Source organism: Sorex araneus, chromosome 3, assembly GCF_027595985.1.
Source record: "Sorex araneus isolate mSorAra2 chromosome 3, mSorAra2.pri, whole genome shotgun sequence".
Lineage (NCBI taxonomy): Eukaryota > Metazoa > Chordata > Mammalia > Eulipotyphla > Soricidae > Sorex > Sorex araneus.
This window is the reverse complement of record NC_073304.1, coordinates 55,984,232-56,128,410: the sequence shown is the minus strand read 5'-3', so window position 1 is coordinate 56,128,410 and position 144,179 is coordinate 55,984,232.

The following is a 144,179-nucleotide window of genomic DNA, read 5'->3' as shown; positions in this document are numbered from 1 at the left end:
TTCAGAAAATGTTGAAAGAAGCAATTTATTTTAGATAATGTGCAAGATAATATGAAAGAGAACCCCAAGTCCAAATACATAGTGTCTATTTCCTGTAAAAAAAATATGACAGTATCCTCTGAGTACAGAAAAAATTGCAGTGAAATCATACATAATGACAACATTTAGAATAATTTTACATTAGCCATGCTAGGTTTATTTTTCAATAAAAATATGGCTTTTCATGAAATGGAAATGCTACTAGTGAATTTATTGATTAGAAAACATAAGAAAATTCTCTTTTGTATTTTTATTACTGAAAATCGCATTTTATAGACCAAAATACAATATCTCCTGGAGGAAAAAAATTATATAATAATTTGAGATTTAGAACAAGAATAAATAAATTTTAAACTAATAATAAAGGTTTATAGTTCACTCTTCTCTGATATTTTATAAGAATTAGCATTAACTCTTGCATTTAAAAAGATAATTTTTATTGCATTTCTGTTTCAAATGCATATATTTGCCTATTTATTTTGAATTATCACTCACTCTTGCATTTAAAACATCTAATTTCATTGCATTTGTGTTTCAAATGCACATATTTTGCCTATGTATTTGACAATGCCATTGTATGCACAATTTTAACTCAATGAAGAGTGAAAAATTATTATCAGTATTTACTTTTCAATTCTTATTTATTGACATTACTTTTATTTGAATGAATTAAGATATACATCAAACAGATATATTTGGCATCATAGAATAGGAAGGAGCAGAGTAAATGTGATTATGCACTTTAATCTTATTTTGCACTTAATTAGGACAGCTTCATTCAGGCACAATGCTCTGACATTAATCTTGTTTTCTGAGTATAGATGAAATATTAGCTTCATAAATTTTTTGTATCCTATCATCTTTAATTCAAACAAGATTTCTTACCCCTTGCAGCCTTAGCTTTAGCTTTTTCCCAGCAGCATGATTAACATCAGTCATTATTTGTCTCTATAAAGGCATTTGGGAACATAGGATCCTTTTCCTTTGGCATAAAGCTATATTTGAAAATTTCCATCTATTTTCTTAGCCAGAAAGTTTCCCATAAAGCATTTTATATCATAGACTGCAATGTGTTATCTATATATAAACATGGACATTGAGAAATTGTTTTAATATTTATCAACAGAGATGCATATGAACAGATATGTATAATAATGTAAATTTGGACTTATGGAAATTATTTTTATTGATATTTTAAGTTATCTAGATATTTCTTTATTTGGCCACTCAAGATCTCTCAAAACTGCTGCCAAGCCTTAACTATAGAACATTTACAGCATTTGTTCACATTCTATTTATCAGAATAAAAAGTTAATAGTTGGATTATGGGATGATAAGATTTCTTTTTACATTCAATCACGTAAAAATATTTATCCTACATGCATATGCCTTTGTTTTTATCTGTATGTTAAATATTGTCTCTCTCCAATTTAGAACAAGATGGCATACATGTAATTTCTAAACATGTTTTCTAAATAAAAATACTGACTCTTTATAATAAATGTTAAGCACTTCTGCTAAATGTCAAGTTTGATCCCTAGCATAGTATATGGTCCCCCAAGCACTGCCATGAGTGATCCCTGAGTACTGAATCAGAAGTAAGCACTGATTATCACTGGCTGTTAATTAGGATGCATAGTTTGCCAATTTACTTAGTTTAAGTATTTTGTGTTTCATCAATAAAGATGACAGGCTTTTAAAATGCTATTAGGTGAATAGAGAGATAGTACAGTGGGTAAAATGCTTGCATTACACATGGCTGACGTGAATTAGATCTTCAGCATTCCATATAGACTCTGAGCACTGCCAATAGTGATTCTGAGTGCAGAGCCGGAAGTGACTCCCTAGCACTTCCAGGTGTGGCCCAAAATACAAAAAAGAAAAGAAATGAGAGGACAAGAAAAAAGCTATTAGATGTTCTAGAAATTATGTAAAATTGTTGCTTTTAAAAACTGATTCTCCAAAACTTGGTTGTTCAGTACATGAATATTTTTCTTTACTCTAAAACTATTTTCCCTATTTTAACATAATTTTAGTAATAATTTTTATGTGAAGAACTGAACTTTCATTTTTATCTGGTATTTTTACTGTTTTGCCTATAGACTCCAAAACATCTGGTTCCAGCCAGTTAGTTCTGTGCATACCTGACGTAACTTTAGGTTTGTTGAATACATAAAGATTAGACAAGCTGGTTGTATGTTGAAATAACCTCTGACTAATTTATAACAACCTAAGATATATTTTGAAGATATATCACGTTTAATATAATGTGTACACTTAAAGTTTAGGCTTTTGCTAGGTAGAAAACCTTATTTTTTCTAATTAAAAGTAATTGATAGTTAAAAGTTTAAGCCAAAAATTATAAAAAGAATTAGAGAACTGAGAGGATCCAGATAGTGGAGAAGGTAAGGAACTTGATTGAATGTAGTTAACCCTGGTTCAATCTCTAGCACCTCTGCATACTGCCAAGGATCACGCCTGAACATAAAAACAGGAATAACCCCTGGTCACAAAACCAAAAAACCGTGGTCTCAAAACCAAAAAAAAAAAAAAAAAAGGAAAAAGAAAGGATACCACAGAAATATTACCAAAATTAAATTTACATTTTTTAACAACTTTTTTACAAGCTCTCAGCATGGTGGGTTCCAATATGTAAAATAGCCACATAATCACATTTATGATGTGTACACTTTCTGATTTTCAAATTGGGAAGTATAATATTTTTGGGGGAGTTTTATTTTATTCTGCTTTTTATAGGTACATACATATATAACAATACATATATAACAAATACACAAATAGAATATTATATACATAAAAATATAAAAATTAAGAGACATAGGCTATAACATTAACAGGTGATGATTTTTTTTCCTGAAATTCAAAATCTTTAGGATCGTGAGATAATGTGAATAAGTGTGTAAATTAAAACTTTTTGTAGATAACTATAGACAGGTAGTGACTATAGATACACCAAAACAATTTTGAGCCATAATAATAGTGGGATAAAACAGTGGTCTGAAGCACCACTTTACATAAAGGATGACTGATTTTAATCCCTGGCATTGCATTTAGTTTCCCAAGAATCAAATGAGAACCTTAAGCACTGATGACTGGTTCCCAAACAACAAAAAACAAAGACATTAATAAAATACTTCTAAGTGCCTTTTAATGTTTATAATGTGTAATATTTACGATGGGTTTTAGTGGCATAATTATAGATCAAAAGAGCAATAAAATACATTTTATGCCATTTTAAAGCTAACTTCATTTCTGAGGATATCACTGGTTGCCACTTAAAGGAAACTTAAGTTCTGAGGTAAACAAATGGGACTATCTTAAACTAAGAAGCTTCTGCACCTCAAAAGAAACAGTGACCAAAATACAATGACAGTATACATAATGGGAAAGTATATTCACCCAATACCCATCTGATCAGGGGTTGTTATCAAGGATATACTAGGCACTGGTTGAACTGTACAAGAAGAAAACATCCAACTCCATCAAAAAATGGGGATGGAAATGAACAGACATTTTCTCAAAGAAGAAATCCGAACGGCTAAATGACACATGAGAAAATGCTCTACGTCACTAATCATCAAAAAAATGCAGATTAAAACAACAATGAGATATCATTTCACACCACAGAGACTTGCCCACATCCAAAAGAACAAAAGCAACTGGTGTTGGTGTGCAAGTGGGGAGAAATGGACTCTCCTTCACTGCTAGTGGGAATACCAACTGGTTCATCCATTTTGGAAAACAATATGGACGATTCTCAAAAAAATTTGAAATTGAGCTCCCATTTGACCCAGCAATACCACTCCTGGGAATATATCCAAGAGCGGCAAAAAGGAATAGTAGAAATGACATCTGCATTTGTATGTTCATTGCAGCACTGTTTACAATAGGAAAACAGATGACTGGTTAAAGAAATTTTGGTTCATCTACACAATGGAAAACTATGCAGCTGTTAGAAAAGATGAAGTCATGAAATTTTCATATAAGTGGATCAACATGGAAAATATCATGTTAAGTGAAATGAGTCAGAAAGAGAGAGAGAGACAGACATAGAAAGACCGCACTCATATGTGGAATGTAAAATAACAGAGTGGAAGACTAACACCCAAGAGTGGTAGAGATAAGGACCAAAAGGTCTGCTCCACAACTTGAAAACTGGCCTCATATGCTGGGGGAAAAGGCAGCTCAGACAGAGAAGAGAACACCAAGTAGAAGATGTTGGTAGGACCCATTCAAGTTGGAAGATTTGAGCTGAAAATTAACTATAAACAGAACATGAAGGCCACTCAGTACCTCTGTTTCAGGCTACAACACCCAAAAGGAGAGAGAACAAAAGGGAATTCCCTTCTGCAGAGGCAGGGTGGGGTAGTGGGGGATGAGGTGGGGGTGGTGAGAGGGATACTGGGATCATTGGAGAATGGGCACTGGTGGAGGGATGGGTAAATGATCACTGTATGAGTGAAATGCAAACACAAAAGTTCATAAGTTTGTAACTGTACACCAAAGTGATTCTCTGATAAAATTTTTTAAAAAATAAGTAAAGGAAACAAGTTCTATGATATGTTTGTAAATTTAAATAGCATTAAAAGTAGATTGACTTGGAACACAATATAGACATTCCTTCAAAAACTAGAAATTGATCTTCCATATGACTCCACAATACCACTTCTGGGAATTAAAAAGAAAGGGTCAAAAAATCACAGTAGAAATGACACCTGCACCTGTATGTTAATTGCAACACTATTTAGAATAGCCAGAATCTGGAAACAACCCTAATGCCTAAGATGCCCAAGAACAGACAACCGGTTAAAGAAACTTTGGTACATTTATACAATGGATTACTACGGAGCTGTTAGGCAAGATGAAGTTATAAAATTTGCTTTAAGTGGATGATCATGGAGAGTATCATGCTAAGTGAAGTGAGTCAGAAAGAGAGGGACAAACATAAAATGACTGCACTCATTTGTGAAATATAAAATAACATAATATGATATTGACACCCAACAACAGTAGAGTCAGGGCCAGGAATATTGCTCCATGGTTGGCAGCTAGCCTCATGAGCTAGGAGAGAAGGCAGTTGGAATAGAGAAGGGGTCATTAAGTCAATTATGGTTGGAGGGAAGTTTGGAATGAGGGATTCTGATGAAAAACAGTAGACAAAGGCCCAAATGTGATAACCTTTCAGTATCTGTATTGCAAACCATAATGCCCAAAATTAGAGAGAGAGTATAGGGGTAATTGTCTGCCATAGAAGCAGGGGGGGAGGGGTGAAACAGGGGTGGGGGCTGGGGGAGGCCTCGATACTGGGGACATCGGTGGTGGAAAATGTGCACTGGTGAAGGGTTGGGTGTTTGATAACACCCATGACTGAAACTCAAACATGAAAGCTTTGTAACTATCTCACAGTGATTCAATAAAAAAGGTAAATTGGTAAACTATGCTATGTACATTACATTATATTTTACACAAATGACTAAAAAATACTACACAAATGATTATGAAATATAAAAATTTGTCCAAGGTATTTTATTGAATAAGCTAAAATAATAAGAAATTTATATGTTAGAATAGCTCTGAGAATTTGTTGTTAAATTATAATTTCTTAAACAGAATTTGAGATGAAGATTAAATGATGTTAATGAAAGTTTTAAGTGCTTAAGCATTTGTTCACACACACCATAGGGAAATTAACCCCTTGAGTTCATTTCACACAGTAAAAGAGAAAAAAAAATTACATAGTAAAAATAGTAACAATTTTATATCCTTGCTGGTTAAAAGAGACTTTACAATGTTTAATTCAGTTTTATTAGTTTTACTGCAAGTGTTTCATATAACTACAGTTCAGAACTAGTATATTGCATTCATAGTTGATCTTAGATTTATATAGCAGCTTCAAAGCAATAAATGCCATTATTACCTCAGCAAATCTTGTTTACATTTAATTAGATTGCAAAATAATCTTATCTGGTCTTTTGTAAAGTGTTCCTGCAGTGTATTTGTTTTTAATTGAGGTGATTAATTTTGTAATCATTAGTGTTCACTTTTCTGGATTCATTCTTTTTGGAATGTATTACCTGGATCATTTCAGTCCTATAATGATGCTAAATTAATGTATTTGTCAAAAGTTTGTTTTAATTTTACTCAACAGACTCTGCCCTGGAGTTTATTGTAAATTGATATCTGATATAGAAGGAGAAAAGAGTGTTTTTTGAACCAATTGCCAGTTTTAATTTGTATGTGAAGAACACTCAAGATTTTTACTTCATAAAATATGCCATTCACTTATATTTGTTGAGGCCTATTGCATTATTCATTTATAAATGACCTGAATTATTGTTCTTCTTATATCTCCATCCTAAATACAGAATTTTTAAAAAGAATTACACATTTCATTGAGGTTTACTAACACAAGCTCTTAAATTTCTTAAGAAAAGTATTTATCATACTGGATGCAGGGTGTGCAAATAAGTGCTTCCAGGATAAAACATGTTTACAATTGAGACTGAAAGTGCATGAAAGTATCTCTGAAGAGTAAACGAAAGAGTGAGCACTTTTTGATACCAGATATAGCCCTCTAATTCCAAATAAATATAGTTTAAAAAAATAAATGCACAATTATGATTCCCATGTCTTTCTCAAATGAAACTTATTTTAAAATGTTAAATAACATATCTAAGAAAGAAGGATTGTTCATAGGAGTATACATTTAATAAATTGACTGGTCCTATAATCATAAATTTATGTTGTAAATCCCCTTTCCATATAAGTTTCTAGAGCTTTATTACAGTAATTATGAAATATTAAGTTACTTGAACATACACTATGATTACGTATAGTAACATATCCAGCATTCTTCACAGAATGCCATTTAAGTGAGAAATAAGATGACCAGATAAAACAACACTATATGGTATAAAGGCATTTGGAAATGCTGAGCACATGAAATGCTACAAAAACCCTTACTAAAATATTTATCAGAATCTTAATAATAAAATTTAATTATTTAAACCCCATAAATAAGATATAATATTTTCCTTACATATTTAACCACAGAACTGTGAGATATAAAGTATAATGAGAGGTGAAGAGATAGTTTAGTGGCACTTACTTGAATGCCACAGATTCCAATTGGCTCTAGAATCACATGTGATTTTCCAGTCTTACCACGGGTGATCCCTGAGCAGAGAGCCAAGCATAAGCACCGAACACAGCCCTTGGTGTGTCCCACAACACAGAAAACAAGAAAATGAAAGAAGACATAATGAAGCATGTCTTGGGCATTTCCAAATGCCTTTATACCGTATTTCATTTATGAAAACCAATTTGGTAAAAATATTTTCATATATGTTCATAATCTGTCAGAAAATAATGCACAAACTACCATTTATACATACTACCATGAGTAACCTAATGTTTGAAAATTTTACTATTTCATGCTGATTTAGTGATATCTGATTCAATGAATGTCAGTTATTTGAAAAAGCAGAATACTAAATAAGCATATTTACTTATTTAGTCTTTTGGGGAGCTCAAGTGGTGGATTGAGTTTCTTGACTGTGTCTCGGGGCTTGCTCCTGGCTCGGTGACTCACAGGGTTTCTGGACCCTATGCTGCCTCGGGTTCAAACCAGATCAGCTGCTGGCATGATATTAATGCTTTACCTTCTGTACTATCTCTTCAGCCTAGTTGATTTAGTTCTGATTTTTAATATGCTACTTAAAGCTAGAATTAAGAAAATAATATACGAGCCTGAGTGATAGCACAGCAGAAAGGGTGTTTGTCTTGTACGTAGCTCACTTGGGTTTGAGCCCCGGCATCCCATATGGTCCTCGGAACACCCTAACTAGGAGTGATTCCTGAGCACAAAGCCAGGAGTGACTCCTGAGCATTCCTGGTTGGCCCAATTATTTGAAAAGATTTCAGTGCACATATTTTTAAAACTCTGTGTATAGTCCTGTTTGCTGGGAATGCATATTCCAAAAATAATATTAAGGTCTTTTTCTTAAACTATTATTCTGATAAACAGCTGTATATAAAAATTAGGTGAATGTCCTGAGACAATACAGTTGGTAGGATTCCCGCCTTGCATGAGTAGATATGGGTTTGATCTCCAGCACCACATTCGTACTCCAGTATTACCAGGAGTGATCCCTCAGAAGACAGTCAGAGGAAGTTCAAATATAGATAGGTGAAGGTTCACATCATCAACAGCAACAACAACAAAAAATTAAAAAGTGAATATTAAATAAAAAAAGAAAAAAAGAAACTGATAACTTCATAAAGAGAAAGTCAATCTTAAATTTCAAAAAGATTTTTACATATGCTAGCACTTTCAAATTGTACTAGAACTACAAAATTAAACACATAAAAATTGAAGAAAAAAAAGATCCAAAGGCAAAATTTCTTGAAAAGATTTCTAAATGTGAAAAAAATCAAAGAAATAATAATAAATTATGATGATTCACAAGATAAAAAAAAATTTTCTCTATAAAGGGGTGTTCAAGACAAACTTCTAATGAGATTTTTAGAATGATGGAATCTGTGGAAAGGCCATTACATTTTTTAAATTCAAGAAATGCTGACATTTTAAGGAAACTATGAGTTAAAATGGTAATAATGTCAAGGGGCATTTTAAGTTATTGAGCTTTCAGTAATAAGTGAAAATTTACATTACCATACTAAGTGAAAATTACAATTTCAGATAAAGGGATTATCTCTGCAAAGGAAGAGTACTTTTCTTTCTCACAACAGAAACAATATAACTATGGATTTAAAAGCAAGACTCAGAGTTCAGGGAAATATTGGAGATTTCAATAATTTTAAGATCAAAAATGAGGTTTTTTTTTAATTTTTAAATTAAATTTTCAGCTAGCTGATGAAGATCTGACAATTCAGAGTCCGGCCTTCTGAGTAGCTCAAGATTTCAGTGCCATTATTGACAAACAAATTAGATTTGTGTGTGTGTGGAGTTTATAGTAACTTCCAGTAGAGCATTTAATAAAAAGTTGGACATATCCAAAATAAATTAATATTGTGTAAAATTCAGTCCATTAGCAATTACAGATGAGAATCAGGATGTATTATGTAATGTTTCAGAATTGCTTATGATCATATATTCAGAGATCAGAAAGATTTCTCAACTGGTAGAAATCTACGAAACATGTGCATGACATGTTTGAGTACAATCCCATGGACTCTCTTATCCCCCCAAACACTGTAGCGTGTGACACTGTCAAACTCTTCCCCTATTTCCTGCAACTCCCAGGACCACACGCTAATGGCACTATCTTTGAAGAGTGGTCTCAGCCCTCTTTCCCCCAACAATTATGGGATGAATCTATAAATATTAAAAATTTGGACTGGAGCTATAATACAATAGATAAGGCATTTTACCTTGCATGTGGCCAACCTGTGTTCAATACTCGGCATCCCACTTTATCCTCCATTCACTGCCAAGATAATCTCAATGCAGAGCTAGAAGTAATTCTTGAGCATTGCCTGGTGTGATGTCCACGACTCCCTCCCCCACCTACAAAATAAAATATTTAAAATGTAAATGTGTGAAAGTAATATTTTATTTTAGATCACACATTTCACATATTAAAGATTGTATGTAGTTCATTATTGATATGTTTTGAATCTATGAATTTTATTGTGGAAAAATTATGGTACCAGACTTTTTACAGAAATGTTCATTTCACTTCAAACTTTTAAAATATTCTACATTTTAAAATCTCAGAGGCAAAACACTGACCTTTTTAATTTTTTTCATTTTTTACATTAAAAAGCTATTAGTCATTAAATTTGACTAAATGCTTTCTATCCATTATTAAAAGACTCCTGTTATTTTTTACTGATTATACAAGGACTGAAGTTAGTAAAGAGTTTTTTTCCTCACAAACCAGGGGATTTTTACAACTGAACAGATAAAAAAAATCTTAAGTATTTACCCCCTAAATCCTTGTAGAAAAACACTTTCAAATATGCTCACTGACATTACCCATTATGCTAACATTTAGATCTCCAATAGACATTTTTCGATTACTCACTGTAAGTAATTGCTTTCCTGAGATTACAATTTAATTAGAATTTTAGTGTTTTTGAACTACAAATTGTAGAAATATCTTAATTCACTCTCACGGAAAGATACTCATATTATCCATGAATAGATAAGTAAGTTTACATTTGAGAGTAAATATTTGTTTCTGAATACTTACAGTCACCTTTTTGGCACCATCGAGATGATGGAAAGCCTGGGCAAAGTGCTAAGAGAACAATATATGTAGCAAGTCTGGGTAAAGTAAGAACTAATAAATAAGAGAATGGTTTCTAAAAACTTTATGTACTGGAGAAAGGAAAACTATCTCTGCTGTGGGATATTTTAAATAATTTTTAACTTTATAGAACAAGCATAGGCAGGGGATAGAGATAATATAGCCAGTAGGTGCTTGCTTTACTGACTAAGGTTCCATCCTCTGCACTACATATGATCCTACAAGCCTTCCATTTAGTGATCCCTAAACATGAGCCAGGAGTAAGCTCTGAGCACTGCCAAGAGTGGTCCCAAAACAAATCACTGTCACTGTCATCCCGTTGCTCATCAAATTACTCAAGTGGCCACCAGTAACATCTCCACGTGAGACTTATTGTTGCTGTTTTTGGCATATCGAATACGTCTACGGGTAAATTGCCAGGCTCTGCTGTGGGAGGGAGATACTCTCAGTAGCTTCCCAGGCTCTCCAAGAGGGGCGGAGGAATCAAACCCGGGTCAGCCCCGTGCAAGGCAAACGCCCTATCCATTGTGCTATCCGCTCCAGCACCCCAAAATTAATAATAACAACACTAATAATAGTAGTAGTACTGTAGCACTGTTGTCCAGTTGTTCATCGATTTTCTCGAGAGGGCACCAGTAACGTCTCCATATCCAATACACCATGACTAGCTTGCCAGGCTCTGCTGTGTGGGTGAGATACTGTTAGTAGCTTGCTCAGCTCTCTGAGTGGAAAATAATAGGAGGAGGAGGAGGAGGAAGAAGAAGAAGAAGAAGAAGAAGAAGAAGAAGAAGAAGAAGAAGAAGAAGAAGAAGAAGAAGAAGAAGAAGAAGAAGAAGAAGAAGAAGAAGAAGAAGAAGAAGAAGAAGAAGAAGAGGAAGAGGAAGAGGAAGAGGAAGAAGAAGAAGAAGAAGAAGAAGAAGAAGAAGAAGAAGAAGAAGAAGAAGAAGAAGAAGAAGAAGAAGAAGAAGAAGAAGAAGAAGAAGAAGAAGATAAACAGAACCAAAAGGACATTATACTTTTTTTTTTTTTTTTTTGCTTTTTGGGTCGCACCTGGCGATGCACAGGGATTACTCCTGGCTGTGCACTCAGGAACCACCTCTGACAGTGCTCAGGGAACCATATGGGATGCTGAGATTCAAACCCGCTGCGCTATCACTCCAGCCCCAAGACATTGTAATTTTTTAATCTTATTTTTAGATTACTTCAATGTTAGAGAACTGAAGTTCACAGTTTAGATAGTGTCCTCTGTTATTTGTTTGGGAAGCATAGTTTTACAGAAACAGAACTATGACAGCCATTTGTATACACATTGTCTATAGCTGTTCCTAAGTTGTTAAATTGCTAAATTGAGTATTGTGACAGATACAATATCACTCCCCACATCTGAAGTGTTTAACTTTTTTTTTTCTTTCTGGGTCACACCCGGCTATGCTCAGGGGTTACTCCTGGTTCTGCACTCAGGAATTACTCCTGGCAGTGCTCAGGGGACCATATGTGATGCTGAGAATCGAACCCGGGTCAGCCCCATGCAAGGAAAATGCCCTAACCGCTGTGCTATGGCTCCAACCCCTAACTTTTTCTTTTTAATCAATCTCAAGCCAGAGAGACAGTACAGTAGGCAAGGTGCTGGCCTTGCCTGCCACTGACTCAGGTTGATCCCAGCACTGCATCAGGTCTCATATTCCCCACCAGAAGTGATCCCTAAATTCAGAGCCAGGATTAAGCCCTGAGTACTGCCTGATGTGGCGCAAAAACAAAAAGCCAAAAATAAAAACCAGTCTGTGTTGTATTACTCTGGGATTATACAAATTAAAGACAAGATTAACATATTATTGTCTTGGTGACTTTGTTTAAAGTAAAACAAAGTAAAATTTGTTAATAATATATTTCTACTAATCAGTTCTTAAGTTCTTATATGAGTGCATATATGTATTATGCACTTGTGATTATAGTTGTGAAAACATTCATAGCTCTATCCCTCAATATATTCACTCTCAAAGAGATAAAAATATACACTAAAACTATTAAATTCAATAAAGATAATTACAGATAGCTACAAAAAATACACTAAAACTAAAGATACTTACAAATAGCTACAAATAATATACTAAAACTATTAAAATCAATAAAGATAATTATAAATAACTACAAATAATAATTACAAATTTGGAGATGTTGAGTCATGAATTTTTATACCAAAGTCTCAGCAAATATGTTGTTTCTAAGTCTTCAAATAGGATGAAAACAACACATCACTAGCCGTAAGTATGTAGGCAATATAATTCTAAGAATGCATATATTCCCTACTATAGTCATCAGTGTACTCTTGATTTTTGGAAAGCCTTGCAATATACATGGTTTATTGACAACCTCAGTATCATATCTATTTTCAGTAACATGTTTTGGTGTAAATTTTTCTAGCATCATGCAAAAATTTCAGATTATTTAAAAAAATACCATAAAGGTGTATTGTAACTGTTTAATATACTTGAATTTTACATTTTTAGGAAAATTTGTGTTTATCCTCATATCTCTACGAACTTTGTAATACATTCCTAAGAAAGAGCCAATTTACAAATCATTTTTTGTAATGATATTTGATTATCTTCATTACCTCTAGTCTATAAACTCCCTTTGTGTATAGGTTAAATTTGGTCAAGGAAATTCTTGTTAGATTCCTTTCAGTAACATGCTGCCTGACAGGTAAATTGAGTAATTATTTGTTGAATGCTTAAAGAGATGGATGGCTCCAATGTCAGGATTGAGTAAAATTAGAAGTCTCCTTTTTTGAGGGGTTGGTGATTGGGACACACCCAGCAGGTGTCCAGCCTTGCTTATTATTCAAGGATCACTTCTGGAGGGCTGGGGGCCTGGGGATGCAGAAACAAAGCACCATATATGATGCAGAGATCAAACCTGGGTTCAGCAGTGTGCAGAAAAGTGCCATACCCTCTGTACAATTACTCTGTTCCTAAAATGGAACTTAACAGGAGTAAAATATTTTTTTAAACTTTTTAAGTTAAATCACCATGAGATAAGTTACAAAGCTGTCCATATTTGGATTTCAATCATATAATGTTTCAAACCTTTCCTTTCACCAGTATACATTTCCCATCACCAATGGCCCCAGTTTTGCTCCTTCCATGCCCCCCAGCTCCAAGTGAGTAAAATATTTGCTACTACAAAAACATTTTCCAACATTTATAAATATCAGACAAAAAGTAATTCCTAGTTGATTATCTTCTGAACTTGGATAATAGCTGCAGGCAATGACTTATTGTTAATAGTGGATTCTAAAATTGTTTCCATGAAAAGTGCATTTGTTTGACTTTATGTAAACACCAAGAGCAAACTCAGTACAACATGAAAAATATATTTATTCAAAAGATTATTTTGAGAAATAAACACATAATACATTTTAGGATATTACCTAATCTGTAAACTTATTCATTAAATTATATAGTTATTTAATTTGCCCTGTTCTTATATATTTAGAAAGATGATGCATATATGCATTTGACAAAAATAGAGATTGTGAGTATAAAATCTGACAAATTTCTAATGTACCATTAAAATAAAATTCAAAAATTCTCAGTTTCTTTATCTATAAGAGAGAGGCCGTAATACACTCAACCTTCTCAATTTATGCAAATATGAGAAATAAATTAAAAGTTTTTAAAAATTTCATAACTTGTATCACTTGTCACTTGTCATCCCGTTGATCTTTGGTTTGCTCGAGCGGGCACCAGTAACATCTCCATTTGTCCCTGTCATGTGCTAGTGCAGCCCAGTGATATCTGCTTGCTCCAGGCACAGGAGCAAAGTTTCATAACAATATTTAATAAATTTTAAATAATAATTGGTTATTTTATTTTTATAAATAAAAAGTACTATCCACTCAAATATAAAGACTAAATCTCTTAGTTAAGGGTCATTCCTTCTCATGGTACACTACTAATAGATATTATAGGGTATTTTTTATGCCATGGTGGAAAGAGATTATAAGTAGTTGATTTCATTATTTCTTAGTTCCATACCCATCACACATTTGTTCAATTTTGTACCTCACAGTGAATGAGGAAATAGTAATGAAGATTTTACTAAGCTGTTTCAACATTAACACTTTATGGTTATAATACAAACACAAATGCAAGTTTTTCTCTCTAGGTACATCCTTTAGTTCTTAAGAGATTCTGTTCTCCAAAGGCACATCATTTCTATTATTTATAACTTTATTTTTATTATGTTTATTTTACTGTCTTTAATACCACATTGGATATGATTTGTACTCAAACAAGTACAGGTTTCAAGTATGCAATTAGACAAGTAAATACAGAAGTTACAATTATTGCCATAAACACACAACACCTTCAAATGAATTTATATTTATTTGAAATGAGTAACATAAACCTCCCCCAGCAAAGGTTTAAGTAAATTATAGTTCAATTTAAAAATAGGTATCATGGTGGATAGCATAGCCCAAGGAATGACTCATCACATATATCTGCAAATCTATATCCTTTGACTAACATCACGTTCCCTCCCATCCTGCTTGTGGTAATTACCATTCTATTTTCTGATTCTTTGAGTGCGACAATTTTAGATTTATTTTACTTAAAGAGGTTTTCTTTTTTTTTTTTTGAATGCTGGACCTCATCTTTTCATGTGTATATTAGCAGATCACACACCAAAGAATCAATTACCTTTTCTCACACTCTATTGGATTGCATCCACCCTTAGTCCCACTCTCCTTTCCTTCTAAAAACCTCAATTCAACAGACAAATCCAATAATTGATTTTAGCTTTGTCTATTTTGTTTGTTTTTCTATACTATACATACAAGTAAAATAATCCAGTATTTGTTTTCTCATTCTGATTTATTTCACTATATAAGATCCTGTCTGGACTGGAGCAGTAGCACAGTGGGTAAGACGTTTGCCTTGTACACAGCCGACCCAGATAAAATTCCTCTGTCCCTCTCAGAGAGCCCGGCAAGCTACCAAGAGTATCCTGCCCATATGGCAGAGTCTGGTAAGTTACCCATGGCGTATTCAATACGCCCAAAACAGTAACAACAAGTCTCACAATCGATACATTACTGGTGCCCGCTCAAGCAAATCAATGAACAATGGGAGAACAGTGCTACAGTGCTAAAATCCTACCCAATTCCACCAAAGCCACAAGTTGTATATTCATTATTATGTGGCGTGGGCTCTTGAAATGTTCAGTAGCCATGAGCCGCTTCCCCAAGCAGGCCGGCCAACCAATGACACTGGGTGGACAAAGGAGAAAACAAGGGCCAGGAAGGGTGGTGATAAGTTGTAGTTTATTGCGATTTAATCTACCTCTGCCTCCTTCCAGTCTCACCCGCTCCTGTATTCCTTCTCTTTGTGCACACTTTACAGCCTTTGTGATAGAACAAGGCATGAAGTGTTGGTGGTAGCAATTACACATAGGTGTGATTATACGATAGACAGATGTAAAGTCCTTCCTTTAGGGAGAGCTTCTAGTACAAATTCTCATCCAGCAAGGTGACCAGCCTACGGGCAAGATACCATCTAGGGGTGCATTTCTCCTTTACTTAGTCTAATAACCATTTAAACATTCATCTTAATTCTACTAAATAATATTAATAATATTAGTCATTTTGTATGGATACAGTAAGAGATATATTAATCTTTCAGGGTACCCCTCCTAGGGACATCTTACTACACATCCTAGACTACAGTCCTCAGGCCAGATTAGTCCTTCTTACCCCCAGCAGGGTCCTTATTCAGTTACTTCTTTTTTAGTTCATGACAGTCTTTCCATGACTGTGCTATTAACTTAGAAGTTTTATGGCATTTGGTCTGTTCCTTTTCTATGCCAATGTAGCTCAAGCTTGCCCTGGGTCTGTCAAAGTCCCTTCATTGGGACTCTACTTTTGGGATGCTAGGAAATAAGGGTAACTGAGGTTTAAGTCGAGTAAATATGACATGCCCAGGAGTAAAAATTATTTGGAGTCAATTAACTCCCAATTTACAAAAGCATAGCGTTTCGTCTATGTATAGACAGCAAATATCTATACATTTGTGTCTATACAAAAAGACACTGCTCTAAAGTAAACTATGCAAAGGATATAATGGTAGGAGAAACACAATATTTATCCTTCAAAGTACAAATAAAAAATTCATAGTCTTAGAGGAATGTGACCTTACAAGTCACTGGGTCTGAGTTGGGGATAATGGTCATTCACAGATAGGGGAAGCAGAGCACAGAGAAAGGTTAAAGATAAACACAGAGGATTAGGAGTGCTTCGGGAGCACTGTGTTGGGTGTAACCCCCTAAACCTAAACTCCTTGCAGCAGGGGTGGAGGAGAAAGAACAAACTAATGTTAAACCTAAAATGTTTAGAACTATATTCCACCAACAAGTTTCAAGAATTCAACTTAAATAAAAGAGCTGACTAGTATTCCATTGTGTATTCATAACAAATCTTTTGTCTAAACGTCCTTTAATGTTCTCTTAAGTTGTACCCATATCTTGGCAATAACGAATAGTGCAGTAGTGAATGTAAGAGTGCATTTATTTTTTTCTCATATTGCATTTACCTTTCTGTTGAGCTAACATTGGTTTGATCAGTAAAAAGTCCCTTCCACATAGTCCTTCTTTTACATCTGACTCTGATTCGTTTTAGTCTTTCCTTCTGCAAACTTCAGTACAATTAATCAAGTCTAAAGGATTATTTTTGTTTCATTTTGTCTTTAACCTTCGCTTTGTTTCTCTATTTCATATATATTAGTCAGATAATCTGGTGTTTGCTTTCCTCTTATTACTTATTTTAACTTAATAATCATAATCATGTCATAAAAGACAAGATTTCATCTTTCCTAATTCTTTTGTAGTCATTAAGTATAAATGCATAATTTTAATTTTTTACTAAACAATTAAGTATATGGTTATTTTCATATTTGGGCTATTGTGTTGCAATGAACATAGATATGTATATCTTTTTTATTTTTTTGTTTGGAGGCCACATCTGATGGTGTTCAAGGCTTACTCCTGGCTGTAGACTGAGAGATCACTCCTGGCAAGTTCAGTCTCAGTGTGAGGTCAGGGATTTAATCCGGTTGTCCAGACAAACAACCAATCCACTGTACTAACCTTCCTTTCTGCATATCTTATCAAATTAGCATTTATCTTTTTTTCATGTAGCTACCTGAGTATAATTTCTGGTGCCTTGAAAGGTAGCTGCCTGGGTTTGATCAATTTTTAATATTTTCAAATATTAAACCCCCAAACTGTTTTCCAAAGTTTACATTCCTACTAAGAGCAATGATGTGTTTTCTTTTCTTCACGTCTTTGCCCATGCTTACTGTTTCTGGTCTTTTACAAATTGTTGTTTTCACATCTGTGAGATAATATCTCATTGTTATTTTTATTTGTAATTATTTTATAATTAGTATATATTAATTTTTATCATTAAGCACTAATTTGAAGGTGTATGTGTCTTTTTTTATCTTTCCCATGCAACTTTTGATTGAATTGATTTTCATGAGTATTTTTTGTATATTGGATGTCATCTTATGTCAGTCAAATAGGGCAAATACTTTCCCTTTAAGTTTATTTTCTCTTTAAATATTTTCTCTCTAAGTTTATCATATGTATGATTTGCATATTATAAACATTACAGATATCTGTGTATTAGTGCCGTTTCCTCTTACAGTACTTAGATAATTCTTTCCAGTATATATTCAGTGGAGTCTGTGGAGGCTTTATGCTGTTCATTTTGCAGCCTGGTCTCTCTCTCTCCATGCATCTGCTCCTCATTCTGCCCCTACATTCTTCTTCCTTTGTCTCCCTTGCTTGTCTCTCCACGCCCCATCTTGCTGCCCTGCTCTCTCTCTCCAACTCTCTCGTCTTCCTCCAACTCTCCATCACTGGCGGTAGATGCTACACCCATCCAGTAGCAAAATCAATGTAAGAAAGCCTTTCCTTTGCTCACAGTCAAAATGCCACTTAAGGTGTTTTTATCCTTTCCTCAGTCCAATCATTTAATTAACATCTTAATTCTACTTCTTAATGTTACTGATTTTGTATGGACACAGTAAGAGATAGATTGAGCTTATAGGGTGGCTCTCTTGGGAACATCTTGCCACAAACTCAGACTACATTGCAGGCCAGATTAATCATTCCTAAACCTAGCAGGGTCCAAATCTTGTTATTGCTTTTTGGATCATGACAGCATTTGTCCATGATCAAGGTCTTAACTTATAGTTAAGCATTATGGCACTTTGGCCAGGCCCATTTCAATAGCATTAACTGTCTTCTTGTGTCCATACAAAAAGGACATTTCTCTGAATTAACTATGCAAAGAACTTAAGGAGAAGAGAAAAGCAGTATTTACAAGCCAACAGAGCACAAAGAAAGAAGTTAAAAATTAACACAAAGGAATAGGAGCACTGTGATGAGAGCAACCCAATAAACCTAAGCCTCTTGTGGCAAAATAGAAAGGACAAAGGAAAAAACAATGTTATCCGACACCTTATCTTAAAAATATCTTACCTTTTCCATCATTTCATCTGAAGTTTCCAGGCCAGAGTAATAGTGCAGCAGGTAAAGCATTTGACTTGCACATGGCTGACCTAGGTTTTGTCCTTAACATCTCATATCGTTCCCGGAGCACCGTCAGGAGTAATATCTGAGTGCAGAACCAGGGATAACCCCTAAGTATTGTCAGGTGTGATACAAAACAAAAAAAAAGAAGAAGAAATAATCTTTGTTTTCTTATATAACATTTATTATATTGAGGCATATATGTTCCATATGCTTCATTCCCACTTTATTATTTTTATTTAAATTTTATCATCTTTTCTACCTGTGAATATGATAATATGATTTTGTATTTAATTTTATTGATATAATGTATTGCATTAGTGCATTTATAAATATTTAACCAATTTTTCATCCATCAATTATGACCAACTTGCTCATTATGTATGATACTTAAACACATTGCTTGATTTAATTTTAAAACTTCTGCATCTATATTATTTAGGTATATTGGTCTGAAGTGTTTTTTTTTCCATGCTCTATTCTTGCATGATCTTTGGCTCTGCACTCAGGAGTTACCCCTGGCGGTGCTCAGGGAACCATATGGGATGCTGGGACTCTAACCTGGTTCGACCACATGCAAGGCAAACACCCTACCCACTATGCTATCACTCACATTTCCTTTTCCTTGCATGATTTTGGTATATTAGTAATCTTAAACTCATAAAATTTGTTTGGATGTATTGCCTCTCCTTCAATTCTTTGGAAGAGCTTCAGAAGTGTAATTATTAGGTTATCAGAAAATGTGATAAAACACACTAGTGAAACTATCTTATACTAGCTTTTTATTTTATTTATTTATTTTTTTACTTTTGGAGACTTGATTAATGTTTTGTTCTAATATCTTTATTTCTAATTATTCTATGTGTATTTTAAAACTGTTTTAGGTCAAATTCCAATTTATATCTGTATTAGACCTATTCATTCTGACTTCTCATTTAGTCCTATTATTTTCTTATTGATCATGAGTTTGGAAGATATGTTCATTGATGTAGATATCGAAGTCCCTTACTACTATTGCAAATTTGGTTCAACATTTGTAAATACACTAATGCAATACATGCTATTAATGTCTTTCTTAGGGTTTGTTAATATTAAACAACTTAGTTGTTAATAGTTGCTTAATACTATTAAACTACTATTGATTCAATAAGATTTCTGGCCCCCATATCTTTTTATCTGGAACCCAAAGAAGCAAATGTATTTCTTGTTTCTATTCCATAAATCTTTCATATTGCCTTCTTTTTAAAAATTCATTTATTTTTCTCTTTGCTGGCTTTTTTGAATGTTTTACCCTACCATATCTTCCAGCTCATTGATTCAGCCCTCAAGGTTGTCAAATATAATGTATTGTTATGTGTCTGCCTAATTTCACTTAGTATAAGTTTCTTCAGGTTCATCCAAGTTATCACATATTCCAGAGTTGTGAAATTTGCAGGAGAATTGTTCTGCTGTGTGCTTAGACCACATTTTTTAGTCATTCATTTTTGTGTAGACATTTATGTTACTTTTATCCCTTGGCTATTGTATATATTGATGCAGTGAAATTCTGGTATGTCTAAGATAAGTGGTTTCAGTTCCTTTGTATAAATACCCAAAAGTCGAATTGCTATGCTTGTACTATTTTTCATATTTTGAGGAACCTCCATGTTGTTTTCCACAGTGACTGAATCAAAATACATTCTTATAATAGTGTACAAGGATTCACATTTTCTCGTATTTTTATCATCTATAAGGCATAGGAACAACATATTTATTCAAGCATGTAACTATTCGTTCTTCTATTAGTAAAAATATATTTTTTTCTTTAGAAAAATGTGGGTAGGGCTTTTGCTTGCACATAGCAGATCCCAGATTGGATTCCCAGCATTCCATAAGGTGCCCCAAGCACTGCCAGGAGTAATTCCTGAGTACAGGAGCCAGGAGTAACCCCTCTGCATCACCGGGTGTGACCCAAAAAGCAAAAAAAAAAAAGTTTTTATTCTTTGGCCTATTTCAGTTTTCAAATCACAAAATTTTCTGTGTAGTTTGTCTTTTTTTCCTCCTGCATATTATTATTTTCTAACCTTCTCGATTTGTGTTTGATGTATGAGATTAATTTGGGGGGCAGTTTCCATTATTTGTTTCAGATATATATTTTCTTTCATCTGTTCTACTTGTATACTCATATCGCATGTATTATGATATTAGTAGAAGTCCTGAAGATTTTGAATACTCTTTTTTTTTGTCATTTTTAGCATTTGTTTTTATGCTTATCAGTTTCAAGGATTCTATTGATATAGTCCCTAGTTAGAGATTCTTTCTTCACCTGTGCCTAGTTTTAGTAAAGTATCCCAGAAAATCCTTCTTCACTTTGATTGCAATATTGTTATTTAACATATAGATTTTCAGTTCTATTACAATATTTTTAATATCTATATTTTCTTTTTATATTCAAGTTTGTCCTTTAGGGAAGGTTAGGTGGGGTGGGGTGGGGGCAGAGATTGTGGGCAGCCTTTTGCCCTAAGTTCATTCCTTTAAAAAAAAAAAAGTTGATTTTTTTTCTCAGGGGGGCTTGTTTATCATAGAGACAAAAGGCATCTTTAAGCCCTTGCCTGCAGAATTGGGAATGAAAAAGACTTCAGGATTACCTTTTTGAGGAAATCAAGCAAACAATGTCAGCCTCGTGTAGGAAAAAGTGCAGTTTATTTTCAGGGCCGCCCTTCGCTCTTCACCTACTGTCATGGAGGCAACCTTTTTGCTTTTGACATTTGGCTTCAAGTTTGAGTTAAATAACAATTTTGAGTGAAATGACAAAGGTAGAATTCCTTTCTCTCTTATATTCTGGATGATTTGTGACAAATTTTTAAAAGGAAATGTTTGGTCATACTCTCTTCCCCACCCCCTCACCCCATTTCTTCTGCTTACCATGAATGAATAATGTCATTAAAAAAAAAAACATAAAACAGTGCATAGTAAAAGAGAAAGCTCAGTGAGTAGGGTACTTACCTGCACACTGCTAACATGAGTTTGATCCCTGGAGCCCTGCATAATCCTCTGAGCAAAGCTAGTGTGATCTCTGAGCACAGACCAGGAGTAATTCCTGAACAGCAACAGGTATATAGCCCCACAGACACTTAAAAAAAAAAAAGAACCCAAAAGAATCATGCAAAATCTATTTCATATCAACAAGATTTATAAATCATGACCCACTAGTTTTTTTATGATCCATTAGTTTTTAAAGTACATCAATCATAAGTATCTCAAAAGCAGTGCACAAATGGAAGAAGAAAAGAAACAAACCTAAAGCAATCTAGAATCTTTCTGCTGTTTGAAATGAAACATGTAAAATTTGTACTGGTTTTTATAGAACTAACCCAGAAATTAATCATTGTGTCATTTATTTTGATATAGATGTGTAACAAAGTGCACTTTATCATTAGAATCTTTAAAAAAATTGTTTTTTAGCCACTGTTGTTTAAGAAGCAAATTAAATCAGTGCCTCAAGTAAATTTTCTTGACAGTAACCATGCAATTATTAATTCAAAATTGAGCACAAACTATAACCTTTCTAATAACAATTTTAAATAGACTATCTGAGGTAAGGTTGACATATGGTCACTCAAGGGATGAGATATTTTGTATTAATAAAATTGAAAGCCTCTTTATCTATATGAAACCCAAATATGTATATCATAGTATTTCATAGGTATTTCATCTCCAAACAAAATCTTCTCTATTTTGCTTATTATATAGAAGTCTGAAAGTAATATTGCAGAGTTGCCACCTTTTTCCCTGCTAGTTTCTGCCAATGTAAGTATTAGAATACAGAAAAGCTACAGGAAAAAGGGTATTTCTCAGAGATAAATATTTCTATTAAGAGTAGTGTGCTTCCAGTCATATAAAAATTTGGAGAACCATACTCGGTATATTTTTTCAGACATACCAGTAAAATTGAGTAGTACACAATTCTCCAAAATCATAAATTAGTCCACAGAGGCTCCTCATTTATTCTCAGTTGTATAAGCAGCCACTGAATAGCAGCTTTTTTTTTTCTTTTTGGGTCACACCTGGCGATGCACAGGGGTTACTTCTGGCTCAGCACTCAGGAACCACTTCTGGAGGTGCTCAGGGGACCATATGGGATGCTGGGAATAGATTCAGGGCCGGCCACATGCAAGGCAAACGTCCTACCCATTGGGCTCCAGCCCCCTCTTTTTTTAAATCTAGGTCCTAGTCTAGCTTTTTATCTTCTGAATGTTTTTATTTTCTTATTATACATAGAAACCATAATCTCTCACTATCCAATCTGACTATATTTGAAAAATGGGGTCTTGTGGCAGTAATGAGAGGTTAATGGAATTGCAAGATTGAGTTTAAATTGCAACCATCATTTTACAAGAGAAACAAGATAGCTCTCTCTGTGATTTCCATCTCTGCCTCTGTCTGTCTGTCTCTTTCCTCTCTCTGCAAGTGCATGGCGGAGCCTGGCAAGCTGCCCATGGCATATTCAATAAGCCAAAAATAGTAACTACAAGTCTCACAATGGAGAATGGAAACGTTACTGGTGCCTGCTTGAGCAAATTGATGAACAACTGGATGATAGTGTTATAGTGATACAGTCTTTCATAAATATTAATTATATAATTTTTCATTATAAAAACTGCTTTTGATTTAATAGTAAATCTTCCCAGTATTTAGTTAAATGAGCCAACTCCCACTTGGATCATAAAAATATGTAGCTAGTGCACCTATACACTTAAGGATGGTGAAAAAATCTGCAAAATTCCTCATGAGAATTAAAGTTTTGAAATCTCTATGTTTTTTTTAAATTTTTTATTAGTGAATCAGAGTGAGGTACAGTTACAAACTTATGAACTTTCATGTTTGCATTTCAGTCATACACTGAATGATTACATCCCTCCACCAGTGCCAATTTTCCTCCACCAATGTTCCCAGTATTCCTCCCAGCACCCCCACCCCATCTCCCACCACCCCACCCTGCCTCTGCGGCAGGGCATTCCCTTTTGTTCTCTCTCCTGTTGGGTGCTGTAGTTTGCAATAGAGGTATTGAGTGGCCATCATGTTTGGTCTATAGTCTACTTTCGGCACACATCTTTCAAATCGAGTGGGTCCTCCCAACATCCTCTGCTAGGTATTCCCTAGTATATTTATTATGGAGCACTGACTTAACCTTAATTGTGTGTTCAAAAGAGTGTGGGTGCATGCAAGGTGCACTCCATGGCCATGAGCTGCTTCCCCACCCTGGCTGGCCGCTACCAAACAAACACATGAAGGAAGAAACAGGGCTACCAAGCTGGCTGGTGATCAGTTGCCATTTATTCCAATCTCCATCCCCATTCCATTGGACTCACATTGCTCTTACCCCAGTATCCCACACTCCATCCAGTTTCAGTCTACTCATCTAGTTTTACTCTCTACCCCATTCCAGTCTTACTTTCTCTTCTCTCAGTTAATTAAGAGCCCAACTCCAAGGTTGGGGGTAGCAATTACAGATAAGTGAGATAGCACAATCAACATATGTAAAGCCCTTTCTTCCAGGGGGCAGCTTCTTCTAAAACAAAGATCTCATCATGTTAGGAGATCCACTCAAGGGGGGAATTTTATCTAGGAGCATATTTTTACTTTGCTTAGCCTATATCCATTTAAATAATCATCTTAAAATTCCTCCTTAAAAATCTTTCAAGTCATTTTGTATGGAAACAATAAGATATATATATATATATATATATATATATATATATATATATATTCAGCTTATAGGGTGGCTCTCCTGGGGACATCTCACTATAGATGCCAGACTACAGTCCTCAAGCCAGATTAGTACTTTTTTTTTGCTTTTTGGGTCACACTCGGCATTGCACAGGAGTCACCTCCTGGCTTTGCACTCAGGAATTACTCCTGGCGGTGCTCAGGGGACCATATGGGTTGCTGGGAATCGAACCCGGGTCAGCCGCGTGCAAGGCAAACGCGCTACCCGCTGTGCTATTGCTCCAGCCCCCAGATTAGTCCTTCTTAACCCCAACAGAATTCTGATCCAGTTACTTATTTTTTCGGTCATGACAGAGTCTCTAGTTTCATGACTAGACTGCTCTAATTTTATGGAGTTTGGCCTGTCCATTTTCTGTGCCATTGTAGCTCATAGCTTGCCCAGGGTTTATCCAAGTCCCTTCATCGGGACCCTGCTTTGGGGATGCTAGTACCTAAGGGCGACTGAGGTTTGAGTCAAGTAAATATGACAGATGCCCAGGGGTAAAAATTATTCAAAGTCAATTAACTCCCAAGTTACAAAAACATAGCATTAACTGTCTTCCTGTGTCTAAACAAAAAGGCCATTGCTCTAATAAAGTAAGCCACAAAGGACATGAAGGAAAGAGAAAAGCAATATTTCACTTACAAATACAAAACCCAGAGGACTCTGAAGAATCTGATTTTACAAGTCACAAGTAGGGAAAGCAGTGCACAAAGGAAAAGTTAAAGATGGATACCAAGGAAGTGGGAGTGCTTTGGAAGCATTATGATGAGTGTTACTCAGAAAATCTAAGCTCATTGTAGTGGAGGAGAAAGGGTGAAAGAGGAAGGATGGAGAAAAGATTAACTAATGTTAAAACTAAAATGTTTAGAACTATAATCCAACACTGAATTAATATCCGATTAAATATTATGTACCATGTTCACTGAGTAAAGAAAATATGTATTATATTTCTGGAAAGATGTTCTAGGGAACCACCTTTCTAGCTTTTGTTCACTATATAAACAGGGCATTTCTCTGTTTTGTAGAATGTAATGTCTCCAAACCTGGCAGAGTACCTGACACACTGAATGTGCTGGATAAATATTTTTTTTAAAGAAATGAAGGTTCAAGAGTTCATCCTATGCTTGTCATTTCTAAAAAGGATTTTACCATTCCTATGACATTGTTTTCTAGTATATCCTTTTCCCTAAAACACAGAAAAATCATTTTCAAAGTGAAAATGTAATTCTAACAGAAGCTGCTTTTGGTGAAATTCTGTTCATTACTTCCTGCTTGCAAAGCATTCAAGTTTCCCCAAACCTCAGTGGTGTGATAGTTTATGTCTGTATTCTATGATTTATTCATTGTTATAAGCTAAATAATAAGTGCAAGCTTCCAGAAAAGATCATATTAAAAGGTATTGAGTCATGAGTTTTATGAATTCTGTATATTTATGTTTAGAGCAGATGTAGAAGTATGAGGTTGTTTTTTTTTTAATGAGACTATGAACTAAAACAATTAAATTCAGAAGTCAAATGAGTACTTTGTTGGGAAAAAGGGGACAAGAAGTTGCAAAAGTTTTAACTTTAATTATAGGTGATAAGATATGGAGGGTAAGTAGATGAAGATTTTTACCAGTTATGTTATATTTAGGGTATTTCAACTCATCTTATACTCACAATATCTCACGCCTATTCCTAGGTTTCCTAGGAATGAATGAGCCTCACCTTGGCAAGATGTCCAAGTTGAGGCTTATTCCAGTTCCACGGCAGAACACTTTCTCTTGTCATAAAGATCGAAGAAGTTTGTTTTTCCTCAGGTTAAACCCAATTAACTAACAAAGATGGTGACTCCAACAATCTAGTGAATTTAGGATGAACTATTGATGACAAATGATGCTGTCAGGTCTTCTTAATTGAGGTCGAGTTTTCATTTATCTTGCAAATATGTAAGTAATGGGTTGTATAGTTTGGCATTATATAATTTAAGAATTATGTCTTTGCAATCCTTTCACATATCACCTATAATGTACACTACATACTCGCGTATTGCTTTTCAAAAATAAAATAGGGTATTTTCTTTTTTTTTTCTTTTTGGGTTACATCCAGCGATTCACAGGGATTACTCCTGGCTCTGCACTCAGGAATTACTCCTGCCAGTGCTTGGGGGACCAAATGGGATGCTGGGATTTGATCGGGGTCAGCCGCATGCAAGGCAAATACCCTTCCCGCTGTGCTATTGCTCCAGCCTTCAGGGTATTTTCTTTTAACTTTATCTCTATTAAAAGGTTTCTGAGTTTTTAAGAGTTATTTTTTTTTAATTCTTAACACTAATTGTAACTCATTGATGTTAAAATAGATTAATGCTATGCAAAAAATATATGTATTTTTCTCCTTTATATCCCCAAATTGAGAAATTTAAACTGGGATGCTTTACGTAAACTAAAGTGGATGTGAAATCACGTGAATTTTAATGTTTTAGCACCCTATAAATTATATTTTTTTAAAATATGTGAGACTTCCAAACAAATAAATATAATTATTCAAACTAAAATTTTCAAATATAAAATATTCTAACTGATGTAGGCGGGTAGACAGGGACAGGCCCTCGGCAATGAAACCAAGGTAAATGAAATTTCTGGGAAGGAAAATTCTAAGGCTAACCCAACTTGTGAATACAGAAAGCAAGGCCTGAGATAAGACCTTCCTCGGTGGATCCTCCCCATGGAGGAAATCCCTCAAATTCCCTCGGACCTCTGTTAAAATCCGATTAATTTTAGTGATTCAGCCCAGAAAAGATCCAGCAGGACCAAAGGTCAAGAAAAGGAGTTTCAAAGGCCGTACCCAATTTTACCCACATAGCAATAGACTCTTATCTAGGTAGATGTTCATATGAGGGCAGGTGGAAAAACCCTATAAAAGCTATCCTGACCAAAACGAGCTTGCACATATGCTGCTCGAGCCCATATGCCACTTGTGCCCACGTGACCAGGCACACAAGTCACCTGAGCACATGTGTCACTCCCTCTAGAGATGTGTACTTTCATGCTTTCATGTCTAATGCTGGGATGGGTGTGGAGGGGCTCCTTCTGCCCTTTGAGAAGCCTGGGTTCTCTCTTGAGCATGTTACTCTCCACTTTCTCTCCCTCTTTCCTTCAAGACCTCCAATAAAAACTGTGTGATCTCACTGCTCGTCTATTCCTGAAATTCCTTTCTGTGAGATGAGACAAGAACATGAAGAGGAGGGCAGGTTAAGGGTTAAATTTGCCTTTGTAAATGCTTGGCTGCTTTGAAAGATGTTTTGGAGACCTCCCTACCTCTGGGCAGGAAACTGTCACCAAATGGGCCAACAAACTGCCCTAGGAACTGTAAGCAAACATTTGCAGGGAAACAGTTAATAGTCAACAAATGTTGAGATAAGCAAATGAAGTGACCTATCTGTGATCCCCTTTGATCTATAGGTGTGATTTCCCCTTGATCCAATAAGGTGTGATTCCCTTTGATGCTGCAATATGTGTGATTTTCCTTTTTCCCCCAAAAGGGCATAAAAACAGCTCACTTTTTGAGTTTGGGGCCTTCGGCTTTGCCGCTTTTCAGGCACAGTTGAAGGTCCCGATATAGCTATATTGGTTTAAATAAACCCCGTGCGTTTGCAGAAAGAGTTCTCTTGGTTTTGTTCTTTTGTTTCTCCGAGCCTCCCCAGGGCAGAGATCTGCCAGCCCTAACAAACACAGTAACCCTGGGTCTGTGTAACCCCACAGGGTGACAGAGGCAGATCAGGAGAAAGTGACTTGTCTTTCTCCTCTCCACTTCACATGAGCCACCCGTGGGAACCATGGACATCAGTTTGGTGACCATGGTAGGACATTGCAGTGGAGAAGGAGGTAATCTGTGGAAAGACTGCTGTAGAGGTATGCGTCCTTGGAAATCTCTAGTGGGGATGGGGGAGCAATGTCATAACCTCTGTGTGAATGTGTGTGCAGATTCTGGAAAACTAAGACAGAAGATCAGCTCCCAGGCAGAAAATCCTTCCCCACTCAGTCTTAGTCGAACTAGAGAAACAGCTAAACGTCAGCTGAAATGCTTCTGAAGGCCTCCAGTAGGTTTAGCTCTAGGACATTTAAGGGAAAAAGAAAAAAAGGAGTAGTAAAGGCAGGTAAGAATCCAGGGAAAGAGGCAACAAGTCGGACCAGCAAGGCAGGGAAGATGTAGCAAGCTAAGAAAGGCAGAACTTTTTCCAAGGAGTAAAGTGTGTGTTTTTTTTTTTTTTTTTTTTTTTTTTTTTTTTTTTTTTTTAGGACACAGCACTAGGTTCAGATTGGGCACATAGCTGTGGATCTGCCAGAGGCAAGGTTTGCCTAGGGATGCCTACAGTGGAAGCAGAGAACTTTGGTAGAGACAATACAAATCCAATGAGCCCTTGATTACAGGCCAATATACAAGGGGTTAGAGTCTCCTCCGGAGAGGCCAAAATAAGGGCCAATATAGCAAGGGGTTTGAGTTCCTTTGGGAGAGGCCAAGGTGATAGACCTGTGTTGCTTGAATATTCGTGCGGTCAGAGGCGCTGAGATAAGGCACGCTGAAGAAATGTATTGAATGGAGGACTAAGGCTCTCTCTGGCTCTTAGCAAAGGCAGAGGGCCTCATGCATCTCCTTTTATTGATCATGGCACTTCTAAAGGGCACAATACATTGACTTCATTAAAGGCACCAACAGATGTTACAGGAAGAACATTGAAACAACACTATTTCCTTGTATCTGCAGGCCAGTAATCTAGGCTTCAGGAAAGAAGATACAAAACCAAAACCATAACCTTCCTTGGGCTAAAAGCACTTGGATTTATATCCCAAAGACTAAGCTGGACTGCCACAGAAAATCTACATGTCAATTACAAAACTAGGCAGCACCTGAAATCTACATCACCAAAGACTAGGCTGAGTCAGAGCCTACAATTTACAATATCAAAGGTCAGGCCTGGCTAACACTTGAGATCTGCATGTCAAAGACCAGCCACACTTCTGTGAGAGAAGGAAAAACTAAACTGCCTTCTTCAATATACTGAAATTATTTTCTGAAGGCAGCTTGAAGGGGGAAAAGTGTTCCTGTCTGTAGTACAGTCTACGTGGGCTCGCCCTGGTAGCTCAGTCCATCCCTAACAGACCTGGAGAAAGGTTTTGCCAAGAAACCATCCATTATCATAGGTTATTGCTGGCACTCAGAAAATAAGGGAAATTCTACATCAATTCCCAAAGATTCTCCTTTGGGTTGCTTATTAAAACATTGGAGAAACTTCCAATTAGGTAGTTTAAATAATGAGCATCTTGTTAACCTTTATAATACCACATAGCTTGACTATAAAGTAGAGCATAGGGCAAGATGCCAGTGAATGGCAGTTTGTATTACCAGACCATTTTGCGCTTAGATCTTTTTGCAGGGACAAAAGAAATGGGATTATCAAAGCAGAGAAGGCAGGAAAATGCAAGATCATATGATTAACTGCTTAATATTAGTAACAAAGATGTGCGTCAGTCACTAAGGCAGCATATTGCCCGCTGTGTCATGTAGGTAAATACTAACTCCCTGTCTCAGAACTAGTAATTTATCATGATTTAGTTTGCCTGCTTATATTAAAAATCACTTTCTTGACCCATTTTTTAACAAGCAGGAAACAGGCTGGTCAGGCTGGGAAATAGGGCAAGGTTCTCAATTGGACGACAAGGCTAACTTTGCCCTGGGAACTGCTTCCTTTCTCAGTCCATCAGTTTTCTCCCTGCCATTTTTTGAAGGGTCAGATCACTCTATCAACTGCATATGTGTGCACATGTACATGTGCTGTTTGTAGTCAATTTATTGTCTGTCTCTCTCTATGTGTGGAACACTCAAATATCAGAGCCGCGTTGAAATCAGAAGTAGAAATCCTTAGACCCAAGCAAGCATCATCATCATGAGAGGTCAGAGTGATATGCAACCCAGCGATTTTAACAGTTTAGGTGTTTTTGGAACTTGTTAGACAAAGTTTAAGCAGAGTTCTTGTCAGAATGTTGAGCCTACAGAGAAATAGAAATTCTCAATCTAGATCTTACTGGAAAAGGCTAAAGCATCCTTGAAGTTCTCTCAGCTTAAAAACCTGTACTGTTTAGAAAGGGCGGGGAGCAAGAGGCAAAAGCAGCAGAGAGACAAGAACTTTGTAAGACAGTGCAGAGTTAACCTTAATGAGAATTTTGGTTGCTTTATAAATAACAAAGGTAGAGAAACCATTAAAAATAAAGTTTTCTTATGTTTTCATAAACAGTGGCAGTTTAAGTGTTTTCTTATGCTTGTACCAAAGTTTGGTAAAAATTAAGGGCCATTTTCCGTCCCTGAAAGCATGTTTGTATTCTTATGGAATTGTTAAAGTATCTGGTGTAGAAAGTTAATGATTTGAAATAACTAAGGTACAAGAACTTTTGAAATTAAGCCAAGGAAGGTTTTTTCATGTTTCATAAAAATTGATGGTTCAAAGGTCTTATGCTGTTATGTCAATGTACATATTTGCACCTGAGTTGGATTATTAGAATATTTGACAAGAAAATATTGTGAGTTGAAATAATTGTGGTACATAAAAACAGGTTCAAAGAATAATGGCTTAGTTTATAACACGACTTTCCATAGTTATAAAATTGGTTGTAAAACTTATCCTACTGGTGTTTTATTTGATCTCTGAGACTTTTGGTAACTAAAATTTCTAGAGCTACTTAACTTAGCAAAGTTATTATGGGATAATCTCAGATGTCAGCCTGATACTCTGAAGCCATAACATTGTGTCTTGATAAAAGTTTTAAGGATATCAGGCATTCCTGTTGGAATTTCAGACCATCATCATTCAGGCCTTCTTGCTGGGGGGGAAAAAAAAGTGAGTCACTTTAAAATCCAAGCAGATGAGAATAGCCCCTTTGGCTTTAGTGGTTTCTGGGAATGGATATTTTCATAAAAAATGTGGGGAAATGACTAGTCAACTGTTCCTGACTATATAGTTAGTCTGTCCAGTATGTGAAAATGCATGTTATTATTATAACTTTATTTCATAAATAAAGTTTTGTCACCAGGTATCAACCTAGTGCTGACCTGGAGAGAACTTTGTATACAAAAGTGAAATCCTTACTGTTTCATAGCAATCTATGAATGTTTTAATCTTTTTATGTCTATGTTTTCCTAGAAATCAGAATAGTAAAGATGTCTCCTGGTTAATTTCTAATATGAAATGAACTTTTGCCAACTGAATATGTTGTAAGAACTTTAATTGTGAGCATCTTTAATTCTTTTTGGATATCTATAGAACCCATGTAATGCTTTTGAAGTAGTACTGCAGAGTACAGTTTTGACATGTTAAATGAGATTATCAGGGCCAGAATGATAGCACAGCGGGTAGGGTGTTTGCCTTGCAGGAGGCTGACCCGGGTTCAATTCCTCCATCCTTCTCAAAGAGCCTGGTAAGCTACCGAGAGTATCTGCACATGGCAGAGCCTGGCAAGCTACCCATGGCGTATTTTGATATGCCAAAAACAGTAACAAGTCTCACAATGGAGACGTTACTGGTGCTCGCTCAAGCAAATCAATGAACAATGGGACAACAGTGCTACAGTGCTACAAATGAGATTATTAGCAACTTGTGTCCAAACTTGGGAGATCATGTTGTACTAAGTTCAGTAAAATAAGGAATTTAAACTTGTGGAATGTGACTAGAGGAATTTACATGTGATTAGAGGAGTCTACATCTATGTCTTAACTCAGAAAGATGATGGATGGAGATATAATCAGTTGGGAAAAAAAAGGGAATTTCATTAAAGTGAAGTTGATTTTGAAAAGATTTTGAAGTAAAGTTAGAGGACAGAATCAATATAAAGGAATGTGTAGAAGTTTGAGGCTGTGTTTTAAGGAAAGGAACTGATCAAATTGTATTGTCATAAGAAAGTCTTTAAATTACATCTTCATAATTGTTCTAAAATAAAATATATGGAAAATATATTGATTTGATTATCCGGACTCATTTAATAATGCTCTTAGATAATGGAATTCTTTAAGGCTTTTAAACATGGGATTGACTGAATTAAACATGATGGTGGCAGAGCAGGTAGGGCATTTGCCTTGCACGCAGCTGACCCTGGTTCAATTCCTTCACCCTCAGAGAGCCCGGCAAGCTATCGAGAGTATCCCACCCACATGGCAAAGCCTGGAAAACTACCCGTGGCCTATTTGATATGCCAAAAAGAGTAAAAACAAGTACCACAGTTGAGATGTTACTGGTGCCCGCTCGAGCAAATGGATGAGCAATGGGATGACAGTGATACAGTGATACAGTGAAACATAATGGTAAATTATATGCATTATCCTATAGATTTTGGCTTCTTTTGACTAGGCCCCACGGCAAATGGGTGTATTGCATCTCATTGTGAACAAAGTGAAATGTTTGCCTTTCTCTTTGTACCTTCAGTATATTTATGATGCTTCATGGCACTATGTTGGTTTGCATAAATTCAGATTAAGGTCTTTTCTCTCTGTAATAGGGTCTATCCCTCATGCATACAGGAAAACCAGCTATAGGACCCCAAAACCCCTTTCCAGGGAAACAATCAAAGATTGTTCTAAATGATATTGGCAGGTATTTGACAGGTACAATTTCAAGTACCCTACAAACCTCAGGGGGACCCTAGAGGCAGGCCAGAGCAAGGAAAGACTGGAAATCATCTCTGCTATGGAAAAGGAGGAATCTGGAAATCTGAAGTGACTGACTCAATCTTGGCCCCACTCTCAGCATCAAGAAAAACTGGAAACCAGGATCTCTCCCAGCTCTAAAGATGAGATGGGATAAATTCCTTTCTGCCAAAACACTTCTACGGAAGGTGAGAGGCCTGAGGCCACATCCAGTTTAACTTGAACGCTCCTCTAGTTCAGCATGGGACCTGATTTTCACATCTTATGACCAGGCCTGGGTAACTCTGATGTGCCAGATAAAAATTAATACCATTATTCGTGTGTCTCTTATCTTTAGCCAACCCCAAGGAATTCTCAGTAAATAACAGGGTACCCCAAATGGAGAGTTCTCCAATCTTGCTGCAAAAGAACAAGTTTGGTTTGTTAAGTCATCTGGCAAAATTTAAAGTTAAGATGGAGAGAAAACCATGTTTCTGTAACTTAGTTTATATATATATATATATATATATATATATATAGATATATAAGAATTAGATTCTAATTCTATAGGGGTGATTGAATAAATGTGTTCTAATCTTGATTTAAAAGGTACCCACTTTGCGTAATTCATATGAGACTTCATTTACTGGCTGTAGATTAGATACAGCTAAAATAGAGCTGCTCAGAGGACTTGGCAAGGGGAAACTGAGGCTTTTTCTTTCAATATTACCCACAATTAGGGTTATTTCCCCAAATAACTGTGTCAGAGAAATGTACCTTGCAAAGTATCTAATTTTCCTCTTAAGTCTCCCTTCTCTTTTGAAGTGCTAAGCCCCTATCAAATTCCTTACACCATAAAATATCCTTCATTCTTCCTTTAGAATTATAAATTAAATCCATATAGATTTATAATAAGTATGCAGTTAAATGTGCTGTCTTTATCCTACTAATCTGTCTGTTAATTTGGTTGCTCAACAATACAGCAGAGAACCTAGAACATTTAGGGAAATGTTTCTTCTCCAAACAATTCATCAAATGCAATAAAAGTAGTATTCTGGCGGGATACTTTTACAATGGATTTGTGTATTGGGGCAGGGTAACAGACTGAATGAGAAAATCTCATGTATCTTTCATTCAGTTTTACAAGGAATTGAATACTACTTTTTAAAAAGTTTCACTTGTACCACTTGTCATCCCATTGATCTTTGATTTGGTCCAGCAGGTGCCAGTAACATCTCAATTTGTCTCTGTCACATGCTAGTGTAGTCCAATGGTATCTGCTCGCTTCAGGAATATGAAAAGCCTCAAACCGTTTACTCAGGGTTTTGATGAAGAAGTCTGACCATCTCGTAGGTGGGTGGCCATGTGGTCTTTTGACGTCCTGTGGAATCCACTCAGTAACAGGTCTAGTCCAGTGGTCTTCTCTAAATGGCATTACATGTCCAGCCCATCTGCTTTTCAACACTTTGGCAAACGAGATTCTTGATCATCCACGGAGGTTGGAACTTCAGATTCCTTCTCTTACTTGAGTGAAATGTGATATTCCAAGCAGAGCTCCTTCAATTCCTCTCTGGGAAACCGAAACAGTGTTCTCATCCTGTTTTCATAGGACCAAGGTCTCTGAGGTGTATGTTAGTACACGAAGAACAGTGAAGTCAAAAAGATGTGCCTGGAGCTGGAGTTTCTTTGTCCTCTTAACCACTTCTTCAATACTCTTGAGGGCGTTCCACACTGCTCTCTTCCTTCTGAGCAGTTCTGGCCACCAGGTCGATCACCATGTTGAGTTCTCAACCCAGGTACACATAGCTGCTGCATTCGGAGTTGTTCATTCCTTTGAGAGCAAATGGAACGTCAGGGACTAGTTCGTTTTTCATGAACATTGTCTTATTGAGATTCAGCTGCAGTCCAACCTTTCCATACTCACAGTCGAAGTCAGCCAGCATTTATGCTGCTTGGCAAATGTTTGGTGTTATTAGAATGATGTCATCAGAGAATCGGAGGTGGTGTAGTTGCCATCTATCTTCACTCCCATTCCTTTTCATTCCAGTCATCACATGATGTTCTAGAGGATGGAACTGAAGAGTTTCAGTGAAATGGTATCATTCTGCTGAACCCCACTCTTTACGTTAATGATCACTTCCTTGTAGAATGGTGAGGTCCTGGTGGTGAATCTGCAATGCAGCTTACAAGAGGATCCTGATGTACTGAGTTTGAACGCCCTGTTTGGCTAGGGCTTTGATGACTGCTTCAGTCTCAACAGAATCGAAGACCTTTAAATCGATGAATGTTAGACAGAGTGGCATCTTGAAATCTTGCAAAACTTCGATGAGCTTGGTCACTGTGTTGATATGGTCAATTGTGCTGAATCCTTTTTGGAACCCAGCTTGCTCCCATGGTTGTCCTTCGTCTAGTGTTTTGCCTATTCTATTCAGGATTTCACTAGAGTGAACAATTTGTAGACCACAGACAATAGGCATATTGGGCAATAGTTGCTGATGTCGTGGATGTCTCCCTTCTCATACAAGAGAACAGTTCTGCTGGTTTTCCCTGGGACAGAACTTTGCATACAGACAGGTAGCATGTGAAGAACCAAGCCAGTGTATCGACAAGTAGTGGTAGCAGATTCTTCAGGTGTTAAAGTTTGACCTTATCTGGACCAGGTGCTGTATGCATCTTTACCAACAAAATGGCATAGATAAACTTTTTTAACAAGGTTTTTTTTAAAAAAAAAAATTTGATGGATTCTTTAGCTATCACCTTTGAAATGAACAAGTTTCTTTTCAATGTCAGTGATAAAAACCCCAGGGCTAGCTTGATTATGAAGATATTAGGAGAAGTGCTAAAATATCTTTAGGCAACTTGACAATTTTTGAAATGCTAATGACAACCCCTTCTGCTACTTTGGAATTTTTTCTTACTAAATTCCACTTCCAGGTATATAAAGCAACCATCTGTGAACACAGAAATATGAAACCAAAATAATGCAAACTGTGAAAACAACTTTATTCTCTATTTGCTTTAACTTTTTTCCTAGGTAGCAGGCGTGGGAAAGGTATAATTTTATTCATCTCTATTAAAGAATCGTTTAAAGCATACTAATAGAGTGTACAAGAATTGAAATGTAATATATTGAATTTCTAGACTAACTCTAGCTAATTTTATTTGAAACATGTTCTAAATAAATTTGAAAATATTGCTAAATTTCATTTTGTTTTATTTTTTAATTATATTTACAATTGTAGGCATTAAGTAATTCTTCTGATATCATTTCACTAGGCAGGTAAGATAATAGCACAAATTTGAATTAGGTTAATATGATCTTGAATTCTGAAAATATTTTTGCTATTTTTTGGAACTTTGTAGCTGTTTGAAAAAGATTTTATAAATCAGGGATGTGACTCAAGTGATAAAGTGTATGCCTCATGCATAAAAACTGACTTCATTCCCTGGTGTAAAAAAAAAGTTTTATTGCACGTTATACTATTTTGGGATTTCCTGAAAGTGTAGACAATCTATCATTTTTCATCATCTCATATGTATCTATGATGTTTGCCAATCTACCTATTCATTAATTAAGTAGTCTATAGCTCTGTCTAATAAAATTTCAGAAAGCATTACATTAAGAGATTTCAATTACCAAAATAAGCTTTAACCTATAATATGGTTTTTTTACTTTATGTATTTTTCAGTAATATTGAACTTGATCAGATGAGATCAGGTGCATTCAGGGCTAGAGCCATAGTACAGCGGGTAGGGCATTTGCCTTGCAGGAGGACGGCCTGGGTTCAATTCCTCTGCCCCTCTCGGAGAGCCTGGCAAATTACCAAGAGTACCTCGCCCACATGGCAGAGCCTGGCAAGCTACCCATGGCATATTTGATATGCCCAAAAGAATAACAAGTCTCACAATGGAGATGTTACTGGTGCCCTCTCAAGGAAATCGATGAGCAATGGGATGACAGTGATACAGTGATTTAACTTGATGAGAAAGACTAGAAAATGTTGAATGCTGTAATTGTGGCACAGCTGTTTTACAAGTGCATTTATCCATTGGAATCTAACAACAGCCTTCCATTTATACAAATGAAGAAACTGAAATTTAATATCTTGACTAATGTGATATAACTGAGAAGTGGTGAAACTAAGACTTAAATAATCTAATCACAGTGACTGCCTTTAAACTACTTTGCTTTTGTTATTCATGTGTAATATATGCAGTAGCATTTTTCTATAATCTTGTGCTGCTATTGTAAGGCAGTGATTACATTTTGGTATCTCATAGTATGTGAAAGGATCAAATGTAGAAAAATAAGTGAAAATTCTGTCTTTTTTTTAAGGCTTTTTCAAACTAGTGGAAAAGGAGTAATAGGAATGTTCATAACACTGTACTGTGGGAAAACCTGGAAGGAACACTTTCCTTGTACTATGTCAATGTAAAGCCTTCAAGTGGCTACAAGCAGCAACTTAATGGAAACTACTAGATTGATATACTTTTTTAGATCTGACTTGTACGTGATAAGGAACCTAAATGAATTTAGGTATTCCATTATTTTTAGCATAACAGGCACATAAGGTTTTTCCTTTCATTATTTCCTCTATTCTTAAATCCCATTTGGGGCAATACAGAGTCAGATCATGGGTAGGTGTTGCGCCTGCAGTGAGTCTGTGTCATAACTAAGGATCACAGAGTTTGCGAAGCTGAAAAATCTCATGAGAAACATTCTGGAAAACCTGCCTATAATCCCACAAGAAAATCAATATCAATATTTCTCAGATTATAAGAAAATCATCAGATAGGGCATTTAATTAAATTGGGGAATATGGACTTTAATTCCTAGACACAAGATGTAAAATGGGCTGGGGAGATGGATCAAAAGACCAAAGTACAAGCTTTCCATGAATGAGGTCCCATGTTGGATCCCAGCCACACGTATTTCATCCTCTCTGCCACAGACCAGCTCCACCACCACCACTTGGTGTTGTTCTGGTGAGCCCCACTATTGTTTTGCCTAAGGAGCCTAGCATGAGCTAGCACAAACATGATTTGTTAATTGTCTGACTATTACAAGAGTGCCTCCTGAAACCACCCAAGACTTGCCTATGAACCTCCAGGAAATAAAAAAGACATATGAATGATTCATGAAGAATTATATCTCTGAAAGGGGCAGTTTGGGATGGCTTAAGAGAAGAAATTAAACGTACAACTTTAAGTTCATGCGAAAAATATTTCAAGAAGCTGAACTGTAGATACATTTCATCAAACACACAGCAGAATCAATGGTTTTGATTTGACTGGAATATAAAACAATGTGTTAGCATGATATTGAAAAGGTATTTATTCATATGCAGCATTTAAAGCTACACTAAAGAGACATAAAGGTTCATATTTGATCCTAAGAGTAGAAGGCTTATGAATGTTTTTGCATGGGGCAAAAGCAGAGGAGATTTATAGAATATAACATTATGTGAGTATAGTTTATAGGAGGAAACACAAAGAGATATTTTCCATTTTCTTCAAAAAACTTTATAAAATATAAGCAAAATCTGATGAAAGGTAATAGATCAACATATATATACATATATACACACTTATATACACATATATATACTCTTTCCCTACTCTCCTCTGATCCAAATTGTGACTATTTTTCATTATTAAGTATTACACTATAATCTGCAAACCCTTTGCCAAATAGTAAGCCAGGTATTTCATACATCAATTATATCCAATTCTCTTTTTGTTCAACTAATTTTTTCCCCACTCTCTACAAGAATGAATATAATGTTTTAAATAGGATTAGGAAGTAGAAACTATATTCATCGAGATTTCTGGCAGTGACTTCAGACTGTTGATGTATTTATGTTATCAGAAAATTTATTCTTGTAATAATATTTCATCATTGCTTAGTTGCCACACTTAAAAATTTATATATGGGTGGCCCAGAGGGTAGGGCATTTCCCTTGCATGCAGCCGGCCTGAGTTCAATTCCTCCGCCCCTCTTGGAGAGCCTGGCAAGCTACTGATAGTATCTTGCCCGCATGGCAGAGCCTGGCAAGCTACCTGTAGCGTATTCCATATGCCAAAAACAGTAACAACAAGTCTCAAAATGGAGACGTTACTGGTGCCTGCTCGAGCAAATCAATGAGCAATGGGATGACAGCGATAGTGACAGTGACAATGATTTATGTAGAGGCATGTATATGTATGTTCACCAATAATATCTCATCTAGAAAGCATATACATGACAATGTTTTTAATGCCAATCATATAGCATTGTCATTATTGATTTTTAAATTCTTGCAAAATCCCTATAACTTGACAAACACTTTTACTTTTGCTTCTTCCAATTCTCTACTTTTCATTTATACCTTTAAGTTACTCAAACAGAGCTATATAAAGTGAACATAAGCGCACCAAGTTTTGCTTAATTACTAAAGTTAAATTGTGTTTATAATGACTTTGTCAACAATCTATTCCATTGCACTTGTTATTTAATCCTCCATAAACTGCTACTTATTTGATTACTCCCAAAGGAAAATTGTCCTCCTTATCTTAAAATTTTCCTCTGTGTACACTATATTTAAAGTTCATAATTTTATTTTTTGTGATATAAATAGTTTGTACCTAACTCTATTATCTCCTTGTCGCTTTTTCACATCTGCTGAGAAAATAGTCATAAATTTATCTTTTTTTTTTATTGTATTTTTTTATTTATTTTTTAAATTTTATTTTATTGAATCACCATGTGGAAGATTACAATGCTTTCAGGCTTAGGTCTCAGTTATACAATGCTGAAACAACCATCCCTTCACCAGTGTCCATATACCACCACCAAAAAAAAAACGAAAAAAAAAACACACAGTACACCTCCCATCCCCCCCCCCGCCTTGTAACTGATAAGTTTCACTTTACTTTCTGTTTACTTTGGTTACATTCAATATTTCAACACAAACCTCACTATTGTTGTTAGGAGTACCCAACTAGAGTCAGAACTACTGTGAAGACAAATGAGGTTGCGCGGCCACTACTGCAAAGTATCCTTAAGTTTAGCTACTGCGGCCGCGCGGTTTTGAATTTCTGTACTTTAACAACTAAGTCCACGGAGATTTCTTCCAGATATTGGATCATTGCAGACTTGAAAACCCAATCTGTGGTCGTCATAATATGGCGGACATCACGCCCTTCATCCCCGGAGAGAAAGAGGGGAGAGAGAGCGAGAAATACCTTTCCCCTCCTGGGCGGGCATGGGGCCGAGGCTTAGTTCTTGGGCTAGAGACATTCTGCGAGGAGTTGCCCATGCCGAAATAGGTTTTGCTGGGTCTGGATTCACGCTCGTGCAGCTGCGGAGAGGCCGCACACGCGTGCGGCCCCCGGGATCACATCTCGGCGGTGGGAGGGGCCGGTGCCTCCCACCTTCCCAAGAGCACCCTCGTGTCCTTTTGCTGCAGTTTTTGTCGTAAATCCCATCTGTGGTCGTCTTAATATGGCTGACACCGCGCCCTTCATCCCCGGAGAGAAAGAGGCGAGAGAGAGAAATACCTTTCCCCTCCTGGGCGAGCACGGGGCTGTGGCTTAGTTCTCAGGCTGGAGACATTCTGCGAGGAGTTGCCCATGCCGAAAGAGGTTTTGCTGGTTCTGGATTCACGCTCGTGCAGCTGTGGAGAGGCCGCACACGCGTGCGGCCCCCAGGATCACATCTCCTATCTTTTTATTTTTTATTATTACATCCAGGTAGCAGTACTAAAGAAAATTCGATAAGTATATTAGATCCACTTGGAATTTAGCATGATAAATTTCATCTAGATTCTAATAAATAATTTACAGAACCATTGATACATTGATATTTAATCTAATAGCTCAAAGGGATTTTATCTCTAAAAATCTTTGAACTAAATCTGCAAAGTATCCTTAAGTTTAGCAAGAATAGTTTATCCCATTGAATAATTTCAAATTTGATAAGAAGACACTATCCATTTTGAAAATCATAGCTCAATATAACAGTCCTCAGATATTTTACATGTCTGTAAAAATACAGATAATATTTACCAAAATAATAAAGTTATGCTTTGTTTAAAAGTCAAAAACATGTATTTAAAAAGCTACTATGAAACAATTTTATGTAAAATACATGTATCCTGTTCTTTGGTGTCTCTGCACATACAAAGTCTTATCTAGTCATTTGTGTTAGTATTTGTTTTTTGATCCAATATTTACTAATTTCAATTGTTTTTTGAAATGCAATTCTCAACTGTGTGTATGGAGTGATTCTCTATGTGTGTTATCCAGTAAATTAAGTTTTATTAAAAGCATTGGTTTTAGAAGTTCTTCATTATAAAATTGTTTCATGCATTTAGTGTTTCAACACCACCATTGTGACCTTTTCTCCACCAATCTCCCAAGTTTCCCTCTCAATCCCAACCTGTCCCCTTAGGCACATAATAAACTTCCTTTCTATTGCTTATTCCAATAAAAGTTTAAGAAATGTCAAATAGAATGATCAGAAAACAAATCAGTAAGAGCAGAATGGTGATTACAATTTTTGACCTATGTAAATAAGAAAATTAAAACCATTTAATGCAATATAATAAAATGCCTATTTTCATTTACATATATATGTTTTCAACTCTGGGCTATACAATATTTTGTATTAAATTTTATTCTATATTTGGATCTCATTATGCTAATATTCCTGTCTCACCTGTTATTATTAAAACTTTTAAAGCTATTCTATATTAACATATAGACTTTACATGAGACAGGTAAAACCTACTGATGTAAATTTTTCCCCAAAACTTTATATAAACATTGTGGTTTATGAAATTGTTCATAATGATTTGTTATGGCTGTTGAATATTCCAACACCCACCCACCACCACTACATTGTCTCTGCACCATGCCTCCAATTTTCCCAACCACCTTTTAAGCTTACCCCAATAACAGGCCCTCAGTAATTTATTTTATATTTCTTGTTATCAATAATTTTGCTAACAGAATGATAAAAATGTTTCCTTAGAAGAAAATTTGTGTAAATTGTTGTATCTCACCATAAAGACATTAAGTCCTTGTATGAGAAATTACTAAAATGTAGTTACCAGTAAAACTTTCTGTGTTTATGTTTGTTAATTGAGACTGGTTACCTTCTACTTGACATTCCACCCATGTGATCAAACTGTGGTTAGCTGCACACAAGGCAAGCACCATACCCACTGTACTATGTTATGTCTCTGATCTCCTTTACCAATTTTTGACACTGCTATAGTTTATGATTAAATTTTATTTAATTTCATTCAATAGATTTGAACTGAAAATCTATTATATACCTATCTATCTATATAGATATATTGCCCTTTCCTCCCCACCCCAAGCAGCGCCTTGACAGTTAAAGACCTCCAGAACCCAGCCACAGCCATGCTTATATATATATATATATATATATATATATATACATATATATATATATATCTCAGAAAGGCCGGCAAGCTACAGAGAGTATCCCGTCCGCACGACAGAGCCTGGCAAACTACCTGTGGCGTATTCAATATGCCAAAAACAGTAACAAGTCTCACAATAGAGACGTTACTGGTGCCCGCTCAAGCAACTCAATGAACAACCGGATAACAGTGCTACAGTGTTTTTTCTAGGTTCTTTGAAGTCTTGAATATTTGGATTTGATTATTTCCCTGAAAACTTAACGGGCAATAATAACTCTGGAATAGCATATTTTCAGAACACTTTGGGGAGAACTAATGTAAAATATTAACCTTGAATATTGACCTTGAACATAATTGATTTCTCTACTTATTTGGATCTAAATTAATCTATTCCCTTTATATTTCTTTTAGTTATCAGGTATAGTTAGTTTATTTTCATGTCAGAGGATTGACATAAATATTGAAAAACATTTTTCTGGATTAAATTTATGCTATTTTGCAATATTTAGAGTGTATTTGTCAGGGTCAAAAATAGGAAAGTCTTTTAGTTATCAGTTCTTTTAATTGTTTGTTAATTAAAAATCATTTCTTACATTTCTTAGTAAGTCAAGCTGAGCATTCCCTGAAGTAGCAATCAATTTGCTGGTTTCTAGAGTAGTAATCATAATAATTATTTAAACTTATTTCTGGTCTTACTTCCTTCTGATTTAAGCTCAAGAGAGAATGGGAAGAACTTGGAGAAGTAGCAGTGAGGTGGTCTTGGAAATTTTATTTGTAAAGCACAGGGAAATTAATCAAGCTGATCATATTGTCATAGGTTTATATGCCACTGTAACAAGGAGTCATATTAAGCACTAAGAAGTGATACACATTTGGGGAAATAAAAATAATCATCAGAAAAATGTTTTAGTTATAATGAACTCTAAACTTAAAAATACAAGGGTTAAATTTTGAAAGCTAAGTATGGCAAAAAGTACCTCTCAAATGATAGAAATTATTTTTAAAAGCATCAGGGTTTTAATTTTTTTGTGTTTTTTCTTCTTAGGGCATATGTGCCTTAATGGAAATTAAGGAGGAATTAACGTAAAATAAGATTATGATGGAACTGTAATATTCTGCTTAAGAGTTTCATTTTGTTTGTGGCATTCAACCAATAAATGTTTTTATTTCCTAATAACTAAACTATGAGAAGATAATCTAGAATCAGGTTATACATTATAGATGAGAGGAGTAAGCATCAGAATTGTAACAAGGGAGATATTTAGAACAAAAAATAGAAACAATACTCTGTGAATGATTTTCTCTATCAGGAAAGACACCATACACTTGACTTTGAGTTAACTTACATTGGTGTGCTGCATCTTGTTTTTCAAACGCCAGTGGAAATTTTTATATCTGCATTGTATACAAAATATTAATGCTGGTTTCATACCAGCAATTAAAATATCTTATTCTGTTATGATATTATGTTTATGTACATTTTAATGCAATACATTTGGGGCTGAAAGATTGTACAGTGAGTAGGGTTCTTGCCTTGCATGTAGCTGACCTGGATATGATCCTTTAAGCAACCTCAGAGCATTTCTGAGCACCTCTGTATAGAGTCAGAAGTTAAATCCAGAGCTCTATCAGGGCTAATCCAAACACCAAAAATCTAAATAACATGAAAAAGTAAAATGATCATTTGTGATTGTATATTTAGTTAAGTTTCATTGCTTTGAAAAACTTAATATTTTCCTAGTAATATTAACTTGCTGACAACTAAGCACTTAGCAAAAATTTGAATATGAAAGTGAACTTTTATCCATAGTGCAAATATATTTAGAGCTTATCTTGAAAAATTTTCATTACATCTTTTTTTTTTCTCTTTGGGTCACACCCAGCGATACACAGGGGTTACTCCTGGCTCTGCACTCAGGAATTACCCCTGGCGGTTACTCAGGGGACCATATGGGATGCTGAGATTTGAACCTGGGTTGGCCACGTGCAAGGCAAACGCCCTACCCGCTGTGCTATCGCTCCAGCCCCAAAACTTGCATTACATCTTTAATAATTAAATTATATCTAACTGAAAATTTATTTTAAAAACTTTAAATTTGTGTTTTGGACCACACTCATGATGCTCAAGGCTTCTTCCTGACTATTCAGGAATCACACTTAGTGTTCCCCGGGATCACTACTGGAGGTCCCTATTTGGTTCTAGTTATTGAAATGGTCAGTTTCATGCAAGACAAATATCTTATCCATTGTATTATCTCTCCAGTTCCTCCATCTTTTTAAGTTTTTAAAAAATTTACAGTTTTGGATTCTAATTATCATCAATTAATTAAGTTCTTGCTACAAAGTTTATTTCAATTTCTTACTAATCAAAATTCATTCTTGCTTACTATGATGGTGTGGATCGGTTGATTGAATACTATGTTCTCTGTGGTTTTTCCACTCACAGGTCAATTAACTCCTTTGCTTCAACTCCTCTGTGTGGAAAATGACTCTCTTATAACTTGTAATTCAGCTTTCTTACAGGAGTGCTATGAAGAATAATGAAGAAGGAAGTAGTATTGACAAGTTGAAATTTAATGGAACTTCGGATTCAAGGATCTATGATTTGCACCTGGCCTCAACTAGTTAAGAAATGTTGTAAATTAACCAACCTTTCATGTCTAAATTGTTCTTGTATTAAAATAATAGAATGAATGAATTCCTTATATTCTCCACTTGTGAGAGAAGTAATTTTGAAACAGAAGCATAAATAAAAAATATTTAAATAAATTGTTACACTGGAAGAATATTATTTTAGAAAGAAAAAGTGGGGGGATGGCAAGAAATCTCATATATAATATAATGGTAGAATACTTGCCTTGCATGTGTGAGGCCCTTGGTTTGATTCCTTACATAGCAAATAAATAATTGACAGAAAAACATTGAGAATAAACTCAGCAAATTCTGTACTCAGAAGGGAAAAGGACAAAATATTACTTTGTTTCCCTTAATGTAGGCACACTACAATTGTTGGCTGTCTCATATAAAATTTGAAACTAAAAAGTAAGCTGTGAAAAAAGCTGGTAGTGTGAATGTATTGAAAGATAGAATAAATAGAAAGTCCCTCTTCCTTGTAAGAACTGGGTCGCATTTTTATTCTCTTTTTACCAAAGGTGTGACAAAGAAGATGAGTTGATAAAAAGAAAACCCTACAGGGAGATTAGACATCCTACCAGAATATTGAAATATGATAATTTATATGAAGACACAAAGAGAATTGTAATCTTAAAAAAATGGTTCTGTGACTTAAAGAATACTAAGACTATGTTTCATAAGTTCTAGGTAAGACGGACACTCTGTAATGAATATGTGAATAGGTGTAAAGAAGCACTAAAAAGAACATGATTGATTTTAAGTGATACAACTTTTTAAAAAAGGAAATTTCAGCAACTATCTGCATTGGCATTAATAAAATTAAGCAGGACAGGGATAAATTGTCTTAACCTATTTAGAATTTTGTCATTTCTTCAGATGACAACTTCCTATTTAAAGAGATCAACTTCATTTCTATTCATGAGATTTTGTGTATGATTATAGGAATATGAAATAAGGCTGAATATAATAAGGAAGTTAATAATAGCTTATTATTAATCACCCTTTACTCTGGAGTAAAGAAAACCTATCAAAAGTATATTTAGTAGCATGACAGGAGCCATAAATATGAAAAGGGATGACTCAAATTAATGTCTTATACTTAAGTACAAATCTATGTCCATGAAGACCACACAAAAAAGATTACTATATCAACATTTATTTCTAGCATTGTGTACTATGAAACTCATGTATGATTACTAAATTTTTGTTCAATTCATAAAATATTAGATTTGGCTTAGAGCTGACCAAAAATTACTATTCAAATGCAAGTAATTTTTTAATTGTCTGTTTACTGAAACTTCTTGTAGTATTTTGTAACAAACCATAAGTAGAGGCAAAAATAAGAGCTAAAGTTGGAGGTCAAGCAGAAGTAAAATTAAATGTAATTTCATGTGATATTGTGGTGATATCATTATCAAAGCAACTTTTAAAATGTGTGCTTATTAGAATTACTTTTGGTATCACTTCAGTGAAATATAATTTAGTTTCTTTTTTCTACTCAAACATTTCTCACTTCCAAGTATTTTCTCTTTTCCTGATAATTCCTGATTCATAAGTTGAGAGTAATAAAGAAGTAGAAGAAACATTGTGAATAGATGGTCTCCTAAAAGATGGATATTTCATGGCTTGTCAAGGCCATTTCTTTGCCCATCTAACTGCTATTGTTATCACTGCTCTTTTCCATCATGATGCAGTTACAGGTGTTATGTTCATTGGGAGAAAATTACCTGCTTTTTTAAAATTCACTAAGTAAAGTTTATCACTGGGAATAAATTAATAATCAACCTAGATAAAACTCTTACCCAAGTTCCATGCTAGACAATCTTCTAAGTACTGTTATATATTCTGTGTAAATTTATTTGTGCTACTTGGAGGAGTCTTTGAGAGAATGTCTGCCATGAGAACCATAAGATGAACTATGTGGGACTATTTTCAAGAAGTAAGGCTGAGAATCATATGTTTCTGAGACTCTAAGTATAAATGATTGAACCCAGCTAAGTCCTCTACTGAAACTTTTGAGATTCTGGCCAGCAGCTGTGGAAGTACCCTCCTATCATAGTTGCCCAGAACAAACTTTAAATGCAATCTCTCTTACTTATTGGATTTGTACCCATCAGTGTCCTTGCCTTCCCTTTCTAGGTTGGGGCCAGTTTGAAAACTTAAAATTACTTTCCCTGGCAATTGAAACGACATCTCCAAAACTTCTCTGCTTTAGCCTAAATGTTGTTCCCTTCTATAGACATGACATGAGTTGTTTATCTTCCTCTCTTTCTTTAAGCCAGGTGCCAAGATGATGGTGAAATGGTATTTTGCAGTTCTCTCAGATTCTGAGCCTCTATGTAAAGAAATAAACAATTATTTCCAAAATGTGAGTGGTTCTTTTGTAGTGACCTTTTAATCAAATACAAAACAGTTTTGAAAGAAAGGTGATATTTTTTTTAAAAAACCCAACTCTAATATTTAAAAAATCTATTCATTTTGGTGAATGGTCTCATAGAGAACCCTCTTGATTTCATTTTTATCTTTTGGTGTGAGTGTACTTGTGAAATCTCCTCATATTGAGCCTAGGAGAATCTATGAGTTGCTACTAACCATTAGAACGAAGTAAAGTTGAGATAACTTATGTGATCATGTTATATTATCCTATCTCCATGGCATAAAACAGTCACCAGTCTTTTGAGGAGATTTTCTCTTATTAGCTTTAAAGAAGATTAATGTTCTCTAAGCAATGTGCCAAGAAATAAAGACAATCTGACAAACAGTCAACAGCCAAGGAAAGAAATTGCTCTTTCCAAGTCAGATCTCAGACGATATTCTAGCCCTGAGCATAACTCATAAATTATGAGGGATTCTGAAACACAGGACACTGTAAGCCATGCTTACAACTGTGACCAATACAATCCTGAGATAATAAATGTAAATACAAGCATTTGTTTTAATATTATGAGGCTATGGGTAACTAACATATTGATGGAATAATAATCTCTCTTCATTATAAGCTTATTTTTCCCTACTGTATGATAGATAAGGCTACAGAAAAATTAGTCCTTTTAATTTGCATTGAATTTTGTTGTTGTTGTTATTGTTGTTGGGCTTTTTGGGTCATATCCAGTAATGCCCAGGGGTAATTCCATGCTTTACACTCAGGAATTACTCCTGACGGTGTTCAGGGAACCATAAGGGATACCCAGGACCGAATATGAGTCAGCCATGTTCAAGATAAACGCCCTAGCTGCTGTACTATTGTTCCACGCCATATTGACTATTTTTTTTTGAATTTTTTTTTATTTTTTTTTAATTTATTTATTTTTAATTAGAGAATCACCGTGAGGGTACAGTTACAGATTTATAAACTTTTGTGCTTATACTTCCCTCATACAAAGTTTGGAACCCATCCCTTCACCAGTGCCCATTCTCCACCACCCGTGAACCCAGTGTCCCTCCCACCCTCCCCAATCCCATCTCCCCCCCACCCCACCCTGCCACTGTGGCAAGGCATTCCCTTCTGTTTTCTCTCTCTAATTAGCTGTTGTGGTTTGCAATAAAGGTGTTGAGTGGCTGCTGTGCTCAGTCTCTAGCCCTCATTCAGCCCGCAACTCCCTTCCCCCACATGGCCTTCGACTACAATGTAGTTGGTGATCGCTTCTCTGAGTTGACCTTTCCCCGGAACGTGAGGCCAGCCTCGAAGCCATGGAGTCAACCTCCTGGTACTTATTTCTACAGTTCTTGGGTGTTAGTCTCCCACTCTGTTATTCTATATACCATAGATGAGTGCAATCTTTCTATGTCTGTCTCTCTCTTTCTGACTCATTTCACTCAGCATGAAACTTTTCATGCCCATCCACTTGACTACAAAATTCTTGACCTCCTTTTTTCTAACAGCTGCATAGTATTCCATTGTATAGATGTACCAAAGTTTCCTCAACCAGTCATCCGTTCTGGGGCATTCGGGTTTTTTCCAGATTCTGGCTATTGTAAACAGTGCTGCGATGAACATACATGTGCAGATGTTGTTTCGATTGTACTTTTTTGCCTCTCTGGGATATATTCCCAGCAGTGGTATTGCTGGGATATTGACTATTTTTTTATAGTACCAAATTCTATCTGAACTTTGTCATGAGTGATGAAGGAGGTTGGGAAAGGATACGCAAATCATTGTGGAGATGGAAAGAAATAAAATCTGAGTTTTATTTTTATATGTATATATGTATTTCTATATGTATTTCTATATGTATTTGTTTCTATATTTCTATATGTATTTATTTAGAAATACATATGTATTTATTTCTATATGTATTTGTTTCTATATGTAGCTGGTATATATCTCTTGACTCTGTGCTCTGTATTCAGGGGTCATTCCTTTTTTAAAATTTTTTTTAAATTTTATTGAATCACCATGTGATAGTTACAAGTTTTTATGTTTGGGTTACATTCTCATAATGATCAAACAACCATCCCTCCACCAGTGCACATTCCCCACCACCAATATCCTCAGTATACCCCCCCTTTTCCACCCTCCACCTGCCTCTATGGCAGACAATATTCCCCATACTCTCTCTAATTTTGGGCATTATAGCTTGCACCACAGACACTGAGAGGTCATCAGGTTTGGTCCATTATCTAATTTCGGCATGCATTTCCCATCCCAAATGATGACCTCCTGCCATCATTTTCTTAGTGATCCCTTCTCTATTCCCTCTGCCTCCTCCCCTCTACGCATGAAGCAGGCTTCCAGCTATGGGGCAATCCCCCTGGACTTTGTATCTACTGTCAGCCTCAGTGATGTTATTTTATACTCCACAAATGAGTGCAATCCCTCTATGTTTATCCCTCTCTTTATGACTCATTTCACTCAGCATGATACTCTCCATGTTTATCCATTTGTAAGCAAATTTCATGACTTCATCTTTCCTAATGGCTGCATAGTAATCCATTGTGTAGATGTACCAAAGTTTCTTCAACCAGTCATCTGTTTTAGGGCACTTGGGTTGTTTCCATATTTTGGCTATTGTGAACAGTGCTGCAATGAATATATAGGTACAAATGTCATTTCTACTGTGCTTTTTTGCAACATTAGGATATATTCCCAGAAGCGGTATTGTGGGGTCATAGGGAAGCTCAATTTCTAGTTTTTGAAGGACTGTCCATATTGTATTCCAGAAAGGCTGGACCTGTCGGCATGCCCACCGACAGTGAAGGAGTGTCCCTTTTCCCCCGCATCCACGCCAACACTGGTTGCATTAGTTCTTTTGAATGTGTGCCAGTCTCTGTGGTGTGAGATGTTATCTCATTATTGTTTTGATTTGCATCTCCCTGATGACTAGCGATTTGGAGCATTTTTTCATGTGCCTTTTGGCCATTTGTATTTCTTTTTTGAGGAAACTTCTGTTAATTTCTTCTCCCATTTTTTGATGGGGTTGGAGGTTTTTTCTTATACAATTCTTATATGTCCTTGATATTAATCCCTTATCAGATGACTATGGGGTAAATACTCTTTCCCATTCTGTGGGCTCTCTCTGTATTATGGTCACTGTTTCTTTTGAAGTGTAGAAGCTTCTTAGTTTGATGTAGTCCCATTTGTTTATGCTTGTTTCCACTTGCATGGTCAGTGCTGTTTTGTCCTTAAAGATGCCTTTAGCTTCAATGTCATGGAGAGTTCTGCCTACATTTTCTTCTATGAACCTTATAGATTCATGTCTGATATTGAGGTCTTTAATCCACTTTGATCTGACTTTTGTGCCTGACATTAGACAGAGGTCAGAGTTCATTTTTTGCAGGTAGCTATCCAGTTTTCCAAGCACCACTTGTTGAAGAAGCTTGCCTTGTTCCACTTTGCATTTCTTGCTCCTTTGTCAAAGATTAAGTGGCCATATATTTGGGGGTCTGTGACAGGATATTCAACTATGTTCCATTGGTCTGCAGGTCTGTTTTTATCCCAATATCATGCTGTTTACTGCTTTGTAGTAAACTTTGAAGTTGGTGAAGGTGATGCCACCCATCTTTATTTCCAAGGATTGCTTTAGCTATTTGTGGGGGTTTATTGTTCCATACAAATTTCAGGAGTGTTTTGAAAAATGTCATGGTTATCCTGATAGGGACTGCATTAAATTTGTACAGTGCTTTGGGCAGTATTTCCATTTTGATAATATTAATTCTCCCTGTCCATAAGCAGGGGATGTGTCTCCATTTTCTAGTGTTGTCCTTTATTTCTTGAAGTAGTGTTTTGTAATTTTCCTTGTATAGTTCCTTCACCTCTTTGGTTAAGCTTATTCCAAGGTACTTGATTTTCTGAGGTACTATTGGGAATGGCATTGTTTTTTTAATGTCTCTTTCTTCTCTTTCATTATTTGTATATAAGAAACCCATGGACTTTTGGGTGTTGATTTTGTAGTCTGCCACCTTACTATATATACTTATTGATCATAGGGCCTTTTCTGTAAAATCTTTACGGTTTTCTAAGTATAGAATCATATCGTCTTCAAATAGTGATAACTTGATCTCTTTCTTTCCTATCTGTATGCCCTTGATATCTTTTTCTTGTCTAATTGCTATGGCCAGGACTTCCAGTACTATATTGAATAGGAGTGGTGAAATCAGGCAACCTTGCCTTGTGAACAATCTTAGAGGGAAGGCTTTCAGTTTTTCCCCATTGAGAATGATACTTGTCATGGGCTTTCAGTAGATGGCTTTGACTATATTAAGGAAAGTTCCTTCGATGCCCATTCTGCTGAGAATTTTCATCATAAACGGGTGCTGAATCTTGTGAAATGCTTTCTCTGCATCTATTAATATGATCACATGCTTTTTATTATTTCTTTTATTAATATGATGAATTATGTTGATTGACTTGCAAATGTTAAACCATCCATACATCACTGGGATGAATCCTACTTGCTCATGGTATATGAACTTTTTGATGAGTCATTGGATTCTCTTTGCAAATATTTTGTTGAGGATCTTTGTGTCTGTGTTTATCAGGGATATCGGTCTGTAATTCTCTCTCTTTGTGGTATCTTTGTTTGTTTTTGGTATCAGGGTGATATTTGCTTCATAAAAACTGTTTGGAAGTGTATTTGATACTTCAATTTCCTGGAAAAGCTTAAAGAGGATTGGAAGTAAGTTCTCTTAAAAGGTTTGGAAGAATTCACTAATAAATCCATCTGGGCCAGGACTTTTGTGCTTGGGGAGACTTTTTATTACCGTTTCAATTTCCTTGATGTTGATAGGTCTGTTCAGGTATTCCAGATCTTTTTGGTCAGCCTTGGGAGTCTATAGGAGTCTAGGAATTTATCCATATCCTTGAGGTTTTTGTAAAGATTCTCAAAGTAATCTCCCTGATGATCTTTTGAGTTTCTGTAATTTCTGTTGTAATGTCCCCCTTTTTGTTTCTAATTTGATTTATTAGGGTTTTCTCTCTCCCTTTTTTGTGAGTTTTGCTAGACGTTTATGGATCTTGTTTATTTTCTCAAAGAACCAGCTCTTGGTTTCATTGATCTTTTGGATTGTTTTTTGGTTTCCATCTCATTAATTTCTGCTCTGAGTTTTATTATTTCCTTCCTTCTGTTCGGATTGGGCTCCTTTTGTTGGTCATTCTCCAAGCTCTTAAGGTGTGAGGTTCGGTTGCTTATGTGGGCTCACTCCTCCTTCCTGAGAAATGCTTGTAGAGCTATGAACTTTCCTCTTAACACAGCTTTTGCTGTGTTCAGGAATCATTCCTGGTGGTGATTGGTGAACCTTATGTATTGTTGGGAATCAAACTGGTGTTAGCCTCATGCAAGAAAAGCACCTTAGCCCTTGCTGGTCTCATGTAGGGCAAGCTCCTTAACATTAGCCCTTAATCTCTCAAGTCAATGTTGCAGCTATATGAAAGAGAAAAATAAGAAAAAAGGAAAGAAACAACACAAATGAGAAAATGTATTCATTTGAAACTGAAATTCAGGGGGCTGGACCGATAGCATAGTGGGTAGGGTGTTTGCCTTGCACGCAGCCACCCAGGTTTGATTCCTCCACTCCTCTCAGAGAGCCTGACAAGTTTACCCGGGTAAAGGCAGTGTGGGTGGACGTGTCACGGAGCCTCTGGGAGCCTTAGCTCCCCCCAACTTGCCAAGCAGAGCCTGGCAAGCTTGCCAAGCAGAGCCTGGCAAGCTACCTGTGGCGTATTCGGTATGCCAGAAACAGTAACAATAAGTCGCATAATGGAGACGTTACTGGTGACCAATCAAGCAAATTGATGAACAACGGGATGACAGTGACAGTGACAGTGACTGGAATTCAGGAGAAATTAGTAGAAAATGAAAATAAGTGAAAAAATCTTTAGCAATGGCAGAAAAAAAAGTAAAAATAATCATTAAAATAAACATATACTATAGTAAATCTTTGGTTGATCCAGCAAAAGAGCGAAGACCTAGCAAGTGAGTAATCATAAACCTTCAAATAACATCTTCTAATTGAAGTTATAAGAAACAGACAATAATTTAATGTAACTATTTAAAAAGAAAGACCAAGAATAAGTTCAGAAATAACTAATTCAGTAAAAAATATATTCACAAGCAGATATATATTCAATTACAGAACATTTGTCCAAAAGTTTATTCCTAAAAGAAAACAAATCACAATTAAAGGAAGATTTGAAAGCTAGATATTTCAAAACTTGTTAATATGGTTAAATTTGTTTTTCTTTTTGAAATGCGTCTTCTGCTTATCAGGACAATTAAGAGGATTAATATCATCAACATGGCAATGATTCCGAAAGTATTCTACAGATTCAATGCAGTCCCATAAGGATACTGTGGTATTTTTTTAAATAAGTGAATTACCATGAGTTACAGTTACAAACTTATGAGCTTTCATGTTTTCGTTTTGTTTACATCCCTCCACCAGTGCCCAGTCCCCTCCACCTGTGTTCCCAGTATCCCTCACACCCTCCCATCCCATCGCCCCCTCAAATTTGTTTTTTTTAATTCAATCCCTGAAAATTGAAAGAAAGAAACCTGAAGTATGAAGTGTTTTACTGACATGATATGGCTTCCTTCTTAGAGCACTCATTCTTTTGGAAGTAATAATAAATAATATCTCTTTAGAATTTCAGCAGCATTTAAAAAATTCTCAGAAAAGAGGTATCTTCAGAATCTTTTGTAGACATTTTTATAGTGATTATGTTATCCTTTGGTGGCTTTTCAATGTAGCCACATTTTTTTAAAAAAATAAAAATAAAATTATAAACATTTGACAACTCTAAATACACAAAATATTTTAAGGAGCAAAAGAGAAGGTGATGTTGGTGGGCTTCACAGGTTGCTTACGTGAGGCAGGTAGAAAAGAGGCGGGTCACTTTCTCCCAAGCCACCTCTGCCACCCAGGACCCAGAGTTTTGAGGTCCTTGTCTTGACTCACAGAAAAGATTTTCAGGAGTAGACAAGCAGTGAAGTCAAACATTTTATTTGGAGGTTTTTGAAGGTGAGGAGGGAGAGAAAGAGAAAGTAACACACTCAGGGGGAACGCCGGCTTCTGTAAGGGTAAAGAGAGCCCCTATACCCATCATACCCATCCCAAATTAGTTAGGAAAGTACACATCTCAAGATGGGAGATGCAGGCGACACACATGCTTGGGCACAAGCAGCACAGGGGCTGGGCAGCATATGCAAGCCCTTCTTTTGTCCAATGTGGCTTTTTTTTTTCATTGCTAGGGAGGTTGTCTTGGGGGGTGGAGTTGGCCCTGGTGATTGTCTTCTTCCAAATCCCTTTCGTCCTCTTTTGTTCCTCCTGGAGCTTCTCTGGAGGTGATCCAGCCTTCTCTAGGCTTGTTGCTGGCCAGATGAAAGTCTTATCAGGTCTTAGTTGCTGTTTTCTGCAAAGCTGGCTTTTTGCAACTTCAGGGCTCTTGACAATATTATTTCCCAGGAAATTCTTTGCCATTGCCTTGAGGGAGGGGGCTGTCCTTGTTTACCTGCCTGCCTACATCAAAGGCATAACACTGGCAGCTTTAAAAGATAATAGTCATCAATAAAAAATTAAACTATCAGGTGTTTACTTCAGGAAACTTAGTTTATGGCATTAAGTGAAGATTGACTTGTTTCTGCCAGGGTGACATAGTCGACTTGAAATAATATGGTAGGAAACATACACAGTATGATTTACTAATTTGTAACACAGAACTGTGCTGAGAGACAGAGGAATATGAACACTTATATCTGACTCAGAGTAGCTATTTTCTAATGTATCTTCTGTCCTATTTCACATAATATCAGGTGGGTAATTATTACCTAATTTGGTGCTGAATTAGATATTAATGAATGGAGGGAATAGAACAAAATATATTAAGAACTATAAAAGCACAGAGGTATTTGTTACATAAAGACTTTGGTGATATTTTAACCATAAATAAATACATTTATAAAGGAAAGGAAGGTGATATTTAATACTCATTTCTAGCATTCAATGACATATTTTTTAAAATGGCATTGCTGTAGAAAGTGCATTATCTCTTCCAAATTGCCACTCTGTGCTATCTGGAAGTAGATAATGAAGGAAACAAAAAACTGAATTCTGCAATTCTTATTTTAACATTTTGCAAATGTGAAAAGCCCAAAGATAACAAGGAAAATTAAGTGATTAGTTTCCTTTGTCAATGAATGCAGAGTAAATGATGATTGAACAAGAACTTGAAGATAAACAAAAATCACCAGGTAGAGAAAAGAAGGGCATTATAAAAAAATAAATGTATGCAAAGATATGTTAATGGTAATTTAAGCAGGTTTTTGTGGCTGATTTTGTCTGCTAATGAGCTACAGGAAGCAAAGTGACATAGTTTGAAGACTAAGCCAAAAAGCAAATTGAAAAAAATGATTTGAGACAGTTACTTATCAGAGGAACTTGGTAACTAATTAAGCATGGGGGTGAGAAAAGGTGGAGAATATCTTAGCATTCAGATAAGAAAGACAGATTAGATAATGGCATCACAAACAGAGACCACACACAGATCAGATCTGCAGTACTGAGAGATGAAGAAAGATGACAAGATTACATGAGCAGCTTAAGATCCTTTAATTTGATGGTATAGAGATGGGCATGCCAATTAAGCTCCTTTATTATAGATATATAAATTGATTATAAACATATATATATAAGCTACTAAGTATTCAAGATATGGGCATGTCAATTAAGCTACTAGGTAAAAAATTAATGTATGCTCTTTTTATTTTATGGCATTTTGGGTCACACCTGGCGATGCACAGGAGTTACTCCTGGCTTTGCACTTAGGAATTACTCCTGGCGGTGCTCAGAGGACCATATGGGATGCTAGGAATCCAACCTGGGTTGGCTGCATGCAAGGCAAATGCCCTACCCGCTGTGTTATATTATTCCAGCCCCAAATGTATGCTCTTCTTACTGAAGTAAAACTGAATACAGGAGGTAAAAAGTTTATAGAATGGAATAATTAAATTCATTCTTTTGTGCCTGAGTTATATAATTTATTATTATTGTTATTAGATAACTTTATCTGCACAAATTGTAACATTTTACTGCTTCTTATCTGATAGAGGGATTTATGTATTTCCACTTCTATTCTCTAGCATTTACATTATTAAATCAAATAACATAAAAAATATTTTTATGTTTCCTTTGTCAGTATTATTTTCTCTTCAACATTACCAAATATAATCAGTTGTATATTTTTTTCATGGGCAGGATGTCAGAGATTGCACACCCAGCTATTCCCAGTGTCTACTTCTGTTTCTGCATTCAGGAATTTACTCCTGGTAGACTCAAGGACTGTATGTAATGCCAGAAATCCAACACAGTCTGCCATGTACAGGGCAAATGCTCTATGTGCTTTACTGTCTCTGCAGTCCTATTTTCAAAGTTATATACATAAAAATTTATCCCTATGGCAGTTTATTTAGTATATGTTATTGTCATTACTACAAAATTTCATGCATTACTAATATTAAATTGCATGTACTTTTTTTTTTCCGTTTTGGGTCACACCCAGCGATGCACAAAGGTTATTTCTGACTCTGCACTTAGGAGTTACTCCTGGCGGTGCTCAGGGGACCATATGGGATGCTGGGAATCAAACCCAGGTTGGCCTCCTGTAAAGCAAACGCCCTACCCACTGTGCTATTTCTCCAGCCTGCATGTACTATTATTGAGAAGAGTTGGCTTCTTTTTAATACCTACCTCATATAAAATTGTGATCCAGATGCCTGATAATCAAAAATTATAGTCCTCAAAAAAATTTGCATCAAATTTTTGTAAAAGGATTACTTGTATTTAGATTTCAATCAGGTATAGTGAATTCAATTGTAAGATTTGTGTTTTTAGTTTTTATTTCATTTTTATTTACTGGGTCATAATCAGCAGTGCTTACAGGTTACTCCTGGGTCTGTGCTCAGGAGCACTCCTAAAAGAGCTCAGGGGACCACATAGGGTACTGGAGAAAAAAGTCAAATTGCCTGCTTGCAAGGTAAATATCCTACTCATTATAGTATTGCTCTGGTCCCTATATTTTAATATTCTTAATCTTGTTCATGCTAACAATTTGAGTCAGTGCTCCACATATTTTTGCTATGATGTTTGTATTAAACAAGTAAATCGAGAAAAGTGAGCTAATTTTACTAGAGACACTATATATATGATTCCTTTATTGAAATTTTATAATGTCCAGTGTAAAAATAATATATTCAGTAATATCAATATTGATATTGTGCTAGAATTGTATATATGGAGTTATGCTAAAAATTTCAATAGTTAAAAATATTAGTCACAATAGAACCTGGCAAGCTACCCGTGATATATATATGATATGCCAAAAACAGTAACAACAATGTGCTCTTTGTGTTCCTGGAGAGAGCAGATGCCACTGGGCTACACTAGCACGCGACAGGGACAAACAAAGACTTTACCGGTGCCTGCTCAAGCAAATCAATGAACAACAGGATAACAGTGATACAATGATACAGTGAAAAATATTAGAAAGGCAGGAAAAATTTAAATTATTTCTCAGGATTCTATATCAATTAAAGAATTTACTTTGACACTTCTATGACTTGGAATTAAATGTTAGATAGAAAAAATATGCAAGGAGAGTATTGGGGAGTAGGATCTCCTAAAGTGGTTTATCATAGTAAAATTGTGCTTGAATAATTTTTGAATAAAATTGTTACAGAAAAGGTTCTTAGATAAATAGTTAAGCAATATTAAAAGGAGAACTTAAAGAAGATTATAAATTAATTTTTATGTCATGCAAAATAAAATAGGCATATTTTTCAGTGGATTGTCTACGACTTATAAAATCTGCTGTTTGTAGTTTTACTTCTTGAGTAAAAGCAAAATTAAGATAGATGTACTTCATAACTACTCTGGTTAGCTTATACTAAAAATTTTTAAATACCTTACCTCAGAAAAATGCCCATATTCAGTAATTTTGTACTTTTAACTTGCATATTACTGGGATAAAAATTTTAAATCTTTATGTAGTATTCCAAAAACTGCTGAATAATGAAGAAAACCATTTAAAATTATCTTGAAATAAAAGACATTTCATCCATTTTAAATTTAAATCCCAGTTTTTAATTTGGCTTGGATTAATTTTAGAGCAAATAAAAGTGGCTCACTAAAACATACCTCTATTTTCTGTGTTCTTTCAGAATGTGTGAATTAAACATCTATAGTGGTACATGGCCTAGATGATTAATATAGGTTACTAATTCAGGGGGTGTATAGGGTTGGGGAGATTTAGGCCACAATTCGTGGTACTCAAGGATCATCCTGCAGGTGCCAGAGAACCATCTGCAGAGCTGGAGATGAAACTTGACTTGGCCATGAACAAGGAAAGAATCATATTCCAAAGCAGGTTAGTAATTTTTAAGAGAATGAAGAAATGTTTGAACAAAATTTTAGATGGTTTCCATTGTATTGTTTATTCTTACTCCTCTGTGTGTAGTTCACATTTTCTTTTGCTTTGACTGACTTGAGACCCTTCGTTATTAAAGCTATAAAAAATGGGGGGGGGGGGAGGAGATCAAAGAGTAGAGTGTGTGCTTTGCATAAAAGAATTCTGAGTCTTATCCCTAACACGATGTGGGCTCTGAGTATTCTCCAGGAGAAACCCAGAACACTCCAGGGAGTGGCCTCAAAAATTTTCAAGAAAAAAAATGGAATAAAAGCTATTGGAGAGAGAGTAATGATAGTTACAAGAGAAGTAGACAGGGCAAGATTAGGAATATGGTTTTTGAAAAAGGAAGTCACCTGGTATAGAAGGTTACAAGGGAGGCCTTGGTGGTGTTTGCCTGTTGCATCCTGACACCAGAAAGAATTATTTCAGGACCCTTCCATTTCTTAGAGCATAATAAAGAAATTATTATTTCTCACTCACATTGATACAGCAGGAGCTGAGATGTAGAGTGCCAGGTCACTTTAAATCTCTGCCCACGTGCCCATGAAACAGGACATGAGCCAAGAGTAACTCCTGTGCAACAGTGATGTGACCCAAAAAGCAAAAAAAAAAAAAAAAAAAAAAAGGGACAGACCACACCTCAAGGCCGTATCTTTAATATCTTTAACATTTCTGGAGTTCCCTGGTACCCTAATTCTGTGTCAGAACTAAGAGTCACAAGACTAAGATAATGAACAATACCTGAGCCAGGTGACCAAAAAGTTAAACCAGCCCGACAACCCTGCAGATACCCCTACATTCTCTATTACAGAGTCTTAGCTAACTTAGTTCTATACCAAGTTCCTCCCTATTTGGGATGCTCCTTTTTTTCTCCAACTTTTCAATTAACTTTTCTACTTTCCAACTCTGAGTCTGAGCATCTTTATTATTCAATATTTCCATTCTTGAAAATATTAAAGAAGCTGGGAATTGCAAATGAACACAGAGACCCTGCAGCTTCTGCCTCACCCTCATCAATGGTGCCTGGTTCCAAACAAGTATTTCTGAAAAAGTGGCACTCTGCAGTCAAAATGTGGTCTGTTTTGAGAACGGCAGTGTTCCATCTTTCCTGATGTTCATTAGCTGCATGAAAACTTCATATGAACTCCAAAGGATAAACGTAACTTACATGTGCGATATTCTCTCACCTTGGGATCATAATAATATTTGGGATCATAATATTTTTAGGAGAAGATAATCCTGAAGATCAATTTTAGAAATTATATTATGCTTCTTTTATTGAAAGTTGAGTTTCACCTCATAAAAATTTCTTTACAATACTAAAGATAAAAACTTAAACTTATCAAAATGGTGTTTACAGTCAAAGGAAAATATGCACAATATTTTAATATGTGTACTCCTTTTATTAGATTTATTTAGGAAAAAGTCTATTGCCACAAGTATTTCATACAAAAAAACCACAAACAAGTATTTTATACAGATGTCTATTCCTTTTACAAATGAAAGTCTCAAGCTATTGGGAAGTAGAAAACAGAAGCAAAGTGGTTACTGGTTCATATTTCAATGTGTTTTGATAATTCTCTGCTCAGTTTTTATTGACTGTACTTGATTTATCTTTCCATGTAGAAATTGAATGACACTGTTGATTCCTAAGGAAAAAAATGGCATTAACTTTGTTTACCTAAAGAGAGGTAAATCTGAGACCACAGATGTCCCAGGTACTGTCCAGAGATGCAGGCAGGTGCGTGTTTGTCAGTGTGCAGATCATTACAACATGCCTGTCGACTAAAAGCTTTCATTTGATAGACTGGAAACACCTGTAAAGGTGATTAGAGGTTGTCCCAAAAGCCTCTGTCCCTCTCAGAGAGCCTGGGAAGCTACCGAGAGTATCCCGTCCATACAGCAGAGCTTGGGAAGTTACCTGTGGTGTACTCGATATGCCAAAAACAGTAACAATGATGATCCTCATTCCCCTGATCCTGAAAGAGCCTCCAATATTCCATCGGGCTACACTAGCACTCGACAGGGAGAATGAAAACATTACTGGCACCCGCTCGAGCAAATCGATGAACAACGGGATGACAATGACAGTGATATTGACCGAAAAAGTACTGGAAAAATAAATAATCCTCCCTTTCAAATTATACATTTACCTATAAAAAATTCTGGGGAAAAACCAGTAATGTCATAAATCAATAAAATATAGCAGTTATGATTTTTATATCATATTTGAAGTTTGCTTACAATATTTTATCTCAAGCTATTAAATTCCTAAAAAAAGTTAATGTGTCTGGTGCCAAAAAGAGTTGAACATGCAGAATTAATTTAAATTACTGAAATATAAGTTTAAGTAAATTACTTCAGTCTGTAGAGATAAAAAGTAAGAGATTAATGTTTCCTTGAGAGTGACTAATTTAAGAATGTAGGGTTTACATTTTTAGATATTTTTCTTTAATTGATACGAGTTCTTGGAAGAATATTGTCTTTTGTATTGTCAGTACTGCAGAAAGTATTGTTACACCAAAGCATTCATTTCCAGCTATAATTTTGGCAGACTACACAGTTCTTTAGTTAATTGAAAACTAACAAGTAAATTTGCTTTCCACTAAGACAGGGCAGAGAATACATCATTTTCTCTCTGAGGTGGGATCTTCTTATTACATTAGAAGGAAACGCAGATAATCAAGCTGTTGTGAAAGATTAGAAACAGGTGGCATGTTGCATGACAATTAATGTAAACCATAAAGGACTAGGCTGATGTCTTGAAAACAGCTCTGCTATACTGATCCTGGGAGGCTGTCTGTTGCAAGTACACCTTGTCCCCTACTCATCAGCCCTACGATTTTGTCTGGCTCTTTGGCCATTTTGATAGGATTCACTCTTCAACACATTCTTAAATTTTAAATAATCATAAATAACCTAGAAATCAAAGAGTGAGTAACGTTGAAGAACTTTAGCTGAAAAGAAAATTAATATTACCTTAAAGAGGAACTAGAATTTATGTCCATCCTTAAGATTTCTACTTTAAGGGACTGGAGTGATAGCACAGCGGGTACGGCGTTTGCCTTGCATGCGGCCAACCCAGGTTCAATTCCCAGCATCCCATATGGTCCCCTGAGCACAGCCAGGGTAATTCCTGAGTGCAGAGTCAGAAGTGACCCTGTGCATTGCTGGGTGTGACTCAAAAAGAAAAAAAAAAGCACACACAAAAAAAGATTTCTACTCTAATATTTCTACTTGCCTTTATTATAAACAAGCATAAATACACAAGAATGTGGGTATTTGTATATATGTTTAAGTCACTTCTTGTTTCACTGAATTAAACAGGTCTTGTAGTATATGTTGAAAAACAGTGATGATAATGTGCTTGATCTTAATGGGAAATTTTAACTTTTTTTCACTATTGGTGTGAAAAAACCTGATACTATCTATGTTTTTGTAGATTTTCTCTATCAAGTTCAGAATACTTCCTTCTATTCCTGTTTTGACAAGAGTTTTTTAATGACTGATTGTTGTTGTTTTGTCTAGTTATATTTTGTGTACATTGCTTGACATCGGAATACTGAATTGGACTTGAATTCCTTGGACAAATTTCTGGATGTGATGTTATTTATTTTTAAACATTGTTAAAAATGAAAATATAATGCCATCAAAATATTTTTAGTGGGTGGCCATTGTGTTCAGTCTCTAGTCTGTATTCCGCCCGCCTCACCCTTCCCCCACATGAACTCCAACCACATTTTACTTGGTGGTCCCTTCCCTGAGTTACCCAGAATGAGAGACCAGCCTCCAAGCCATGGAAACAATCTCCTGGTACTTATTTCTACTATTCTTGGGCGTTAGTCTTATAGTCTATTATTCTATATTCCACAGATGAGTGCAATCTTTCTATGTCTGTCTCTCTCTTTCTGACTCATTTCACTTAGCATGATACTTTCCATGTTGATCCACTTATATGCAAACGTCATGACCTCATTTTTTCTAACAGCTGCATAGTATTCCATTGTATAGATGTACCAGAGTTTCTTCAACCAGTCATCTGTTCTAGGGCACTCGGGTTTTTTCCAGATTCTGGCTATTGTAAACAGTGCTGCGGTGAACATATAAGTGCATATGTCACTTCAACTATACACTTTATTGCAAACCACAACACCTAATCAGAGAAAGAGAACAAAAGGGAATTCCCTGCCATAGTGGCAGGGTGGGGTGGGGGGAGACGGGACTGGGGAGGGGGGGGAGGGATGTTGGGTTTACGGGTGGTGGAGAATGGGCACTGGTGAAGGGATGGGTTATCGAACTTTGTATGGGGGAAGCATGAGCACAAAGATGTATGGATCTGTAACTGTACCCTCACGATGACTCTCTAATTAAAAATAAACTAATAAAAAAAAGTAAAAAACAAACAACAACAAAAAAAATAAAGAGAAATGGGAAATAAAAATATATATATTTTTAGTGGGGAAGGGAAGCTATCTGTTCTACCTATTATTCTCTGAGCTTTCTTCATCTATGGTTTGTGTTTGATGTTAATATTAAATTGGGAAAAAAATTTAGTGACAATTGCTACAAATTTTTTACAGTGTTTTGTTTGGTCTAGCATTCCTATTATATTTTTGTTGCACTTTTGTAGTTCTACTATTTTTAGACACTTTAGATATTTTCATTAGTCTCAATTTTGTTTTCTTTTCAGTTTTCTAGCCATTAACTATCAAAACAGTTCAGTTCAGTTATGTACAATGTTTATAAGTATTAACTTTTATGTTTTAATGTATCAAAATTATTGCACCCTCTGTACTACCAAAGACAGATTTGGGATGAGGTGTAGGGAGCTTCTAAGGCAGTACTCAGTGAGCTCACAGTACCCTGGTGATTCTTAGTCAACCAGGCTTAATGCTAGGGTCTGATGATGTGTTGCAGATAATTTTTTTTTAATTTTTCAATAGTTATTTTTTTTTGTTAGGAGGAATGTCAGTTTCTAAACTCATAAGCTTTACTAGAACCCAAAAGCTACTACATTAAGTAGCAGTAGAAATATTGCACATACCTGTTTTCTAATTCTTCCATTTATGGGTCTGGATAGTACAACAGGTAAAGTATTTATAAGAGCTTGATCCCTCGCATTCCATATGGTCTCCAAAGTACTACCAGGAGTAATTCCTGAGTGTAGAGCTAGGAGCAACCACTGCTGACTGTGGCCCCAAACCAAAAATTCTTCCATTTTATATTATCTCTTCTTTATTAACATTGCACTAATATCACTTGTATCACTTGTCATCCCATTGCTCATTGATTTGCTCAAACAGGCACAAGTAACGTCTCCATTTGTCCCTGTTGCATGCTAGTGTAGTCCAATAGCGTCTGCTCGCTCCAGGAACATGAAGAGCCTCAAAGCGTTCATTCAGCTTCTTGACGAAGAAGTCTGACCATCTTGTAGTTGGGCAGCCAGGAGTTCTTTTGACATCTCATGGAATCCAATCAGTAACAGCTCTAGTCCAGTGGTTGTCTACAAATCACATTACGTGTCTGGACAATCTGATTTTCGATGCCTTGGTGAACAAGACAGCGTCCCTGATTCTCGATTGTTAACAGAGGTTGGAACTCTGGTAATATATGCAGTAATATATGTTACATATATGTCATTGTCACTGTCATATATGTCACTGTCACTGTCATTGTTGCTCATCGATTTGTTTGAGCGGGCACCAATAACGTCTCTGGTTGTTACTGTTTTTGGCATATCAAATATGCCACAGGCAGCTAGCCAGGCTCTGCCATACAGGCGAGATACTCTCAGTAACTTTCTTGGCTCTCCAAGAAGGGCGGAGGAATAGACCCCAGGTCGGCCGCATGCAAGGAGAACACATATATTTATTATATATACACATATATAGTAAAGTGTATATGTACTATGTGTGCATATGTATATATAATAGACACTTTATATATACATAGTAATGTGTATATGTGTACCTAGTAAAGTGTACATAGTAAACTGTATGTATATATGTACATAGTAAATATACACTTTACTATGTATATATAGTAAAGTGCGTGGGTAGGGTGTTTGCCTTGCATGTCGATAGTCTGTTAAATCCCTAGCACCACATACTGTACCTCCCCAGATATGATCACTAAGTGCAGAGGCAGGAGTAAAATCTGAGCACAGGTAGGTGTGACCTAAACAAACAAAACAAAACAAATAATCATCCAAGGATATATCTTTTAAACTTAACTGACATATATAGTAGATTCTTTATTAGCATTATTTTAGTCAATGTTATCTCATCATACTGTTGCATCTTATAAAAACATTGGAATTTAAAAATACTGGAATTGTTTAGGAATACAATAAGTTATATAGATTGAAATATCATTAAACACTTATATTATTATTGCAACTTAAGCTTTGTTTGCAATAATTGTTTATTAGATAATATAATTTCTTAGAAATTTTGAGTCAGTAGGAGTTTCTCATTATTTTTTTCACATTGTTAGCTCTTTAGAGCATCACATTACCTTCTTCTAAATTAATAGTTAATAGTATTAAAAGATTTCTTCAGCCAAAGTCCAACATTTGCATGCTTGCCATTATATAAAGGTTATGTCTACATAATAGACATATACTAGATAGATAATTATGATATTAAGAGGGAAGACAAGACCTAAGCTCATGTCTTACTTTATTATTTGAATATTTTACACTAAATTATCTATTATAATTTACAATAATAGTTGTCATTTTATGCCACAGGCATACTAAATGCTTTACATGTAAATTAAATTAAGACTGTCCATCCATATAATCATAATATTAAGTTTTTTCAGATGCTAAATTATTTTTCATTGATTGTTATGAATAGTATAAGATGTCACACAGCTATTTTCACAGGCAAGATATCTAAAGCTTTAAATAGTTGAAGTTCAGATATATCTCTGTGATGAGCTGCCCTCTTTGAGATTCTTTTGTGAGTCTCTAGATCTTGGCCGTTAATGCTTTTAAATGGCACCTGGAGGTAGCAGTTCGTGGGTGCGAGAGCCAGGACCCCGGATGTGTAGGGAGATGGGGAGGGATGGCTCATACCCGCCTTCATGTGGCCTGGAGTTTTCAGTCATTGCATACCTGTTTTTCTTGCAGAATTTTGCAGCCACCTGGGTTCATCTGGAGTAGGTGGAGAGAACACCTGCTTCATCTGAGGCTCCCTGGTGACATCAGCTCAGCATGGGGTCCGAGGACATCTCTGTGGCAAGCTGCCATCTTGTGAGATTCATTTGTGAGTCTCTCTATTCATTTTTTTAAGATAAAATTGTATGATCAAGAAACTCTTAGCTGAAGTTTTAAATCTAAACACACAGGAGACATCTATCACTGATAATCTTAACTCAAATAATGCTCATATATTAACTATTCAACCAATTATTATAGGTGATCAATAGATGCTTTCCTAGTAACTGTTTTTTATAAAGTATATAATAGATATTCTAATTGTTCTTAGTATTATGGATTACATTATTTGAATGGTAAAATATTCTGTCATTATATGGAAGAATGATATAGTTCTTACCAAGAGCTCCATTCTGGAGTGAAGCCTTCATTGTGGTTTTTTACAAGTACATTAACTTTTATGGTGCAAATATTTCAAATTCAAAGCTGTATTCACTATAGCTTTCTATTTGTTTGATCATACAAACTGCTTAAATATTTGTCTAAGTTTTATCATCATACAAAGAGAGTACAGTTGGTAAGGCACTTCCCTTGCATGCAGACATATGGTTCAGCCCCTGGAACACAATATGATTCCATGATTACAGCCAGGTGTAATACCTGAGTATAGAGCCAGGAGTTACCTCTGAGCACCACTGGATGTCAAGTAAATTAGTTATTTGTCAAGTAAATTAATTCACTGTATGGTAAATAATTATTTAAAATGCTATCTGCCAGCTCTCAAGAAAATGACGAGTAATAGAGCTTGTTTTAGTGAGGAATGAATCTTTATATATTTACTGTTTAGAGAAATACTATAAAAACATCATTCTGCTGAATCTTGCATAATCACAACTTCACAGTTTGTACAGAATATTGTCCCTTTTCTTAGATTCAAATTGTGGATGTTTGGAAAAATGACTCTTAATTTTTCTTAATAACATTAAGATCTTATGCTTAACTATAAAAAGGTGGAAAACTGAGACCATATGTTTTAGCAAGAAATTAGCTATAGTGCCTATAGTCTAATGACACTATTCATAGCCCATTACTTGAACTTTTTATTGTAACAGAACTTTTTATTGCATAGTCTTCAAAAATGTTCACTATTTTCTGGGTGATTAGACTCGAAATTTAGAACTCATACATGTAGATTTGGAGATTGAAATGTTTAACATCTTTCTCACCATTAGGGTCTATAAAAAAGAACATTGCTTTCACTTAAGTCCATTATGATGTCAGTATTTGTCATATCTAAATAAACTATTAGATTGATTATTATGAGTTTAAATGTGAATTCTTTCTATTTTTATGAATTTCTTATTGAAATTTTTTATGATTTTCTTATTGATACTAAAATAAGATTGCCTAGTTATACAGTCTCTTTATTCACACAGCAAGTGTGAATATATAAGACTCTTCATATATAAGACTCTTCATATAATCATTCTTAGAAAAGTATGTTCTAGTTGAAATGTACAACTGGGTGTATTGTTTGGACAGAGACAAAATTGACCTAAGTCTGAAAAAAATTCTGGCAGCAAAAATTCATGATTTTTTTCTTAAATGAATTATTCTAAAATATCAGCATCCTTAGATGTTTTAACTAAAATATATCAAGTCAAATTATGTTTAAAAATGTACTGACTTAAATATCTATAAAAGGTAACATCCTAATAGACATTATGGTTTTCCCAAAGCTATGAAATGTCTTGGTAGTATCTCTTTAAAGACATTAGAATTTTCACATTAGTATTTCAAGATAACTTACCTGTGTCCACAGAGGCGGACTATTCCTGACTTTTTCCAAAGAAATTCAGGTGCACAGGTGCATTTCTCCACCAATGTCCCAGATGTGGTCTTTCCCTTATGCAATAAAATATTTAATTAAATATTTACAACTAAATTTTACAGTTAGTATTTTTTAAATTTTTTTTAAATGTTTTTGAGTTTTTAGGTCACACCTGGTGGAAACCAGTGCTTACTTGTGTCTCTATGCTCAGGGAACACTCCAGGGAATGTTTGGTTAACCCTATGTGGTACTGAAGATTGAACCCAGTTCAGCCTCCTGGAATGCAAGTCTCAGCCTCTGTATTACCACCCTTGCTCCTGGCCCTTCCTGGCCCTTCTCTTCTACTATTTTCTCCTGCTTTCAGTGGTGCTCTTGGAATAACAAAATTTGGTGCTTAGGGGCCACCTGTGGTGCTACGATTCAAACTATCATTATAGTTGAAGTGGCAAGCAAGGAAAGTGCTTTAATCACTCTACTATCTCTTTGGTCCTTATGTAGTCTATATTTTCAAAAGGTTAAGTTTAGTCCTTTTTCATTGTACAATACTTTTGTGACTATTACCAATTAAAATCAATAATTTTTAAGTTCCCCTAAAGTGAAAATTTTATATACAAACACATCTACATATATAATGGCATAAATATGTTTCCTTTACAACAACAATGTATTATGTTAAGTACAAAGTTGCATTTCTCATTAATTGATTCATATAATTTAGTAATATAGTCTAGTATTATTTAATGCTTCTTATATGACAGGCACACTTATCAATATTCTATGTCCTGATTTTTAGATGAATCATAACACTTCATGTAGTATAAAGAATTACCATTATTTTTTATTATTCATTTATTATTTATCATTTATTTATATTACTTATCTATTTATTATTTATTAATATAACAATTATTATTTACTATTATGGAAAAACTGAGTAACAAAAAATGTTGAAGATATTGGTCAGGGTATTACAAAATTGGTGGAGCTGAAATTTACACTAGGTTCCATAGCAGTGGCACTTATTTTCATGCTAAATTATCCAATAACAATAAAGTATTGCAAAGTATGGATTCCATGTGATTTAATTCGTTTCAGTAGTTGATGATGAGCAAATCAAGAAAGGCGAATTTCATAAAATATTTTTTTTCCTATTCACTTTATTTCATTGTCAATTTCATTGTTCTGCTACTATATATATTATATATATTTTATGGGTGTGAAATTGATGTAGGTTTTGATCCTTTTTTGAATATATGAAATCATTTAACTGTGTATAACTATTAAATGCAATTAAACAATTTGTTCTATACATTTATAGGACATTTCTAGACTTTCTTCTTTATACTTCCTCTGTGTGAGTCACACACCATGTAGGATGATAGAATTTTTCTTTAGAGAAATGTTACTTACTGAAAAAATTATTCTACAGAGCAGAAATAAAACTGTAACAGAATTTGCTCAAAAAATTCTAGCATGTCATTATGGACATTTTTAGTAATTTCATGTTTTTCTCTGTCTAGAATATCAGGGACTCAGTGTTTTACAGGTTTTTATGATCAAGATAGATACTCATAAATTTATCATTTTTTTATTAGAATGAGATACTTATCAGAGCAAATTACTTAAATTTCATCAATCTATATATGATTAATCTTTTGCGCATTGATTATAGCAGGACATTTTAAAATCTCTTGGATTTAAAAATTTAAAATCTAATGGAGAAAAAAAGCATAGATTTATTGATGACAAATAACTAGAATTCTCCCACAAGTCTTCAAATATTTTGTGATGATTGCTTCTTTCATTAAAACAAGGAATTCATTCATTTTGAAGACAAAATATTTTCCATGCTGGGGCTGGAGCGATAGCACAGCAGGTAGGGGGCATTTGCCTTGCATGCAGCTGACCTGGGTTTGATTCCTAGCATCCCATATGGTCCCCTTAGCACCACCAGGAGTAATTCCTGAATGCATGAGCCAGGAGTAACACCAATTATTCCCGGTTGTGACCCAAAAAGAAAAAAAAAATCATGTAGTCATATAGGCAGGTATCTAGAAGTTACTGACTAGATTGTGTTATCTCAGAGAAAAAGTTTGCAGTTAATGGCACTGGAGAGGTAGTGGAACAAGTAGTGCTCTTTTTTTTTTTTTTGCTTTTTGGGTCACACCTGGCAATGCACAGGGGTTACTCCTGGCTCTGCACTCAGGAATTACCCCTGGCCGTGCTAAGGGGACCATATGGGATGCTGGGATTCGAACCCAGGTCAGCCGCGTGCAAGGCAAACGCCCTACCCGCTGTGTATCGCTCCAGGCCCCAGGAACAAGTAGTGCTCTTGGCTTGCCTGTGGCTGACCCTGGTTTGGTCCCTGGCATCCCATATGGTCCGTGAAGCAAGCATCCAGTAGTATTTCTTAGGTTCCAAGCCAGGATTAACCCCTGATCACAGCCAGCTGTGACCCCAAAACAAAGCAAAACAAATGCAAAAAGCAAATATAACAAAAGGGGGAAAAACAAATTATAGTCATCCTTAAATTGGCTGTTACTTGTGAAAGAAGGAAAAAAAAAAGACAAACATAGAAGTGCAGATGGCATTTTGGCTGTGTGTTTTTGGGCTCTCAGGGTATATTCCCAGAATTGTTATTGCTGGGTCAACTTCAACTGGAAGGTCAGTTTCTAGATTTTTAAGGGATGTCCATATTGTTTTCCAAAAAGACTGGACCAGTGAGCATTCTCGCCACAATAGAGAGTCCCTTTCTTTCAGCATCCATACCAGCACTGGTTGGCTCTTGTTCTTTTTGATGTGTGTCAGTCTCTGTGGTGTTTTTGATTTTCATCTCTCATTTTGATTTGCAGTCTCATTTTTTTGGTTTGTCTCTCTGATGACTAGTGATGCCAAACATTTTTTTAATGTGTCTTTTGCCCATTTGTATTTCTTCTTTGAGGAAATTTCTGTTCATTTCTTCTCCCCACTTTTTGAAGGGATTTGATTTTTTTTCTTTTAAAGTTCAACCAGTGCCTTGTATATTTTGGATATTAACCCTTTATTAGATGGGTATTGGGTAAATTATTTTTCCCAATCTGTGGGCTTTCATCGTGTCTCAGTTACTTTCTTTTGAAGTGCAGCAGCTTCTTAGTTTAATTTGTTCTCATTACTTTCACTTGCTTGGTCATTGGTGTTTCATCTATTTTCCTCCATGTACCTAATGGATTCAGGTTTGATATAGAGGCTTTTAATCCATTTTGATCTGACTTTTAAGTCTGGCATTAGAAACAGTAGAAACAAGGGTCAGGAGGATTGGTCCACTGTTGGAACTCTGCTTCAATTACTGGGGAGAAACCAACTAACCAACTGGGATAGAGAAGGGATCATTATGACAAAAATGATTAGAAATGATCGCTCTGGATAAGAAATGCTTGGTAAAAGTAGGTAAAGGAAGAAGCATACAACCTCTAATATCTGTACTGCAAACCATAATGCCCAAAAGGAGAGAGAGACAGAGACAGAGACAGAGACAGAGAGAAAGAAAAAAAGTGCTTGCCATAGAGATAGGCTGGATGTGTTGAGGGGGGTTCTTGACTGAAGGGAATCAGGGGATATTGGTGGTGGGAAATGCACGCTGGTGGAGGGCTGGGTGTTGGAACATTGTACGACTGAAATCCAATCATAAACAGCTTTGTAACTGTGTAACTCACGGTGATTCTTTAAAAAATAAATAAAATAAAAAATTTTTGTACTCTAAAATAAAGGAAAAACTATATTTTATCAGTAATTGAGGGATGCTATTTTTGTTAATAAATTTAATATTAGACTAACGGTGCTTTTTATTACATGAACCTTAATTAAGTTGATTATATTAAAACTTATAACCTGTTTCTTATTTGGTTGAATTACATTAGCTGTGGATTAATTTAGCAAGCTTATTTTCATAGGCAAATTAAATTACCAAACTTTAATTTGCTTAACCACTTAATATGATATCAAAAAAACTTTAAAAAGACTCAAATGGATTTTACAATTAAAGTTAATTAGAGTTATCATTTTACTGTCACAAAAGTTGCATAATAATGAACTCTATAAAATGTGCATTAAGTTATCTCGTTTAAGTTCATTTTCTTAGTGTAAAGCAATTTTTCAATGATTTAGCGTTTTTATCAGATTTTAAAGATATTGGGACTTTTAAAAATCAATTGAATGTATATTTTACACCATTACTACTTGCTATATGTCTGTACATATGTGTTTATACACCTGTAAATTATGCATAAAGTAAAATTAATTTAGGTACCCCCAAGGCTTTATAGTTACAAGATAAATTACAAGGGAATATTTGAATACATATGCCTTGGGCTCTGTAAGAGTAGGTGTTAGTTCCTTCTAAAGAAGTTGTGAACAGTTTTCTATAAAAAAAATTTTTAAAGTTTTAACTCATAAATGTATTCACAAAATTGAAATTTCTAGCAAATGAAAGCAAGTTTATCTAGTAAAAAGACATAACAAAATTTCCAGTGCTTCAGTGGATTCAGAATTCACTGATTTAGTAGTTTATCATATTTTAGAAAAAATGAAATAAAAATAAACAGCATACAGAGATTATTAATGATGATAATAGTTTCATATTTTAGAAACAATTTGTTCCAAGTGTTAGTCCGAAAAGATATGGTCTATTGCTGCCATATCATTGTTTTTGTCTTTCAGCGGGGTTCACATTCAAGTTTCACCCTTATAATATTGCTAATTTTTCTTAGTTTAAAAGTCTTACTTATTTCCCAATAACCATATTGACTTCATATTCCCAAGTAGACCCATAAATATTGAATTTTTTAATGAAATAATATTGAGTAAAGCGAATACATTTGACTTGAATGACTAGTATAGTATAACCAATTCATATAAACGATCGTGTTATAATATTTTCATCAGTGATATTTAACTTTTACCATATACTATATAAATACTGTTTGATGAAAATATACATTTATTTAAAAATGTGTTTTATGAATTAAAACATCGTTTTATTATCATTGACTATTGCATTGCCACGATGGAGAAAATGGTTTTATTTTTGAGTTTCTGCATCCTTGAGTACTGAATGAAAGATCTGCATACAAAACTACAGACACTTTGAAATTATAGCTTGTTTTCTAATATATCCAAATATAGCATTTTTATATTTATTTATTTTATAATAGTGAATCACTGTGGGGTACAGTTATATACTTACAAATTTTCGTGTTTGCATTTCAGTCATACGATGATCAGGTACCCATTCCTCCACCAATGCCCATTCTCCACCACCAATGATCCCAGTATCCCTCCCCCTCCTCTACCTCATACCTCCCACCCCACCCCACCTCTGTGGAAGGGCATTCCTTTTTTTCTCTCTCTCTTTTTGGGTGTTGTGGTTTGCAACAGAAGCATTGAGTGGCCATTGTGCTTGACCTATAGTCCACATTTGGTACACATCTTTCAATTTAAGCAGGTCCTCCAAACACTCTTTACTTGGTGTTCCCTTCTCTATCTGGTCTGCCTTTTCCCCCAGCATGTGAGAACAGATTCCAAGCCATGGGGAAAACCTCCTGGTCCTTATTTCTACTATTTCTTGGTGTTAGTCCCCTATGCTGTTGCGTTATATTCCACAGATGAGAGAAATATTTCTGTCTATACCTCTCTTTTTGACAAATTTCAATTACCATGATACTTTCCATGTTGATCCACTTACATTCAAATTTCATGATTTCATCTTTTCAAACAGCTGCATAGTATTCCATTGTGTATATGTACCAAAGTTTCTTTAGCCAGTCATCTGTTCTTGGGCACTCCATTTTTTCCTATATTTTGGCTATCGTAAATAGTGCCACAATGAACGTACAAGTGCAGATGTCATTTCTACTTTACTTTTTTTGCCTCTCCGGGATATATTCCCAGAAGAGGTATTGCTGGATGAAATGGGAGCTCAGTTTCTAATTTTTTGAGAATGGCCCATACAATTTTCCAAAAGGGTTGAGCCAGTCGGTATTCCCACCAGAGGTGAAGGACAGTCTCTTTCTCCACACATCTGTGCAAACACAGGTTGCTTTTGTTCTTTTGAATGTGGGCCAGTCTCACATTTGTTTAACCTCTGCTTCCACTAACTTTGGCAGTGGTGTGTCATCTTTGAAAATATCTTTAGCTTCAATGATTTGGAAGGTTTTGCCAACTTTATTTTCAATGTACCTTAGGGATTCTGGTCTGTTGTTGAGGTCTTTAGTCCATTTTGATCTGACTTTTGTACATGGTGTTAAGTAGAGATCGGAGCCCACTTTTTGGCATGTAGCTTTCCAGTTTTGCCAGCACCATTTGTTAAAGAGGTTTTCCTTACTCAACTTCACATTTCTTGCTTTCTTATCAAAGATTATATGATCAGATATTTGAGGGTGTGTGTCTGGATATTCCACTGTGTTCCATTGGTCTGTGGTTCTGCCTTTGTTCCAGTACCATGCTGTTTTGATTATTACTGATTTGTAGTAGAGATTGAGGTTGGCAAATTTGATGCCTCCCTGTAAAAAACTAAAGCACGCCGACGGGCATGTGCACTCTCGGGCTCTCTGGGTGGCTCTGTCTCACGGCCCATGTTCTGTGCTCTGGAACCACTGTGTATGGGCAAGATCGGGATGGCTGTTGGCCAAAGACAGGCAAAGGAAGAATGAGGACCAAACTGGTTGCTGATTAGTTATCGTTTATTCAATCTTCCATCTTTCTCATTTCCCACACTCCTAGCTCCATCCTCTCTCTGGATCTCCTGCCTCCTTCTCCTTCAAGAGTCTCTCCCCCTACTTGTATTTCTTCACCTTGCCCTCTAGGCTACACACAGCCAAGTAGTAAAATCAACATAAGAAAGCCCTTCCTGAAGGCTGTCAGGTTCAAAGGCACCACTACCTAAGGGCATTTCAAAGCCCTTCCTGACTGTTAAGGTGTTTTTCTCCTTTCCTTAGTCTAAACACTCATTAACATCTTAATACTAGTTATTTTTCTATGGACATAGCAAGAGACACATTGAGGCTTGCAAGGCAGCTCTCCCGGCAACATATTGCCACAGACTCAGACTACAGCACTTAGGCTAGATAAATCATTCCTAACCCTAACAGGGTCCAAATCTAGGTATCACTCTTTGGATCATGACAGCATTTGTCCATGACCAAGCTCTTAAATTATAGTTAAGCCTTAGGCACTTTGGCCAGTCCCATCTCGATGCCAGGGTAGCACACAACTCACCGCTTGCCCTGGGTCCATCCCATCTCTAGTCGGGACCCTGTTTTTGGGAGTGCTAGGAAGTAAAGGCAGCCGAGGCTTAGGTCAAGAGAATAGATACCCAGGAGGAAAATATCATGTAGAATCAAATGACTCCCAGGTTACAAAAGCATAGCATTTGCTATGTCTTCCAGTGTCCATACAAAAAGGACATGACTCTGAATAAACTATGGAAAGGACTCAAGGAAAAGAGAAAAACAATATTTACAAGTCAACGGGGCACTAAGAAAGAAGCTATAAATAAACACAAAGGAATGGGAACACTGTGATGGGAGTAACACAATACACCTAAACTATCAGAGGCTATGTTATCCTACACCTCCCATCTTCTTTTTATCAAGGATTGCTTTAACTATTCTTTGGGGTTTATTTCTCCATATGAATTTCAGGAGTGTTTGCTCCATTTCTTTATCCTTTGGGAAATCACATTGAATCTGTACAATGATTTGGGAAGTATTGCCATTTTGGCAATGTTAATTCTCCCAATCCATGAGCAGGGGATATCTTTCCATTTCTTCATGGCATCTTTTTATTTTTTGAAATAGCATTTTGTAGGTTTTTTTTTTTTTATACAGGTCCTTTACCTCCTTAATTAAGCTGATTCTGAGGTACTTGATTTTCTAAGACATGATTGTGAACAGGATTGCTTTTTTTCTTGCCATTTTCTTCTCTCTCATTATGTGCGTATAGGAAAGCCATGAACTTTTGGGTATTGATTTTATAGCCTACAACTTTACTATACAAGTCTATTATTTCTAGGAGTTTCTAGGTAGAGACTTTAGAGTTCTCTAACTATGGTATCATATCATCTGCGAATAGTGAGAGCTTGATTTCTTCCTTTCCCTACTTGAATGCCATTAATATCTTTTTCTTGCCTAATCTCTGTTGCAAGTACTTCCAGTACTATATTGAAAAGAAATGGTGAGTGGCTATTCTTCTCTCGTCCCTGATCTTAGAGTAAAATCTCTTAGTTTTTCCCCATTGAGGATAATGCTTGCCATAGGCTCGTGGTAGATGGCTTTGACTATATTGAGGAAAATTCCTTTAATACCCATTTTGGTCAGAGTTTTCATCATAAATGGATGCTGAATTTTGTCAAATGCTCTCTCTGCATCTATTGATATGATTATATGATTTTTATATTTTCTTTTGTTGATATGATGGATTATGTTGATTGATTTCTGAATGGTAAGCAATCCTTGCATTCCCTGGATGAATCCCACTTGGTTGTGCTTTATGATCTTTTTGATGAGTTGTTGAATTCTATTTGCTAATATTTTTTTGAGAATCTTCACATCCATGTTCATCAGAGATATCAGCCTGTAGTGTTTTGTGTGTGTGTTTGTGTGTGGTGTCTTTGTTTGCTTTTGGTATTAGGGAGATACAAGCCTCTTAAAAACTGCTTGGGAGAGTTTCTGTTTCTTCAGTTTCCTGGAAAAGCTTGAGAAGAACTGGCAATAGGTCCTATTTAAATGTTTGAAAAAACATGCTAGTGAATTCATCTGGACCTGGGCATTTGTTTTTGGGGAGACTTTTGATTAAAGCTTCAATTTCCTTAATATTAATGGGTCTATTTGTTAGGGGTGGCAGATCTCTGCCCAGGGGAGGCTCGGAGAAACAAAAGGACAAAACCAAGACAACTCTTTCTGCAAATGCATGGGGTTTATTTAAGCCAATATAGCTATATTGGGACCTTCAACTGTGCCTCAATAGCGTGGCATAACCGAAGGCCCCAAACTCAAAAAGCTAGCTGTTTTTATACCCTTTTGGGGGAGAAATGAAAATCTCACATATCAAAGGGAATCACATCTGTAGATCAAAGGGGGATCACAGGTAGGTCACTTAATTTGCATATCTAAACATTTGTTGACAAATGAAAATCTCACATATCAAAGGGAATCACATCTATAGATCAAAGGGGATCACAGATAGGTCGCTTAATTTGCGTATCTAAACATGTGTTGACAACTGCTTCCCTGGAAATGTTTGCTGAGAGTTCCTAGGGCAGTTTGTTGGCCCATTTGGTGACAGTTGCGGGAGGTCACGAAGAAAATATCTTTCAAAGGATGACACAAAACCACATCACAATAATCTCTCTCAATGTCAATGGCCTAAATGCACCTATCAAGAGACACAGAGTGGCTAAATGGATCCGGAAATTAAACCCAACATTCTGTTTCCTGCAAGAAACACACCTGAACAAACAGAGTAAACATAGACTCAAAGTCAAAGGATGGAAAACAATCCTCCAAGCAAACAACCCCCTGAAAAAAGCTGGAGTGGCCATCCTGGTATCCGACCACATAGATTTCAGGATGAAAAAGATCAAAAGGGACAGCGAAGGTCATTTTCTGTTTATCAAGGGATATGTACAACAGGAAGAAATCACACTCTTAAACGTATATGCTCCTAACGAACACCGGCTAAATATTTAAAACAACTCCTAACAGACTTCAAAGAGGACATCACTAACAGCACAATTGTAGTCAGAGACTTCAATACGGCCTTATCGCCTCTAAATAGATCCACAAGAACAAAACTCAACAAGGAAACACTGACTCTGAAAGAAGAAATTGAAGAGAGAGGCCTAACAGACCTATACAGGGCCTTACACCCCAAAAAGAAAGAATACACATTCTTTTCCAGTGCACATGGAACATTTTCTAAAATAGACCATGTACTGGGCCCCAGAACATACCTCAATAGAATCGGAAAAATAGAAATTGTATCAACCATCTTTTCAGACCACGAAGCACTGAAGATAGAAGCTAACCACTCACAAACACGGAAAATCAAATCAAACACCTGGAAATTAAACAAGTCAATGTTGAACAATGAGTGGGTCAGGAAGGAAATCAAGGAAGAAATCAAAAGATACTTAGAAACAAATGAGAATGAAGACACGAGCTACCAAAACCTATGGGACGCAGCTAAAGCCATGTTAAGGGGAAAATTTATAGCTCTCCAAGCATTCCTCAGGAAGGAAGAAAGGACCCACATAGATAGCTTGACTTCACGACTCAAGACCTTAGAAAAGGACCAGAAAAAGGACTCCAAACCAGACCGAAGAAAAGAAATAATAAAAATTAGAGCAGAAATTAATGACATCGAAACCAAAAAAACAATCTGAAAGATCAATGAAACAAAGAGTTGGTTCTTTGAGAAAATAAATTAGATTGATAAACCGCTAGCAAGTCTCACAAAGAAAGAAAGAGAGAAAACTCTAATAAATCGAATCAGAAATGAAAAGGGGGACATCATAACAGAAACCAGTGAGATTCAAAAGATCATTAGAGACTACTTTGAAGGTCTTTACGCCACAAAAAAGGAGAACCTAAAAGAAATGGATGGATTCCTTGATTCCTACAATCTCCCAACACTGAAGAAAGAAGACCTGGAATACCTGAATAGACCCATCAATGTTAAGGAAATTGAAACTGTAATCAAAAACCTCCCCAAAAACAAAAGCCCAGGCCCAGATGGTTTCACTGGCGAATTCTTCCAAACATTTAAAGAAGACCTATTGCCTGTTTTCCTCAAACTTTTCCAGGAAATTGAAAAAACAGGAACTCTCCCAAACAGTTTCTATGAAGCACATATCTCCCTAATACCAAAAGCAAACAAAGACACCACTAAGAAAGAAAATTACAGACCAATTTCCCTGATGAACACCGATGTGAAGATCCTCAACAAAATACTAGCAAATAGGATCCAACAACTCATCAAAAAGATTATACATCACGACCAAGTGGGATTCATCCCAGGGATGCAAGGATGGTTTAACATTCGGAAATCAATCAACATAATCCAGCATATCAACAAAAGTAAAGACAAAAACCATATGATCATATCAATAGATGCAGAGAAAGCATTTGACAAGATCCAACATCCTTTCATGATGAAAACCCTCACCAAAATGGGGTTTGGAGGAACTTTCCTCAAGATAGTCGAAGCCATCTATCACAAGCCTACGGCAAGCATTATCCTCAACGGGGAAAAACTAAGGGCCTTTCCTCTGAGATCGGGCACAAGACAAGGATGCCCACTCTCACCACTCCTCTTCAATATAGTACTGGATGTACTTGCGATAGCTATTAGACAAGAAAAAGAGATTAAGGGCATCCAGATAGGAAAGGAAGAAATCAAACTCTCACTATTTGCAGACGACATGATACTATATCTAGAGAAGCCTAAAACCTCTACTAAGAAACTCTTAGAAACAATAGACTTATACAGTAAAGTTGCAGGCTACAAAATCAATACCCAAAAATCCATGGCCTTTATATATGCAAACAATGAGGCAGAGGAAAGGGACATGAAAAAAGCAATCCCATTCACAATCGTGCCCCAGAAAATCAAGTACCTCGGAATCAGCTTAACCAAGGAAGTAAAAGACCTTTACAAAGAAAACTACGAAACGCTACTCCATGAAATAAAAGAGGACATGAGGAAATGGAAACATATACCCTGCTCGTGGATAGGGAGAATCAATGTTGTCAAAATGGCAATACTCCCTAAAGCATTATACAGATTCAATGCGATCCCTATAGGTATACCCATGACATTCTTCAAAGAAATGGATCAAGCAATCCTAAAATTCATATGGAATAACAAACGTCCAAGGATAGCTAAAACAATTCTTGGGGAAATGATGATGGGAGGCATCACCCTCCCCAACCTCAAACTTTACTACAAAACAGTAACAATTAAAACAGCATGGTACTGGAACAAAGGCAGAGCCGTAGACCAATGGAACAGGGTAGAATATCCCTACACACAACCCCAAATGTATGATCATCTAATCTTTGATAAGGGAGCAAGAGATGTGAAGTGGAGCAATGAAAGCCTCTTTAACAAATGGTGCTGGCACAACTGGACAACCACATGCAAAAAAATGGGTTTAGACCTGGACCTGACACCATGCACAAAAATCAGATCAAAATGGATTAAAGACCTCAACATTAGACCACAAACCATAAGGTACATTGAAGACAAGGTCGGCAAAACCCTCCACGATATTGAAGATAAAGGTATCTTCAAAGGTGACACGGAACTAAGCAATCTAGTAAAAACAGAGATCAACAAATGGGACTACATTAAACTAAAAAGCTTCTGCACCGCAAGAGATACAGTGACCAGAATACAAAGACTATCTACAGAATGGGAAAGGATATTTACACAATACCCATCAGATAAGGGGTTGATATCTATGGTATATAAAGCACTGGTTGAACTCTACAAGAAGAAAATATCCAACCCCATCAGAAAATGGGGCGAGGAAATGAACAGAAACTTTACCAAGGAAGAAATACGAATGGCCAAAAGGCACATGAAAAAGTGCTCTGCATCACTAATCATCAGAGAGATGCAGATCAAAACAACCATGAGATACCACCTCACACCACAGAGACTAGCACACATCCAAAAGAACAAAAGCAACCGCTGTTGGAGAGGATGTGGGGAGAAAGGGACCCTTCTTCACTGCTGGTGGGAATGCCGACTGGTTCAGCCCTTCTGGAAAACAATTTGGACGATTCTCAAATAATTATATATTGAGCTCCCATTTGACCCAGCAATACCACTGCTGGGAATATATCCCAGAGAGGCAAAAAAGTACAATCGAAACAACATCTGCACATGTATGTTCATCGCAGCACTGTTTACAATAGCCAGAATCTGGAAAAAACCCGAATGCCCCAAAACGGATGACTGGTTGAGGAAACTTTGGTACATCTATACAATGGAATACTATGCAGCTGTTAGAAAAAAGGAAGTCAAGAATTTTGTAGTTAAGTGGATGGGCATGAAAAGTTTCATGCTGAGTGAAATGAGTCAGAAAGAGAGAGACAGACATAGAAAGACTGCACTCATCTATGGTATATAGAATATCAGAGTGGGAGACTAATACCCAAGAACTGTAGAAATAAGTACCAGGAGGTTGACCCCATGGCTTCGAGGCTGGCCTCACGTTCCGGGGAAAGGTCAACTCAGAGAAGCGATCACCAACTACATTGTAGTCGAAGGCAATGTTGGGGAAGGGAGTTGCGGGCTGAATGAGGGCTAGAGACTGAGCACAGCGGCCACTCAACACCTTTATTGCAAACCACAACAGCTAATTAGAGAGAGAAAACAGAAGGGAATGCCCTGCCACAGTGGCAGGGTGGGGTGGGAGGGAGATGGGATTGGGGAAGGTGGGAGGGACGCTGGGTTTACAGGTGGTGGAGAATGGGCACTGGAGAAGGGATGGGTTCCCGAACTTTGTATGAGGGAAGTATAAGCACAAAAGTGTATAAATCTGTAACTGTACCCTCACGGTGATTCTCTAATTAAAAATAAATAAATTATAAAAAAATAAAAAAAAATAAAACTGGAATGAACAGTGTAAAAAAAAATACTCTCAGTAGCTTGCCGGGCTCTCCGAGAGGGGCAGAGGAATCAAACCCAGGTCGGCTTTGTGCAAGACAAATTCCTTGCCCTGTGCTATTGCTCCAGCCCTAGACTGAACATGATGCCTACTTAATACCTCTATAGCAAACCACAACACCCAAAAGGAGTGAGAGAGCAAAAGGGAATGCCCTGCCAGAGAGTCGAGGTGGGGTGGAGGGGACGTAGTGGGGGTGGTGGTAGGGATGCTGGGACCATTGGTGATGGAAAATGGGCACTGGTGGAGGGATGGGTACTCGATCATTGTATGACTGAAACTCAAGTATGGAAGTTTGTAAGTCTGTAACTTTATCTCATGGTGATTCACTAATAAAAAATTAAAAAATAAATAAATAAATAAATTAAAAAAAAAAGAAAATATCTTTCAAAGCAGTCAAACAGTTACAAAGGCAAATTTAACTCTTAACCTGCCCTCCTCTTCATATTCAGGTATTCCAAGTCTTCTTTATTCAGCCTTGGAAGATTATAGGAATCCAGAAATTCACCCATTTCTTCTAGGTTCTCTTGTTTCGTGGCAGAGACTTTCATAGTAGTCTCTGATGATCTTTTGAATTTCTTTGGGTTCCCTTGTGATGTCCCCCTTTTCATTTCTGATTCAGTTTATTATGAGTATATTAGGGTTCACTCTCTCTTTCTTAATAAGTCTTTCTAGTGGTTTATCAATCTTGTTTATTTTCTCAAGGAAGCAGCTCTTGGTTTCACTCATCTTTCAGATTGTGTTTTGAGTTTTCACATCATCAAATTCTGCTCTAAGTTTTATTTCTTTCCTTCTGCCTGGCTTGAGCTCCTTTTGTTGGTCCTTTTCTAAGATCTTGATATGTGAATTCAAATTATTTATGTGGGCCCTTTCTTCCTTCCTGAGAAATGCTTGCACAGCACTATAAATTTTCCCCTTAACATAGTTTTAGCTGTGTCCCACAGGTTCTGGTAGATTGTTTCTTAATTCTCATTTGTTTCCAAGTATCTTTTGATTTCTTCCTTGATTTCCCTTCTGACCCACTCGTTGTTCAACATTGAGTTGTTTAATTTCCAGTTGCTTGGTTTGGTTTTCTGCATCGGTGTGTGATTAATTTCTATCTTCAGTGCATCATGTCTGAAAAGATAGTTGATACAATGTCTATCTACCTAATTTTGTTGAGGTATGTTTTGTGGCCGAGCATGTGGTCTTTTCTGCAAAACGTTCCATGTGCACTGGAAAAGAATGTGTATTTCTGAATGTTAAACCATCCTTGCATTCCCGGAATGAATCTCACTTGGTCGTGGTGTATGATCTTTTTGATGAGTTGTTGAATTCTGTTTGCTAATATTTTGTTGAGAATCTTTGCATCCATGTTCATCGGAGATATCAGCCTGTAGTTTTCTTTTTTTGTGGTATCTTTGTTTGTGTTTGGTATTAGGGAGATATGAACACTCATATGTGGAATATAATGTAGCAGAGAGGTACGAGCCAGCAATGCTGCAACTTGTGGCAGAAATTTCTCTGGACTTAGTTACTAAAATACTAAAATACAGAAATCCAAAACCTCGCGGCTGCTATTGTTGCCACACAACCTCATATCTCTTCATTCTCAGCAATTAAAAACAAATTATCAAATACTTCCTTTCCAGTAAGTCTGACTTTTGGGGGGGGATCTCCAAATAATAATAGTGAGGTTTTTGTTGAAATATTGAATATAATCAAAGCAAAGAGAAAGTAAAGTGAAATTTATCAGCTACACAGGCGGGGTGAGGGGCTGGGGGGGGTGAGGGGGTGGCGGGAGGTTTACTGTGGTTCTTGGTGGTGGAATATGTGCATTTGGTGAAGGGATGGATGTTCAAGCATTGTGTAACTGTGACTTAAGCCTGAAAGCTTTGTAACTTTCCACATGGTGATAAATTAAAAAAAAATAAAGTTTCCTCTACAAAAAAATACATTATCAAAAGTGCAATAACATGTATCTCCACCATACACATGGAAGATATCCAGGAGGAAGGAATAACTCTGGTCATGCCCACTTAAACACCATTTTTTCATAAGGTAGGTAAACAATTTAACGCAAAATTACAGAAGTGAGTAAACAAAAGTAAATATTAAAAGTTGTATATTGTTTTAATTCATTGCATACTTCCTTGATTAGCATTTCTAAAGATCAGGTCATATTTCTCTTGTTGGCACAGAACAGGAGATACTCTTACAAATGGAGAGTTCCCTTATAAAGGTGAATTTTTCTAACAAGAAGGTAGTGTTTATTTAGCTTTCAGGATTTCTTTATCTTTACTGTTTGTTTAAAGATAAATTGTTAAGAATTCTATCTTCTGGCAAAAGTTTACAATCATCTGTCCTTGTGATCAGGGTGTTCATTTTCTTGCTTTTTTCAAAGAAGGATTCTTGCCGTTGGGCTATTGGACCAGAATAAGGCAATGTGGTTTTGCTATCACAGTATTTCAGTACTTTCAAGATGACTCCACTATATCTGCTTTACACAACTATTTCTTAAAGAAATTCAGATGATGCAAACAAAGTAACATAATAGATGTTGAGTTATAAGGTGGTGTACTTGAAACCTATATAATATTTCCTTAAAATAGATGATTAAAGTCTAGATATAATCATGGTAGGAAGGGCACTAGACTACATATCTGATCTAACTTCAATTTTAATCTCATCCCAAATTGCGGTTTAGACCAATATAGATTTTCTTATCAGTACACTAGACTCCCCAGCCTTCCCCTAAGGGAATGTTAATTTAGCTAATCCTTTTTAAAATGTTGCACAGTACCACCCACATTCTGGCTACATAAACCTCCCATTTTGTTTTTTCCTAGTAGCCCCCTTTCTGCTTTCTAGGCAAAGTGCTGCCAGATATAGGAGTTATTTAATAAAATCAATTAAATCTCCAAATCTGTTAATATTGCTTTCAACATACTCTCAATAGAAAGTAAAAACACACAAACCTCCATCACTGAATTATTAATTCTTGACACAAATGTTTATGGGTTTAGTGATACCAACTTTCATTTTCCTGACCCTCCCAAACAACCAGAAAACAACCACATTGTATAATATATATCAGAGGCATATTTGGGGTGGCAAAATTGCCCCCTTCACCAGTTAACCAACAAATTCTCTGCTTATATCTCAAGCATAAGGTATTCAAAATGAAGAGAGATTTGACTTACCTTCTAATTTAAAAAGAAATAATTTTTTCTAGTGGTCATTTCCTTGTAGACCTATTTCCATAAAGACCAAGGTATCAAAACAGGAATGAAACTTATTTAAAGGGTTGAGATATATAATATCTGTGGTGGGTAAACACACCCCCAAACTAGTATTTCTGTGTTTGGATTAAATGGTATCATATGCTACTAACGTAAGATTTATAAAAATTCTGTAGGATAATTTTCTAACCTCACTGGTTATTGTTGTCTATAATTATAACCTTCAATGTCATGCAACATACCTATTGCTGATTCCAACTTATGAGTCATTTGACAAGACCAGTAAATAACATAGATGTGAACCAATTTCTATATCCTTTTACTGCATAATTAATTTCACAGCTAGAGGTGATGTTGTATTCCACGTTTTGTCAATAAATAAAATATTTGCTGTACGCATGAATATTAATGCTGATAGAGCTCTGTGGGCAAAAAACCACAGAGCTTTGGCAAAAGGTTAATTTCATGATAGTACAAGTATATTTTTATTAATATAATGGATATTATCGATGATATTAAGTATCTTAATTATGTGATAATATTGGATATTCTTAGTGGAAACAATCTAACCACAAAACTCATTTTTTTTAGGGAGGAGGATAATAAGATACAAGATTGGAAGTAGAAGTCAGAGAAAAATAAGACTTTGAAGTTCATAGAAGATAACCTTGAACAAAGAAGTACTGGTGACCCCAAGAAGCTAGCAATGGAAAGAAACACTTTTTTAAAATTTATTTATTAGTGAGTCACAGTGAGGGTACAGTTACAGATTTATACATTTTCATGCTCATGTTTCCCTCATACAAAGTTTGAGAACCCATCCATTCACCAGTGCCCATTCTCCACCACAAATAAACCCAGCATCCCTCCCACCCACCCAATCCCATCTCCCCCCACCCTCCCCTGCCACTGTGGCAGGGTATTCCCTTTTGTTCTCTCTCTCTCTAGCTAGGTGTTGTAGATTGCAATAAAGGTGTTGAGTGGCCATTGTGTTCAGTCTCTAGTCTACATTTAGCATACTTCACCCTTCCCCCGACTGGCCTCCAACCACATTTTGCTTGGTGCTCCCTTCTCTACCTGAGCTGCCTTTTTCCCAGAATGTGAGGCCAGCTTCCAAGCCATGGAGTCAACCTCCAGATACTTATTTCTACTATTCTTGGGTGTTAGTCTCCTACTCTGTTATTCTATATTCCACATATGAGTGCAATCCTCCTATGTCTGTCTCTCTCTTTCTGACTCATTTCACTTAGCATTATACTTTCCATGCTGATCTACTTACATGCAAAATTCATGACCTCCTTTTTTCTAACAGCTGCATAGTATTCCATTGTATAGATGTACCAAAGTTTCTTCAACCAGTCATCTGTTCTAGGGCACTCGGGTTTTTTCCAGATTCTGGCTATCGTAAACAGTGCTGTGATGAACATATAAGTGCAGATGTCATTTCGACAATACTTTTTTGCTTCTCTTGGATATATTCCCAGCCGTGGTATTGCTGGGTCAAATGGGAGCTCAATATATAATTATTTGAGAGTCGTCCATATTGTTTTCCAAAAGGGCTGAACCAGTCAGCATTCCCACCAGCAGTGTAGAAGGGTCCCTTTCTCCCCACATCCTCTCCAACAGCGGTTGCTTTTGTTCTTTTGGATGTGTGCTAGTCTCTGTGGTGTGAGGTGGTATCTCATGGTTGTTTTGATCTGCATCTCCCCGATGATTAGTGATGCAGAGCACTTTTTCATGTGCCTTTTGGCCATTCATATCTCTTCCTTGGGAAAGTTTCTGTTCATTTCCTCGCCCCATTTTCTGATGGGGTTGGATATTTTCTTCTTGTAGAGTTCAACCAGTGCTTAATATACCATTGATATTAACCCCTTATCTGATGGGTATTGTGTAAATATCCTTTTCCATTCTGTAGATAGTCTTTGTATTCTGGTCCCTATATCTTTTGCGGTGCAGAAGCTTTTTAGTTTAATGTAGTCCCATTTGTTGATCTCTGTTTCTACTAGATTGCTTAGTTCTGTGTCATCTTTGAAGATACCTTTATCTTCAATATCGTGGAGGGTTTTGCCGACCTTGTCTTCAATGTACCTTATGGTTTGTGGTCTGATGTTGAGGTCTTTAATCCATTTTGATCTGACTTTTGTGCATGGTGTCAGGTCGAGTTCTAAGCCCATTCTTTTTTTTTTTTTTAATAAGAAATATTTTATTGAATCACCGTGGAAAAAAAAATTACAAAGTTTTCAGGTTTAAGTCATAGTCAAATACTAAGCCCATTCTTTTGCATGTGGTTGTCCAGTTGTGCCAGGACCATTTGTTAAAGTGGCTTTCCTTTCTCCACTTCACATCTCTTGTTCCTTTATCGAAGATTAGATGATCATACATTTGGGGTTGTGTGTAGGGATATTCCACCCTGTTCCATTGGTCTGCGGGTCTGCCTTTGTTCCAGTACCATGCTGTTTTAATTGTTACCGCTTTGTAGTAAAGTTTGAGGTTAGGGAGGGTGATGCCTCCCATTGTCTTTTTCCCAAGAATTGTTTTAGCTATCCTTGGACGTTTGTTATTCCATATGAATTTTAGGATTGCTTGATCTGTTTCTTTGAAGAATGTCATTGGTATCCTTATAGGGATCGTGTAGAATCTGTATAATGCTTTGGGGAGTATTGCCATTTTGACAATGTTGATTCTCCCTATCCATGAGCAGGGGATATGTTTCCATTTCCTCATGTCCTCTTTTATTTCATGGAGTAGCGTTTTATAGTTTTCTTTGTAGAGGTCTTTTACTTCCTTGGTTAAGCTGATTCCGAGTTACTTGATTTTCTGGGGTACGATTGTGAATGGGATTGCTTTTTTCATATCCCTTTCCTCTGCCTCATTGTTTGTATATAGGAAGGCCATGGATTTTTGGGTATTGATTTTGTAGCCTGCCACTTTACTGTATAAGTCTATTGTTTCTAAGAGTTGGAAAGAAACATTTTCTTCTTGAAATTTTCACACAAATTAAAGTTCTAAACATTAAATTTTAGTCTATTGTTCTCTAGAATTGTAAGGCATTATATTATGTTTCTTTGAGTTCTATTATTTGTGACAATAATAATAGGAAATAAAGAAAATAACATCAACTATTGAATTTTGCACATGTAATAAAAGTAAAATAAAATAAAGACAAAAATTACTCAGTGCATGATGCCATATAAATTTACAAACTAGATAAAGTTGAATGTGACTATAAAAATTATCAACTTATTCATGACAGTAGAGTGAAATCACATGTCACAAAGATATTGATATAGAAGAATATAGAAGGTATAGAAGAATATTAAATATTCTAACCTGGAGGCTTTGAAATAGTCAATCATAAATTTATATTTGTATATAAATATAAATTCTGAATAATATTTTTGGTTAAATATTTTTACCCACATTTGTGGGAGTATTTGGGTTGCTTCTGGATTTGAGTTATATGAATGAAGCTGCTCTATTCTAAGTTGCTGAGTACTGTCATTAACATTTTAATGGGAATTTAATTGAAATGGTATAATGCTTTGAGTAGTATAGGTATTTTGACAATGTTACTTCTTCCAATTTTTGAACATGTAATATTTTTCTATTTTATATCTTTTATTTATTTTAATAATTACATGGATTTAGATATCAAAGTTTTCCACATCCTTGAAGTTGATTTTTAGGTACTCAATATTATCTAGGTGTACAATTTTAGGTGTTTTTTAATTTTTTTTTCTCTTTTAGTTTGTTATTTGCATATGGAAATGTAACAGATTTTGTGTTGATTTTCTACCCTAACATTGTGTTAGTTCATTGTTCTAGAAGTTTTGTGTGTGTATCAGGGTGGGGGTATTCTCTTTATATATTATGTCATCTGCAAATATTGATAGTCTACTTCTTCTCTTCAATTTTAATGTCTTTGATATATGATTCTTGCATGATTGCTATGGTGAGGACTTCCAAGCTTATGTTAAATGATAGAGATTAATGTGAATGAATTTGCTGTATGGCAGCTTTTAGATGGATGACGTTTTGTTTTTCCCTACTGAGTATGATGTTAACAGTGAGTTTTTGTATTTGGCTTGTATAATCTTAAGTTCCTTCTATTTCTATTTGTTGAGTTTTTTTTTTATCAGATATGCAGGTGAAGAATCTTGAAAAAGATTTCATGTTTGTATATGATTATAAGACTTTTTCTTTAGTTGATATGGTATGTATCAAATTGATTGATTTTCCCTTTGTATCTCTGAAATACTCCCAGTTGGTCATGATATTTGATTATTTGAATGTATCATTGAGTTTGTTCACTGTGGTGGAACTAAAGTCTGGGTCAGCCTCTACAAAAAACTGTATAGCCATTTCTTAGTATGTCAGTGATTTCACTCATTGTCATCTATCCCAGGAATACTAAGTCATTGAAGTGAGACAATTTATACATTTGTATTTTCTCTTTAAATAAAAATCACAAAGACTAAATTTTTTAAATGTGGTAAATATGCATTTATTTAAAATGGAATACTATTCAGCAATAAGAGAGAGGAAAACCTGTCTTTTGCTACAATGAAGATGATGTTACTAGCAAAATAAGTCAGGGGAAGAATAAGTATTTGATAACTTCTCCCATATGTGGTTGATAAGGAAATAAAGGAAATGAATGCACAGTATCTAGTGTTAATAAATCTTTGGATTTTGACTATAGAACTGAAATAATCAAGAAGTTGGGGTTAAGGATTTATAGATGGGGAAGAAAGAGACAGATAAAAGTGACACAAGGATGGTGATAGAGCATTTTTTTTAATTTGGTGGTGGTAGAACAGGCATAGTTAACTTTGTATATCACAGATTTTACTGCAAGTACAATACGTTAAAAATAAAACAGCTTTGGGGCTAGAGCGATAGCATAGCGGGTAGGGTTTTTGCTTTGCACGTGGCTGACCTGGATTCGATTCCCAGCATCCCATATGATTCCCTGAGAAGTGCCAGGGGTAATTCCTAAGTGCAGAGCGAGGAATGACCCCTGTGCATTGCCGGGTGTGACTCAAAAGGCAAAAAATTAAAAATTAAAAAATAAAACAGCTTTGTTAGGAAAGATGAAATCATGAAATTTGCTTATAAATGGATGATCATGGAGAGTAGCATGCTAAGAGAAGTGAGTCAGAAAGAGAGGGGCAGCATAGACTGACTTAAATCATTTGTGGAATATAAAATAATGTAATATGAGACTGATACCCAAGGACAGTAGAGACAAGGGCTAGGAATATTGCTCCATGTTTGGAAGCCTGCCTCATGAGCTGGGGAAGAAGGCAGCTGGAATAGAGAAGGGGTCACTATTTCAATGATGGTTGAAGGAATGGCTCGGGATGGGAGATGTGTGCTGAAAGTAGATAAAGGACCAAACATGATAGTCTCTCAGTATCTGTATTGCAAACCATAATGCCCCAAATTAGAGAGAGAGTATGGGGAAAATTGTCTACCATAGAAGCATAGGGGAGGGTTGGGGTGTGGGGGGGGAGGTGATACTGGGGACATTGGTTGTGGAAAATGTGCACTGGTGGAGGGATGTTTGTATATCTATCTATCTATCTATCTATCTATCTATCTATCTATCTATCTATCTATCTATCTATCTATCTATCTCTATCTCTATCTATCTCTATCTATATCTATATCTATCTATCTATATCTATATCATATAGATATATATATATATCTATATCTATCTATAGATATAGATAGATAGATATAGATAGATAGATAGATATGTATATATATATAAATACATAGGTATGTATACATATACACACACACAACACACACACAAACAGCTTTTTGCAAAGGAATTTAATACAGTTTAAGTCAGAATTTTAAAAATATAATCAAACTTTTGTTCACGTTAGGGGTTTCCTAGTTCTCAATATGACACAAGTCACATAAGATCAGACTCTGATAGTATTAATGTGTTATTTTTTCTGCTAAAAGAAAGTATTTGTAGTAACTGCTCTTTTTTCCTGATACACTGTTCTCTCATAGACCTTTTGTCTATACTAGTAGTTCTAAATCGATTAAATCTCCTTTAAGATGACACATAATCTATTTGAGGAAGACATTAATATAAAACTGTTATTTATAATTTTCTTTCATCTAAAATAAGAATGTCAACTCTATGATATCATGTTAGGTAAAATAAGAATGTCAACTCTATGATACCATGTCAGGTAATTTTTTTAGCAACCAAACTGAGAACAAGTCCCCTCCTAATATATCAATAGTATTTCAAAGAAAAATGTAAAAAATACATATAAAATTGTGGAGATGACTCAAGTAGTTAAGTCTTTATTTTATATAGACATAAATATAAATATAAAAGATTAAATATGGACCAGCACCGCATACGGTTCCCTGAGCACAAAAAAGAATAATCAAGAAGAGTTAAGAAAGACTACTTTAAGACTACCTTTTTATTGTTGTATATGATTGTTCAAAAATGACGTAGTCATTGAGCAACTGTAGAAAAAAAACTTTTTTCTTTTGGGTGACACCCAGCAATACCCAGGGGTTACTCATGGCTCTGCACTCAGGAATTGCTCCTGGCAGAGTTTGGGGGACCATATGGGATGCCAGGGATTGAATCTGGGTTGGCTGCGTGCAAGGCATATGCCCTACCCGCTGTACTATCACTCCGGCCCCAACATAAGAAAATTTTAGGATTTAATTTTCTTTCTATATTGAATAGCATTATTTTTATCAATAATTTCTACATTAGAACTTAAATATTGGTGTGTCCAGCAATTTATTAAAGGAGAAAATTATTTGAGATTGGCAATGCTCTCTGCAGCATATTTTTGCTGGACATGTTTGGTGCAACATTCTTTCTTATAAGTAATTCATACTTGTATTATGAATCTGAAAGCTACAAGTCCAAATTTGGCCGACTAAATGGATTTCTATTATCCCATCTGCCTCATTCATCACTAGCTTTTATTCCTGAGGTTTCACCAGTTCTTGAAAGATTAAAAAAAAAAAGTAGAAGCTCTAGCATTGTTGTGTAATTCTGCCCTCTGACTATATCTTTGCCAGCCCTCTCTTCTTTACCATCTGTGCCTCTTCTGTTGCCTAAAGCTGTCCTCAAAATAAACAGGCAAATAGGGAGTCTTAGCAGAGATGTATGCATAAATGTTTAATTTTGTAGAACAGGAAAAATTTCATGAATTATATCTTAATGGGAAAGATATAAAAATATTGACTTAAAATGTATATATTATTGAAGTTGAGAATACAAAGGAGAAAGATTCTAATACTAAATAAATAGTATATTTATTTAATACGATTATTCAATACTACTATTAAATAGCTTGTTGAAAAGCTGTTGGTTGGATCTTAATTTTTTTTACAACATAAAGAAAAATGCAAGATAAATTATATAGCAAGATGGAAACAGAAAAAAATTATACTCTACAAGTCTTCAAAGCAGTCAATGATTCCATAATTATGAGCTAAGCTTACTTAAACATGGTTGTTTATTTAAATACCATTTTCCCACTAAATTGACAGAAGCAATAGTCTAATCCTAATGATTATCATTTCTGGCAAAAGGATTATGGGCATTTATATTTAGAGTGTTACTAATTGTCATAGAAAAAAAATTGTAAAGATTGGCCATTAATTTGTGTTCATTGGGGACATTTTGAAATATAATTTGTATGGTCTTTAAAAAATTATATATACATATATATTCTTAGAATAATATATATGTGTATATGTATACATATATATGCATATGCATATACATATATGTGTATATATATGTGTGTATATATCACCATGATTTATAAACCTGTTAATGCATGAAACATTCCAACGACACCCTCCACCAGACTGTTTTGTTTTCCTGCACTATTTATCCTAATGTCCTCAATCGTCCCCCCACCCTCTCCTATGGTGGGCTTCCTGCTGACTGCTGGTACTCAGTCTTTGGACATTAGTTATTCCTCCCACCCTGTTTCTTTATATCCCAATACGAGAGATCATTCTGTATCTGTCCCTCTCCTACTGACTTCACACTGCATAACGTGGGCTTTTCGCGCATCAGGGACCACCAGAAACTTTTTTATGGCTTATTATGTAAGGGTAGAGAGGAATTTTCCTCAGGATCAAGGGGAGATGAGGGAAGTTACATGGCAAGGAAAGTGTGGCTCATAAAATCCAGGTACTCTAAAACTAGATGTTTGACCTGCCATAAAGATAGCTTGCTCTTACAGAAGACTATTTGTGGAAATGACTATAAATCTGGGCGATCTTCATTATTTTTCATAGATAAGGAATTAGTAACAGTTTTTTATGAAGCCCATAGGACCTCTATTGATCTTAATTTCACATGCCAAGGTAGCACTTAAAGAAAGCTTGATCTGGACATTTGATCGTCTTTCTTTGAGTTTGATACAAAATCATTCTTGGAAAACTCAATATCCATTTCAATATATTTACTCCAATGTCCAGGTTACTCAGAGTTCCTAGAAATTATTGTGGCTCAAGATAGACAGCTTCAAGATATACCAAGGTGCAGATCGCTTCTCTTGAATTACATCTACCCGAGAGCAGTTTATGTAAGGGCACTTTTATTCTCTTCTCTGTCCCTCCCCTGCAACACACATCACCCACATACAGACACAAAAAGAGAGAGAGAGAGAGAGAGAGAGAGAGCAAGAGAAAGAAGAAGAAACTAAATGTACATGTGAAAATTACCCTCCCTAAAAACAGGTGGAAAGAAATCTTTATTTCGATTAGCAAAGAATTGAGAATCTGTTTAGTCTGGCTGGAGGGGGGTTTGTGGGGAGGAAGAAAATAGACAAAACCTGCTAAATACTTATCTAAATCTAGTTTCTTTGTACTGTCAGTTCTTCACAAATTTATTCTTTTTCAAAAAAGGTTGTAAATTTTATGGCTTTGGTCATTTCACGGGTTCCATATTTATGAGGTCTGTACAGTGTACATACAAAATTTGCTTTGTCTTCCATTAATCTCTTCTGTGTTAATTTAGTTCTTTTCTAGGCAAAGAACTTAAAATTGTAGGAGAAAAGTTTTATTCCCCATAAAGCCTTAAATAATTCTTAATTTCACCTCAGTTATTTTATGATTTTGTAGGAGGAACACAAGAAACATTCATAAATAGCAACAATGTGCCCAACTAAGATCTCTGGGTTTACTAAATTTTATTTTTCCTATATTAATACTGCTTTAACTCAGTTAGCCCTTTTTAAAGCACATGTAACATCTTGTTTTCCCTTACCAACTCACTGTTCATTGATTGAATAAATTTTATTTTCTAATCTACAAAATTTCTCATCAACATCTTCAAAGATGCTATCAATAACTCATTTTTTTCTTTTCTACATAGCTGGCAGTCAATGCAAAATATTAATAGATATTCATATTTTATTACCTTATGAAATACATATTAACAAGGAACTTACAGATAGTTCAATGCAGGCTAAGTTCAATATGTTCAGAAAATAGCATATCTCAAACAGGTGAATATGTAATCATATTATCAACTATATATATTAGCATAATATTTTAGCCTCTTAATTTGTTAAGATTACTCTTATAATACAGATGGTGACTATATGTATTCACATAGAGACACACATGTATATATGAGAGAGATCGAGAGACATAAAAGCAAGCTCCCGGAAGAGAGTTACACAGGGAGTCTCTTGCCCACGCGCATGGCTGTCTTCCTCAGGGCCTCTCAGAGGGGATGGGCTCCAGCTTCCCTCCCCACCCCGACCAGATCACCTGGTGACCGAAGACCTCCAGATCATTAGCCACAGCCATGCTCAAGGCCCCTCTCCACACATTCGGACCAGCCTCACGCATGAAGATACCGTCGGAGGGATCCAGGTATGTGGGACTTGGGGCTGAGACCTCCAAGGCTGCTCTGATCAGAACTGGGTCTCTTCCGCCCAGATTTCCCATTTTCCAGTAGCTAGGTGGTCACACCCAAGGACTGCCCCATGCTGTGTAATCCCATCAATGGCCAAGATCCAGAGACTATAAAACCAAGCTCCCGGAAGCGTGACATCTTAGAGCCTACTTCTCCCTCTGGGAGAACCAGCAGGCTACTGAGAGTTTCCTGCCCAAATGGGAGAGCTTTGCAAACTCCCCATGACATATTCATATGCCAAAACCAGTAACAATGCTGGTCTCATTCCCCTGACCCTGAAAGAGCCTTCAATGCTGCATCATTGGGAAGGATGAGTAAAGAGAGGCTCCTAAAATCTCAGGGCTAGGATGAATGGAGATGTTACTGAGACTGCTCGAGAAATTCGACGGTCAACGGGATGATGGTGATGATGATGTATATATATAAATTGTTTGAGAAAAAAGACTAAAGAAAAACAGTAATATTCATAATAAAAGCCATGAGTAAAATCTGAAGCCAGAATCAATATAATCAATAACTATAGCTCAGTGTTTATTTTAATGTCTAAATTCTTACCATATTGTGTTATTTTATTTTACTTTTATCTAAAACCATGAAGGTTTTTGTTTTTATATTATCAAGTGTTGGATAACATTGGATTTTCCTTGCTTCTCCCATAGGGAGCTTAGGTTTATTGAGTTACCCTCACAACAGTGCCCCTGAGGTGCACTCAATTCCATCAGGCACTGTAGCACTTTATCAATGTCGTCCTGTTGTTCATCCATTTGCTCGAGCGGGCACCAGTAACGTCTCCATTGTGAGACTTGTTGTTACTGTTTTTGGCATATTGAATACGACACAGGGAGTTTCCAGGCTCCTCCTTTAAGTTTAATTTTATAACAATGTGTAATGTTTTAAAAATATTGATATCTTCAGAAAAACTAAAAAGAGTTTGGGAAGTTCACATTTAAAATAAAAAAATTGTCTTTCATTTTAGTAGTAGGAATTTTTAAGTAGTTGCATCTTTGGAATTTGATATTATATTATATATGTTATTGCATCAAAATTTAAAATATGAATAAAAGTTTATTCTAGTAGTGAATATGTTAGAGGCATTAATGCATTTTTAGTATAATCATGATAAGAGACATAAAATTTTACAGTAACTGACATCAAATGATAAAATTTTTCATTATATCTTTTTTCTTTTAACATAAAATTCTGTCTTTAAACAGAAGTAAAATATAATTCAAAACAAACATTTGTAGCTATTAATGTGTAAGAATATAAAATGATACCATAAATTAACATACATAAGATAATTTATGTATTATTCAGAGTATACCCAGTTAGATGATATATTAAATGCTTTTATCAAATGAAAATTAGTAACTTTGTTACCTGTGTTCTGTTTTCCTCTGCTGAGAATAAAAAGTAAGTCTTTTTTAAAGAACTTATTTTATAAAACTGTCATATTTGTTCTTAGCCTCTATAGGAAATTTTGTGGGAGGAAAATTATCTTGTCAACACCAACTTGAACTCCTATGAAATCATTCTGTAAAACCCAAATATTATTTTTGTCATTTTTAATTCTTTAGTAGAAATGCATGTTTTTACATTAAATTTTATATGTATTTTTATAAATTATAAATTTATAATTTTTATAAATTTTACCATATTTACCAGAGAGTTTCTTGCCCGCATGCCTGGCTGTCTTCCCCGGGGCCCCTTGGAGGGGATGGGCTCCAGCTTCCCTCCCCGACCCATGCAGAGCTCTGAATGGCCGAAGACCACTGGAACCTAGCCACAGCCATGCTCAAGGCCCCTCTCCACACATTTGGACAAGGTTCATGCATGCAGGTAACAGCAGAGGAACCCAGGTGTGTGTAATCCCATCAACGGCCAACATCCAGAGACTTAAAAGCAAGCTCTCAGAAGTGATATCTTATAACTTACTTTTCCTTCTGGGAGAAACTCGAAAACTACTGAGAGCTTCCTGCCCTCATGGGACAGCCTCACAAGCTTCCCATGGTATATCTTTATGCCAAAGCCAGTAACCAGCTGAATCTCATTCCCCTGACCCTGAAAGAGTCTCCAATGCAGCAACGTTGGGAAGGCCGAGAAGAGAGAGGCTTCTAAAATCTCAAGGATAGGATGAATGTAGAGGTTACTGAGATCGCTCGAGCAACTCGATGATCAATGGAATTTCGTGATTGTGATCGTGACCATATTACCATACCATGAATTTTGTTGCTAGTTTTATTTGCAACTGATTTCTTTTCTCATTGGATTCCATCCCACAATTTTTAAATATATTTTTTAAATTAAAAGTAAGCAAAGTGTTTTTGGTATGTGTGTACTGTGTGGATATGTGCATTTTACCAGGCAGAATTTCATCAAGTTTTTTTTTTCTTGATCCTTTACATATTTATCATCAATCAGAAGGAATGTCTATAAAACATAGTTTATACATTTATTGCAATCTCCAAAATTAAAAAGTAAGCAACAGCTCACCAAAAACATTATTATAATATTCTTTTGAAAATCCCTTTGACACTGATGCTTTAATTTCCCATTTATTTTGTGTAAGATTTATTTTCAATTTTGTTCAAGGTAACACTTACAAAGATGAGGGGTAGTAAAAGGGGGCAAGATGGAGAGGAATACGTGTTGAAATACATATTCAAGGGAAACAAGAACTTGAAAGAGCATGCAAGCCAAGAGACATAAATAAAGACAAAAAAGCGAGAAAAGTGTTCAAGGTTGAACACGGACTTGAAGAGCATGCCAATGTTTAAGTATTTAAAATCAGCCATATCCTATTCATATAACTTACAAAAACTAAAAACTAATAAATTTAATTATGTAAACTTGTTATTTAATATATGAAAAATAGAGATATTTAAATTTAAACTAGAATGTTGTGTTTTTTAAAAACATGAAAAGGATATATAAGCAAATGATAACAGTGGTGGTATTTCACACGTGATACATATATCCAAACTATCAAAAACATTCATATTTTATTTTCTCTTGAGTTTATATGGCAAGAATAATATCCCTGAGAATGGCGAGATGTGTATGCACAGGACTGGGAGGTGAAGGCCCTGGGATGAATTCCAATCACCACATAGCCCCTTGAGCCATGATTGATGTGGCCCTAGGGACCCCTATGGCTCCCAGAAACACAAAACCTGAGCAGCATTGCATTGCTAGGGCTCACTATTGAACTGTTTAGTCTGCACATTTCTGGTATAGCACAGATGACACAGTAGGTTAAAAATTACCTGAAGTGGACCCCGATTCTCCTAAATACTCATAAGAAAACAGATATCTTAATCCCTATAATTCTATATTCAACCTCTTGAGTAGATATTTTATTCATTTTATAAGTCTGCCTCCATACTATATGCATTTTGAGATTTACAATTACCATAGAAAATTTGTTTCAGGTCAAGAACTTATATATTAAATGTGTAATAACTATAAATGGAATGGGAAATCTTTTGATCTAGGAATGATTCACCCTATAAGAATATTGGCTATATATATTTAACTTTTTGTTGGTGATTGCTTTGGGGGGCCACTCCTGGCCATACCCAGTGATTATGCCTGATTCTTCTGGGCGTAGGGTCACTCATGATAGGACTCAGGGAACCATTACTTTTTGCTGTTGCTTTTTTTTGTAATTCTCTTACTTCAGCAATATTGTAATAGTGTTTTTAAGTTGACACCTCAAAACTAGAGATAAGAATTTCTGATCAATTTTTAAGACTAAAAGTTTGATAATCTTCAGGACCTTTGCATCTTTAAAAAGTCACTGCACTTAAGTACATAAATATCTGATAAAGAATGTTGCTTTGAAGATCAGGAAAAAAGAACCTTACCGTGAATTAATTTGAAACAATTTTCTAAATTTTATTCTCTCCCTTGTCATGATTTTATATCAAACCAGTTTTAAGAATTACAGTATGTTCCATAGTAGCTGTTTTAAATTTTAGTTAAAAAATGCGCTATACATTTTATTTCTCTGATCATGAAGTTTGAGCCTCCTAGACGTACAGTGATTTTTAATCACAAGAATGAGAGTAGTGGGAAACAATTTTAACATTTGGATGGATCATGTTAATTTGTTTTTTGTTCTATAATGCACAACTACTATATATCCAGAACTATTTCTATTCTTTGTTTTTTGTTTTGTTTTGTTTTGTTTTTGGTGGGTGGGAGCATACCCAGCTATTCTCAGGGATTACTCCTGGCTCTGTGCTCAGGAATCAATCCTGGCACTATTTGCTTGCCATTTGTTTTAGCAGGGATGGAATCTATGTCAGACAAGTGCAAGGAAATGGCCATATTATATACACTGTCGCTGGCCCCATAACAGTAGGTGCTATGCCAGGACATTAGGATGAGCCTCCGGACGCTGCGCTGCAAGCAGGAATCAGAACCAAGGCCCCACTTTGAGTTAAGTGGGCAAGCTAAAGCATGTGAGTCCAATTGACCTGGAAAAGTACAGCATGCTCTCACGCACCTGCCCATACAGTATCTTGGCAGTACAAGGCAGCAGTTTCCTCCTCTCTTACACATCCTTATTCTGGTTTGATCTTTAAGTATCAGTATGAGACTTCTCTTTGTTTTTTGTGTAACCAACCATAAGAATGTGGGGTACTTGATCTGTACAGCCTACATGTCCAGCTCCGTATCTTCCTCTGACCTTTTAATCATTACAATATAGCTTTGACAAGACAGTGTATACCCTGATGTTCTTTTATCCTATAATTGTTTGTACTATCATTAGTGATTCTTTCTGTTTGATAAAGTCATTAGGATGCATCACTGTATCACTGTATCACTGTCATCCCATTGTTCATTGATTTGCTAGAGCGGGCACCAGTAATTTCTCCATCCGTCCCTGTCACGCGTGCTAGTGTATCCTGATGGCATACTGGGAGCTCTTTCAGGATCAGGGGAATGAAGACTGTCGTTGTTACTGTTTTTGCCATACTGAGTATGCCACAGGTAGCTTGCCAGGCTGTAGGGTTTGTAACTGGTAAAAAATAGAATAAGAAGAGACCTCTGGCAGCCGATCTTGGTCATGAGCCGGAGCGGTGCCTCGACCATCCGTGCTTCTACATTCCTCTAGCATGTCTTGTCTCTGCACTTCTGAGAGACTGATATATCACTTTGTGCAACATAACTGTTTCTTTTCTATTCCTTTATCATGGTGGGGCTATTTCCAGTAGCACAGAGGCAGTTGAGATATGCAATGTCGGATCAAGCCCAGAGCCTCCTATGTACAAGGCGTGAATTATGTCTCTTGAGCCTCATTCCTCAGTCATAGAAATCTTATTCTAATATCAATAATTTTTTTCCTATAATATAGATATCATAAACTCAATGGAAATTAATTTAGACTTTGTAATCCTTGGACTTGTCTCGAGTATTTCATAAATCAATACATTCTTATAAAGACAGAAATAAATACCAATGACTATTATATATAATATAGATAAATATAAAATAAAGTCTTAAACTATATAAATTTTATACCTCATACAGATAAAATGATAGATATTTAATGTTAGAAGCATTGTTAAAGAAATATGATTTTATTTTTACATAAAAGCAAAACTGTAGATGTTTTCTCTCATTGAAGTACTTCATCATTAGAAAAATTTTTTCTGAACATTTGTGAAAGGTAATGCATATATTAAAATTTAAATTCTCATTTTATTTTAAAATCTTAAATATATTTAACATTAAAAGTATTACATTATGTATATGCATTACATATAGATATATATTTAATATTTAAAGTATTACACTATATATATTACATATATATGTATATATATATGTATATACATACTAGGCTTCATTCCTCTGACCCTGAATGAGCCTCCAATCTTTGGGAAAGATGAGTAAGGACAGGCTGCTAAAATCTCAAGACTGGGAGGAGTAGGGACATTACTGGTGCCCTCTTGAGTAAATCGATGAACAACAGGATGACAGTGATACAGTGATACTAATAAGTTTAGACAAATGCATATACTTAAATGCAGTCAAAACTATAACAAAGGTACTAATCAAATCAATCATTTCCCAAATTTCTTTTCTTTTTTTTTTCTTTTTGGGTCACACCTGGCGATGCACAGGGGTTACTCCTGGCTCTGCACTCAGGAATCACTCCTGGCTGTGCTCAGGGGACCATATGGGATGCTGGGAATCAAACCCGGGTCGGCCGCGTGCAAGGCAAATGCCCTACCCGCTGTGCTATTGCTCCAGCTCCAAAAATTTCTTTTCTTTAGGAATATATGCCATGGGCATCCTAGCTGTCATGTGATTACACACTTGTTGAAGAAAAGAGGTAATCCAAAAAAATTTGAAATATATTAGCTATCACTCAACAAATTGCACATGATTTTTTATACACCAAATGCTTATACACTGAGCTCCTTGAGAAATAAATTTAAGGTAAGGCAGAAAAATCCACAATCAATAGATTTTCCTGTAATATTCGAATGTTTTTGAATATCAAATTTGAAAATAGATCAATAATTGGACAATTTCTGCACCTGATAGTTATTGCTATGTTACAAAGTTCAAATATCTCAGACTGCATTTATTACAATAAATGTATAGCTATTCTTGTATAGCTATTCTTGCTTCATGTACTGTCCTCTTGGATGTGTTTTAACACTGTATTTTGAATAATTCTTTAAAACAAAGTCAGATCTTTTCCCTCTCCACTGTAGAAAATATCCCAGGTGGAATTCCTTCTCTCTCGTAGTAAATTCCAAAATCCATAGTACAATAAATAAGATTCTACAAGTTTGCTTTCCCTAATCCATCTGTAGCTCTTTGATCACATCACAAGCACTTTTCCCCTTGTTTTCCCTCAGAACTCTTCACATATATCAAATGTGAAATAAAAAATCATTGTTTCACAGAACCTCTACTATTTGTTTCACAGTGCCTCTAATATATTCCTGCTTATGTATTTTTATTGGTTACCATTTAAAAAATATTATAATTTTGCTTACTGTTATTTTATGTGTATGTTCTCTTAGGGGTTGGAGTGATAGCACAGCCGGTAGGGCATTTGCTTTGCACGTGGCCAACCTGGGTTCAATTCCTCTGCTCCTCTCAGAGAGTCCAGCAAAGCTACTGAGAGTATTCCACCCGCATGGCAGAGCCTGGCAAGCTCTCCGTGGCATATTCGATATGCCAAAAACAATAACAAGTCTCACAATGGACACTTTACTGGTGCCGCTCAAGCAAATTGATGAACAACAGGACCACAGTGGTTTAGTTCTCTTAGAATGCAAGCCTACATATTGAGTAGAGAAGGTAAAATTTATGAATGGCTTAAATGTAGACAAAATAATGTTTTTATTGCTAATAATTATTACTATTCCTGACAATTATTTTAGCAGTAGTACTAATTATATTATTGCTACTAGTTACTGTAATAAATTTCTTTTCTTTGAACCGTATGCAGTTTACCATGTATCTCAAAGGAAACACAAATCTTTTTAAAGTAATAGTAGAAAACTTAATCTGGGAGTAGAAGGGTGTTGGGAGGTGTCTTTGGTGGTGGAATAGTAAATAGAGGGATTGGTGAGCACTATACACATGTAAAGATATTTGGTAAAACCATTAAAATTCCAAAATATTAAAAACAAATCACAAGTCAATAATAATACAAAATGCCATCCCACTTTAACAATCTAGAAAAATTTAAGTCTGTTTGGAGGTAGTTAAAAAACATTTAACAGTCAGCAAAGAGCTATGGTCTGTCAGTGAGAGAAAGACACTAACAATGAGAATTCTAGACAGCTACAAGCTTTCTGCTAAATATTTCCAGACTGCAAAGTTTGGAGAGATAGGACAGAGCCCAGTAATTTTGTTGGGTCAAAGAGACAAATTAGAAGAGTTCAAGTAGGTAGATGTAAACAGCACAGTGTAAAGATATGCAGAGCTAGAATTGTTTCAGAAATCACTGGAGCGATTTCTAGATATTCTGATATATCACCACTATGTTTTGTACAAAGTAAATTCTTATGAATTTAGAAGAAAAATATCCAAAAGAAAAATTGCTTAAAATGAATGAATGAATGAAGGAACTTCTAGAATTCACAGAGGTTTGTGAATCACATCAACCAGAGTAGAACAACTTTGTAAGTAGATTAGAACATTTCCCAGACATTAGAAAAGATTTATGTCTTTACAGTCGACTGTAGGATTAACTCCACAATTTCCATAAGAAAAATACATAACTTGAGTTTCAGTTTTTCAATTGATTTGTAAATAACATAACTGCCTGCCAGAACAAAATTTTATACTCTTTAATCTTTTTTAAATCATCATTAAACATAAAGTTAAAAATGTTCTGCTGCCATCAAATTGCTAGTAAGACAAGCGAGCGGAAAACATAACACACTATAAGAAAGAAGAATATAATTCAGATTTGTAAATCAAAGCTAATAAAAGTGCTTCAATAGTCAATGATTTAAAGACAATAATAAGTATAATAAGAAAAAGGGAACTTAGAATATTGAAAAGAGGGAGTGTTGAGCTTGGGACAGGGTACATGCATACATATGTGAAGTCCAGGTTCTATCTCCCACTGTTTTGCCAAGCACCATGAAGATTCCAAAGCTCCATGCTGGAAATAATCCCTGGACACTATATATTGTGACCCAAAAATAATATAATACAAACAAATGCACATATATGAAAACAAAATATCTAAAATAAAATTTTTGTGAGTGGCACTATTAGCAGTTTGGACACACTAAAGCAGATATTGTGGAATTAGAATAATAATGTCTATTATTACAGTAATAATAGAATAATATCTATTTTTACTAATCATCTCTATCATTTTGTTATCAATTTACACTGATGGTAGATACAGTGAAATCTGAAAATTATTATCTTTAAATATGTGTACTCTGAGAACTTGACTGTCACTGAAATGTGTTTCAGTAGCATTCTACTCAGATAAACAAGAAGCAGTTTTGAGTTTTACATAAAGTACAGAGGTAGCATAAAAGTCAATAATCCATGGAACAAAAAATTCTACTTATCAGTATTCCATTTTACAGTTACTCTACTTAACACAACAAGTGAATCTTATGATGTGACTATTAAAAATTAGCATAATCTAGGGTAATTCTTAACACTGAATTATAGATTATATGAATATTCATATAATTGGACCCATACTGTATTAAAAACTATCAATAAATTGTTTTGATATTTTATTTAAAGTATATTTGACACTATTTGACTACATTGTTCCATCAGAGCTTTTGGTTGGATGCCCCATGGATAATTTAGCTTTATATTAGCTATTGTGTTCAATCCATATAAATGCTTTGTAACTGAATAAGCCATTCAGAGATACAGATAGGCCACTAAAATGGTTAAACTGAGTATTACTGTAACAGTTTATTTGCATCTATTTCTTTTTTTTTAACTTTTTATTAAATCACCATGTGGAAAGTTACAAAGTTCTCAGGTTTATATGTCAGTTATACAATATTCAAACACCCATCCCTTCACCAGTGCCCATATTCCACCACCAGAAACCCCAGTATACCCCCCACCCCACCCCCTACCCCCTACTGTATAACTAATGAATTTCACTTCATTTTTTCTTTACCTTGATTACATTCCATAATTCAACACAAAACTCACTATAGTTGTTGGAGTTTCCAACCAAGAGAGACAGACCTACTACATTTGATAATTAGTTTTTCATTGCTGGAAATGAAGAGATATGTAGCCCCACTGCTACAAGTACATAACTCTCTCTCTCTCTCTCTTTTTTTTCTCCTTTTTTCTTTTCCCTTTTTTTATTCTTTTCTTTTTCCCCCTCATCCTCCTTCCCGCGCCTCATAGTATGGTGTACGCCACGCTGCGTCGGCCAGCGTGGGGCTTTTACTTAGTTCACAGTCCAGAAAGGTGGCTGCTACATTAAAAACCTTCAATATTTCAACAAAAACTTACTGTTATTATTTGGAGTTTCCCCCCCCCCCAAGTCAGACCTGTTCAAAAGGAACCGTTTCACATTGCTGACAATTATAAATGTTAAGTCGCGCGGACGCGGTTTTGGATTTCTGTATAAAGTCCAGGGAAAATTCTGCCAGAAATTACATAGCCCAACTCACAGTTCCAGTGCATTGCTGTAAGAAGTCTCTGAATTCAAAGTCTTTAGGCTCAGAGGGTCCGATTCGCGCTCAGCGGCTCCGGATTTATCTGGGCTGAGGGCATGCCGGTTACGCCCCCTTCCCATGAGTTCCTGGGAGCCCCAAAAGTAAAAACCGAATACCTGTGGGTTTGGAGTCACAGAAGATGGCGCCTGCCACGTGGGTGCCGCCAGCCCGCCGCTTTCCGTGCAGGAAGGCAGGGTGGGGAGGAAAAAAAATCCACCCCCGGCAGCACAGAGTTGTAGCCCAGTTCGCAGTCCCAATGCATCGCTATCAGATGCTGCACTGGATGCCTGAATGTGTTACATCTCTGGAGTCAAAGTCTTTAGGCGCAGAGGGTCCCTATTTGCATCTATTTCAAGCAAACTGCTACTGGAAAGTCAGAGAATGAATTTATGTCTGTGAGTATATGTTCAACAGAAAGTATGTCAGGCCTGACCACTGATCTCTCCCCAGTTGAAAATGATTTCGAAGTTTGGACACTAGCCACTAATTTATCTAATATTAGGATTTAGGAATTAAAATTAAGTTCCAGGTCTTGTAGTTATATTTTTATGCCCTCTTTTGATAATTAATGAAGTAGATGTTGTGATTGGGCAATCAATTAAGGGAAAAAATGATTCTCTATATTTCACCTTAGCAAGTTAAAAATACTCATCTTCCAGGAAGCATCTTCAAGGAAGAACTTATGAAACAAAATAATAGTTTATTAATTTTGTAAACCTTTTAAAATGTTTACATTTCTAGAATATACAAAAATTTTGATGGTAGTATTTGATTAACTCACTTCCCCTATTCCCTTTGCTTTTAAAGTAAACTCACTAAGCAAGGCTAGTAAGATACATCAAAACCTGACTGATCCAGAATGGTTGGTCAGCTTCAGTGCTAGTACTAATAAACAAATCTTTGTCTAGGACAATGTTACACAAAATGTGTTCTTAGCATCCTACCATTTTTTTTAGAGATGCCTAGGACTACACTGAGTGTAGACTAGAATTAGAGTGCAGACTTGGGCTATATGGTGTAGAAGATGAATAGCTAAAATTTGTCTTTCACTGACTATAGCCATTATTGAGTTAGTTAAATGCAAAACAAAGAGCACTTCTTATATTTTCTCTTTCTCTTTTATTTTCTGCTTTTTTATTTTTGATCTTCACTTGTATAAAAAAAGGGAAAATGTACATGTATACACACACACATATATATATGTATATATATACATATATATGTGTGCGTGTGTGTGTCTGTGTGTATGTGTGCGCACGCGCGTGTGTATGGGAACTTTCTTCATTCCTTAACATTACAACATATTTTTCTATGCTTCCATTTTTTTTTTCCAGTTTGAGAAAGTAGAACTTGTTTTTTTGTTTCGGGGCAACACCCAGCAGTGCTCAGGACTTACTCAAGGATCACTCCAGGAGTGCTCAGAGGAACATCTCTAGAGCCAGGGATTAAACCCAAGTAAGCGATACAAATAAGTGCCTTACACTCACTATACTATCACTCTGACCCAATAATTCATTCATTACTTCTTCCTTCCTCTCTCCTTCCCTTCATCCATCCTCCCTCCCTCCCTCCCTCCCTCCCTGTCTTTATATTATTTTCTGATCATTTTGATATAGGCAGGCCAGCAGATAGGGGAACCCTGTCCTCAGGTGATGGCAGTAAATTTTCAGGGAATTAATAGCTCTGAGATTGCAAAAGCCAGCCTTGCAGAAAACAGAAACTACTGCAAGTTGAAAGTGGCTGAACTACAAAAGATGTATATAGCTGCACATTTATGAAAATAAATCAAAAGAAATAAAATAATATATAAAATTAACAGTGTGATGAACAGTTACATTTTTGTAGTGAAGGTCCATATTTTTATTTGATAACATATTCTGTCTCATAATATATATTTAAAAGTAAATAACATTTACTAATGTCAGGAAAGCTAAAGTTTTTATTTGTGATTAATAAAAACTAAGTAAAATGATAAAACTGTTAGAATGCAAATTATTGAAGTACATATAACAGCTAATAAAAGATTATTAGTGTGAGAGATAAAGAAATCATAATACAACATAAAACAAGCTTAACAAGGTTTAGGATTTTGAAAGACTGAGTTAGTTTATACATTCTCCTTATTCCATACAGTTATAAGTTGAAAAATGTATCGGAACATTTTTAACAAAGCGCCAATTTGTTAAAAATGTATACATTTCTGAGAAGAAGTAAAACTGTGGCATTTATAAATGGATATGTGTAATATAAAAAACTATTTAAAAACAGTGTTTCTGAGAAAGAAATAGTTAAGTATATATAAGAAATATCATTCGTTCTCAATGAATCCACTTTATTTAGAACCCTCTTTGCCATAAAAAAGTGAATTTGGGGAGTGAGATAAATGATACGTCTCACTCATTTTGCATTATGGTGTTTGGTCCTGTAACTAAAAATGATAAGCAATGTATGATCTCTGCTCTTAAGAAATGTGAAAGAATGGAAAATCATACATACAAATAATCTAATATCCTTTAAATGTTTTGAAAGATAATTCTGCCAAGTTTCTAGAGGAATGCATTTGAATTAACAGAGTGCAGATGATTAGTGATAATGAGAAAAAGAACAAATATTGGTAAAGATCTCATGCTTGAAATCTTCCCTTCACCCTCCATTTACTACTCTACCCTAAAATAGGAAAACTAGAAACAGTTTCATCATGTGTATATCATCTTAACAAGAGTATAAAAGGAGTCGTGTAACACCATTAAAGGACATAGATAACAGTCATGAAAGCTCTTTTATACTAAAGCACTTTAAAGAAAAAAAATATTTGAAACTTCAGATAAAATTTTTCAATCTGGATTTTAGATAAAATACAAGGTACTGTAAATAATTTTATAATTGCATTGGCTATTTCCTCAACTTTTTTAATGAGAGTGGAATGTTCCCTTAAAAGCATAAAACCTCTTTGTGACAATTTTAGTGTTTTAATATTTGCTATTTGACTAACAGATATTTACTAGATAAACCTCTACTAAAACTTCTTAATAATTCTTACATATGATGGTCAGAGACGTACTACAGGGGGTAGTACTTGAATCACATGTGGCTGACCCCGGTTTGGCACCCCCTATGGTCCACTGAGTGCAGAGACATGGGTAAGCCCTTAACACTGCCTGTTGTGACCCCAAAACCATGCCTTAGGCTCCAAAAATCCCTTATATATAAAATTATTAGACTAACTGTTGATAACTAAATATTTTATTATTGCATATATTTTCATAAAAGTATTGATTTAACTTCAAATGTTAGAGTAATATTACAACAGATATGGAAATTCCAGCACTAACTACTTTCATACCTGAGGTGTTTTGCTTTATATATATATACATATATATATATATATATATATATATACACACACACATATGTATATAGTGGCTGGAGCCATAGCACAGCGGTAGGGCATTCCCCTTGCACACAGCCTACCCGGGTTCGATTCCTCCGCCCCTCTCATAGAGCCTGGCAAGCTACCGAGAGTATCTCGCCTGTACGGCAGAGCCTGGCAAGCTACCTGTGGTGTATTCAGTATGCCAAAAACAGTAACAAGTATCACAATGGAGACGTTACTGGTGCCCGCTCGAGCAAATCAATGAGCAATAGGACGACAGTGACGGTGATCGTTTTGTTTTTATTTATTAGCTTTTCAATTTCTTAATTGAAATTTCATTTGTTTATTTTTGGCTTTTGAGTCACACCTGGCAGTGCTCAGGATTTAGTCCTGGTTCTGCAATCAGGATCACTTCTGGTGGGAGTTGGGGCTCTACAGTAATTGAACCGGGGCAATAAAATTTTCTAGTTCTATCTATGAAACCTTTTCTTGCTGACAGGATGGTTAGATTGGCCTTTCCTCAAGCAATTTGGCAATAGGTCAAATTAGAGTCCTTGGTTCAAACTACAATAATAAAATTTATCATGTTGTTAAGGAAGTTGACTTGGGGGTTGGGGAAATCTTGGGTTTGGAGGAAATTTTGCACTGGTGGTGTGAATATCCTTAGGACATTGTATACCTGAAACCTTATTATAAGCCACTGTTCTCTGTAATTCTCTGTTAAAAAAGAAAGCTGTCCATTACTAGGAAATTGTCAATAAAAAGGACATTGAATCATGCTAGTTTTCATTCAGATTCTATTGGGGGCCATTGTTTAACTGTCTATTATCTCCTTTCTGAGGATACTAAGTAGATGGTAAGGATAGTTAAAATATCATTTGAAGAACTAGAATACAAAAATGTTACACTCAAAAATAGTTGAGAAAAGAGTAACCCATAAAGTACATTTAGAAACACTTATGGTTAATGTAGTAGAGAATTATAAATTTTAATCTTTATTATTTCTATTAGTCAGGAAGCATTTATATTACTATTGGGTTCTTTGGTTATAAATAACAATGAAAATACAAAACTAGTTTAATATTCTCAGAAAGATATTCCTCATTTGAATCTTCTGGATAACATTCAACAGAAAATTAAAAGAACTATCCCTAAATATTTTAACTTAATTAGATACTTTTTCTTAGCATAGGCAATATTTATAATACATAATTTGTATTTGGGGATTTTTGGCTTCTTTTCTGAACCCAGGCAAGAACTCTTTCTGATATTTAGTTCTTTACTCATAAAAATATTTGCTACCAAAATTTTGTTGCATATGTTTTTAGGTGAGATAAGCATCACGGTAGAGCATTTGCCTTGCATGCGGCCGACCTGGGTTCGATTCCTCCACCCCTCTCGGAGAGCCCAGCAAGCTACTGAGAGTATCCCACCCGCATGGCAGAGTCTGCGGTGTATTCGATATGCCAAAAACAGTAATAACAAGTCTCACAATGGAGATGTTACTGGTGCCCACTCGAGCAAATTGATGAGCAATGGGATGACAGTGACAGTGACAGTGATGTTTTTAGGTTAAGCAAGTCTTTTTTTTTTAAGGAATCTGTATTTTTATTTTATCATATAAACAATTTTAGTACTTGTCCATACCACTAACCAGGCTTAAATAACAGATACGTTTTGGTGATCATCATGTTCCTGTCTCAACACTGAGCTGAAAATTCAAAATCATGAATTTACCTAAATCATAGATAAATTATAAGAAACATGTGTGTCAATCAGTGAATGCTAGAGAATTGTAAGTGCTATAATAAAGTGTCAAATATTTTAAAGTATAATATTTCAATTTGAATATGATCAATTATTTCTCAACTGTTTCAATGTGAGGATAAATTGTTCATAATAATTGACCCTTAAATTCAAGAAAACATATATATGTGGTTAAAAAGTGCAGACAACTTACTCCAATTATAAAACTTTTAATGTTAAATTGAAAAATTATAGGTAAGAAATCATAGGTATATATTTTGTCTTCAGTACTATGTTCTAAGTGTTTGGTAGTAAGTGCGTGATATATGTTTTATCAAAAAGGTATCATAGCTCCCCAAAATCATGATGATTGGGGCCGGAGCGATAGCACAGTGGGTAGGGCATTTGCCTTGCACGAGGCCGACCCTGGTTCGATCCCTGGCATCCCATATGATCCTCCAAGCACCGCCAGAAGTAATTCCTGAGTGTAGGAGTCACCCCTGAGCATCGCTGGATGTGACCCAAAAAGCAAAAAAAAAAAAAAAAATCATGGTGATCAACAATTTAATTTCTTAGTTCCTAATAAATATTGTTTATTATAGCTGGGAATGAAATAAAACCTGAATACACTACAGATGTAGACATATTTATTTTAAAATACAGTGTGAAATTTTCAGTTTCAATTTAAATAATTTAGAAGTTAATTACATCATAATTTAGAGACCATATTAAAAATACACATGTTGCATATTTTACTACTAATATATTTTAAGTGTAATTTAATTCTTACAGTAATAAACTCAATTTTCTTCTAAAATCAATCAAATATCTCTTTTTTTTATTACCAGGTAATGAATAACCTCAGCCATACATCAACATTTATAAAAGACTTCTTAACCAGAGGAAACTTTATTTCATGACACCATGCTATATCCAGTTTCATGTATTGAATAGAATGAATGAAAGTAAGAATTACTGAGAAATTGTTTTGCTAGGCTGAAGTATCATTCAATATTGTTTCTTACGCTCTCCTGTTAGATCTCATTTTATTCTTACATCCTTAAGCACTTCAACAGCTTTTTGCTTTTTCTATTTATGTGCATGCCAGTAGCATTCCCGAATTCCTTTCCATCTCATTTTTGATATTTCTATACAATTTTATGCCGTATATTTTAAAGTGAGCACAGAGAGTATTCTAAGTACTTTTTCCCACTTATTCAACTTTGAGTTTGCAAAATATATTATAAAATATGGATATTTTGCTTAAACTAGCAATCCATTTTATTTGATGTTCTAGTAATTACTTTCTTTTTCTTTAAAGACTGAGTTATGTGAACATTTTCTATCAACTAAAATCTGCTTTGACATTTTTTGTAAAAAAAAGCTTTAGCCACATACAAATAATTTTAATAAACTATAGAATAAACTCTTCATAAGATTAATTTATATTTGCATGATTATTTCTCTTTTATATTGCCTGTTATCTTTATTATAGTTCTTGGTTGACAATTGCAAATTAATTGCTAATAATCTATACATACAACAAAAGAGGTGTAAAACATTATAGCTTTTGAAAACTTTGAACAAAATGGTTTTTATTTTTTGGATACAGACATTATCCTTATAGTTTCTCTAGTTTTGCTTTCAAATAAAATCAAATTTTATTGGATCTAAATATGATATTTATTTTCTGCTCTTGATATTTATATTTACATTAGCTGCCTAATAAAATAAACATTATTTATGTTATTTACACTTAATTTGTGTGTTCTGTGATGTTCAAAGTACAAAACACATCTTAAAGAAATGATTAAACTTGACTTTGTGTCTGCTACACAATACAACTGCTATCAGAATGGAGAAATAGTGCAGTGTGTAAGGCTCTTTCCTTGCACACAGTCAACTTGAGCTTATTCCTGGCACTGCATATGTTTCACTGGTTCCCTGGTTCCCTGAGTCCCAGCACACTTGATCCCTGAGCATATACTAGAATTAATTCCTGAAAACCACTGAATGTGACCTGACCCAAATACCGACAAATAAATAAATAAATGCTACCTTCATCAGTCAAATCAGTGGCTTCTATTTTAGACACATCATATGAAACATTAATATTATATGTGAAAGAAGCAATAAGTTTTTTTATTGTTAGATAATGAAGCCTACCTATAAAATAATTAATATAACAGATAAAACAAGAATGTCATTAGTTGTCAACTAGGATGATGGTTTAAATAAAATATATATATTTTTTGTTTGGGGGCCATACCTGCCAATGCTCAAGGTTTACTCCTGGCTCTGTGCTCAGAGATCACTCCTGGTGGACTTTGGGGACCATATGGTGTGCCAGAAATCCAACCCAGGTATGCTGCAAGCAAGGTAAATGCCCTACCTGCTGCACCATTGTTCGGTTCCTTACACAAATTTTTTTAAAGCATTTCACTAATGCTAAGTAAATTCCCTTAAATTATTAAAGCTACAATTTTAAGATTTAGTTCTACAGTTTACAGCAATCAAGCTACAATATTATGTTTTGAGTTATTCTAAAAACTTTATTTCAACTTTGTCTATAAATATTGCACTTATGGAAAGAAAGGAACACAAGAGGCAGGTGGGACAGGGTGAAACAAATCAGATTTCCAGGGAAAACTAGAAGCTGTATAATATTTTCCCACTGCTGTAGTGTGAAAACTCTGAGTAGAGTCATCTCAAATTTATTAATTTGATTCACTAAATGCAACCTTAAGAAGAGATTTTACACAGTCAGTTCTTGTAGCCCACAGAGCAGATTCCAGAGTGACTGAGACAAAAGAATGAGGTCTTAGTCCAGACCAGAGAGAACAGTTATCTGGACTGATCTTTCCTTTGAACAGGAAGCTGATACTAACTCCACATTCTGTGCATGTCAATGACTGAGACCCCTTGTCCCCACCACAAACACAACCATCACTGCCACGCAGAGTTGCTGCATGAAAGGGAAAGATGTGACTGCTATGCCATTCTTCCAGCCAATCACTTGTTCCCACTGTCAAAGCAAAAGCCTAAATCCTTTTAGAATCATCAAAGAAATGTTTCCTTCTTCTGTAGCTCATCTATGCAGAACCATGTTTAAAAGCACCCTGCCATAAAGTTTTCTCTCAATTGTTCCAAGAAGGGGCCATCCCAGAAAACTGCCCAGAAGGACCTACTAGTGTTTTCAGTGCCTGATTTTTTAAATTAATTGAGGTAATGTTAGCTTAGACTCCTGTATATGTTTTAGGAGAACAGTTTCATGCCTTTTCAAAATACATATCACCACACCACAATCATCACTGAAGTACCAATTACTCTCCACCACAGTACATTAGACACCCCCTCCTTGTTGGAACTGACTTTCTTCTCTCCTTCTCTGCTAACCTCATTCTTACATCTGAGTCTACACTGCACCCCTAATTTGCATGAAACTATTATAAACATCAAAAATCTACAGCTGTAGAATACCAAAAGTATTTGCTAATGATTTGAATTTTTATTTTTACAGTTTTGGTAGTTGCCACTGTTTGGGCACAACTTTTAAAGGGAATTTGATGATAAGTATTTCTATTCAAAAAGTGGCATAAATAATGAAGGAATTCACCTTCTTTAAGTGAACTGTGTTATATCAGGAATGATACATAAGTTCTCAGTTCATTAAAGATTCATAGAAACTTTAAAAAATATTATATATAAATTAATAATTTAGAATATTTATATTTTATTCATCCTAAATTATAAAATATCACTGATGGAATCAGAATATGACACTTCGAAATCAATGTTCCTTTGTTCTTTCTATTGTTTTGTTTTGAATATGCCTAATTTGTTAAACTGTCCCAAATCATCATGAGTACCTTCAGGTGTGACTTAATACTCCCCCTCTCTCTGAACAAAAAGAATATAATTTGTGTGTGTGTGTGTGTGTGTGTGTGTGTGTGAGCACTCGCGCACTTGCGCACGTGTGTGCACTAATGGACAGGGTGATGTAGTGGCATAAATAAGGCCATGGCCAGCAGAAGGTCGTCATGTTTTGCCAGTGATTGAAGTCAAAGCCTCCCACTTTGGCAGCATCCCTCGCCCCAAAGACTAGGTAGTTATAATAGCAAGGTTTGTTTAGAAAATCACACACATAAGTCTGACATCCACTAATTTCTTCTTGTGTGAGTTTTGTAAATGTGTGTGGATTTTCCTCAAAGCATTCATTGCCTTAGACTTGCCAATTACATCAGTCAAAAAATGCTTTGTTGCAATGTATTTAACAGTAATAGTGCATAGTAATGTACCTGAGGGAAATATTTTAAAAATTAAAATACCTCTGTGTGATAGACATTATTTTAATCTAAGCAACAGATGCCAAATGTGAGTAAGATGCAGCTAAAGAAAACATTCCTGAGGATCAGAGTAATAAGAATCAGGCCACTCCTGCTATATCTCATTCCTTCTTTTATTTTTTTAGCTATTTATTTGGACTTTTTATTGCTTTCAACAAAAAATGCTAATTAAAATAATTGTTGAAAATTAAAATAACTTCAAATATATATTACTAATTGACAAAAAGGCAATACATTACATTAATATTTTAGCAATGTAATACAGAGAATTTGAGCATTAACATGATCAATCTTTTTTCTTTAAATTCTATTCCATATAAAATTATTGTTTATATATGTATCAATATGTATCAAGCTACTTAAATTGTTTTATAGCAAATAAATTTATCCATCTACAACAGAAAAATAATGTAATAAGAATTGTCATTTAATCACTACTATAGCGTTTACATGTATATTGATTTGTAGTACTCTGACTCCTTTTGTTTCCCTTAAGATAACCTTCATTTAAGGTCAATTCTTTCCTTTAACAGGTAAATGGCATATTTACAAGTTGACAATCAGTAACCTTATAGTTGGATACCAAATGGAGCATAGCAAAAACGAAAGAAACAATTTGACTGGCTGATGAGCATTTCAAGCAATACTATTTTCAAGGCAATTACAGCAGTTAGAATGCACTTGACTATTTAAACATTAACTATATTTCTATTAGTGCCATATAAAAACATTTCATGATGGAATCTATCTCCACTACTATGAAACAATTCCCATTGCCTCTTATGCCACGTCTGGCTAAATAACAAAGAAAAGCTACAGCCATTTGAGTAATTGTTCTCTAAATCTGAACAAATGAATCCTTGTGAATGTCTCAGGAATGCAGCTCAACAGTATAAACACTAATTTCATCAGAAAATCAAAGAAAATAGAATGAAATATTTAAGGATGAAGAATTTCTTTATTGAGGTCTTTGTCCTTTTTGTGTAATCACAGTGCAGAAGTTTGTGGAAGCATTTATTGTTGCAGTTGCATAAATATACAGATATAGAAATTAAAGAATAATACAATATTATTATGTTATTTTGGTTTACGATGATTATTTTCTTTTCCGAAGATAATAGACTGATAAACCAATCTAATATTGCTTTGAATTTGCAGTATTTTCTAGGGATTTAGCTAAACATTGGGCAAGTATAACAAACTGTTACAAGCCCTATTTAAAAAATGATTTTAATTATAGTTATATGACATATCCATAGTAGTGTTATTATTTATTACTTTATTTTTTTGCTTTTTGGGTCACACCCAGCTGTGCTCAGGGCTTACCCCTGGCTTTGCACTCAAGAATTACTCCTGGGGGCTGGAGAGATAGCACAGCGGGTAGGGCGTTTGCCTTGCACGCGGCCGACCCGGGTTCAAATCCCAGCATCCCATATGGTCCCCTGAGCACGGCCAGGGGTAATTCCTGAGTGCAAAGCCAGGAGTAACCCCTGTGCATCGCCAGGTGTGACCCAAAAAAAAGCAAAAAAAAAAAAAAAAGAATTACTCCTGGCGGTGCTGGGGAGACCATATGGTATGCCATGGATCGAACCCTGGTTGGCCGTGTGCAAGGCAAATGCCCTACCTGCTGTACTATCTCTCCAGCCCCTATCATTTATTACTTTTATGTATACACTTACTATCGCTTCACCACCATCCAAGACCATCCATCACTGTCCTTATGTTAATTTTACTTGACCTCTTTTGCCACCCCCATCATCTTCACTTTTTGTCTCCCCATTACTCCTACTTCCCCCACTCTCCACTGTTTGGTGATCTCAATTTTATAATTCAATGGCAAGGATTTAGCATCACTCAATGCTGCCTATACATGCATAATTTTTACTAAAACAATGTTATTTTAGGGGAACAATTTAGATCTCTTAAAAGTCTATGCTATTAAGCTACAACCACCAACAAGGTACAAGTATCCTTCCATGAAATTTCACTGGATCTCCCCACCCATTTCAGACTCTACTTCCCATAGTTCCATCACCCATGGCAATCATAGCTTAGTGGTATGTGAGTTCCACAGGTTTGCTTCCTTGGGCTTACCTGTTCTTATAGCTGTCAACATCCCACATAATAGTGAGCTCATCCAGTATTTGGTTTTCTCTTTCTGTCACTTAAAGTGACTTTTGACTATCTGAAAATATTTTTCCAAAGAGCAAGATTCTTTCACTGCTGGAATATTTTTTCCGTTCTTAATCTATGTTATATTTTCTTTATTCCTGGACATTGCCATTGGGAACTTGGCAGTTCCAATATCTTGTCCCAATACGTTGTTCCAATATCTTATAGCAAATAGCACTGCAATGACAATAAGTATGCACAGTTTTTCAAATTGTGTTTTGTAATTTTTGATAAATATAGAGAGAAGTTCTAGATATTAACCCCATCTCAGAAATATTATGTGTGAAAATTTCCTCTCATTGAGTACAAGCTTTTATACTAGTTTTTTTGTTGTTCAGAAGCATTTTAATATAGCGTGTCATATTGCATATATGTGTATATATACATATATATACATATATATATGTACATAGTTTTTGACTTGCAGCTAGTAGTAGGAGCTTATTCAGGTATTACTATGCTCAGGTATCACTCCTGGTAGTGCTGGGGGATTGCATGCAGTGCAAGGGATTTAAACCAGAGTTAGCTGCATGCAAGGTAAGTGCTTTATCTCCTACACTATCTCTACGGAAGCCAAAATCATAGTGTGTTTTTCTTACATTTCCTTCAATGCAGTTTATGGTTCCATGTCTAGAATACAAACCTTTTGCTTATTCTAAGTTATCTTTGGTGGTTGTTATTCAATAGTAACCAATATTAATTCTTTTGGACAAGAATTCCAGTATTCTCAGCCCCAGTGATTGAAGGAAATTTTCTCTTACCATCTCACACTTTTGGATTACCTATCATAAATTAACTTAAAATATATGAGGGTTTAATTTATGGACTCTCAATTTTACTTTGCATGTATTCTGTGTATAAAAATCTAATTCCATAAAGATTTTATTATATAGTTTTCCAATACTATTTGAAGCTGAAGTATGTAATGCCTCTGTTTTTGTTTTGCCTGAAGGTAAGTTTGCTTTTTGATGTTTTGGTAGTTCGATATGAATAGTAGTAATGATTGTTCAGCTTTTTAAAAGATGTCATTGGGGTTTTGATAGGGAGTTTATCAAGCTTAGAATACTTTGGGTGAAACTGTCATTAAAATATTTATCATTCAAAACATAATCATAAAATGTTTATTTTATTTTTCACTTTTTCCTTTTAAAGTTTACACTGTACACTTTCTACTTCCTTTGTCAGTTCAGTTCAAGGTGATTCATTTCTCTAGATACAATTGAAAGTAGAATTAACATGTTTTTCCTTTTCTAGTTTAGAGCTTGTATATAGAAATAGAATAGATGTTCACATATTGATTTTATAACATGACAATTTACCATGATTAAAAAAATAATTCTAGATATTTTTGTGGAGTCTTTAGTATTATTTGTATGATATCATGGTACTTACAATTATGATAGTTGTATTTCTTTTTAAGTTTTAACTATAACTTATTTCTTTTTCTTGCCTAATGGCTGTAGCTAACATTTTTGATACTATGTTAAATAACATTGACGAGAGTCTATCCTTGCCCTGTGACATAATTTGAATAAAAGCTTTTACTTTTTCTCAACTGAATAACACTTTAACCCTGGGTTTGCCTTATTTGCATTTTTCATGTTTAAATATTTTTCTTCCATCTTCAGTGTACCTATTTTTGAAGTAACATAACTTGCAATTTTGTTGATATTTTGGCTTTATGCATGCTACTAAACCAACAACTATCACCAAAATATCAGTTTCCGTCTGTCACTGTTCTTAACATACTTTTCATCCCCATGCCCTTATTTGTCCATCTCCATTTGATACGTTCAATTCTGTTGTTAGAACATAAGGATTAGGTTTTTCATTAACTACTGTCTATTTTGGACTGGAGCAATAGCACAGTGGGCAGGGTGTTTGCCTTGCATGTGCCATCCCTGGTTTGACTCCACTCTCCCTCTCAAAGAGCCTGGCAAGATACTGAGAGTATCCTGCCCGCAAAGCAGAGCCTGGCAAGCTACCCTTGGTGTATTCGGTATGTCTAAAGCAATAATAAGTTTTACAATGGAGACGTTACTGGTGCCTGCTGGAGCAAATCAATGAACAACTGGACAACAGTGTAACAGTGCTACAGTGCTACTATCTATTTCATTGATATTTTAAAGTTCATACGTAAATGAGACCAACTGTTACTTCTCTTTCTATTTGCATGGCATAATAATTTCTAGTTCAAGCAATGTTATTAAAAGTGCAAGATTTCAACTAGTCCTATAGCTAACAGTATTCCATTGTTACATGCACATATGTGTGTATATATACATATATACAGATATATTGGTGTACACATACATATGTATGAATACAAAGTAAAGAAAATGTGATAAAGAATGGAAATAGTACAAATTAGGAAAAGTATCAATAAAATAGATAAGAAAAAGAGTTCAAGATATTAAAAGAAAGCAGTAGATGATTATTAATTTTGGGACAACAAAAATGTAAAAAATAAACTGATTGGACAAAATTGCCAAAGGAGCAAGACCAAAAATAAAACCAAAAATATTTGGCACAGCAAAATAAATACACATGAAAGATGTAAAGGTATTTTCCATTTACAGTATGGAATAAAATATCTGGAAATAATTCGTTAAAATAATGTCTGGTTTAAAACCAAAATATATAAGCAAATCTCGCTTATGCAAAACCCAACTGAATTGATTATATAGGCCAAAGTTCTGAATGGGTACTTCTTCAAATAAGTCATATATGTGACCAATTATTATATGAACATATACTAATAATCTCTTATGGGAAAATGCGATATCACCTTACATGTGATAATGACTATTATTCAAAAGACAAGAAGAACAGGTCCAGGAGGTGAGGAGAAGAGAACTCAGATACATATTAGTAGAAATGTAAATTGATAGCTAGAGCTGTTATATAAAATAAGCACCTCTAATATACCAGAAATTCAGTATTGTTAAGTTATTGCAGTTATGACAATCACCTGTGTCACTTGTCTTTCTGTTGCTCATCAATTTGCTCCAGCGGGCACCAGTAATATCTCCACTCATCCCTATCACATGCTAGTGTAGGTGTCTGCTCACTGCAGGAATACAGAGAGCCTCAAACTGTTCATTCAGGGTCTTGAGGAAGAAGTCTCACCACCTCATAGGTGGGCAGCCATGTATTCTTTTGACATCCAGTGGACTCCAGTTCTTCGTAACAGCTCAGCTGTAGTCCAGTGGTTGTCTCCAAGTTGCATCACGTGTCCAGCCCATCCGATTTTCGACACCTTGGCAAATGAGACAGCATCCCTGATTCTTGATCAACAACAAAGGTCAGAACTCCAGATTCTTTCTCTCACTTGAGTGAATCATGATATTCGAAGCATAGCTCTTTTGATTCCTCTTTGGGATACCCGGATAGCATTATTATCCTGTTTTCATAGGGCCCAGGTCTCTGAGGTGTATGTCAGTGCAGAAAGAATGGTGGAGTCGAAAAGATGTGCCCAGAGCTGGAGGTTCTTTATCCTCTTAACAACTTCTTTGATCCTCTTGAAGGCTTTCCACTTCCTCTCTTCCTCCTGCGTGGCTCAAGTGCCAGGTCATTCGTCATGTTGAGTTCTCGACCTACATACACATAACTGCTACATTCAGAGATATTCATTCCATTGAGAGCAAATGCAACAACAGGAACTAGTCTGTTTCTCATGAACGTTGTCTTCGTGAAATTCAACTGTAGTCCAACTTTTTCACACTGACAATCAAAGTCGGCCAGCATTCGTGACGCTTGGCTTATGTTTGGTTTTATGAGAATGAAGTCATCAGTGAAGTGGTGGTGGTGCAGACCATCTTCACTCACATTCCTTCACATTCCAGTCATTGCATGACATTCTTGAGGGTGGTACTGAAGAGTTTTGGTGAAATAGTATTGTCCTGCTGATCCCCTTTCTTTAGGTCAATGAACACTTCCTTGTAGAATGGTGAGATCTGGTGATGAATCCATAATACAGCTCACAGAGGATCCTGATGTACTGAGTTTGAATGCTCTGTTCCTCTAGGGCTTCAATGATTGTTTTAGTCTCAACCGAATCAAAGTACTTCTTTATATCAATGAATATTAGAGCGGCATTTTGAGCTCTTGGGAAAACTCAATGAGCTTGGACACTATGTGGATATGGTCAATAGTGCTGAATCTTTTTCAGAACCCAGCTTGATCACATGGTTGTCCTTCATCTAGTGTTCTGCCAATTTTACTCAGGATAACTTGAGTGAATAACTTGTAGATGACAGAAAACAGATATATCAGGCAATAGTTGCTTTTGTCTTGGATGTCTCCCTTCTCGTAGAACAGGGTGTTCTTGCTGGTATTCCATTGGGATGGAACCTTGCATTCAGACAGGTAGCATGTTTGGGTCTGATCTTGTCTGGGTCGGTTGCTGTACACTTCTTTACCAACAAAATGGCATGTTGGATTTTGGAAAGGAGAACACTGGGAATGACATATCCATCCTGCGGAATTTGGTATGTGAGCAGGTGGAACGTGGCTATTGAAGAGATAAAAGTAGAATTCACGAATAACCTTTTCCATTGCCCCTCTGGAAGATGTGATAAATCCATCAGGACATTGGAGGGCAGTCATCCTTTTCTTATATTTGTTGAAAGACAGGCAGGCATTGCGAATACTTTTCCCAGTTTCTGCCTCATCGGCCAACATTGCTGTTTCTCTCTCTTTGAGGTCGTCCTTTATCGCTTATCTGCACAGATTTGTGAGCTCAGATGTTAGCTTGTGAGATTGCCTGAGGCTCGTGCCAAACCACATTGGCGAATGAGCTTGAGAGTTTCTGAAGACAGGCATCTGTTTGTGGCTTTATCTCTCTTGGTGTTCCTCGCACAATCATGCAGGTGAAGAACCAGTCGATCATATTCCTTGTTGATGTTGTCAACAACAGCATCTTCCCATATTGCTGCAATAGTGCCAAAGAGCTCACAGTTGGTGTTCATTCTGGGAGTTCTCTTCTTAAACGTTGCAGCCGTTTCTACCCACTCCATGAAGTAGAATTTTGCATGGAGACGTGGTCTGATCCTGTTTGGAATTTTGGGAAAACAGTGACATCTGTCAGGCAAAACCATTGATTGAATATGATGTTGTCAATTTCATTGTGGAACTGTCCACTGGGAGACTCCCATTTCCAACATTTAGATTCGGCCTTCTGAAACTGCCAGTTACCATGGATGGTCTTGGTCAACATGATGAACTCAGACAGTCTCTCAAACTGTGTGTTCCATTGTAGGCCACCATGGGTCCTGATGTGGAGTTCTTTGTGCAACCTTCTTGGTCCTATCTAGGCATTAAAATCACCGACAATGATCTTGTAGAAGGTATGGTCTTTTTTTATAGAAGTTCTCCAGCTCCATGTAGAACTTCTCAATTTCTTCTTTGTCATAGTTGAATGTTGGTGTGTCGATGAAAAAGATAGAAATTGCTGGCAATGATCCACATCTATTCAAATATAAGCCTCCAATTCACGTTGTTAGGCATTCGAATGAATCAATACTCATGGCCAAGTCCATGTTGATGAGGACATCTACACCACTGACACCTCTACTGTCACATGTTCTGAGGAACAGTTCTTCTCCAGTGTCAAAAATGGCGTAATGTGACAGATGCCTTCTCATCTCAGTTAACCCAATGGCATCGCACTTTATCTGTGCTTGCACCATCAGGTCCTCAATGGATGCTTTCGATGCGAGAGTATGTGTATTGAAAGTTCAGATAGTCATTTGTAGTCCTTCTTTGTTTTGTCAGCCTTGTTTGGCCCTGAGATTTTAGCAGCCTCTCCTTGCTCATCCTTCTCAATGCTGCTGTATTGGTGTCTCTTCCAGAGTCAGAGGAATGAGGCCTATTGTTACTCTTTTTGGCATATCAAATAAGCAACAGGTAGCTTGCCAGGCACTGCTGTGCAGGTGGCATGTAGGGTGGTCCCCTTTCTACTCCTTACTTATCTACAATAGCTGGCCCTCTCCCTACTCCTCACTTATCTACTGTACACTATGACAATATACAAAAATATGTATAAAATTCGAGATATATACTATATTACTTTTAACATGCAAGAACATTAACCACTATAATTGTCCATCAAAGACTAATCAATGCATAAAAAAGATAATATGTACATAACACTGTAGGATAACATTGGTTTGTGATTTCTGCCTTGTCGAAGAGTGCTTAGGTTTATTGGGTTACTCACATTACAGTGCTCCCATTTCTCTGTGTTTATTTGTAACTTTTTTCTTTGTGCTCTGTTAATTTGTAAATATTGTTTTTCTCTTCTCCTTAAGTTCTTTGAATAGTTCATTCTGAGCAAGTCCTTTTTGTATGGACACAAAAATAGTGTTAATAGTTAATGCTATGCTTTTGTAACATGTGAGTTAATTGATTCTGAATTATATTTACCTCCTGGACATCTGTCCTCTTGACTTAAGCCTCAGCTGCCCTTACTTCCTAGCACCCCCAAAACAGGGTCCCAATGAGGGATGGACCCAGGGCAAGCGATGAGCTATGTGTTACTCTAGCATTGAAATGGGCCTGGCCAAAATGCCTTAATGCTTAAATATAAGTTAAGAGCATGGTCATGGACAAATTCTTTGATGATCCAAAAAGTAATAACTAGATTCGGACTCTTCTAGGATTAGGAAAGAATGATATGGCCTGAGCACTGTTGTTTGAATCCGTGGCAAGATAACTGTCCTATAAGCCTCAATGTATCTCTTATTGTGTCCATACAAAAATGAGTAATATTAAGATGTAGGATTAAGATATTAATTAGATGTTAATTAAGTTTTTGGACTAAGAAGAAGAGGAACACCCCTAGGTGATGTTTCTGCCCTTGAGCCTGATGGGCAGTCAGGAAGGACTTTCTTATGTTGATTTTCCTACCAGACAGGATAGAGTATCTACCTTCAAGTTCTAGAGAGTTGGAGAGAGATAAGGGAGTTGGAGAGAGACAAGGGAGTTGGAGAAAGACGAGAGAGTTGGAGAGATGAGAGAGAGAAAACAGGGCAGCAAGAAATAGTACAGAGAGACTAGCAAGGGTGACAGAGGAAGAAGAATGTAGATGAGTACAAGAGCAGGCTTGTGGAGAGAGAGAGCCCAGGCTGCAAAATAGAGCACAGATTGATAAGCAGGATAGACAGAAGGAGACAGAAATGAGGGGCAGTGTGAGACTAGAATGATGGTGGAGGGCTTAGAGAGACTGGAACAGGCACGTGGGGAGAATAAAATAAATGGCAACTGATCAATCAGCTGGCTTGGCCCTCATTTCCTCCTTCATCTGCTCCATGGCCTTGGCCATCCTGGCTGGACGAGTGGCCCAAGACCACCCAACCCAGTCAGCTAGTGGGAGAGCCGTTGGGGCCTCCCCTAGCGGCCCAGAGATTAAACATAACACAACACCAGAGAGAGACAGACATAGAAAGACTGCACTCATCTATGGTATATAGAATATCAGAGTGGGAGACTAATACCCAAGAACCGTAGAAATAAGTACCAGGAGGTTGACCCCATGGCTTCGAGGTTGGCCTCACGTTCCGGGGAAAGGGCAACTCAGAGAAGCGATCACCAACTACATTGTAGTTGAAGGCCATGTGGGGGAAGGGAGTTGCGGGCTGAATGAGGGCTAGAGACTGAGCACAGCGGCCACTCAACACCTTTATTGCAAACCACAACAGCTAATTAGAGAGAGAGAACAGAAGGGAATGCCCTGCCACAGTGGCAGGGTGGGGTGGGGGGGGAGATGGGAGTGGGGAGGGTGGGAGGGACGCCGGGTTTACGGGTGGTGGAGAATGGGCACTGGTGAAGGGATGGGTTCCCGAACTTTGTATGAGGGAAGTATAAGCACAAAAGTGTATAAATCTGTAACTATACCCTCACGGTGATTCTCTAATTAAAAATAAATAAATTATAAAAAAATAATAATAATAAACATAACACCATATAGCTACAAAAAAAAAAAAGATGGAATCCTGTCATTGCAACAGAGATAAAATTAGAGGATATTTTTGCTTCGTGAAAAAAAAAAAGAAACAGACCAAGAAAGACAAATACTACATAATTTATTTAATATGTGGACTCAGAGTAAAGCAAAAGGAAGTAATGAGTAATAATGAAATTTTGGTCTATAAAACAATTAATGGTTATAAGAAGGGAATGGAAAATGTGAGAAAAGAAAGTTGTGTGGTTGTAAAATAGGACAAAAGGGAGATGTGCATGTTGATTTTCAATAGCATATACCTAAAGGTATATAATACCACATCATGATATAATTTTCCTTCAATGTTACTCAGAAAGAAAGAAAGAAAGAAAGAAAGAAAGAAAGAAAGAAAGAAAGAAAGAAAGAAAGAAAGAAAGAAAGAAAGAAAGAAAAAGCGAGAGAGAAAGAGAGAATGAGAGAACGAGAGAGAGAACGAGAGAGAGAAAAAGAGAGAGAAAGAGAGAGAGAAAGAGAGGAAGGAAGAGAGGAAGGAATAGAGGAAGGAAGAGAGGAAGGAAGAAAGAGAGAAAAATTGGAATAAGATAAATCTTTTTATAGATATATGTCATATCCTTTAAAACTTTTTTTTTATTTACTGCTATAAGATGTATTTTTCCTTCTGCTTCTGTGTTCACCAGAATTTTCATCTAGAATATTCCCAATATTTTTTTAATGACTGCTTGTTCATTCAATCCTCAATTCACATTTCATCTCCTCATTAAGTCCTGAATAGATAACTGTATTGAGCTATCCTTTTATCCCCAATCAAGTTCTAATGTATTTTTCCCTCAGCACTTCACAGTTTCTTAAATTATCTAGTACATTAGCTTATATTGCTAATTATTCTATTGAAAACAAGGATATTCTCTTCTTCATTGTTCTCAGTGACTAGAACAGATAGGTATACTATTATCACTTAAATAAAAAGATGTTGAGTGGATGGCAATTCATTTCATATCCTTTTATAGTGTAAATTCCTTAACCTTTACTACATTTAAATCAGCTTCATAAACCATAATTTTCTCATCACCTCTAAGAAAACCATGTCATTTTAACATTTCTACTGGATTATCCTCTTTTTTAACTTTTTAAAATTTTGATGAATCACCATGAGATACAGTTACAGACTTACATATTTTAATGATTATGTTTCGATCAATTTTGAGTACCCATACCTCCACCAGTGCCCATTTTCCACCACCAATGTTCCCAGTGTCCCTCCTGCCACCCTCACCCCTTCCCACTCCCTGCCTCTGGGCAGACACATTCTCTCTTATTCTCTCTCTCATTTTGGGTGTTATGGTTTGCAATATAGGCACTAAGCAGCCATCATATTTGGTCCATAGTCTACTTTCAGCACGCATCTACAATCCCAAGTGATCCCTCCAACCGTCATTTACTGAGTGGTCTCTTCTCCGTCTCACCTGCCTTTTCCCCCAGCACATGAGATCAGCTTCCAAAGCCATGGGCCTATTCTCCTGCCCCTTATCTCTACTATCCTTAAGTGTTATTCTCCTATTATGTTACTTTATATTCCACAAATGGGTGTAGTAATTCTGTGTCTGTCCCAATCTTTCAGACTCATTTCACTTAGTATGCTACTCTCCATGTTGATCCACTTATATGCAAATTTCATGGTTTCATCTAGCTGCCTAGCATTCCATTGTGTAGATATATCAAAGTTTCTTTAACCAGAGATATGTTCTTGGGCACTCGGATATTTTCCAGGTTCTAGTTTTGTAAATAGTGCTATAATAAACATACAAGCGCAGATATCATTTCTACTGTACTTTTTTGCATCTCTGGGATATATTCCTAGAAGTGGTATTGCTGGGTCAAATGGGAGCTCAATTTCTAGTTTTTTGAGAAACATCATATTATTTTCGAAAAAGGCTGGATCATTCTGCATTCCCAGCAGCAGTGAAGAAGAGTCCACTTCTCCCCACATCCATGCCAACACCAGTTGCTTTTGTATTTTGGGATGTGTGCCAGTCCATAAAGAAGGGAAAATATTAGGAAGTAGAATTAAGATGTTTATTAAGTTACTGGTCTAAGGAGCGGAGAAACACACTTAAGTGCTGTTTTGCCCTTGTGGGCTGCAGGTGGTCAGGAAAGCTTGATAAACATGTTGATTGCGCTTCCTGAGGGAGGCGTGGTTTGGGAGGCCTGGTTAGAGAAGAGGTGGTTGAGGTGGTGGCTGCATGGAGTTAGAGAGCTGTGAGAAAAGAGGTGGAGAGAACTGGGAGAAAAGGAAAGAGACAGAGTTGGAGAGGGCGTTGTGGAGCAAGTTAGGCAGATGGTTGGAGAGAGCTTGCAGAGAGGTGGAAAGAGCTGGGAGCCAGTGAAAGAGAGTCTCCCAGCTCTTGTGATGAAAGGGGGAGAGCTGGGGAGAGTTAGGGAGAGTGTTGTGGAGCAAGTCAGAGTTGTGGGTTGTGGAGAGAGTTTGGGAGAGATGAGAATGGAATAAACGGCAACTGATCACCAACCAGCTTGGCCCTCATTTGTCCTTCGTCCGCCCAAGGCAATGGCCATCCTGAGTTGGGGAGTGGTTTGAGAGCACTGAACGTGGGTGGCAAGCAAGAGCGTCCCATGTGATCACACATAGAAAAACCCAAGCTAGAGGTGGTTCCACACATTCTTTCTTCTACCCTGACTCTGTACTCAGGGATAACTCCTGGCAAGCTTGGGGGACCACATGGGGCACCAGTTCAAACCCGATCAGATGCATGAAAGGCTAATTTCCTACCTGCCATTTTCTTGCTCCCGCCCTTGGAATACTTCTTGATCCATTTCTCTCCTGCATCTCTACTGAGTACAAATCTTTGTTTTTGATTTCCCTCTCCTGTTTATATTTAAACATCAATGCTGATCTTTTCTAGTCTTTCTTATTCTCTTTCCTGAACTTCCTTTATTATGATTCTTTAGACTATTTGAATATTTATTAATTTTACCTCCCCAAATTCAGTTTTGCCTTTATCTTCTACTAGGTTGTTAACAAAGGGCATTTAATGCATGTTTGAGGAAAAAAGACGAGGAGAAAGATTAAGTTAGACAATGGCAAATGATCATGAATAGTAAAATTTTTTACCTTGAGTTGAGATATTGGAAAGAAGACTTAAAAACATAGAATTCTGATGTTGCCTAGGTGTCAGTATGCACAATTAAAAAAGAAATTCTCATGTTGAATAATCCAGTTTATTATTTTCTCTGCTCAATAGATCATAAGGTATAACTAATTTAAGTAAATATCATATGAAAATACAAATTAATCTATTATATTTTTAAATAAAATACTACATATTTACATAAAATGAAAATAAAAATGAGAATATAAAATTTTCCTGGATAGCAGTTTTGAGCATGAAAGAGTATAGCTTCCCTTTATACTTTTATTTGTCAGAAGGATATTTTATGTTGGCCCCATTAGATTTAAGATTATCATTTTCAATGGATTTTAAATGTTTGAAAGCTTTTATTTAATGTCTACCTATTTTGCATTTAGCTAGCTTTACTCGGTTGTTTTCTTGAGTTCCTTAAAGAGGATGCTTGAGAAATTAATGCATTTTAAAAATGCTTTATTTATTGTACTTGACATTTATACATGAATAGACAGATGAAATGTGTTCAACTTCTAGTCAAACATGAAGATGTTAACAGTTTCAGGAACTTCTGCTTACTTTGTAAGAGAGACATCATGCTTGATTAAGAAAGCCAAAAGACAATGTTTTATTTCCAAACTTAATATAATGTTCAGTGCCAAGGATATAATATTATTACATTAAACAGATAATTCAGATGTTAATTTATTAGTATGAAATAAATTTATTATCACTGAGATGAATGGAAGAGAGTCAATAATTCACAGTATCTACAGTTGGACTGTTGGCAGATTAGTTCAATATAGTCTGAGTTCTTCAATGCAACTGAACAAAAAAAAGCAAATAAGTTACTAAAGGAATTGTACAGAGGATCAGGTACTTACCGTGCATATGGCTGACCCAATTCTATCCTTTGCATCACACAAGGTTTCGCAAAAGAATGACCCCTGGGCACACAGATTGGAGTACCACTGAGCACCACTGGTTGTTGTCAAACAACTCCATCAACATAAGCATGCCCTCCAATGCCAAATACAAAGAAAAAAATGCTTATGCCACAAATGTCAGTTTTGCATTTTTTATTGTTTTTGAGTTTGAGCTATAATTGTCTGTTGATAGGTATAAAATTGTGTATTTATATACAAATCATTATATCAAACTTATTTATACATAAAAAGTCATTGAGCTCCAAACTGTGTTGTATTATAATTTTTCTAATTTTTTATTTTTTATTTATTTATTTATTTATTTATTTATTGCTTTTTCGGTCACACCCGGCAATGCACAGGGGTTACTCCTGGTTCTACACTCAGGAATTACTCCTGGCGGTGCTCAGGGGACCATATGGGATGCTGGGATTTGAACCCGGGTCGGCTGCGTGCAAGGCAAACACCCTACCCGCTGTGCTATCGCTCCAGGCCCCTTATTTTTTATTTTTATTTTATATATTTTATTTGTTTTTTGGGTCACACCCAGTGATGCTCAGGGCTTGCTCCTGGCTTTGCACTCAGGACTTACTCCTGGCGGTGCTTGGGGGACCATATTGGGTGCCTGGGATCGAAACTGGGTCTGCTGCGTGCAAGGCAAAACCCTACTCACTGTGCTATTGCTCCGGCCCCTATATATTTTTTTATTTTATAAAATAGTTCACAACATTTGATTATATTTAATATTTAAACACCAATCCCACCACCATTACACCTTCTCATCGCCATATATCGGGCGTTTCCATCCAGAACCTTAATCCCTGGCCCAAAGCAGAACTGAAATAAAATATTTTGTATTGTTTGTTATGGAAAAAAACAGTAGAAATGATACAAAAGAGTATCTTGAGAGGAAACAGGGTTAGGATTGTTTTATTCCTCCCAGGGGCCATTAAGTCTTTCAATAAGAGATCATTAACATGTTGTTAGAAGTTGAGTCTTGTGTGCTTTTATATATAAATATATATATATGTATTATATCTCTATATCTCTATAAAAGCACACAAGAAATAAAAATATGTCTTGTGTGCTTTTATATATAAATATATATGTATTTATATATAAACATATATTTTTACATATATATGTATATATTTAAAAAAACATTTCTCTCTATAATTGGTTGCCTCTGACTTTGAACTCCATCAAATGTGGGGTGCTACTCTTGATATGAGATGTCCAGGAATAGATTCACTCATGGTGAGGCCCATCCAAGTGTGTGGAGATCAGCTATGAGCCTGGCCACACTTGAGTTCTGGAAGTTTTTGGCTGCTGGGGTTGGCTCTGTTGAGGTGGGGTGGGGCCCCAAAAAAGCAATTAAAAAAATGAACTTTGGATCAGAAGCATCAGTCTATGGTCTTTCTTAATACTCAGTTGTCACTTAGTGCTATTTAAACGGAGTGTTACTAAGGAAAAAGGTGTATTTGGAAAAAGTTCATGAATTTTATAAAATATTTCCCAGACTATAATACAAAAATATATTAACTACACATTGGAAAATTTATTAATTATAGTTCCACCAGAATTCTGCTAACAGTAGAATGGGGTATAATAAGAGGGACACTCAAAATGATTCTCTAATTAACTTGATCTCTAAATAACACATATAGAAGGAAATAGATTTAGATTGATCTGAATTGAAATCCCTGTCAGTCCAGTGGCCAACTCCGTGGCATGAAGCAGTACCTCAAATACTTTGTGTTTTGCTTGTTTTCTCATCTAAAAATGAACTACAGAAGGTCCAGCGATATAATACAGTGAGTTGGGTCTTTGCTTTGCGCACAGTTGATCTGGATTTTCCCCAACATCTGAGATAAAAGTAAGTTTTGTGCATTTCTAGGTCCTGCTAACACCCCTAAATAAATACATAGATAAATAACTAAAGTAAAAATGATCTACTGTTGGGGTCTTCTCCTGGGCTCGGTTCAGCACATTCCCTCATCCAGCAAGAGGCCGCCATTCAGGGTCCTGAGTTCAGAGCCGAGAGCTTCCCTCCTGCAGAAAGAGGGGTCCGAGGGAAAAGAGCAATCCTATGCCACCGCCTTAGCAACAACCGAGAAATGAGAAATGAGCACACGAGCACAGTGGGGGTCCCATCTATTGGTTCCGATTTATTGAGCAAACAACAAGGTTTATATAGGCTTGAATATTCGCAGTTACTCACATAGTTACAGTGCTTAGAACAAATAGATGTTTCACCTCAGTTCTATAGATAGGATTACATTGTTTCGTTATAGTTTTATAGATAGGATTGCATTGCTACATTAAAGTTCTGTAGATAGGGTTACATTCTTCCTTTATGATCATAATGGATAGGCTGTCACCCACACATCTGCCAGACACAACCTGTCCCAGGACCGCATTGACCTGTGACTGTAAATATACATATAATAGGCTTCTGGATGCTCTGGGAACATCCGCCCGGGCCTGAGACCAAGGACTAGTATGGCACTTCAAAGCAGACCAAGAGGGGCTTTTCTCCCAACAATCTACAGAGTCCAGAAAAATAATACAGACACTTGCCTTGATGAAAGTCAACCATGATTCAACCTATAGTTGATCTCCAGATCTGTGGTATATGTAAATAAAAAATGGACAATATGAGAAATCATGAATCATGCAATTAGTATCATCTAATCATTGTTCCAGACTATAAAACAAGTTCTATGGAAATTGGAATTTTGTTAAAGACATTTAAAAAACTGATGTTAGATATATTTAATATGGCATATTTAGTATCAAAATAGCCTTTTATATTAAGCTGATATTACATATTTTCCTAAATTTTAAACCTATCCTACATGTGAATGATTACTAGAAGTCGTTTTCTTTTAAAATTTATTCTACAAATTTCCTAGTTTGTCTCTTTTATATATTATTTCTTAAAATTGCCTCTTTCAAAATGAATATTTTTAAATGATTAATATGTATATTTGCTTCATGCCCAATTAAGCTGAGATACCTGTTAAGTTGACAACATAAGTGTATAAAGAAAATAACATTCTAACTAGATAGATGAGGCTATTTACAAATCTGTCAGTCTCCATTTACTACCGTGGTATGTAACGTAATAATACAAAAATGCCTTTAAATGTTCAGCTTTTGGAGAGGGAGAGAAAGTATAGAGCCAAAGATGCTTATCTTGTCACTACCTGGGATGGCACAAAAGACACTTTTAAAAAATCTGCTTTTGAGTAATAAGAATAGATGCAACGGTTTATTGATCAAATTATATAACTTTTTTCACAAATTCTTATTTTATTTTTATTTGGATGAGGGCATCCCAGAAGGTGCTCCAGGAATTTGGGGATCACTCCTTACAATAGTCTACCAGTGGTTCAGTGCAAGGACCTGGGTTTTGTGGTGCTTCTCAGACCCTCCAATTTCAGAGACCACCAGAGACACACAAGCCATGTTTGGTGGGGTTGAGAAGAACTCAAGAGCCACACCTGTAAACGGTAAGGATGCCAAAGAGTGCCAGTGACTTAACTCCTGTGATATTTCCCTGTTCCACCTCCTCAAATTTTACAAATGAGAAGTTTTAAGAATTCATTGCTACTCTGTGTAAAAATAATATAATTTTAGATGGATATTATTTTTGTCAATATAAAGAGTAAAGACTGAAGTTAGGGGAAAACCAAACAAAAATCAAAGGGAAGAGTTTTCAATAAAAAAGTTTGTTTAGCATCCTACATTTTTTCAAATTTATTTTATGAGGTTAAAATATAATTTAACCTCTCTGTGCATTGTTTTTGAATCCACCACATAGTCATATCAATCTTACAATATTGTTACAAAAGTTTTATTAGATAATGGGAAAGTGATTTGGCAATTTTACATTTAAAAGCAGCACTAAACTCACAATTTTATGAATACTGAGTTACAAACTGGGATTAAAATTGGGCCTGAGTGGTAGCACAGCAGGTAGAGTGACCAGGTTATGTGGCTGACCCAAGTTCAATAACCAGAACTCATATGGTCCCGTACATAATGCCAGGAAGTAATCCCTGAGCTCCAGGAGTAAGCCCTAAGTATCTTATCTATGCCTGGCCCAAAAAGCAAAATAAAAAAATTAGTCATGTTTTGCTAGAAAATGATAGATTTTAGTTTCAGATAAGATACTTAATTCTGTTTAACAATTGAAAATAATAATTTGTTCAGTTAAATATTCTATATTTTACTATTTCTGATCTTAGATTTTCTGTTATTAGTCAATAAGAGTTGCATATAGTTATGTGTGTACATATGCATATATATGCTATGTGTATAATATATGTCACTGTATCACTGTATCACTGTCATCCCGTTGCTCATTGATTTGCTCAAGCGGGCACCAGTAACGACTCTATTGTGAGACATGTTACTGTTTTTGGCATATCAAATATGCCACAGGGAGCTTGCCAGACTCTGTCGTGTGAGCGAGATGTAGCCTTCCGGGCTCTCCAAGAGGGGCGGAGGAATAAAACCCAGGTTAGCCTTGTGCAAGGCAAAAGCCCTACCCGCTGTGCTATCTCTCCAGCACTGGAGTAATTATACAAAGGATTCCTAAGATGCTTGTCTTGCAAGCTGCTGTCTTTGTTTGATCTCCAGCATCACCTATGTAACCTGAGCCCTTCAGGAGTGATCCCTGTGTGCAGAGCCAAGTGTGAATTCAGAGTCAGTTAGGAATAGTCCAAAAACTAAAACTAATACAAAACAACCCCCCCCCAAGTAAGAGTCTTTGTCATGTAAATATATTCAGCTGTACTCTGACCAGATTTCATAGGTCTTTCATTTCTACTGGATTTTATATTAGAATTCCTGAGTAAAAATGCTATTGTTTTGCAAGAAGGACACACAGCTCTAGGCATGGGATATTACACACAAAACAAGACAAAGCAGAACAGTATGGGGGTGGAGTGATAGCACAGAGGGTAGGGTGTTTGCTTGATTCCCAGCATCACATATGGTCCCCTGAGCACCACCAGGGGTAATTCCTGAGTGCATAGCCAGGAGTAAACCCTGTGCATCGTCAGGTGTGACCCAAAATAAAGAACAAAAAAGAAAAAAAAGTTTGCTGCTTTGTAGGTGAAATTATAATCTAAATACTTGAATTCATCAATTAAAATCACATACATAACAATTCCTTTTAAATTAGGCTAGAAAATTATACCATAACGTTTGTTTTTTAGACTTTGTGTTTTTTGTATTTTTTAATTATTAAAAACTTGTCTATAAATCAAGGCAGATGAAAGTCGCAAAATCAAACCATAGTTATTAAGTTGCTTAGGTTGAAAACCTCTTACATTTTGTGGTTTTCAAAAATAAATGTTTTATTATTTTATTGAAGATAAAAACAATAAGAATGTGAGGAACCAGTAATTTTTCTTGGATTTAAAAGATGATTTTATAAATTTGAAAGAATGCAGTGACCATTTATGATTTGAGTACCACAAACAAAGATAACACATAAGACTATTAACTTTTAGTTTCCTTTTTTTTTTTTCCTTTTTGGGTCATACCCGGAGATGCACAGGGGTTTATCCTGGCTCTGCACTCAGGAATTACTCCTGGTGGTGCTGGGGGACCATATGGGATGTTGGGAATCGAATCCAGGTTGGTTGCTTGCAAGGCAAACTCCCTACCTGCTGTGCTATTGCTTCAGCCCCTCAGTTTCCTTTTTGGAGAGGGAATGGAAAGGACTTAAATCTTGAATTGATTATAGTTATTTCTCAATATGATCATACCACAGCTATTTATTCTTTACATCTTAAATCCTAATAAATATGAAAATACAAACAACTGAGATATCTGTAGTCTAATGAAGAAATCATTAATATTCTTCTCAAGATAAATTTTCTCTAAAATTCTGTCAGAGAAATTTATTTCTAATAGCTTACTTAAAAATAGTTTCTTTCATCACAAAACAAAAACAATTAGTGATTCCCACAAAATATATACTTTCTTGCTATTTCTTAAGTATTTCTAAAGCACCTAGCTAATTTTATCGTACTTCAAAATGTACTCCTTCTTTAAAGTTTACACTTTATTTTGAATCATCAGCTATTTTGTAAAGGTCAAAGTCAAAATAAATTAATTAGAATGTACTTAATAAATCTCTTTGGGGTTTAGTTTTGTCTGTTTAGTTTTTCAAAATGTCTATTAGGTAAGATCAAGTATACTTTATAAGAAATAAAATTTTCTAACAAACAATATACTCTAAGTGATAAGTTTTAGAAACCCAGACCAGAAGTTGATAGGAGAGTAGTCCTAATTCTCTTTCTTCAAGATTGGTATCCAAATTTAAATCCCATGGTACCCTACTCTTGGCTCCTTCATCCTCATGAGTATTTGGGTATTTGGAACTCACATTGTCTCCTATGTCCTGACTGTTACTAAGACCACAGGTACAAACAAGTTGGATTTTCAGGAAATACCTGTAAGCATATCCATTCAAACATTCAACCTACTATTTGTTCAAATTGGAGTCATCTGTGCATTTTCCAGTGAAAAATTTAGCACACTCTCAGTTTACACTTGTTTTTTAAAGCACCCTGAAAGGATTTTATGAATACAGTGTTCCAACACAACCTTACACTTTCCACCATTGGAAAGACATTTGCATTCCTATGTTCACTGCCTGACATTTTCAGAGTGAACTCATGATGAAAAAGGAATTTCCTCATTATGATGAAGCCTGAACTCATATTTAATGGTTGGCCTGGCCTTGGCATTCTTCTTTATTAGTTGTTGCAGAGACTGGGGAAGCTTCATGCTGCGACCTGGACTTGTGATATTTTCTTTTCCAAAAACAATCCTATAATTTATTCTAAAGTAGAATCCCCTGCATGACAGATGGTATCCCTAAAAGATACTCATAATCGTGATAAAATATACATTTTTCTTAAATGTGTAAGCATTACTATTTATTCAGAGTCACATTTTTAAGTAAAATATTTTTAACATGTGAAGTTTAGTAATTTCGAATTAAATCCTCACTGACATTAAAATCATAGAACAAAAAAGACATTCACTACTGTTAAAATTTCACTTTGCAAATTAACATGTTTATTAACTATATTAAACATACAAATAACTGGAGAGGAGAGCATTCTTTTTCACTTTTTACCAAAAATGGAAAAGATAATTTGAGCTTGATATGTATTAACTATGACTATATCACTGTCATCCTGTTATTCATCAGTTTGCTCGAGCAGGTGCCAGTAAAGTCTCCATTTGTCCCTGTTGTGTGGTAGTGTAGCCCGATGGTGTATTGGAGGCTCTTTTAGGATCAGGGGAATGAGGACCATCATTGTTACTGTTTTTGGCATCTGAAGTACTCCATGGGTAGCTTTCCAGGCTCTGCCGTGTGGGTGGGATATTCTTGGTAGCTTGCCGGGCTCTCCTGAGAGATTTATCTATGAGTGTTTCAAATAAGGTCAATAGGGGCCTGAGCGATAGCACAGCGGGTAGGGCGTTTGCCTTGCACGCGGCCGACCGGGGTTCGATCCCCGGCATCCCATTTGGTCCCCCAAGCACTGCCAGGAGTAATTCCTGAGTGCAAAGCCAGGAGTAACCCCTGAGCATCGCTGGGTGTGACCCAAAAAGCAAAAAAAAAAAAAAATCAAGTAAGGTCAATAAATGAACTTGTATAGCTGAGCTGGAGGTGGTTTGTGGGTGTGGCTCCAGCATACCTAACTTTTGGCCGTTTAATATCTTGGTAAACTTGTTTTCAAGTTGTTGGGGTCTGTATGGTCATAGGCACAGCAGTAATTTTAGGGTGCCAGGAAGCCTGAAGTCACAGTCAGGCTGCTGATTCACTCGCCCCGCAGGTACACGTTGACCTGCTGGCGGTACCTGTACTAATAATACCCTAAATTAAATTATACTTGTAGCACAACTAATTTTTATCGATCAAATCTGTGGTCAAGAATTTAAGGGTCCATACAACTGAGACCAATGTGAAAAAAATGATCAAGTCTGACTATTGAGAGTATAAGCTGTGCCAAATGCAATTAACAAAACAAAACAAAACAACTAAGGTCCATATGATCTGTGTTTTTGTGAACATTTTGTTTCAAGATAATAAATCATATTTTGACAATAAAAACCATGAGTACTAAAGTATACCAAATAGCAATAGCAATGTCATGCCAATATGTGTGATTTTAAGAAGCTTAAGGCCAACTTGAATATTTTATGATAGTTTCACAGTCCAAAAAAGGGTATATTGTGTCTTTCTCATGATTTTCTGTCCCAAACTGATGTCTACTATTTCTAAAGAAAAGATAAATAAGTGAAAGGCATTATGTTATTTTTAGGTCACTCAAAACCATATTTCAACAAGTACCATTTTGCTACTGTCAAAATGAAGACGAGGCTTAAGAATTGCCTTAAGTGGGTAGGTGGAGATTAGGGGTGGGAAACATGTCAGATGTTTACTTAGTTTTACTACTAAGTTTGGTCAATCGCATGACTGTGTTAAACAACTAAAACTCTCTTTTTTTAATGACTGATAATATAAAAAGCAATCTTATAAATAGTAGCAGATACGAAATTTTAAATCCTTTGTCACCTACCATGCTCCCCCTCCCTACATACACACACATACACACACACACACACACACACACACACATGCACATTGTAATAATCACTGTGAAAGGCTAAGCATCTTCCTTATTTTCACTTGATAAGTCATCTTGGTTTTAAACCTCCTGTCAGTTTGGTATTTAAAGTTCCCAGTTCCTGAGTGGTTCTTATGTATAGACAAATTCCCGTTTATTGATAGAGTGGTCTAATTTTGCTTTGCTGTATTTTTGGTAGTTTGCTTGCTGACCTCAGTGAAAATTGCTAAGAGAACATTAAAATTTATTATATTGGAAACTAAAGAGTCAACCGGCAGACTGTTAATATTCCATTGTAATAAACAGTACTCTATTCAGACCAAAGATAGTGTATTTTAGACTTTTGATATGATATTAGTAAAGTCCACAAGAAGAGAATAATTTAAAATATTGCAATATAAATTTTGGGATTATTTTATTTAAATATATATTTTTAGCATGCTTAAAAAGGGGAAAGATTACTTTTGTGTGATTCTAGAAATAAGTATTCTATTTAATCTATAAAAGCTAAGTCAAGCGTGTAGGGCCCATCTGACATGTGAATAGAATCACTACAGGTTAATATTGTAACATATGTAACATGTAACATATGTCAGGATGATTGTGTAAAACAATAAGAATTTCAAGAAATATATTTTAAAATAATGCTTAAGCAAGTAAAATTTTTTCTGGTGTCATCAATTAAATTTTGACTCATAGAATTTCATTTCAAAATATAAACTTGAAGCCCTCTGCAGCCTAGTAAAATCATGAAGCAAAAATTTGTATCTAGAGCAATTAAGTAAACAGTTTTACTCAATGTAATAGAAAGTGGGGAGCAAAATATGCAGTAATAAGGTAAACTTTCAGCTTAACTTGACTTTGATTTGATGAAAGCAGTCAAGTTTCCAGTTCAGTGTCTATTTGGATTTGACTTTTCAGTTCACTAAGTCCAGCTAGAGAATCAATACAAATTATCAGCAATTTGTCAGCATTTGATGAATGACTTATTGCCAGTGAGCTGCCACTGATCCGAATGTCATCTTTGTCTGCATGGATCAGCACATTTCCTTAATACTCTGTAAGAAACATTAAAAAAAAGACACTCCTATAAAAAGTATGTACTTTAAACCTTACCCTAAGCTATGTAGACAGAAAATAGTATATTATGTTATATAGTATATGATGTTTAATTGCAATTAACCAGGATTAATATTAATGTTGAACCATTTACTAGAAAACAGACAACAGGAAAAATATATAGCAATGATGTTTATCACATACTTTATTTTTTCTGTTATAATTAAGTGCTTTGCAAACACTAGACTTTTTTCCTTGTCATCCTACTTTTTAGTCATTTTATTTATAACAGGCTCTGAATCACTTAGCTTAGTCACCTAATATAGAATACAAAAGAAATAACGATCAAAGGGTCAATTTTATCATGATATAGAATAGCTAGCTTTTTTAAACAGAAAATACTCAGTTTAATATGACAAATTCTATTACTCTGTTGTTAATGTTTTAGAGAAGAGGCTAGAAAAATGGCAGGAATGTCTGACCTAACCTGAGCTTTTATAACAAGCAGTGCGTGTAGCTAACACTTGCATATTAATGCTTTATTGCAGTGACGTGATCGAAGCAAAAATAGAAAAAAAATTGGGAGAGGGTGGGGAAGAAGGGAAGATCGAATATGTGTTATGTTAACCAGATGGCTACAGTTTCCCAATCCACACTGTGTTTTCTCAGTCGTGTCAGGTCTCCATCTGGGTTATGGAACGGAACTGGAATCAGCAAGCTTCCTTTCTCAATTTTTCAGTCACCTCAAGAAGCATTCTTTGTATTCTGGAACAGAAGGATATCAGAGAAGTCTCTCTTTCTTTACCTTTTTCTTTCTTCTTTTTCTTTCTCTACTCTTCATTCTCTTCCTTTTTCTTTTTCTTTGTGGGGTGCTATTGCTTACTTCTGATGATGCTCAGGAGACCATTTATAGGTTGCTGGGGCTGGAAAATGTGTTGAAATTGTACAAGGCAAGTGCCTAACTGCTCTACTCACGTCCTCACCTCTCACGTTCTCTTTTCAACCAGTACTATGAGCTCCTAATTAATGTGTCAGCTACAGTAATGCAAAATAAATAGCAGTTGTTTATTTCCTATAGATGGAGCGAGCCAATGGCAGTATTTCTCTGATCTAGAAATAAAATTAATTGGCTCAAACTTGTCAGTTGTCAGATAAACAAATTTGGAGTAATGAATAAACTGAATATTTTATGATAATGCAGCTGGATTCACAACCCAAGCAAGTGCTCAGTGACTGTCACTTTTAATGTGAAAAAAAAAAAAAGATAAAGCAATATAAGATGTTTAAAGGAAAAGAAAAAGGAGAAAGTTGGGAAATATTTGGAAGAGATAGAAAGGGAAAATACCAGTTGACCATCTTGTTTCTTCTCAGAGTGAATATATATATTTGAGCATAGGACACTGATATTTTTCTTCCCCTTTTTGCACATATACATAAGGAATGTTCACAGGGTGAATATTGGTCTATGATAGTCTAAGTATACTTCTCTGTGTTGGAGTGAGACATCATTTACTTGTATTTTAATCAGCAACAGAGGGATTAGACAGTAGCGGTCCCCTATACCGTATGTGGGTGGCTTATACCATCTAGACTTGTGTAATTATTTCCCCTGTGATTTTCACACAACAACAAAAATCTCTTAATCACTATTTCTTAGAACGTCTATTTATCATTAAGTGATAAATCTATTTTATTTTTACTAATTTGAGACCTAGGTTATTTAATCAGTAGAAACCATTTCCTTCACCTCTTCCTCTCTTCTCTTTCTACTAATGCAGTCTCAAAAAAGAAAATAAATAAACAAACTAAGTAAAATAAAATACGCACACCTTGTAGTTTGTGCTACACACTATATCCCTAATTAAAATGCCTCTTAAAAATGTTTTATTTCTTTTTGTTGCTTAAATGGCTTCCTTGTTTAACTTTTTATTGAAAATAATGTATAAGCAGAAAATGGATTAAACAAAATGTACTTCAAACACATATCTGATCCAAACCTAAAATAAGAAATGAAACCCCAATTTCCTCATAGATTTGCTCAATTATTAACTCCTTCAATCTAATAATTGTAAGTAGCATTATATAAAATATTTATATAATATAAAATATAATTTATATATATGATATATTTTATGTATGACATATTTTATTTATACATTTTATTTATGTTTGATATATTTTACACTGCCTCCAGTGCCATGTAATCACACTAATGGCCAACATCCAGAGACTATTAGACCAAGCTCCCGGAAGAGAGCGACGCAGAGTCTCTTGGCCCCCATGCCTGGTTGTCTTCACTGGAGTACCTCAGAGGGAATGGGTTGCCATTCCATCCCCACCCAAAGCAGAGCCTTGACAGTTGAAGACCTCCAGAATCCAGTCACAGCCATGCTCAATGCTACTCTCTAAAGGTTCGGATCAGCCTCATGCATGAAGGGATCGACAGAGGAACCCAGGTGTGTGGGACCCAGGGCCAAGATCTCCAAGCCTGCTCGGATTGGGACTAAGCATCCTCCATCCAGACCCCACATTTTCCAGTAGCTTGGCAGCCACACTCACAAACTGCCCCCAGCGCCGTGTAATCCCACCACCGGTCAACATCCAGAGATTATAAAACCAAGCTCCCGGAAGCATCTAATAGCCTTGTTCTTCCTCTAGCAGAACCTGACAAGCTACCAAAGAGTCTATTGCCAGCATGGGAGAGCCTTGCAAAGCTCCTCATGGAGTATTCATATCCCAAATACAGTAAAAGATATATACATACCTCTCAGAGAGCCCAGCAAGCTACCAAGAGTATCCTGCCTGCACAGCAGAGCCTGGCAAGCTATCCATGACGTATTGGATATGCCAAAAACAGTAACAATAGGTCTCATTCCCTTGACCCTGAAAGAGCTTCCAATCGTTGGGAAAGATGAGTAAGAAGAAGCTGCTAAAATCTCAGGGCTGAGTGTAATAGAGATGTTACTGGTGCCCACTCGAGTAAATCGATGAACAACGGGATGACAGTGATAATATAAAATTATATATGACTGTTTACAAACATGTAAAACATGATCTTTGTCTCTATCACAATGAGTTAGCTTTTCCAGGATTACATACACAGACTCACATAGTTTGTATTCTTCCTGTTTGACTTAGCACAAAATAATACTATCTCTGATTTGTGTGAGTTCATCATTCAAATGTGGTAGTCTTTATATATAAATAATCCTTTGTAGAAAAGTAGAATTATATCTATCCTGGTATTGCACATATTTAGCTGATTACGCAATTTATTTATAAAGAATCTATATGCATTCTTTAATATGTATTTCTGCTTTTATATTAGTTATAACCCCTGGGAATAAAATTATTGGGTGGAAAGCACAAAATTAATTTTCAAAATACTTGTAGCAATTTACACTCTGAAAAACATTGTGAGTTTTTACTGCCTTTGCTAAAACTGGACCATCTGTTGCATGTTGGTGGTATACATAGGTCATTTCACAGTGTGATTTTATTGGTTTAGTCATCTTTTTATAAGTCAATTAGTTACTTAGATTTTCTGATCTTTGAAATGTTTGTTCAAGATTTTCTCCGATTCTCTTAGTTTGTATGTATTTTTCTTACTGAAAAATTTTTTATTTTAAAATTTGTTTTAGTTTATTTTTATAAAGTTGTTTATAATATTTGATTATATTTAATATTTGAACACCAACCCCAGCACCATTATACCTTCCCACCATCATGTTTCAAATATTTCATCCCAAACCCCAAACTCTGCCCCCAAAACAGAACCTAAATAAATTTAAGACATACTTGCTTGTTATAAATAATCTTCTAAAAATGAGACATTAAAAATTTTCTTACAGGAAAGTGTGTGAAGATTGTTTTATTTTACCCAGGAGTCATTAAGCCCTTCTATAAGAGATTAATCACAGCAGAGCCTGGCAAGCTACCCGTGGCGTACTCGATATGCCAAAAACAGTAACAAGAACGGTCCCCATTCCCCTGACCCTGAAAGAGCCCCCAATAAGCCATCAGGCTACACTAGCACACAACAGGGATGAATGAAGATGTTACTGGTGCCCAATCGAGCAAATTGATGAACAACAGTATGACAGTGATACAGTCATAAGAGATTAGTAACATGTTATTAAAGGTTGAATCTTGTGTGCTTGTATAAATGCTGTATAAATATATTTCCCCCTACGATTGTTTGCCTTCTACTTTAAACACCATCAAATGTGGTATGCTACTCTTGGTATGAGATGTCCAGGAATAGATTCACTTATGGGTGAGGCCTATCCGAGTGTGTGGGAAATGGCCGTGAGCCTGGCTGCAGTTGAGTTCTGGAGGTTTTCGGTTGCTTGAGTTGGCTCCGTTGGAGCAGAATGGGGCCTCACCCACACCCCCTCCATGGAGCCCCTAATGAAACAGCCTGGCGCAGGGTCCAGTGGCATGGCTATGGCTTATCATTCTGTGTTCTCTTTTGAGAGATTTATTATTGAGGCCCTGACTGAAATTTTAAGGGTTAATTAATGTGGATAATAAATTTGTTGATCAAATATTACTCATATGTATTTTCCAATTCCTAGGCTGACTTCAACTCTCCTACTATTGTATTTTGCTGTCTTAAGGTCCTATTCTACTGATACATATTTTTCCTTAAAAAAGGCATTATTTATGTCATTTTAAGATATATTTTTCTACAAAATGTTTTAAAGATATTCTTATGCATAAGCCAAGGAATTTTCCTATTCATATTAGAGCAATAATGGTATTAAAAACTGGTTAACGGTTTGGAAGACAGTTAGTTTGGAATAAGACTGATTTTCATACCCATGTTGAAATAGTATAAAATAAATTGCACAAGCATAAAGTATATATTTGATATTTGTTTATGCTTTGGAAAGTGTTAGCACAAAAGTAAATTTATTCTAAGCTCATGAACTCTTGAGAAAGAGTTTATATAAAATTTTATATAAAATTTATATTAAAAATTGCCTACAACATTCAGATGCTTAAGAAGTTAAAGTTTATTGTCCCTTTTAGGTAGGTGAATTTAGGTCCCTCCACACACCTCTCCTTTTATCCCTGTATGACATAACTCTTTTTGTCCCTTAACGCCTGGTTCAGATGAGTGAGTCTTGATCCTGTCACTTTCTGATAGCCTTCAGTGCATGTCTGATCTTATTCCCATGCTGTCCTCTATCCAGGGTTTCCTTTCCTAGTAAGAGGTATGCAGATTGTAACCTGTGTCCCTTGCTGAGGTTTGCTGACATTTGACTTCTCTTGGACAGTACCCCAGTCACTTCCTGCCTCCTTGGCACTCCTTAGTCTCCAGTCATGACTACACGTACATGTTGAGAACCTCTGCAGTCAGGTGTCTGGTGTAGGTGAAGGGATAAAGAAGAAATTTCCTGGCTGGAACCTTCTTTTTCACCTCCTGTT